This window comes from Schistocerca nitens, chromosome 5 (genome assembly GCF_023898315.1).
Source record: "Schistocerca nitens isolate TAMUIC-IGC-003100 chromosome 5, iqSchNite1.1, whole genome shotgun sequence".
In the NCBI taxonomy this organism is placed as follows: domain Eukaryota; kingdom Metazoa; phylum Arthropoda; class Insecta; order Orthoptera; family Acrididae; genus Schistocerca; species Schistocerca nitens.
The window spans coordinates 262,148,610-262,292,788 of record NC_064618.1 but is presented as its reverse complement, the minus strand read 5'-3'; positions in this window follow the sequence as shown (position 1 = coordinate 262,292,788).

Genomic DNA, 144,179 nt, shown 5'->3' with positions numbered 1-144,179 from the left:
CAGGAGATGAAGGCCCAACGTGTCCCAGCGCTCTTGCGCCACCTATAACACCACGTTCAAACTCACTTAAATCCTGATAACTGACCATTGTAGCAGCAGTAACCGATCTAATAAATGCGCCAGACACTTTCTGTATTATATAGGCGCTGCCGACCGCAGCGCTGTGGTCTGCCTGTTTACACATCTCTGTATTTGAATACACATGCCTGTACCAGTTTCTTTGGCATGTTGTCGTCAAGACGGTTGTGACATTGCTGCTCAATCATGTCCCAAACACGTTTCCTGAATATGTGTGCAAAGCGTGTAGACGGTTAAGTAAAAGGCTAACCAGAAAACAGTTAACATTTGAAAATGCTCTAATTCACGGAATAATGTAGGTGGAGAGGTAAAAATTGATACACATGCCTGAAATGACAAGGAGTTTTACTGAAGCGAAAAACTAGTACAAAAACTGGTCAATGAATGGCGTTGGACACCAACACACCAGTGACACTTCGCTGCTCGAGTTTCATTTATAAAATGAGCTGTAGTTAAAAATGGAGTCAGATCATACCTAGTCTTACTGACAAACAACTAACGGAAGGTACTGATCCGTCACGTCCGTCACACTTGGCCTCCAAAGTCCCCTGACGTCATCCATGTGATTATTGGCCGTGGGATTACCTAAAATCTCAAGTTTTCTACGATAATCCCATCTCATTAGGGACACCAAAGGACAACATCCGAAGACAATTTCTCACCATACCTACTGATATACTGTAAGGGCTGTTCACAACTTCGTCCGTCGACTACACCTATTTTTGACATGTTGAGCATTTGAGGTAAGCATCGCGTTGGCAAGAAATCTATTGTTTTCCTTATTATTGCTTTTATCATATGAAGCGCCATTTGCAGATCATTTTGTGCAATTTTCTTCAGTAAAATACAATGTCATTTCAAGCATGTGAGCTAATTTTTAACTTTCTATCTACATTACTCTGTGAAGTATTGAATTTTCAAACGGAGTGTTGGGTCACCGTAAATATTGTTTATATTTATAACGTCGCTTCGGCTCCTCCATCATCAGATCAGTCATTAGAAATTGTAAAACTACCTTCGGTATCGGAGTCAATGATACGGAGACCACACTTAGGCACGTCAGTGGTTTCATTCAAAGAATGTCCCGGTTTGGGACACTTCAGTTTTCTGAGGTCATCCAGTGTACGAAGCACTTCCCAATGTTAACGATGCGCAGGGCTGCTTAGTCGGGTTCAAGTCAGCAGATGCCGCAGGCCATTTCCATTCCGCCTGTTCCTGCCTGCTGGGGTAGGTATTCTCGAGGTAGTCGTGTTGTGTTCGTGTATTACCATAAACAACCACAATTTTGTTAATATATGCATTTGAGAGCTTCATTTGCAAATAACCAAACACTGTAAGGTACGTCAGCAATCGGAATTAATTACGTCGAAGGTATACATTCGCTATTGCAAATGCGATTGGATTACAGTTGCACAATTAGTTGCTGACAAACGAAAATTTGCGCCGCACTAGAAATCGAGCACGGGTTTCCCGCTTTACGCGAGTGATCACCTGAGCAACTTCGGCTATCTGAGCACGCCTCCCGGACCGGCCCATACGCCATACGTCATCGCGTGTATACATTTTGCTCTCGCACAGCTGCTATGATTCCCGCACAGAAAGAGACTTATATAGTATTGTAGCGGCCCATCTCGGCATGTAATACTGTTTTGAAGTGTCTGTGTTTTACTGTGTACTACGCCATGTCCTTCACACAAGCACGGGTGTTTGAAGGACATTGCACAGTAAAGCGCAAAACACGGACAAATGGTTCAAATGGCTCTGAACACCGTATGACTTAACTTCTGAGGTCATCAGTCCCCTAGAACTTAGAACTACTTAAACCTAACTAACCTAAGGACATCACACACACCCATGCCCGAGGCAGGATTCGAACCTGCGACCGTGGCGGTCGCGCGGTTCCAGACTGTAGCGCCTAGAATTGCTCGGCCACTCCGGCCGGCAAAACACGGACACTGCAAAACAGAAATTAATGACGCCTCATTTTGTTTCACATGAGTTACTAAATTAGCGCTCGATGCTTTGCTTGCACAGATAATATGGCCGCCACATTTTTTATTTCCCTTTTTGTTTTTGTATTCCTGTAGTAAAATTTTTATGTTGTTCACAAATTAAAACACCTTCTGAACTTTTCACGCTAATTAGGCCATAGAAGCGTGGAGTTTCCGCAATATGCTTCTGACCAAAAAGCGATTCTGTTAGCTGGAGTCTAAGGTTTGTGTTACCCACGCCTTCTGCGTTCTTGTGCTAATATTTCCATAGAAAGTTTCATCTCCTGATATACATGGTGAGCCACTAACTATTGCCACCTAGAATAACTCCGGAAGTATGTCAGTAGTTGAAAAGTTTGTGGGATAAATGTTTCATGGGACAACGGGGACCACAATATGACATTGGCTTTTTGTTGCTAGCTGGGGTCGCGGCAGAGATATGAAGGTCAACTTCTTTTTTAAATATGATACTATAGTTTGGTACTTATTTTCTGATAGCGGCTATCGAGACGAATCCAATGATGTGTAACAGTAAGGTCTTTGAACGTCGACGAAGGTCACAAAGGTGGCATCAATATTCATTTACAGAAGGTGTTCGAAATGAGGACCATTGGTAGCAATGTAGTGCTGCAATATTCTTATCATGGACTGAGTGGTATTCCTTGTCACTTCGGCACTTATAGAAGCACATGCTCTGACAACTCTCTCTCGTATATCGTGCAAATAGTAAATATTCGCCGGATACGACGTATCCATTCGACAGTTTCGCAATACAACACTAATAGGAACGGTAAGACTAGTATAGGCCAATCAAGAGAATTTGAATGATGTATTCCTTCGAAGAACGAGTCGATATGCTTCTCATTTACAGAGAATGCCAACGAAATTCAGTGAGAACTAGAGACTTATAAGCTAAAGATATCCGCAACGTACTCACCCTACACGTCGTACACTTGAATATGTGTATGATATATTGAGAACAACTGGATCTTCAACGAATCGGAAACATATCCGGCAAAGGAAAGTTACTAACGAGGAAACGGAAATTGGTACTCTTGCCACTGTGGTTAGAGATCCTTGTGTTAGTTCGCGTCTAATCGCAAGGGAATCTGGCATGAACCAGAATAGTGTTGATCGTGTTCTGCATCGCCATGAATATCATCCTTACCATATCAGTCTCCACCAGGAATTAACTGGTACGGATTGTATACGTCGTACTGAAATCTACCGATTGGCTCAACTTCAGAAAATTGGGAAATTTGTGGTACGTTCTATGGGACCAAACTGCTGAGGTCATCGGTCCCAAGGCTTACACACTATTTAATCTAACTTAAACTAACATACGCTAAGGACAACACACACACCCATGCCTAAGGGAGGACTAGAACCTCCGACGGGGGCAGCCTCGCGAACCATGGCAAGGCGCCCTAGACCGTACGGCTACATCACGCGGCACGCTCAACTTCAGATTCAGAGGGATGATACACTTATTAATTGGATTTTATTTACTGAAGAGACTACATTGACGTACCAGGCAAATGTTAATTTGCATAACGTACATTATTGGGCAACTGAAAATTCATGTTGGCTGCGGCAAGTTACACACCAAAAACCGTTTTCGGTGAATTTATGGTGTGGGATTCTGGAGGACGGGCTCCTTTTTCATTGAATGAAATCTTAATAGTAGGAATCACACCACATTCCTGTAAGAAAGATAAGGTCTGTCACTGGAAGAAATAACTTTAGGAACAAGGAACAGAATGTGATACCAACACGATGGGTGTCCGCCACATTTTTCGCTGATTGCCAGAAATGAGTTGCAGAGACAATTCCAGAATCGTTGGATTGGACGCGGAGGAGATGTGTCGTCGCCGGTTGGTTCGCCAGACTTGACGCCTCTGGATTTTTTCTTGTGGTGATTCGTAAAAGATATTGTTTATAAAGACGTTCCAACTACACCTGAAGATATTCGAGAGGGAATTTCAGAGCATGTGCTTCGGTAAGTGCCGATGTGATAAGGAATACCACTCAATCCATGACAAGAAGATTGCAGCACTGTATTGATATCAATGGTCATCACATCGAGCCCGTTCTGTAAATGGACATGCCACCTTTGTGACCTTCGTCGACGTTCAAAGACCTTACTGTTAACATCATTTTATTCGTCTCGATAGCCGCTATCAGAAAATAAGTAGCAAACTACAGCATCCCATTAAAAAAAATTGACCTTCATATCTCTGATGAGGCCGGCCGGTTCTAGGCGCTTCAGTCCGGAACCGCGCGACCACTACGATCGCAAGTTCGAATCCTACCTCGGGCATGTATGTGTGTGATGTCCTTAGGTAGTTAGGTTTAAGTAGTTCTGAGTTCTAGGGGACTGATAACCTCAGATGTTAGATCCCATAGTGCTCAGAGCCATTTGAACCATTTGCCATCTCTGATGCCACCCCAGCCAGCAACAAAAAACCAACGTCATATTATGGCCCCCTTGTCCCATGCAACTTTTGTCCCGCAAATTTTTCATCTCCTATCACACTTTCGGAGATGTTCTTGGTGGTGATAGTTAGTGACTCACCCTGTATATTTCCTTAAACGGAGCCGAGAAGCAAAATGTCAGTTTTCATAGACTTGGCTCTAAATTTTTTGTAAATATAAAGGATATTTTTGAGCCGTGCGTGGCTCGTGTTCCTGCCAACATGTATTTTACACTCTGTTTTTAACGTACTTCCATCTCACTACGTTAATTTAAATTACTAACTCCTAACCTTACGACTTATCTTAGAAGAAAGATTAAGAAAAGGCAAACCTACGTTTCTAGCATTTGTAGACTTAGAGAAAGCTTTTGACAACGTTAACTGGAATACTCTCTTTCAAATTCTGAAGGTGGCAGCTGTAAAATACAGGGAGCGAAAGGCTAATTACAATTTGTACAGAAACCAGATGGCAGTTATAAGAGTCGAGGGGCACGAAAGGGAAGCAGTGGTTGGGAAAGGAGTGAGACAGGGTTGTAGCCTCTCCCCGATGTTATTCAATCTGTATATTGAGCAAGTAGTAAAGGAAACAAAAGAAAAATTTTGAGTAGGTATTAAAATTCATGGAGAAGAAGTAAAAACTTTGAGGTTCGCCGATGACATTGTAATTCTGTCAGAGACAGCAAAGGACTTGGAAGAGCAGTTGAACGGAATGGACAGTGTCTTGAAAGGAGGATATAAGATGAACATCAACAAAAGCAAAACGAGGATAATGGAATGTAGTCAAATTAAATCGGGTGATGCTGAGGGGATTAAATTAGGAAATGAGACACTTAGCCCGCATCTCGTGGTCGTGCGGTAGCGTTCTCGCTTCCCACGCCCGGGTTCCCGGGTTCGATTCCCGGCGGGGTCAGGGATTTTCTCTGCCTCGTGATGGCTGGGTGTTGTGTGCTGTCCTTAGGTTAGTTAGGTTTAAGTAGTTCTAAGTTCTAGGGGACTTATGACCACAGCAGTTGAGTCCCATAGTGCTCAGAACCATTTTTTTTTGAGACACTTAAAGTAGTAAAGGAGTTTTGCTATTTAGGGTGTAAAATAACTGATGATGGTCGAAGTAGAGAGGATGTAAAATGTAGACTGGCAATGGCAAGGAAATCGTTTCTGAAGAAGAGAAATTTGTTAACATCGAGTATAGATTTAAGTGTCAGGAAGCCGTTTCTGAAAGTATTTGTATGGAGTGTAGCCATGTATGGATGTGAAACATGGACGATAACCAGTTTGGACAAGAAGAGAATAGAAGCTTTCGAAATGTGGTGCTACAGAAGAATGCTGAAGATTAGATAGGTAGATCACATAACTAATGAGGAGGTGTTCAATAGGATTGGGGAGAAGAGAAGTTTGTGGCACAACTTGACTAGAAGAAGGGATCGGTTGGTAGGACATGTTTTGAGGCATCAAGGGATCACAAATTTAGCATTGTAGGGCAGCGTGGAGGGTAAAAATCGTAGAGGGAGACCAAGAGATCAATACACTAAGCAGATTCAGAAGGATGTAGGTTGCAGTAGGTACTGGGAGATGAAGAAGCTTGCACAGGATAGAGTAGCATGGAGAGCTGCATCAAACCAGTCTCAGGACTGAAGACCACAACAACAACAACAATGTCACTGAGTTGCTGCTTTGCCTGATCGTGAGCGGCGTTAGCAGCGCGTATCGATATATCCCCTCTTATAGTATTTTTGCTCTATGGCTATTACTTCCCGGTCGTTGTCTGTGCGAGTTCGGGTTGAGAGTTCACGTCACAAGTTCGGGTCTGCCAGTCAGCTGGAACGTGTCTGGAGCGCAGTCCGGGCCTGCCGCTCGGGAATTGCAATGTGGCACTGGTGCAGTCGGATTGGAGCAGCAGTGACGTCTGCGTCGACATTGCTCGCCTGATCATTGCCACCACGCATCATTTGAGACGGGGCACGGTCTTGGTTGATCGTCGGCCGGTCGTCTAACCGGACGACGCGATTTTGCTCGCCGATCGTTCATGAGTCGGCTGTGTGTGTGTGTGTGCGTGTGTGTGTGCGCGCGCGCGCCCATCAACTCCCAATTTGTATTCGTGCGTGTTTAGTTACTGTCGAGTGTCGTTCAGGTCTTCGTACAGTGTTTTTCAGGTTGTGTGTGTAGTTGGCGTAATGTCCACTGACGACTGTTCTAGATGTTCTCGGCATGCTGAGAGGGCTTCGGTCGGTTTTTGCGGACGAGGGAAGTTATCACCGCGCGGTGCAGTGGGCAGGGTCCGCTGCCAGCTCCTGCGCAGTGTCGGAGCGTGTGTGGAGCTGCCCGATCCCCACGAGCTTCGTGGTTCACCGACGTAGAACGTCAATGTTGAGTAGTGGTTTCAACTACACAAGCCACGTCCATTCATGTTGTGGTGGTTCGTTTCGGAGGTTTGCTGTTGGGGAGGTTTTCCAGTGAGCAAGACAGAGTGTTCCTACTGCTGCAATTTAGCCACCATGCGGTGCAATTAACTATTTTATTCGACTACAATTTCAATGCACCAGCGGAATTTTCTGTCTTGTGGCCGTTTGTGTTCTGGTTACCTGCCCTGGGCACTGACGTAAAATTCGGGCAGTGTGCTTTTGAGTGAAGTTAACTTTATTACCGTGTTTCAGATTCAAGTGTACCAGGGGAATTTTCTGCCTACTGGCTGTTAGTGTTCCGGTTACCTGCCCTGGCCACTAACGTAATTTCAGGCAGCGTCCTTTCCTCACCTGTTGTCGCTGTGAAACGTCCCCTTTGAACAATTTTACATAAGACTGTGCTTTAACTGACACACAGTATTTTTAGCGCAACGCAATCTGACTTTCAAAAAATCCCTACAAAAGAATGGCCCTGACTAACATTAAACTATACCTTTCACAAATCACTTACCTCACAAAAATCTTCGCTACTCAAGGTACTGCAATACAGCGAGTGACACTACTGCCAGCTAAATAAAAGATTCAAAGTACTGAAGGCACTAACTACTGATAGGCATAGTTAGCAAATGAAAGATTTTGATAAAGAACAACCAATGTATTTACCTCAATAGTCATAATATATATAACAGTTCATGACAAATTTCAAAACTCCGCCATCTCTCTCCGCACATTCACCACTGCTGGCTGCTCACCTCCAACTGCGCAACGCTACGCGCTGTTCACAGCCAGCTGCCTAACACTACAATGGCGAGTATTACAACAATGCAAAGCAGCCACAGACTGCACACAGCACAGCCAGTGATTTTCATACAGAGGTGGCGTTACCAATAAAAAAACCTAAACAGCTGTCCAACATGGTATGTAGTTTTGATAGCTAATACATACTCCATTGCGGATTATCACGGTTGCAAACTTTCCGGTTTGAGTTTTTATGTACTGATTGTCGGCAAGCAAGTCGTTGTCGGTTGGTCCGTGGCTGTCCCCTGGTTGGGTTCCGACAGATCAAGTATAGTTGGGCTCACCACCTGTCTCGCCTAAGTGAACGAGGGTAGACCGACATCCCTGGAGGCTTCTGAGTGCCACTGGTGTTTAATTATCTGTTGTCAGCTACTTTAAATTCAAGGCTTATGGTTATTTTTTTAATTTTCTTAAAAGTTTTGCAAAATTAATTTTAAATTTATCTTTCATGCTTAAACATTGCGGTCTTCTTCCTTTAAAAGATTATGGTAATATATTTTAAAATTTTGAAACTTAATTGTGGCCTTCAGCCATTGGTATTGCCCATTGCATATGTATGTTCTGTCTGCTTAGCCTTAAGGCTTTCCACGTAGCCGTGATAAGTGTTTTTATTTATTTGATTTGCCTCTTTAATTGCATTTTAAACTTGTTGATTTTTAGGATTTCCTGTTGTTAAACATTCTGGTCTTCTGCTTTCAAAGGTCTATGCTAATATATTCTAAAATTTTTGAAATATAATTGTGGCCCTCAGCCATTTGTACTGCACTTTGCGTACGTTTGCTGTTTTTTTAATTATTTTATTGCTATCTTAATTGGATTTTTATCTTGTTGATTTTTTAAGATTTCTTGTTTGGAGGCCTTCAGCCGTGAAAGAGTTACATTCGGTAAAGGTCCTGCTATGTGCCACTTTGGTTATAAAGGTTATTGAATTACAATAAATGACAATTAGAAGGAGAAACTGACCTCAACCTTTGGCCCTTTCCACAATCCTATTACCTGTTCTGCCCAGCGGGTTTAGCGGGCGTATCAATTTTCTTAGAATATTATGAGAAGGAAAGTTGCTACTCACCATATAGCGGAGATGCTGAGTCGCAGATACGCACAACAAAAAGACTCTCACAGTTATAATTTTCGGCCATTGAGACCTTCGTCAACAACAGACACACATACGCACACATACACACATTCACGCAAACGCAACTCACACATACGAGCTCTTAAAAATTTTTCGCCAGTAGTTTCACACCTTAGAAGTTGCCTTTCCAAAACAGTGACACTCTTTTTCATTTTTAACAGAGAATCCAAATGCATATGTTCATAGATTTAACTTTAAAAATGCTTTTTCAATGAAATAATTTCACAGAACTTTACGTTTTCTATTTTACTCCTTACGAGGTTGAATTTCCGAAAACAATGAAAGGCATGTTTTTTACATTGTAACAGACGTCAAATGCCAGTTTTCGTAGATGCTACTTAAAAAATGCTGTAGTCGTTCTCAGTAATGATATAATTTTAAAACAAACTTTCATCCACTATTGCACTCCTATAGGGGGTCAAATTTTTTAAAAAATTTTGAAACTCGTATTTCTTCATTTTTGACAAAGTGACCAAGATCGAGTTTTTATAGTTTCACCTTCAAAATTGCCTTAATAGCGACATATTTTCAAAACACTTTTTAATACACTATTTCACCCTCATAGGGATGGCATATGTTGATCATATACTGCCGGCGTCGTTTAAGAAGGGTCTTAAACAACGCTGTCAGTATAAGATCAACAGCCTCAGCAAATTACAATTTTCTATCCTTAGTAGTTTGGGCTGGGCGATGATGAATCAGTGAGTACGTCAGTCGGTCGAGACTCTGCGTCTTATATACAGAGATCGATTTTAGATCATAAGTAATATTTACTTCGCGTGTTATTTTAGAACATGATAGCTTTAGATTTACTATCGAGTTAAAATTTTCGTAGGAAATATATGTAGAAAAATAACACACTGCCCACTCCACAGCTGCAGATGAGGCAACCATTTTCATCTTTTGCATATCTTGCAGAAAATCTGACAGAAAGTTAAACAGGTCTGTGAACTGTCGTATTTGGCCTTGGAGGAAGGCGGAAAAGAAGTGAAGCCGGAAAAACTCGAGGCGGACAGAAAATTTTTCTTCAGCAAGCAGTTTCCTTCGGGCCCGAGCCGCCAAAAAAATTAGAGGTTCGCATTTAAGAAATTCAGATTGCAAAAAGTAGAAGAAATTAAGCCCGGCAGCAATTAGTGGAAAATTAGTGGGTTTGTTTTCGCGGAGGCCCAGCGTCCGCGCGACGAAGTAATTGCGGGTCTGAAATTCAATATCGCCCTCCGCTGCAGGGTCGGAGCTTTAGGCAACGTCCCTCTCCCAGCGCTGCGTTGCGGTCCACCACCAGAAGCTTTGTCTGGCCCTCAGATCACGTGAAGTAGGGTGCTGATGTTAATTAAGGATGTGTCCAAAATAATCCGGAAAACACACCTCACTCTTCAGGCATGTGAGGGCATGCAGGGTAAGTCTAAGGATACCAACCTGATTTTTTTTCACATTCAGAATGTACAATCCAAAGGATGGATTCCTTTTCAGTTATGTAAATACACAAGGGTTTTCGCGAATCTAACATACAGCTGAAAGGCGGGAGGTATAGGAAACGTAAGCCTTTTTCAAGTTATATTTTTTTCTCAGTGTTGCAACGAAATATCATACTAAACGATACCTTGCTATGTTGCTTAACAGAATTATAAAACTCATTATCACAACAATACAAAGGGCGTATGCAATTAAACTTACGCTACTAGAGAAGTGTAGACCGAACCCAAATTTGTAGGAATGACGTCCAGACTATGTACTGCAAGATTTGCGTCGTTAATACTGTTAATGCTTTTACTTTCAATCACGCATCGGTACTAGAACGGCAACTTAACGTTGAAACACAAGTGTCAGCGTACATTACAACTGCAGAAAGTCAACATCGGTTTGGACAATGTGAGCAGTGCTTTATTCTTACAGTGAACCTGTTTCATGAAAGCAACAAGAATAGTGTTACTACTATTCACGAGTATCGATGCATTATTTCGCAGGAGTCCTCTTACCGTATCGGGGTTAAAGAGCATGATTGGGAAGTTTGAATTACCGACGGTTTGCCAGTTGCTCCTGGGAGATGTCGACTATCGACTGCGTAAGACAGTTTTTTTATTTTTTTATTTTTTATTTTTATTTATTTATTTATTTATTTTTTGCAACCTGCGTCCTCAATTACTTGCTGGATGTGATCCAATCTCAACCTTCCTCACAGTTTTTGCCCTCTACGGCTCCCTGTAGTTCCACGGAAGTCATTCTCTTATGTCTTAACAGATGTCGTAGGACCCTGTCCCTTCTCCTTATCAGTGTTTTCCGCATATTCTTTTCCTCTCCGAATCTGCACAGAACCTCCTCATTCCGTACTTTATCAGTCCACCTCATTTTCAAAATTCGTCTGTTCCGGTTTTCTCACAATCCATGTTTCACTACCATACAACGCTGTACTCCAGACGTACATTCTCAGAAATTTCTTCTTCAAATTAATGCCTATGTTTATTACTAGTAGACTTCTCTTGGCCAGGAATGCTATTTTTGCCATTGCTAGTCTGCTTTTGATGTCCCACTTGCTCCTTCCTTCATAGGGTGGGAGAACTTAACTGCATCTACTTCATCACCATCAATCGTGATGTTAAGTTTCTCGCTGTTCTCATTTCTGATACTTCTTATTACTTTTGTCTTTCTTCGATTTACTCTCACTCATTATTCTGTACTCATCAGACTTTTGACTCCGTTCGGCAGATCGTGTAATTCTCCTTCATTTTCACTAAGGATAGCAATGTCATCAGCGAATAGCATGGCTGATATCCTTTCACCTTGAATTTTAATTTGCACTCCTGAACCTTTCTTTTATTTCCATCATTGCTTCTTCGAAGTACAGATTGAACAGTAGGGGCGAATGACTTATATTCTGATTCTAATACTGGATCCTTGTCTTACGCCCTTTTTAATCCGAGCACTTCTTACTTGGTCGTCAACTCATATTATTCCCTCTTGGCTCTTATAAATATTATATACGACCCGTCTCTCCCTGTAGCTTACCCCTATTTTTCTCAGAATATCGAACATCTTGCACCATTTTACACTATCAAACGCTTTATTCTGGTCGACAAATCGTATAAAAGTCTCTTGATTTTTCTTTAGTCTTGCTTCCATTATCAACCGCAACGTCAGAATTGCCTCTCTCGCCTTTACCTTTTCTAAAGCCAAACTGAACGTCATCTAGCACATCCTCCATTTTCTTTTCCATTCTTCTGTATACTATTCTTGTCATGAGGTGTTAAGCTGATTCTGCGATAATTCTCGTTTAGAAATTCTGATGGAATGATGTCTACCTTAAGTTCTTCAAAGCTCTATTAAATTCTGATTCTAATACTGGATCCCATATCTCTTCCAAATCGACTCCTGCTTCTTCTTCTATCACATCAGACAAATATTCCCTCTCATAGAGGCTTTCAATGTATTATTCTTTCCACCTCCCCGCTGTCTCCTCTGCATTTAACAGTTGAATTCCCTTTGCTCTCTCAATTTCTCCACCCTTGCTTTTAATATCACCGCAGATTGTTATGACTTTCTTGTATGCTGATTCTCTCTTTTCGATAGTTCTTTTCGATGTCTTCACATTTTTCATGCAGCCATTCGTCTTAGCTGTACTGCACTTCCATCTCTTTCATTCCTTCGCGACTTGTATTTCTGTATTCCTGAGTTTCCCGGAGCATTTTTGTACTTCCTCCTTTCATTTATCAACAGAAATATTTCTTCTCTTACGCACAGCTTATTCGCAATTACTTTCTCTGACACTATGGTTTTCTTTCCAACATATGTGGGGGCCCTTTTTAGAGAGGTCCATTCCTCTTCAACTGTACTATCTACCGCTGTATTTATAGCCTTAGAGAAATTCAAGCGTATCTCGTCATTCTCTAGTACCTTCGTACCCCTATTCTTTGCGTATTGATTCTTCCTTACCAGCGTCTTTAACTTCAGACTACTCTTCATCACTACTACAGTATGGTGTGATCTGAATGTGTATCTGCTCCTGGGTATGCTTTACAATCCTGAGTTTGATTTCAGAATCTCAGTCTGACCTTGATGTTATCCAAATGAATCTTCCCGTATCACCCGGCCTTTTACAAGTATACCTCCTCCTCTTGCGATTCTTGAATAGAGTATTATTAGCTGAAATTGTCGTAAGCCCATATTCTCCTGTAGCCTTTTCTTCTACTCCTTCCCCTAAGCTGTATTCCAGTCCCCCATGACTATAACATTTTCATCTCTCTTTACGTTCTTTATCACCTTTTCAGTGCCCTCATATACTATTTCTATCTCTTCGTCTTCAAGTTGCGATGCATGCGTGAACTATGGTTGTCGGTCATCCGTCGATTCTGATAAGAAGAACCCTATCACTGAACTGCCCTTCCTTCTTATTTATAACGGATCCCACTTCCGTTATACCATTTTCTGCTGCAGTTGATATTTCCATTTCACTTCACTGACACCTATTACATCTAGATTGAGCCTTTGCATTTCCCTTTTCAGGTTTTTTAGCTTCCCTACCTTGTTCAAGTTTCTGACAGTACACGCCCCGACTCGTAGTACGTTATCCTTTCGTTGATTATTCAGTCTTCTTCTCATGATCACCTCCCTCTTGGCAGACCCCTCCCGGAGATCATAAATGAGGATTATTAAAGAACCTTTTGCCAATATGGAGATCATTATGACAGTTTTTGAATTACAGGCCACGTGTCATGTGGGTACGTGTCTTTAATGTAGTTGTTTCCATTGCCTACTGCGTCCTGAAGCCGTTGATTATTGCTCATTCTTCCTTCTTTAGAGTGAGTTTCCAACCCCTAGGACAAGAGAGTGCCCTAAACCTCTGTCCGCTCCTCCGCCCTCTTGGACAAGGCCGTTGGCAGAATGAGGGTGACTTCTTATGCCGGAAGTCTTCGGCCGGCAGTGATGATTATTAATCAAAGTTTAAGCGCTGGCGGGATTCGAACCCGGGACTGAGGACGCTTATTAGCAAAGACGCTATCCTAGACCAGTCCGTATCCTGTTGCTGTAGACCGAGAATGCTTGACCCAATATGGTGTCTTCAGGCAGTGCATGAGTTTTGTCAGGACAGCTGAATATTTCATACTCCACCGCTCGAAACGTACTGCGAACAATTGCGAAATGGTATAATTAGTACGGCTGACGTGGATGCAGATGATCGTCACATTCAGCAACGTTTGTAGCCTGGGACGTAAACACGGTATGCAATTAAACCCCTGGATGTTACCCTCTCATGTGGAAATGATACTATGTTGCTTTCAGTGGTTTATTCGTTACTTCTCTCCCGTATGTCCTTGAAAATGTTTCCATGAAGTTTCATTGTTCTACAATCACTCGTTTTTCCTGGGGTCCCTGTGAAGTTCCGAAACTGTAATTACCTGTATATGCAAACTGTACTTTATTACGCTTATTCTATCCATTCAATTTTGGTTGTTTGCATTTTTTACGGATTGTATAGAACACAAAATTGTAAGTGTAAAGAAGTCATTTTTGTTACAAAAATGTTTTAATTGTAAACATCAAATAAAAGTAAACTCAATATGCAGCTTAGTTCTAAAATTACACGTCGGGATAAAGTTAACTTAAATTGGAATGAATTTATAATAATATCATTAGGTGAAACTCTTGCAGATAACCCTACTTCAAAATATTGTTATTCTCCCTATTGAGACATTTATCGTATGCACGATACAGACACAGCTCTCGTGGACCCAACCCTCACAAATGTGGAATGAATCACGTCCTGGTCGAAGATTTCATTAACATTATTTCATAATGTTAGTTACAGTACATCAGTAAATGTTCCCGCAAATATATGTTATTTTTTAAAGAAGTCATCTTTTTGTTTTCCCGTGCAGCTTGCAGTCTTCCACCTAATGTACTTCTTGGAACTGGATATGGCTCTGAGCACTATGGGACTCAACTTCTAAGGTCATCAGTCCCCTAGAACTTAGAACTACACTCCTGGAAATTGAAATAAGAACACCGTGAATTCATTGTCCCAGGAAGGGGAAACTTTATTGACACATTCCTGGGGTCAGATACATTACATGATCACACTGACAGAACCACAGGCACATAGACACAGGCAACAGAGCATGCACAATGTCGGCACTAGTACAGTGTATATCCACCTTTCGCAGCAATGCAGGCTGCTATTCTCCCATGGAGACGATCGTAGAGATGCTGGATGTAGTCCTGTGGAACGGCTTGCCATGCCATTTCCACCTGGCGCCTCAGTTGGACCAGCGTTCGTGCTGGACGTGCAGACCGCGTGAGACGACGCTTCATCCAGTCCCAAACATGCTCAATGGGGGACAGATCCGGAGATCTTGCTGGCCAGGGTAGTTGACTTACACCTTCTAGAGCACGTTGGGTGGCACGGGATGCATGCGGACGTGCATTGTCCTGTTGGAACAGCAAGTTCCCTTGCCAGTCTAGGAATGGTAGAACGATGGGTTCGATGACGGTTTGGATGTACCGTGCACTATTCAGTGTCCCCTCGACGATTACCAGTGGTGTACGGCCAGTGTAGGAGATCGCTCCCCACACCATGATTCCGGGTGTTGGCCCTGTGTACCTCGGTCGTATGCAATCCTGATTGTGGCGCTCACCTGCACGGCGCCAAACACGCATACGACCATCATTGGCACCAAGGCAGAAGCGACTCTCATCGCTGAAGACGACACGTCTCCATTCGTCCCCCCATTCACGCCTGTCGCGACACCACTGGAGGCGGGCTGCACGATGTTTGGGCGTGAGCGGAAGACGGCCTAACGGTGTGCGGGACCGTAGCCCAGCTTCATGGAGACGGTTGCGAATGGTCCTCGCCGATACCCCAGGAGCAACAGTGTCCCTAATTTGCTGGGAAGTGGCGGTGCGGTCCCCTACGGCACTGCGTAGGATCCTACGGTCTTGGCGTGCATCCGTGCGTCGCTGCGGTCCGGTCCCAGGTCGACGGGCACGTGCACCTTCCGCCGACCACTGGCGACAACATCGATGTACTGTGGAGACCTCACGCCCCACGTGTTGAGCAATTCGGCGGTACGTCCACCCGGCCTCCCGCATGCCCACTATACGCCCTCGCTCAAAGTCCGTCAACTGCACATACGGTTCACGTCCACGCTGTCGCGGCATGCTACCAGTGTTAAAGACTGCGATGGAGCTCCGTATGCCACGGCAAACTGGCTGACACTGACGGCGGCGGTGCAGAAATGCTGCGCAGCTAGCGCCATTCGACGGCCAACACCGCGGTTCCTGGTGTGTCCGCTGTGCCGTGCGTGTGATCATTGCTTGTACAGCCCTCTCGCAGTGTCCGGAGCAAGTATGGTGGGTCTGACAATCCGGTGTCAATGTGTTCTTTTTTCCATTTCCAGGAGTGTAGTTAAACCTAACTAACCTAAGGACATCACAAACATCCATGCCCGAGGCAGGATTCGAACCTGCGACCGTAGCGGTCTTGCGGTTCCAGACTGCAGCGCCTTTAACCGCACGGCAACTGGATATGTCTCAGTCACATCCGTAGTTGAAATTTAAAGAGTTCAGAAGGCTTCTACGACTTTCTTCGTGTTATTTTGATCCCAATAATGTTGTGACTGTTCCATATTTGCCTTTACCGTAATAAAACAATGTAAGACATTGAGGTACTATGGTATACTTTTTGTCCTGCACAACAAGAAATTAATTTGTCCGATGCAACCCACACATATCGGCTGTGCTAGTTTACCATTTCCACATTCCCACTGTTATTACCCGGATTACACATTATCACAGCATTTAATATGTAGAATAATTCATTTCAATGTAGGGATGCAATGGAAAAGTATTACTTTCTTGCAAACGAAACATGACACATCAGTCTGTGCACCGAAAAACTCATACAGAACAGACGATTTGCCGTCTCTTCGAAACTCACTTGTTTCTATTGAAATCGCCGCGAGCGCTGTCGTTGTTCCGTAGTTCAGGCTGCAGTGACGTGACAGGTTGCCTCACTAGATCTAGAGTCTACTAACACTCCTTGTCCGATATGACCCTCTTTCCGACACGACTCGACCCTCCCCTACGACAGTATGTCTCTAATAATGGCGGTAAAGATACGTACAGCGCTTCAGTAGCACAAGTCCTACTTTTACTGTCAAAGTTATTGAGAAGTTCTTTTAATGACAGCGAAATTTCTTACACGATGCCAGCGTAAACATTTCATGAGATGGGATACTTACGTTGTATGATTTTGGTTATCTCCTGTAATTCTATTCCAGCATAATGTCACTAAGTACTGGTAAATAATCGTCCCCGATTTCTTAAAAGCTAGCGGGCTTTTATAAATAATTGTCTGTTAGCCAATATATAAAAAAAAATTATAATCATTGACAACTACTTTTGGCCTGATGAGTTTGCACCTTGAGATGTAAAATTTTATAGAAAGTAGTACCTGGGGTATAGCGGTGTGACACAAACTGTCCTTATGACAAATGTTACAGAACGTCAGCTGTGGAACTTGGGATAGAATGGCATACTGGGGCGCAACGGGATTACTCTGTTTCCTAGCCTGCCCCGATAGCTGAGTGGTATGCCGGCACGGTAGCTCAGCGTGTTCGGCTAGAGGGTTAACTGTCCTCTGTAATGAAAAAAACTGAGGTAATAGAACAACGACGAACCCGCGCAGAGCAGATGCAATGAGCGAAAACGAACAAAATGAGATTTAAAAAAAGTGGTGAGCGCGACGGACTCTCATGAAAAGGGGCCTGGGCTCGATTCCCGGCTTGATCGGAGATTTTCTCCGCTCAGGGACTGGGTGTTATGTTGTCCTAATCATCATCATCATCTCATTCTCATCCACAACCAAGTTGCCAGAGTGGTGTCAACTCAAAATAATTGCACCAGACGTTCGGCCTACCCGACGGGAGGCCCTAGCCACAAGGCATTTCTTTTTTTGTTTTCTTGATCGGAAATGACGCAACCTATTGTGGTGACATGTAGCTATGTCTCTGAATGGAAGGAAAGGTGTGACAGCAATTTTTACTTGGTTTGGAGTGCGACTTGTAAGTAAATGGTTGTCCTTCACGTTTCCAATTGTGTCTTTATGACATTTAGTTAATTTAAATGCGAGATAAGCCGTTAAGACTTAATTGTACACCCTTAAACGACATGTTATTATAAAATTCATGGTGTTCTCTACACGTCAGCTCGTAATACGTTTAAATTCGTCATTTATCACGTTCCTTAAAAGTTGTTAATTTGAAATGTGCTGCCGGCCAGTGTGGCCGAGCGTTTCTAGGCGCTTCAGTCTGAATCGCGCGACCGCTACGGTCGCAAGTTCGAATCCTGTTTCGGGCATGGATGTGCGTGATGTCCTTAGGCTAGTTAGGTTTAAGTAGCTCTAAGTTCTAGGGGACTGATGACCTCCGATGTTAAGTCCCATAGTGCTCAGAGCCACTTGAATCACTTGAAATGTGCTCTTAGGCCGGAATTGGACGAGGCTGAATGAGTTATTCCCCCGTTATATCCAGCCATTTTTGGTGCTACTAAATTTCAAGGTATATATATAAATATTTATTATTATGTTTTTAGATGGTCCAAACTAACATTAAAAATACAGATACAGACTTCTTGGATATAAAATAATGGATGTGCTAGTTTGAGCCGTTTTATCCTCTGAAATTGGAGCTTTAAAGTCATGCAAGGAGTTTAATGTGACCAAATCAACGTTGGAAAGATACGTTCGCAAAGAATGATCCTAACAATAGATTTGAAAAAACTGAAGGGAAATTTAAAACCAAAATATGTTCACGTTGTGTTAACAAGGGACCACTGAGCGATGACATGCATAACGCACGTCAGCCATAAGTGCAAGCTCAGAACAAATGAACACACGCATTTTAAAAGGAATCCTTTCACATTTCCAAAAATGAACAAAATTTAACAACATGGACCTTTAGCAGCTACCGTGTGGATTAAGGAACCAACTCAAAATATTCATTTAAATGTATCAACGATTACGACCAGTATCTGACGAAATTAGGACATTATTTAACCATTGTGACAGTCTCAGTCGACAAACTTGCCCACGCGCAGCGTACTTTAATTACCTCGCAAGTATCGGGACAAACTTTTTCACAGCCCTGATAACTACGCTTAACTCGTTTCCAGACCCTCCCTTTCTTTAAAAAGAAAAAAAAAAGTCACGTTAGCAGACAACGAGAATGCGTTAACGCTTGTAGGTTTCCCCATAATAATAACGATTTCCCGAGGAAATGTATCAGAGCTCACCATTAAACAATGGAAGTCTCCGCAATAAGTGGACAAATCAAGCAGGATGCTTACGATCCAGGTGAGAAGTCACCATCGCGCTGCCATATCACGACAGCTATGGCTCCTCCCAATGCGTGCAATAGCAGTTACCGTCCGCTATGCCCCAGGCCAGCGAACCGGCCGCTGTGGCCGAGCCGTTCTAGGCGCTTCAGTCCGGAACCGCGCTGTTGCTACGGTCGCAGGTTCGAATCCTGCCTCGGGCTTGGATGTGTGTGATATCCTTAGGTTAGTTAGGATTAAGTAGTTCTGGTTTCTAGGGGACTGATGACCTCAGATGGTAAGTGCATATGGTTCAAATGGTTCTGAGCACTATGGGACATAACAGCTGAGGTCATCAGTCCCCTAGAACTTAGAACTACTTAAACCTAACTAACCTAAGGACATCACACACAGCCATGCCCGAGGCAGGATTCGAACCTGCGACCGTAGCAGCCGCGTGGTTCCGGACTGAAGCCCCTAGAACCGTTCGGCACTGCCGCCGGCAGATGTTAAGTTCCATAGTGCTTATAGGCATTTGACCCATTTTGAACCCAGGCCAGCGAACCCGCTGGCCACGGCGTGCTTCAAAACACTACGCCAATATAGGCATGCTCCATCCGCTCATCACTCAAGTACGTAACAAGTGCACTACTATCACTAAGAGCACACCAGAGCTCAATCAACGTCATCCAGCCTTGTTTTCCTCTCTGTCTCTCACTCACAATAGTGGTCGCAGCCAGAAAGCTGACCATTATTGATATATAACGCTAAAAGGGTATTCGCGCAAGGCTAAATCCAACTGCCGCGCCGCGGCTCAGTAATTACCTATGATGAAGTAACGTCTGAAGAAAGCTGCACTACTATACAGTGAAGTCGTTAAAAATTTATGTAAGTAGATTTTTGTAGTTTGGGGTCAGCATGCAATCCCAGCACCCAACAATGACGGAGGAAACCGTTGCACAAAGATAATAATGAAGCATCACCTCCTTCGTCAGGACGTGGTTTGAGATAACTAGAATCGAGGGGCGTACCACTAGTAAGACGTTTATTCACGTTAAGTACAGAGGTTTAGTTGCCGCTGGAGTATAGGACGTTGCTTCCTGGATGACGAAGTTATTTGCAGAAGCTCAACGAGCCGCCGTCAACAGGACCGCCTAGACAACGGCGTGCATAGGCAGCGTGCACCGTCAATGGCCGCAGGGCGGCAGGGCCTGCCGGGGACTGCGCGCCGCGGCCGATAATTGGAGCCACATCTAGGCTACTTGCTCGCCTCAGGGTGGGGATGGTACTCAAACACTAGTCTCCAACATGATCGACGTAGAATTTGTGTGTCCGCCCTGAACGGTGGTCAACGACAAGATAGTCCGTAAGGAACAGAGGGCAGCTACAGAATTGAACACACGTACCATCACCGAGGTGGACGCCCTCAAGGAGTATTCACCCAGTGGGTGACTCGGCAGTGGGTGACATCTGGTAGGCCGCAAATCATCTTCTGCACAAGCTTCTGGAGCCTGAATGCAGAGCAGGTGACTGACAACATCACCATGTACTGTGAACAGTCATCTTCTCAAAGTTAGAGACTGGCGCTGGTAGCGTAGATCGGCATCACATACAAACGTGGATACAGTCCGAGAACATCTGGACACGTAAAGACAGGTTCCGATTCAAGTATAAGGGCCGATCAAAAAATTTCTGCATTTACGTAATTCTAACATTATGTTGGTATCAGGATCAGCAACTCAGTATAATTGCAATCGATTAATCAAGGTATTATTAGCGACTAGTTTGAACCTTGCTCTTCATTTGTAATGTTTTGCTCTACATAATACACCTGTTTATACATCGCCTTGCCAAGGTTCGCTTGGCTCCCCCTGTGGAGGTTCGAGTCCTTCCTCGGGCACGGGTGTGTGTGTTGTCCTTAGCGTAAGTTTGTTTAAGTTAGATTAAGTAGTGTGTAAGCCTACGAACCGATAAACTCAACAGTTTCGTCCCATAGGAACTTACTACAAATTTCCAAAATTACATCGTTTGAATATAACAAATAGTTTTTGGGAACATTTTTCTTGGAGAAAATCAGCGGTCCACCTAAAATATTTTAACTGCAAGTTCAGCAGTTGAAGTTCGTGGGGCCACAACACCTCCTCCGTTTTATGCCACCTCCTACCGTCATGGTATAATGGTCTGAAGATGATCACATTCCGCTCAAAACCATTACAATTACAAATAAATATTTTCTGGCGGTGAAGATTGTTCTTAATCCATTTGAAAATATAAAAAAGGTCACCTGACTGTATTACGATTACACAGACGTATGTTTAATGCTTATACAGTCAAGTAACATTTATTATATTGATCTGGTGTGAAACCAGCTGTGTTATGTACAGCGAAAGCAAAGATATACAGGTAGTTATTTAAGAACGGACGAGAATGTTCGAAACTAATCAGTGATAAGAAATACTATTTACAACTGTGACAGAAACCTTAATTATTACATTTCGAAAAGATTCCACTTGAGGGCATCATTGCAGCGTATATGCAACGTAACGCGACTCCGGTGCGAGTATATAAGCAGCGAAATGTAGGCTAGGGATCAGCATGGCATTCGCCTCCTTCCGACGCACGTGCGATGAATGCGGAAACGTGATCTACAGCGACATTATTACAAAATACGTCCAAATAGGACGTTTCTTTTCTTGGCTACCGAAAGACAAACACCGGCAGACATCCATCGCCGAATGAAGAATCTGTAGGGGGCAGTATATCTGTCGGAAACCACCGTTGTGGAATGGTGCGCCAAGTTCATGATAACGCACGTTCCCATATCGCAAATCTCGGAAAGCTTAAGTTACGCCAACCCAAGTAAGTGACACTCGAGCTTCCGCCCTGTAGCCCTCATCTCCTCCAGGCGATCATTATGCCTCCGTTCCTCAGAAAAGTGCCTGAAGGGTCGACGATTCATGTCGGACGAGATTTTTCAGCAGGCAGTTACGGACTTCATTACGCAGCAGATCAAGGCGGTTTACTAAACAAGTACCTTCAACTTTGTGCGTTGGTGGAATGATTGTCTCAATACTCAAACTGCTTTTGCCTGCTTGGTTATTCGATTCTGGACTGTGCGGCCTTCAGACGAAAACATTTCCATCTCCCCTTACACTCTCTTTTTATTTTCTAAATTTCTTTATTCAATCTTTATTATTATACGTGATAAACCACTACCTTAAATTAGTGTTTTAATAATTTATTGTGGCAGCTGATCTACAATTTGCAAGTAATGTGTTAGTAACTGATCAGCTACGGGCAAGCTACATTGTTAGTATTAACTACTATGACTATGCATTAAACGTATTCTCTGCTAACCAACTACACTATACTACCTGCAGCATTACAGGTTATGCCAGTTTGATATTGAAAGGAGGGACACTTTTATGTAGCACCCGAATACGATAATAATATTAATGTAAACTAAAATGAAACTAGCATACTATAAGCTATTTATGTCTCTGATAGGTTTTATAAAGCGGATTGCTGACTTTACACGACCGCAGAGCCAAAGATACTGTTTCCGGTATCAGATTGTAGTGTTGGTAAAGAGAGCGCTTGGCGCTCAGTTGTAGGTAGCTGCCTGTGAGTGAAAGAGGATGGTGTAGGCAGTTTTTGTCGTGTGCTTTGTGAAGGCACCAAGTGTTAGATTAATGAGGAAGCAGAAGTCTTCAAGCAATCAAGTAAAATGAACTGCTACGTCGTAAAAAAATTTTAATTAGTTAGCTTACTTGAACTTTGACTTTGACATTGATAAGACAGGTACTGCGTTTAAACTCCCTTTTGATCATTTCCCTAGATGCATACATTGTAAAATTTTTTACCTATCTACGATAAAAACCCGTGGAAAAAAAGATTTTGACTACAGATAAAGTATGTTTTCTTCGTGGCTGCTGTAAGGAGAGATTGGGTTAGGTACAGGATGAGTTGGCGGTCGGAGGTTTCCGTTTCTCCGGTTCTCAGATAACGCCAGGCAGTCGAAGAAAACAGCTAAGACTCGCGATGAAGACTCCGTCTCTCGTGGCAGATAAAGTATTCACAGTCGCCGTAACATTTTCTGGAAAACACTCTCAGAATGAGAAGGCTAAGCAACAGTGGCAGTATGATATCTTCTGACTAACAAAACTGGTCGATTAAGGAAGGTCTTCAACACACAAGCTGACTGCGAAACATTGCACGTCATTCGGACCGTGATAGTAGCAGATTCGCCCAGTATTGTTGATTCGCGAAGATCTCACTATGCAGTGTATTGCTAAGCACACTAATCGTTTTATGCAGGTCAGGGGATCCAACACCGAATAAAAGTTTGTAACCGATGTTTACCTTCTTTTTCACAAATTAAATTTTTTATTCTTGATAATTGTGATTACAAGTTGTATCTCCTTTGCACTTCAAAATTACCTCGATACGCAAACTTATCTGACCTCAAAAAAACATATTGTCCAGTTGGATTTCCTTATCTCCAATCCAATCACTGCCAAAAAAGCTAAATGCTTTTTTCCACAGCAAAGAGCGTTGTCGTCACAGCAAACAGCGGTGTCGTCTCAGTTAGAGTAGAGCATCATCGTCGGTACTCGCATCCGGAATTTTACATTACATAGGGACATTGCACAAAGTACAGATGTAAAACAATTATAATTTTCGTTTAGCCAGCGCGTTAGTATAGATGTGTTGGCTGATAATTGGATATTGTTGAGTAAACCCAGAATGTACGTCAAATGAGTAGGTACAAAAACTAATCAGCTATTTCAGTTCCGTGAAGTTTCTTAGATTTGTTAACAGAGCTGCATGTAATTTGATGACTTGTAGTTATGCTGATTTAGTGAGTTTAGATAATACTTGCTGTAAAAATCTCATTGCTTGTCAATTAATCAGGAAACCTGATGTATTTTTTTTTTACCTATGTAACTTCAATCGTCAGATGTATTGAAAAGCCAAACTTAACTTGAAATTGCTTTGAGCCACAGTGATGATTTCTGGAACATTTTATAGCTGCTAAGGACAGCATTTATATATATAGAAAGGCCACTTGGAGCTTCTGATTGATATTTTCTAACAGTTGTTTTAAATATTATTAAGATTTGCATGTATTCCAAGTACAAGGCCACTTGGAGCCATTCAGTTCTTGATTTTATTGTTTGTTTTTCTTAAGTATTTATGTGACAATATTGCATATACAAGGCCACTTACAAGGGAACCTCCCCATCGCACCCCCCTCAGATTTAGTTATAACTTGGCACAGTGGATAGGCCTTGATAAACTGAACACAGATCAATTGAGAAAACAGGAAGAAGTTGTGTGGAACTGTGAAAAAATAAGCAAAATATACAAACTGAGTAGTCCAAGAGCCACATAGGCAACATCAAGGAAAACGTGAGCTCAGTAGCGTCGTGGTCCCGTGGTAGCGTGAGCAACTGCAGAAGGAGAGGTCCTTGGTTCAAGTCTTCCCACGAGTGAAATCTTTACTTTCTTTATTTTTGCATATTTATTATCTGTCCGTTCGTTCATTGACGTCTCTGTTCACTGTAATAAGTTTAGTGTCTGTGTTTTGCGACCGCATCGCAAAACCGTGCGATTAGTAGGCGAAAGGACGTGCCTCTCCAATCGGAACCGAAAACATTTGATCGCAAGGTCATAGGTCAACCGATTCCTCCACAGGAAAACACATCTGATATACTCTATGCGACACTGGTGACGGCATGTGCGTCACATGACAGGAATATTTTGTCGACCCACCTAACTTGTGCACTTGGCGAATGGGTAAAAGGATTCTTCTACCTTGCCCGATTTAGGTTTTCTTGTGGATGTGATAATCACTCCCAAAAAAGTGATGAAAACATAAGAGTTTTGTCACATAAACTGAAAATAAAAAGTTAAAGTTTTCACTCGATGGAAGATTTGAACCAAGGACATTTCGTTCCGCAGCTGCTCACGTTACCACGAAACCACGACGCTCCTGCGGTCCTAGTGTCCTTGATGTTGCTTATCTTGCCACGAACTACTCATTTTGTATATTTTGCTTATTTTTTCACAGTTCCACACAACTTCTTCCTGTTTTCTCAATTTATCTGTGTTCAGTTTTTCAAGGCCTATCCACTGTGCCAACTTATAACTAAATCTGAGGGGGGTGCGATGGGGAGGTTCCCTTGTGAGAGCCGTAGTATAGTGCTATGAAGCAGGGATGTTGTCATGTTAGGTTATTCTATGTAGAATGGCAGCCTGATGCCACAGTTATTGATTTTATCTTATTTAGAGTTCAGTTTCGACTATTCACTCTGTTGTAAAGCGTTGTTGCTTCATCCATTTTGTAATTTCATTACGATATTGAACTTTTTCTAATGAGGTACATTACTCGATGTTGCCTTACATAGAAATGGTCGCCGGCCGAAGTGGCCGTGCGGTTAAAGGCGCTGCAGTCTGGAACCGCAAGACCGCTACGGTCGCAGGTTCGAATCCTGCCTCGGGCATGGATGTTTGTGATGTCCTTAGGTTAGTTAGGTTTAACTAGTTCTAAGTTCTAGGGGACTAATGACCTCAGCAGTTGAGTCTCATAGTGCTCAGAGCCATTTGAACCATTTTTAGAAATGGTCATGCTCCATTGCCGCACCTTTGCTACATTTCATGCCTTCCGTTATCTGGTCTCCTACCTCTGTTCATGGTATAAGAGCATTTTGTTACTGGTATTCATACTTCAACATAAGTGACTACACGTATATCTTTTGGATGTCAGAAGAATCTCCACTATGAAGAGCACTGATGCTGATGGTCATAACATCACTGTTATTATGATAATGGCCAACTATAAATGTTATTTTTTGTGGCCGAGTTCCTCTTGTATCTCTGCACATGACTGAGGGAAATAATATGGAGTTCAGATGTCTTGGTAGACTGAATGCAATCCACATTGGTCTCTACTAAGTTATTGAGCCAGCACAAAAGAAAAAGAAATGGACTTTATGATTCAGTCACTTCAACATGCTCATAGGCTTCAGGCATGACTCTTCCTTTCCCTTGCCCAATCCTGCACCATTATCTTTACGATGAGAATTGTATACTGATTTTGCCACACATGATTTGTCAGCAACATGTTTACGAGACAATTTACTCATAATATAACCAGATTATGATTCGTACTAGTGCACCCGAGCACTCTCAGTTCTTTCAAGTGTAATGATATTATGCAGTTAGATTGTTTGTACAATCATGACATGTTACTTTAGAATGGTCGTTAGCACTACAATGTAATGGTTTTATGCTATTCAAGATTTTTACTTATCAGTAATGAGACAAATTTACCATACATTTTTGGTACAAGGTATTTCCAAATATGTGCCAAATTCGTAAAAGTCCACTGGAGGGTTGTGAAATGAGTCTACTGGGGGACACGTGTGTGTCGCACCCGAATATGATAATAATATTAATGTAAACAAAGTGAAACTAGTATACTATAAAAGATGTGTGTCTCTGACTGAGCACGACCGCAGAGCCAAAGATACTGTTTCTGGTGTGAGATTGTAGTGTTGCAGTAAGAGAGCGCTTGCCGTACAGTTGTAGGTAGTTGTCCGTGAGTGAAAGAGAATGGTGTAGGCAGTTTCTGTGGTGTGCTTTGTGAAGGCACCAAGTGTTTGATTAATCAAGAATTCCGAGGAGATGGAAGCAGAAGTCTTCACGCAAGCAAGGTGAAGATGTTAAATAATTAAGATTTTCGTATTGCCAGCGCCTTAGTGTAGATGAGTTGGCTGACAATATGTAACTGTTAAGTAACCCATGGATGTAAGTAAACTGATTTGATAAAAAGGCTAGTTAGACATTTCACTTTTGTGTTGTTTCTAGGATTCGTTAACAGAGCTATATGTAATTTGATGATCTGCAGATATGCTGGTTTAGTGAGGTTAGGTAATACTTGCTGTAAAAATCTCATTGTCAGTCAATTTTTTCTGGCCTAACTTTAATTTTCAGGTTTGTTGAAAAGCCAAACTTAAATATAAGTTGACAGAAAAAAATATGTGTTAGTAATTCACCACAATTAGTACCGCCCCCTGTCCAGGTAATACGTTTTTCAAAGAAGTTGGATATTTCTTAAATGTTTGCATTTATCAGCCAAAAGAATTTAAGAATTTCATGTACATTTCGAAGTATTATGGCCCGCATTGCACGCTGCTGAGCCTCTAGCTAGATTATTCTCTCTCTCTCTCTGTTTTTTTTTCCGTGGGAGACCAGCAGAATATATCGCCCTCCACCACCGTTGCTGCCTTAGAGGTAACACAATAACACAATTTAATTTATTTGTTATGTGCACTGGGACCAAAGTTATCATTTTTGAACAGGGCCAGAGCATTCTGTGCCTAAGGGGCTGAATGTATTTTGCAGTGATTGTCTTCCTTAATTGGTAATAGGTGTTTCACTGCCCAATTAATTTCGTATAAAGTTTTTGCTAGCAATAACGCAGAGTAAGCACTCAACTTGCATTTACAACACGCTGCACGAGATGATAGCCAGACCTCCCAATCTTCACAATAACTTCTCAGAAAATCGTATAGCGGCCATGGACGCTTCTTCTCCCGCAGGCAGGAGAAGAGCAAAGATCACAACAGGTGGTCGAAGGCGCCACTGATATCCACCATGGTGCCAACGATGTATTTGTATGTGGCTGAGCCACAGACATTGGTTGCCAGGGCAACTGCGTGACGTCGACAGCCCAGACCCAAAGCTGAACTCCCTGTCACTCATCCTGCACAACACCCAGTGTGCTGCCAGTCTATTAGCCAGTAATTTCTCAAAGTTTTCACAGAAAATCCAATAGGCAAATAGGCCCATACGATTTTGTTTCTTTTAGATCTCTGTCTGCTCCCTTCTTAATTATGACCACGCTTGCCTTTTTCCGTATTTTCGGGAGTTTATGCAGTCTAAGGCATTCATTGTATAACTTTGTCAATGGCATCACTAACCACTGCACCACCTCCGCGACAATGTTGTCTGGCCCCAGAGCTCTCCCCTTCTTTCCTCTTCTGAAAAAGAATATAACGCCCTTTCTTCCATGTAAGCTGTGCTGTCCTCTTCTCTTACTTGGCAGTGACTCTATGTTTCCCATTCTTTGCTGTCATCCGGCAGCAGGAACTGGAGAAGAATCTCTAACAGTTTCTTGCCATGATTTGGTCATCCTGTCCCCCCACCTGAAGGCAGATAACACCTTTGGGGAGCGAATCTTTTCTCTTACTAACTTATACGATACTCCCCAAGAGTAAGCAGCCAGTTGATTAAGTACGTACCGCTCCAAGCAAGCTATGGAACCTAACTGTTCTAAGCTCCCGCTGAAGAGTCTCTTTCAACTCACTGTATTGCTGTAACCATCTCTGTTACTCCCAGCAAGCGACACTCCGCTGTGCGTCCTCATTTTTCTAACAGACTGGCGCATCTGCTCCAGATCGGTAGACCATGGTGTCGGAGAGGCCGCAACAGCTCTCCCCTTGGCTGGTACGGCTGCCTTCACTGCTCTTATGATGGCCCGCAGCAGTTTCTCGGCGTACCCGTCTCCATCCTCGTCACCTTCTGGAAATGCAAGGTTGTCACATTCCGTAGCTAGACACTCAGAATCAGTCCAATTACAGTTTAATTGCACGTCCCACCCCATTGCCCACTGGCGCTCTCTATCACCTGGAACAAAAGTAATCAGTTTATGATCGCTTGTGGTGGCCTTACGATGCACTTCCCCGTTAATTACGGGTATTTATAGCACTAAGTCTGTTCCCGTGGTCTAGGGGTAGCGTCTTCGATTCGTAATCAAAAATGTCTTCCGTCCCTGGTTCGAATCCAGGCGAGATACGCTTGCAGTTCTCTAAGGCTATAGATAAGGAATAGCTCAGTAGGCAGTACAGTTGAAGAAGAATGGACATCTCTAAAAAGGGCAATCACAGAAGTTGGGAAAGGAAACATAGGTACAAAGAAGGTCACTGCGAAGAAACCATGGATAACGGAAGAAATAATTTAGTTGATTGATGAAAGGAGGAAGTACAAAAATGTTCCGGGAAACTCAGGAATACGGAAATACAAGTCGATCAGGAATGAAATAAATACGAAGTGCAGGGAAGCTAAGACGAAATGGCTGCAGGAAAAATGTCAAGACTTCGAAAAAGAAATGATTGTCGGATGGACAGACTCAGCATATAGGAAATTCAAAACAACCTTCGGTGACATTAAAAGCAAGAGTGATATCATTAAGAGTACAACGGGAATTCCACTGTTAAATGCAGAGCAGAGTGCGGATAGGTGAAATGAATACATTGAAAGACTCTATGAGGCGGAAGATTTGTCTGATGTGATATAAGAAGAAACAGGAGTCAATTTAGAAGAGATAGGGGATCTAGTATTAGAATCAGAATTTAAAAGAGCTTTGGAGAGGCTAAGGTCAAATAAGGCAGAAGGGATACATAAGATTCCTCAGAATTTCTAAAATAACTGGGGTAAGTGGTAATAAAATGACTATTCACGTTGGCGTGTGGAATTGCGACATACCATTTGACTTTCGGAAAATTATCATCCACACAATTCCGAAGACAGCAATAACTGACAAGTGCGATAATTATTGCACAATCAGCTTAACAGCTCATGCGTCAAAGCTGCTAAATGCTAGACAGAAGAATGGAAAAGAAACTGGAGGATGTGCTCGATGACGATCAGCTTGGCTTTAGAAAAGGTAAAGGCACGAGAGCGGCAATTCTCACGTTGCGGTTGATAATGGAAGCAAGACTAAACTAAAATCAAGAGACGTTTATAGGATTTGTCGACCAGGAAAAAGCGTCTGAAAGAGTAAAATGGTGCAATATGTTAGAATTTCTGATAAACATGGGAGTAAGCTATAGGGTGAGACTGGTCATATACAATATGTACAAGAGCCAAGAGGGAATATTATCAGTGGACGACCAAGTACGAAGTGCTCGGATTAAAAAGGGTATAGGACAGTGATGTAGACATTTGCCCCTACTGTTCAATCTGTACATCGAAGAAGCAATGATGGAAGTAAAAGAGAGGTTCAGGAGTGGAATTAACATTCAGGGTGAAAGGATATCAATGATACGATTCGCTGATGACATTGCTATCCTGAGTGAAAGTGAAGAAGAGTTACATGATCTGCTGAAAGGAATGAACAGTCTAATGAGTACAGAATATGGATGGAGAGTAAATCGAAGAAAAGACAAAAGTTATGAGAAGTAGCAGAAATGAGAACAGCAAGAAACTTAACATCAGGATTGATGGTCACGAAGTAGATGAACCTAAGGAATTCTGCTACCCAGGCATTAAAATAACCAATGACGGACGGAGCAAGGAGGACATCAAAAGCAGACTAGCTATGGAAGAATAGGCATTCCTGGCCAAGAGAAGTCTACTAATATCAAACATCGGCCTTAATTTGAGGAAGAAATTTCTGAGAACGTACGTCTGGAGTACAGAATAGTATGGTAGTGAAATATGGACTATGGGAAAACTGGAACAGAAGAGAATCGAAGCATTTGAGATGTGGTGCTACAGAAATGTTGAAAATTAGGTGAACTGATAAGGTAAGGAATGAGTAGGCTCTGCGCAGAATCGGAGAGGAAAGGAATACTGATAAAGAGAAGGGATAGCATGATAGGACATCTGTTAAGACATAAGGGAATGACTACCATGGTAATAGAGGGAGCTGTAGAGGGCAGAAACTGTAGAGGAAGACAGAGACCGGAACACATCCAGCAAATAATTGCGTACGTAGGTTGCAAGTGCTACTCTGAGATCAAGAGGTTAGCACAGGAGAGGAATTCCTGGCGGGCCGCATCAAACCAGTCAGAAGACTGATGAAAAAAAATCAATAGTCGTTGCAAGTGTGATGCCAATGTCCGTGCCTCCTATCTTCCTGCAGTGTATGTGAGGGGGATTACCAGGCCTATTGGCCACAATAAGTTGCAAGCCCATAATCGTCTCCTCTGCCTTGCCTCCATCTGTATCTCTTGTACTACTGAACCATAGGGGGATCTCACTTTATGGCCCGGAAAGCCAGGGTCATCCTAGAGAGATGATGCAGGTGCTCTTCTATTTCATCACTAAAGTACATATTGACCAAGAATAGGACCCCAACTGGTGACTGTATCTCCACGACCCTACAGTGACTGTTCGAAAGTTGTGAAGGGACTATTACTCATAGTGCTTTATTACTTACAATTATTGCCGCTCTTGGATCGCCCCTGCTGTAGACCGCTTGCCATGTTGCCGCTGCAAAAGCAATTCGCCCAGCTTGGGAATACGGCTCCTGCACGCAGAGCACATCTAGTCTCCTCTCCTCCGCCATTCTTCGCAGCTCCTGCGTTACACGTCTACTGTTGTGCGCCTTCAACTGAACAGAGGAAAATATGTGTGGATATGACTTTCCAGCCAATTTGTCCGACAATTGAACGCAATGCGTCCATTGGGCAACACTGACTGTATATATATCTCGTCTAGGTCCTATTCATCTCCTCGTATTTGAAAAACTTTTTTGACTAGGGCTCCGAAATCAGTGATGAGATTCACTGCCCTACGTTGTATTCTGTCAACAGCCTCCATTTCAGAGGTGCCTTTCTTCCATATTTGTGACATACCAAGACCACATGCAATGGTCAGGACACCCGGTTGCTCCAGTGTGGAAAGTTGCGTGGCAATCTGTAAGTTAAGGGCCCACAAAAGGGGAGTCCTGCAAAGGTCAGAGTACGTTAGTGGTAGATAATGTATTGTCGTGTATCTCGTATTGACCTCCCCTGTGCATTTCACCCCTCTGCACCACCGTCGATCGGTCCACCACCATAGGACGCTCTTGTTGCCGCTCCTTATCTTCAATCGGCCAAAGTCCTCATCTTTGGAGGGAGGGAGTTCCACACGGAGCTGTTTGCTCTGTTTGAACACCAGTGTCCACCATTTCTGTTTTCATACTTTGAATCCCTGAAAGCATCCTCAGGAAATCTTCAAATGTACCGGGTGATCAAAAAGTCAGTAAAAATTTGAAAACTTAATAAACCACGATATAATGTAGATAGAGAGGTAAAAATTGACACGCATGCTTGGAATGACATGGGGTTTTATTAAAAAAAAAAAACAAAGTTCACAAAATGTCCGACAGATGACGGTGGAGAGCAAAATAACTGCTACCGTGATGGGTGAGAGGTACGAAGATATGTTACAGAATCGCATCATCCCCAACCTGGATGATAAACACCTGCTGGAATGTACTATGTTTATGCAGGATGGCGCTCCACCCCACATTGCTAGACGCGTGACAGATCTCTTGCGCGCGTCGTTTAGTGATGATCGTGTGTTTAGCTGCCACTTTCGTCATGCTTGGCCTCCCAGGTCCCCAGACCTCAGTCCGTGCGATTATTGGCTTTGGGGTTACCTGAAGTCGCAAGTGTACCGTGATCGACCGACATCTCTATGGATGCTGAAAGACAACATCCGACGCCAATGCCTCACCATAACTCCGGACATGCTTTACAGTGCTGTTCACAACATTATTCCTCGACTACAGCTATTGTTGAGGAATGATGGTGGACATATTGAGCATTTACTGTAAAGAACATCATCTTTGCTTTGTTTTACTTTGTTATGCTAATTATTGCTATTCTGATCAGATGAAACGCCCTCTGACGGACATTTTTTGAACTTTTGTATTTTTTTGGTTCTAATAAAACCCCATGTCATTCCAAGCAGGTGTGTCAATTTGTACCTCTCTATCTACATTATTCCGTGATTTATTCAGTTTTCGCCGGCCAGAGTGGCCGTGCGGTTGTAGGCACTACAGTCTGGATCCGAGCAACCTCTACGATCGCAGGTTCGAATCCTGCCTCGGGCATGGATGTGTGTGATGTCCTTAGGTTAGTTAGGTTTAATTATTTCTAAGTTCCAGGCCACTGATGACCTTAGAAGTTAAGTCGCACAGTGCTCAGAGACATTTGAACCATTTATTCAGTTTTCAAATTTATACTGACTTTTTCATCACCCAGTACTTGCTGTCTCTGCATCTTTCCTTCTTTTGCTCAGGGACTTCCTCTCTGGCGTCCTGTTTGCATTTATGGTTTCAGCCATAGTCGATTATGGATAATTAATCAACTATCAAGACAATCCGAGTAACCCAGAAAGAGCAATATAAGTGGAGGTCAATCACAGTTCTTGAGATCAAATTGCAGAAAATGCCTGAGTCAGCAGCATATCCTTAGCACGAATTCCATCAGCGCCAGTAACCAAAATTATTCTTAGTACTTAAAGTTTTTTTTTGTTTTATTCAGATCAAGATGTGCTTGTTTCTCCATTAGCTGATAGCAGCGATTGTCAGCCGTAAAAGTAATAATAGTGGTACAGTCGTCTTAAATGAACTTTGAATCTAATTCTTCTTGTTTTCTTCAGCTAACGAAGAGAGTTACCAACAGAGGATAGGACAGAATATTTCGGCACATATGTTTAGGAGCGAACGATGTACCCAACTGCACGAGAGCCTACTGCGGAGCGTGCGGCCTGCGTCCTCTCTCACCTGGCGAAAGCGCTGTTCGCTGTGAGTGATAGCGCGCAGCAGCGCCTCCCGGTAATCAGCACATACTTTACGGCAATTAATTTGCTCTGCAGCGGACCGTGAGACGACCATCGCTTCATCACAAGCCTAATCGTACATACGTATGTAGCGGGCAAAGTGCACGTGACGCGACGTAATTTCGTAACAGGAGGACTTTGTCGGAAAAGCCTGTGTGCGGGCTTTTGGTCGTGTGGCAGGTAACAGACTGTAACCGCATCAGACAGGCACACCTGTAATGTGGGCGGCGTATTGCGAACTTTGTTTTCTGCCGCTCTGGCCAAATAAATTGCCTTTGGTTTTGTTGGCGAAATTGATGAACTGACCCCGTAATGCAGTAACGCTGCCGTCAAAGCAGTCGGATAGAGACTAATCAGACAAAAATTGCTACGTTACGCCTCTGCACCTATGAAAGGAACGGAGTATACCAAATAAAATCTGAATTAGTTGCCGATAGTCTCTACACTTTATAGGATAGGGAGTTGCTTCTTACATAATTTCGAACCTAATAATGCAAACATTAATTTATATTCGCGGGTTCTAATACTATAAAATAAATGTTGTCTCCTCAATTGATTAAACAACTGCCGTTATTGCTGTTGCCAGTAGCGGCATATTCCATCTATAGTTGACTTATCACGGCCGTGTTTCATTGCTGAACTGTTACGTAAGTAGCCCAAAGGTTAGTTACCATTTCAAAATTCGACACTTCACGGAATAATATCCTAAGAGAGTTGAACCTGACGCACAAGTGTGAAGTGACATATGGATTTACTGAAACCGAAGATATTGCACAATAAGACCAACGGATGCCTCTTCATATCTTCCAGAAGCAATGATTAGTATAGCAATTGATTTCTAGCAAAGACGGTGTTCTTTATAACAAATTACCAACTTGTGGGCCGCCATTTATGAACAACAGCTATAGTCGAGGGACAATGTTGTGATTAGCACTGTGCAGTGTATCAGTAGGTATGATAAACTGACATCGGATGTTGTCTTTCAGCATCCCTGATCAGGTCGGACGGTAGCGGTAGACTTGCGACGTCAGTTAACATTACAACCAATAATCTCATGGTTTGAGGTCTGAAGACCTGGGAGACCAAGCATGACCGAAGTGGCGGCCCAGCAAGCGATCCTCAGAAAACGATGTGCGTAACAGATCTTTCACATATGAAGCAAAGCGTTTTATCAGCGATGCTTTGGATAACCTGACTCCCTTTCCAATTGCAGTTCATTTTATACTCGATTCCCATTTGGGTTCACGGACATATTATTGTCAGACGCCATCTTTTACGCACTTTTTACACTCGTTTTCTGTTTCAATGAAGCCCCATGTCATTTCAAACATGTGTGTCAGTTTTTATCTCTCTATTTGCATTACTCCGTACCTTAGCGAGTTGTCAAGTTTTAGCGGAAATTTGGGTCACCCTGTATAGAAACGGTTCAGAGCTCCTTTTCCGCACTAGTAGTACCCTCAAACAGCACTAATCAACAGCAATTGTGTGCTGGATTCCTGGACCCAGGACGACACTTCATTAGTGTTTCCACTATAAAAATCTATGACAAGCGTTTCCGTTTGCTTCGGAAGGTAAACCGAGTTTGTGACATATTAAAAGTTCCTAATCAGGAGCGAATTATTTAGTCTCACCTGCGTGCTTCGGTAGTTCAGTTTTGGAATCTCTGTGTGTTAAACCAAGTTCATGCGTTTTCCTTCGTGCCTACAGTAGTCTTCCGTAGCGCGTGTCGATGGTCGTTTCTTTGTATGTGTAGTGTAGTTTCCCTCTATCTTTAGCGTGGATAGGCACTGTGATGGCTGTGTGCGGATGTGAGCCTAGTTGGTTCCACTTCGCTCTCAGCTAAAGGCTGTAATGGCTTCGGTTACACAGCTTGAAGTTGCAGTGGATGCGCATCACTGTTGTGGGCAGGCCTTGCGGAGCCAACGGGCGCCCAGCATGTCTGAGTCCACCTATCAGTCCCCACCGGTTACCGGCTCTGTTAATGCTCTCGCTGCGGTTGACACCTCACCCGTGGTCGAGTGGGAGATCGGCTCGAGGCATGGCGGGCGGTGGAAGACTTCAGAGTGCCGCACGTAAGGCCTTCTTGGTTAGACCGACAAATAGGTTCCAGGTGCTGTCTGTGGCTGACACTGTCTCTCAGCCAAATGCAATCTCTTGTTCTGTTTCACTGGGAACCTCTCAGCCTGCACGATCCAGACAATCACAGAGGGCGAGATTATTGGTAGTTGGGAGTTCCAATGTTAGGCGCGTCTTGGGGCGCCTTAGGGACATGGCTGCCAAGGAGGGATAGCAAGCCAATGCGCCATCCGTGTGCATACCGGGTGGAGTCATTCCAGACATTGAAGGGGTCCTTCCAGATGCCATGAAAAGGACCGGGTATAACCAACTGCAGGTAGTGGCTCACGTCGGTGTCAATGATGTGTGTCGCTTTGGATCAGAAGAGATTCTCTCTCAAGATTTTCTCTCAAGAGGCTAACAGAGGTGCAGGCTGTCAGTCCTGGTTGCGAGATGAAAGCTGTACTCACCATTTACAGCATAGTCGACAGGACCGATTGCAGACCTTTGGTACAGAGCCGAGTGGAGGGTCTGAATCAGAAGCTCAGATGGTTCTGTGACCGTGTAGGCTGCAGATTCCCCGAACTGCGCCGTGGTTTGATGGGATTTCGGATTCCGCTGAATCGGTCAGGAGTCCACTACACGCAGGAGGCGGCTACACAGGTACCAGGTGCTGTGTGGCACGGACTAGGCGGGTTTTTAGGTTACAGGGTCTCTGGAAAATACAAGAAGGGCTTCAGTCTCAGAGAGTGCAGGTCGAACACTGGAAGAACGTAGATACAGGAACCATCGGTACAACAATTGTAAATAATCGTAGTTGTGTTGGGAAAGTACCAGAGCTCCAAGCGCTAATAGAAAGCACTGATACCCAAATAACTATAGGCACTGAAAGCTGGCTAAAGCTGGAGATAAGTTCCGCCGAAGGCTTTTCAAGAAACCTAATGGTGTTCCGAAAGGATGGGCTAAACACAGTGGGCGGTGGTATGTTTGTTGCTGTTAGAAGTAGATTATCTTGCAGCGATATTAACGAAGATAGTTCGTCTGAGTTAGTGTGGGCAGAGGTCTTTCTTGGCAACTGGAATAAAATAATAACAGTATCCCTTTATGGACTTTCCTACTCAGACGATACAACTGCTCAAAGGCTCAAAGAAAACTTAAGTTTAATTTCAAACACATACTCGACTCATACAAATATAGTTTGATAGTGACTTCAATTTGTTCTCGATTTGTTGGGGGAAATAGATGTTTAAAACTGGAGGCAGGCATAAAACATCATGCGAAATTGTGCTAAACGCATTCTCTGAAAATTAATTCGAGCAGTTAGCTCATGTACCCACGCGAATAGTAAACGGCTGTGAAAACACACTTTTAGCTAATAACGAACACAAAAGGGATACAGGGATTAGTGAACAAAGGGGTGTCGTAGCAAGACTGAGTATTATAACTCCCAAATCCTCTACAATATATATATATATATATATATATATATATATATATATATATATATATATATATATATATATATATGGTTATAATAGAGGGAAACATTCCACGTAGGAAAAATACATCTAAAAACAAAGATGATGTGACTTACCAAATGAAAGTGCTGGCAGGTCGACAGACACACAAACAAACGCAAACATACACACAGAATTCAAGCTTTCGCAACAAACTGTTGCCTCATCAGGAAAGAGGGAAGGAGAGGGAAGGACGAAAGGATGTGGGTTTTAAGGGAGAGGGTCAGGAGTCATTCCAGTCCCGGGAGCGGAAAGACTTACCTTAGGGGGAAAAAAGGACGGGTATACACTCGCACACACACACACATATCCATCTACACATATACAGACACAAGCAGACATATTTAAAGACAAAGAGTTTGGGCAGAGATGTCAGTGGAGGCAGAAGTGCAGAGGCAAAGATGTTGAATGACAGGTGAGGTATGAGTGGCGGCAACTTGAAATTAGCGGAGATTGGGGCCTGGTGGATAAAGGGAAGAGAGGATATATTGAAGAGCAAGTTCCCATCTCCGGAGTTCGGATAGGTTGGTGTTAGTGGGAAGTATACAGATAACCCGGACAGTGTAGCACTGTGCCAAGATGTGCTGGCCGTGCACCAAGGCATGTTTAGCCACAGGGTGATCCTCATTACCAACAAACACTGTCTGCCTGTGTCCATTCATGCGAATGGACAGTTTGTTGCTGGTCATTCTCACATAGAATGCGTCACAGTGTAGGCAGGTCAGTTGGTAGATCGCGTGGGTGCTGTCACACGTGGCTCTGCCTTTGATCGTGTACACCTTCCGGGTTACAGGACTGGAGTAGGTGGTGGTGGGAGGGTGCATGGGACAGGTTTTACGCCGGGAGCGGTTACAAGGGTAGGAGCCAGAGGGTAGGGAAGGTGGTTTGGGGATTTCATAGGGATGAACTAAGAGGTTACGAAGGTTAGGTGGACGGCGGAAAGACACTCTTGGTGGAGTGGGGAGGATTTCATGAAGGATGGATCTCATTTCAGGGCAGGATTTGAGGAAGTCGTATCCCTGCTGGACAGCCACATTCAGAGTCTGATCCAGTCCCGGAAAGTATCCTGTCACAAGTGGGGCACTTTTGTGGTTCTTCTGTGGGAGGTTCTCGGTTTGAGAGGATGAGGAAGTGGCTCTGGTTATTTGCTTCTGTACCAGGTCGGGAGGGTAGTTGCGGGATGCAAAAGCTGTTGTCAGGTTGTTGGTGTAATGCTTCAGGGATTCCGGACTGGAGCAGATTCGTTTGCCACGAAGACCTATGCTGTAGGGAAGGGACCATTTGATGTGGAATGGGTGGCAGCTGTCGTGATGGAGGTACTGTTGCTTGTTGGTGGGTTTGATGTGGACGGACGTATGAAGCTGGCCATTGGACAGGTGGAGGTCAACATCAAGGAAAGTGGCATGGGATTTGGAGTAGGACCAGGTGAATCTGATGGAACCAAAGGAGTTGAGGTTGGAGAGGAAATTCTGGAGTTCTTCCTCACTGTGAGTCCAGATCATGAAGATGTCATCAATAAATCTTTACCAAACTTTGGGTTGGCAGGCCTGGGTAACCAAGAAGGCTTCCTCTAAGCGACCCATGAATAGGTTGGCGTACGAAGGGGCCATCCTGGTACCCATGGCTGTTCCCTTTAATTGTTGGTATGTCTGGTCTTCAAAAGTGAAGAAGTTGCGGGTCAGGATGAAGCTGGCTAAGGTAATGAGGAAAGAGGTTTTAGGTAGGGTGGCAGGTGATCGGCGTGAAAGGAAGTGCTCCTTCGCAGCGAGGCCCTGGACGTGCGGGATATTTGTGTATAAGGAAGTGGCATCAATGGTTACAAGGATGGTTTCTGGGGGTAACGGATTGGGTAAGGATTCCAGGCGTTCGAGAAAGTGGTTGGTGTCTTTGATGAAGGATGGGAGACTGCATGCAATGGGTTGAAGGTGTTGATCTACATAGGCAGAGATACGTTCTCTGGGGGCTTGGTAACCAGCTACAATGGGGCGGCCGGGATGATTTGGTTTGTGAATTTTATGAAGAAGGTAGAAGGTAGGGGTGCGGGGTGTCGGTGGGGTCAGGAGGTTGATGGAGTCAGGTGAAAGGTTTTGTAGGGGGCCTTCTACCTTCTTCCTAAAATTCACAAACCCAATCATCCCGGCCGCCCCATTGTAGCTAGTTACCGAGCCCCCACAGAACGTATCTCTGCCTACATAGATCAACACCTTCAACCCATTACATGCAGTCTCCCATCCTTCATCAAAGACACCAACCACTTTCTCGAACGCCTGGAATCCTTACCCAATCCGTTACCCCCAGAAACCATCCTTGTAACCATTGATGCCACTTCCTTATACACAAATATCCCGCACGTCCAGGGCCTCGCTGCGATGGAGCACTTCCTTTCACGCCGATCATCTGCCACCCTACCTAAAACCTCTTTCCTCATTACCTTAGCCAGCTTCATCCTAACCCACAACTTCTTCACTTTTGAAGACCAGACATACCAACAATTAAAGGGAACAGCCATGGGTACCAGGATGGCCCCTTCGTACGCCAACCTATTCATGGGTCGCTTAGAGGAAGCCTTCTTGGTTACCCAGGCCTGCCAACCCAAAGTTTGGTAAAGATTTATTGATGACATCTTCATGATCTGGACTCACAGTGAGGAAGAACTCCAGAATTTCCTCTTCAACCTCAACTCCTTTGGTTCCATCAGATTCACCTGGTCCTACTCCAAATCCCATGCCACTTTCCTTGATGTTGACCTCCACCTGTCCAATGGCCAGCTTCATACGTCCGTCCACATTAAACCCACCAACAAGCAGCAGTACCACCATTACGACAGCTGCCACCAATTCCACATCAAACGGTCCCTTCCCTACAGCATAGGTCTTTGTGGCAAACGAATCTGCTCCAGTCCGGAATCCCTGAAGCATTACACCAACAACCTGACAACAGCTTTCGCATCCCGCAACTACCCTCCCGACCTGGTACAGAAGCAAATAACCAGAGCCACTTCCTCATCCTCTCAAACCCAGAACCTCCCACAGAAGAACCACAAAAGTGCCCCACTTGTGACAGGATACTTTCCGGGACTGGATCAGACTCTGAATGTGGCTGTCCAGCAGGGATACGACTTCCTCAAATCCTGCCCTGAAATGAGATCCATCCTTCATGAAATCCTCCCCACTCCACCAAGAGTGTCTTTCCGCCGTCCACCTAACCTTCGTAACCTCTTAGATCATCCCTATGAAATCCCCAAACCACCTTCCCTACCCTCTGGCTCCTACCCTTGTAACCGCCCCCGGTGTAAAACCTGTCCCATGCACCCTCCCACCACCACCTATTCCAGTCCTGTAACCCGGAAGGTGTACACGATCAAAGGCAGAGCCACGTGTGAAAGCACCCACGCGATCTACCAACTGACCTGCCTACACTGTGACGCATTCTATGCGAGAATGACCAGCAACAAACTGTCCATTCGCATGAATGGACACAGGCAGACAGTGTTTGTTGGTAATGAGGATCACCCTGTGGCTAAACATGCCTTGGTGCACGGCCAGCACATCTTGGCACAGTGCTACACTGTCCGGGTTATCTGGATACTTCCCACTAACACCAACCTATCCGAACTCCGGAGATGGGAACTTGCTCTTCAATATATCCTCTCTTCCCGTTATCCACCAGGCCTCAATCTCCGCTAATTTCAAGTTGCCGCCACTCATACCTCACCTGTCATTCAACATCTTTGCCTCTGCACTTCTGCCTCCACTGACATCTCTGCCCAAACTCTTTGTCTTTAAATATGTCTGCTTGTGTCTGTATATGTGTGGATGGATATGTGTGTGTGTGCGAGTGTATACCCGTCCTTTTTTTCCCCCTAAGATAAGTCTTTCCGCTCCCGGGATTGGAATGACTCCTTACCCTCTCCCTTAAAACCCACATCCTTTCGTCCTTCCCTCTCCTTCCCTCTTTCCTGATGAGGCAACAGTTTGTTGCGAAAGCTTGAATTCTGTGTGTATGTTTGTGTTTGTTTGTGTGTCTGTCGACCTGCCAGCACTTTCATTTGGTAAGTCACACCATCTTTGTTTTTAGATGTATTTTTCCTACGTGGAATGTTTCCCTCTATTATAACCATATTCCCCCAAATTAACAGTGTAAATTTAGACCATATGTGGCTTGAATTCAAAGAAACAGTAAAGACGGAGCTGATTCTCCTTGGTGCACAATACGGGTCAGAACACTATTGCAGGAACAGGGAAGAAGTAAATTTAAACGAACGGAAAGCCTCCAAGGTTGTCGATCTTTCAGAGAAGCTCGAAATTTAGCGCGGACATCTATGCGAGATGCTTATAAAAATTCCCACAACGAAACTTTATCTCGAAACCTGGGAGGAAGTCAAAAGAGAGTCTGGTCGTATGTAAGGTATGGTAGCAGCAAGACAAAGTCACTGCCTTCTCTACGCTGAAGCAATGGAAATACTATCGACGACAGTGCTGCGAAAGCAGAGTTACTAAACACAGCGTTTAGAAATTCGGTCACCAAAGAAGTAAGGATTTCAGAATTCGAATCAAGAACTACTGCCAACATGAATAACTTAGACGTAGCTATTCTCGGAGTAGCGAAGCAACTTAAATCACTTAATAAAAGCAAGTCTTGTGGTCCAAAGTATATCAATTAGGTTCCTTTCAGAGTACGCTGATGCAATAGCGCATACGTTAACAATAATTTACAACCGCTCACTCGACGAAACATCCGTGCCCAAAAACTGGAAAGCTGCACACCAATATTCAAACATTAACGTCGATGTGCAGCAGGATTTTGGAACATAAACTGTGTTCGAGCATTACGAATTACCTGGAAGATAACGGTCTATTGACACATATCAACGCGTATTTAGGAAACATCGTTCTTGGGAAACACATCTAGCTCTTTACGTACGCGATGTGTTGACTACCGTTGAAAAGGAATTTCCAATTGTTTTCGTATTTCTAGCTTTCCAAAAGACTTTTGACACTATATTACACAAGCTGCTTGTCGTGAAACTGCGTGCTTGTGAAATATCGTCTCAGTTATGTGACTGAATTCGTGATTTCCTGTCAGAGAGGTGACAGTTCCTAGCAATTGACGGAAAGTCATCGAGTAAACAGAAGTGATTCCTGCGTTCCACGGGATAGCGTTATAGGCCATCTGCTGTTCCTTATCTATGTAAACGATTTAGGAGACAGTCTGAGCAGCCGTCTAAGGTTGCTTGCAGATGATGCTGTCGTTCATCGCCTAGTAAACTTGATGTACAATTTAGAAAATACATATGAATGGTGCAAAAATTGGCAGTTGACCCCAAATAATGAAAAGTGTAACGTAATCCACGTAAGTGCTAAAAGGAATACGTTTTACTTGTGTTACACGATAAATCAGTCAAATATAAAGGCCATAAATTCAATTAAATACCTAGGAATTACAATTACGAACAATTTAAATTGGAAAGAACACAGAGAAAATACTGTGGGGAAGGCAAACCCAAGATTGCGTTTTGTTGGTGGAACACTTAAAACAGATCTACTAAAGAGACTGCCTACACCACGCTTGTCCGTCCTCTTTTGGAGAACTGCTACGCCGTCTGGGATCCTTACCTGCTAGGGTTAACGGAGTACATCGAGAAAGTTCAACGAAGAGCAGCAGGTTTTGTATCATCGCAAAATATGCGAGAAAGTGGCACCGACATGATCCAGGTTCTGTGATAGACACCATTAAAGCAAAGTCGTTTTCTGTAGCGGCGGAGTATTCTCACGATATTTCAAACCTTCTCTCCCGAATGCGAAATTTTTTTGTTGACGCTGACTTCCGTAGGGAAAAACGGTCACCGTAATAAAATAATGGAAATCATAGATCTCACGGAGAAAGTGTAGGTGTTCGTTTTTCGACCGCGCTGTTCGGGAGTGAAATAACAGAGAATTATTGTGAAGACGGTTCGATGAACTCTCTGCCACGTACTTCAGTGTGATTTGCAGAATATCCATGTAGATGTAGATGTACTCCTTTACAGAAATCACATTTGTGGAAGCAGATTGACTATTGCAATGAACAGATTTGTTGGCTGTTTCCTTGAGTGCGTGCCGGCTCTAATTCGATTTTATCAATCTACAAGCAGTTTAGACTGTCATGGAAGATAGCAAAACGTCTGTTGACTCTCTCGTGTAGTATTCTAAGACATTCTTTGATACTACGGAGGCAGTAGCATCGAAGCATCCAAGATTATTCAGCTGGCTCCTCCCTCTGTGTTGCTTTGGGATCAAATCAGCTGACCAAGTCCCTCTGAACAATTTGATTACGTGTGCTCAGGAATGCTTACCTAATTATCAGTGCAAGAATTGTTTACCCCAGATGTCTCTCGTAAGATTGTAAGGCGCATTTCCTCCGGTGTTTGGACAGGTATTTGCAGTTTAGCTCCTGTAATGTGTAACTGGTATCACACCAAACAAATACTGGCCATAACGCCTTCCTGATAGGCCCAGTTGACGGAAAGCATTTATTTCTTTCCCGTTATAAAAAAATGTTCAAATCTGTGTGAAATCTTATGGGACTTAACTGCTAAGGTCATCAGTCCCTAAGCTTACACACTACTTAACCTAAATTATCCTAAAGACAAACACACACACCCATGCCCGAGGGAGAATTCGAACCTCCGCCGGGAACAGCTTTTCCCGTTATAAACAGAATGATTTTTAAAGCGGATAGTCCCTGTATCACATACCTATTACAGGTAGATGAAATGGTGGGAAATATATTTCTTCACATCCTTTAGCGTACCATGTATGTTATCTCTTTGTCCAGTGAAGATTGTATCACTGAGTACGTGTTCATCGGAATTCTCGAATTACGCTGTCTGAAAAACAAAGAGAAGCATCCAGGAGACATGGACGGATGTCCATCTTAACTTTTTACACGTACAAAATGTGGGCGAATATGTAAATGATTAGAGTTTGTAAAAGGACGGATTATAGGGTAGTTAGTGAATGCTTCGATAGCACTAAAGGTTTAGCACATTGTATATTACCTGATCCACGGTATGCAATGGACAAAAGTTAGAAACCATGGTTTTTATTAATTTTTATCAGCAAATTAAACTGTATGGTTAACTTATATACCAAATGAATCTCATTAAAATTATTTCACGTCACTTAACTATAATTAAAAGAAAGCTATAGGAGAAATATCTGTGTTGTAATTAAACTACTAATCTATTCATAATATTGGTAAATTTCGACTTATCTAAAGACAGACTTTAGGAACATTTAGCAGTCATCTGACGTATCTGAGGTGACTGGGGCATTTCATGTAACAGGTCAATGACGAAAAACCATTTAGATCAGTTCTAAATAACTTTTTCAATAACGATTATCGAATATTCTGATGTAAACACTATTGATCTTCAGTCATAATGAGACTACGAAATTATCATACAGAACTTTAATCTGAAATTCCGTTTTGACATTTTGTACTGTGCCTCAATTATATCAGGAATAAAATCCAACGTGAAATCAAGTTGTGATTAATATTTTTACGATAGGTATTGTTATTGTAGGTTCACAACCAAATTTCCACCCAACAGTTAAAAGAACCATACATAGAAATGTGTAAGAATAACTCATCATCTATTGTCTTTAGATCTGTAGTAACAGTTTTTTTGTAAATCATTTACTTTTCATTCTAAACCAGTAGGCCATAGAACATACATTGTTAAGAGCTGTGTAAGCACTGGAAGTTTGTCGCAGTTTGACCATTGTAGTGACCCAAAGTCCGTAAGAGTTGCTGTTTTGTCAGTCATCTTCGTAAAGGACAGTTAATGTGTGAACATCTCTGTAAATGCATAAGGAAAATTCATCTGCTGTTAAAAGTATTCATCAGTGTCTCGGAAAATATTATTTTAACATCCAAATTTTCATCACATCAGAAATCAAGGCAAATGTTCAATTTACTCAATATAGTCCCGTAATGGACTTCATTCGTGGAGCAGATTCGACAGATCAAAGCTAAGTATTCCACTGCAAAAACACCATCACTCTCATAATACGATGAATCCCTTGTCATGAGAAGTATTTCAACCAGAGCAGCATTTGAGTTAAAATTGGAGTTCACTGCAGTTCACTGTGAAATGGAGGAGGGCCACCAGGTTGCGTTAATATTGTTCTTATTTAGTGCTGCAGTCTGGCATGACGGAAATAGCGTCAGATCTTGCGTGATTACTGCGAAGCAAGTAAAAATGCCACGTGCTCGTGTAAGACATGGTTATCAACAACTGACCGAGCTGGAAAATGGGGTCATTGAGCATCTCCATTTCCCACTTGGCGAATCGTCCAATGTACAGATTTTTGGGGCAATCGGATGTATCAGTGGCCCAATGCTGGACTGCATGGAAACGTGACGGAAACTATATTCGTCGTCAAGGTCCCAGGTGAGCATGTTCGACCACTATAATGGATGATCAAAGTATTGTGCAACAAGCACATCGTAACTAGTTCACATCCGCATCCGCCATTGAGATCAAATAATGGACTCCTTGCAACATTCTGTGTCATCCGCCTCATTGGTTGGAGACTAGTAACAGTCGGGTTATGGTATTACCGTCCAATGCATAAGCTGCCGTTAACACCTCACAGAAACGGCTATATTTGGGATGGGTGGTTGGCTGGTTGGTTTGTTGATTTGGGGGAGGTGACCAAACAGCGAGGTCATCGGTCCCATCCGATTAGGGAAGGACGCAGAAGGAAGTCGGCCGCGCCCTTTCAAAGGAACCATCCCGGTATTTACCTGAAGCGATTTATGAAAATCACGGGAAACCTAAATCGGGATGGCCGGAAACGGATTAGAAACGTCGCCCTCCCGTATGGGAGTTCAGTGTGATAACCATTCCGCCACCTCGCTCTGTGTGTTTGGGATGGATCAGTGAATGGGAAGAATGGACTGCTGATGAATGATGTCCTTGTGTGTTCAGCGATGAATTGCGGTCCTGCACTACCCCGAATAACCATCGCCGGTAAGTGTGATAACTACCTTGGGTGAGGTCTCATTCTTCCATTGTTCTGGGGATGAACTAAGGCGTTACTACTGGCTTCAACGTGTGAGAGCCATCTGGTATGGTCTCGTCTGTTATTAATTGGGGGAACTCTGACAGCGCAGTTGTACGTCACTAACATCCTGCTTCTTCATGTGTTACCTTTCCTACGACTGTATCGTAGCGTCAATTTTCAATAGTGTCCATACATACTAGGTGTCTATGTGAACTGTTTGCGAGACGTTGAGGTACTCCCGACGCCAGAAAGATCCCCAGTACAACATGTGTAGCCCAGCTTGAACGTTAACTCCGCCCAGGTCAGTATAGAGGATATCAAGGACCAGTTACAACAGTTACGGCCCAGCGTGTCTCAGGCATTGAATCAGTGCATACATACAAGCTGGAGCAGGTGCAACGTCGGCTTCATAATGCCAAGTTCTCTGTAAACATAATTTAGTTTTGTAATTACAGCAAAACATCACATACTCTCTCAACCGTTTCACTTCGTTACCTCGTCCTCTTCTGGATGTTTAAATTTTTTTGTCAGTAGGTGTAGGTAGTGAATGATTGGTCTGCTGCAATCACAGCGGAAGCTCGGGTTCGAGCTTGGTAAGCAGCTCCTGACTGGTCTGTATTTTGAGATATCTTTGCCCTGTAACGCTAGAGTATAGCAACAATATTTGGCAAGTTACCGTAGTAAACGCAAATTTGTCACAAGCGTAAGAAGTAATAATTCTTGTTATTACTGGGCCAATGGACCTTCATTCGGGCGGAAAATTTCCACAGATACACAATTTTGTTCTTGGTATGTCCCTTCCACCACGTGAGCCTATCAGCATATTTAGACTGATAAACAACGATTTCGCTCAACAATTGTTCCAATGAAGTTTTAAGGGTGATAAGTGATACGAGTTGACAAGCGAGACGCGAAAACCCACGTCAACATACTCGCAATCTACTAATTTAAAGCCGGCCACTGTGGCCGAGTGTTTCTAGGCGCTTCAGTCCGGAACCGCACTGCTGCTTCGGTCACAGGTTCGAATCCTGCCTCGAGCGTGGATGTGTGTGATATCCTTAGGTTAGTTAGGTTTAAGTAGTTCTAGGGGACTAAATCTAGGGGACTGATGACCTCAGATGTTAAGTCCCATAGTGCTTAGAGCCATTTGAACCATTTTACTAATTTAGACGACAGATCCTCTCGTGTATGTATTTTATATTATCTGAATATCGAAGTGGCAGTAACAAGAGCATGGGCTGGAACGTTTCGGTGGGCAATTTCGGTGATTAACCGAAACCACTATAAGCAAGCTACTACACAATTTATTGTACACGACCGGTTTCGATCTTGAAACATAATCAGGTTGCTCACTTGTGCCAGTGTGGCAATTTGATTATATTATAATAACGGAAGCGCTCATGGCACAATAAATTGTGTGATAATAAAGCTGTGGTGATTTTCATTAATCACTGATAGCAGTGTTAATCAGCTGTCGTGCTCAATATGATGAATACTGTTTTGGTGGGCGTACCACTATATACAGGGTGATTCAAAAAGAATACCACAACTTTAGGAATTTAAAACTCTGCAACGACAAAAGGCAGAGCTAAGCACTATCTGTCGGCGAATTAAGGGAGCTATAAAGTTTCATTTAGTTGTACATTTGTTCGCTTGAGGCGCTGTTGACTAGGCGTCAGCGTCAGTTGATGCTAAGATGGCGACCGCTCAACAGAAAGCTTTTTGTGTTATTGAGTACGGCAGAAGTGAATCGACGACAGTTGTTCAGCGTGCATTTCGAACGAAGTATGGTGTTAAACCTCCTGATAGGTGGTGTATGAAACGTTGGTATAAACAGTTTACAGAGAATGGGTGTTTGTGCAAAGGGAAAAGTTCTGGACGGCCGAGAACGAGTGATGAAAATGTAGCACGCATCCAGCAAGCATTTGTTCGCAGCCGAGGAAAATCGACTCGCAGAGCTATCAGAGAGCTGCAAATTCCACAATCAACTGTATGGAGAGTCCTACGAAAAAGGTTAGTTATGAAACCTGAACGTCAACTACCCGAGGTGATGGATCGGCCGCCAGGCAGCCCGTGACAGAGCATTTCATCACTGGCCTCCAAGACGCCCTGATCTTACCCCCTGCGATTTTTTCTTATGGGGGTATGTTAAGGATATGGGGTTTCGGCCACCTCTCCCAGCCACCATTGATGATTTGAAACGAGAAATAACAGCAGCTATCCAAACTGTTACGCCTGATATGCTACAGAGAGTGTGGAACGAGTTGGAGTATCGGGTTGATATTGCTCGTGTGTGTGGAGGGGGCCATATTGAACATCTCTGAACTTGTTTTTGAGTGAAAAAAACCTTTTTAAATACTCTTTGTAATGATGTATAACAGAAGGTTATATTATGTTTCTTTCATTAAATACACATTTTTAAAGTTGTGGTATTCTTTTTGAATCACCCTGTATAACTAATGTGTAGATCTTGGACTAAAATTTGTATCCTCGCAATAACTGAATTAGGTGTCCAGTGCTTTTTCATATTATAAAACAGAATACCCTCTTGAGAAATGCTATATGCACAGACGACAGGCAGACTGTGCATGGGGGCTCAATTAAAATGAAATGAAAATAATTTTAATTTTTTTTGCTTTAGTAGCTGTATGTCCGATTACGCAATGTCTCGTAAACGGTTGGCCCTGACTCGTATTATTACGCTATCTGACTGCTTAGAACAACAACAAAGAATGAAATGGAAATTTTCATTAACACAACTAATTAATTAAGTCCCCAGCAACTATAAAACCTACGAAACCAAAGCACAAGTGTAACTGTTCTGTGTGTGGAAGTATGACTCAACGTACGCATCTGGCACGATTCTTCTTTAACAACACAAGAAATTTTAAATATCATTTATACTGAATTAATTAAAGGAAATAGAAATACCATAATTACTCAAGAAAACCAGAATTATACTCTAATCCAAGAACACAAGCCAGATGCTTTGTTGACTGAACCTGTAATGACGCATTATTTAAAACATGGAAATAATGAAAAATAAATCAAGTTTCGTTACCTTCATATATTGACCAAAATCACTCTTTACAATATATCTCCACACCGACTCGCTATTACCACATCTCAACAAGAACTTTTCAGTATCACATCTCAGCAAGCACTCCTTCCTAGCACATCTGAACACGAACTGACTACTACGAGTCCTGGACAAGCACTGACTACACGACATCTCAATAATCACTGTGCCAGTGGAGGCGGCGGAACAATGCTCTCTAGCGATCTCTGGCGCTGTGGCTCAGTGTAGCCACCTTTCATATGCCCTTCCTCCACGGCTAGAATTTGATGGTATTTTTGCCAGCATTGGTGGTGAAAATACCACCAAATTCGTCAAAAAAATATAGACAAAAATAAAAGATAATATTAATACGTAAATATCATATAACTAGATAAAATTTTGGCTTTGCACTGACCTTTCAATAACCTATTATATAGAATACAGTAAGCAATACAAATTCTGTCATACATGTAACTTTACATAACAGTTTACACAAGTATTATGTGGTTAAACAGTTCAATCAATAGCGTCAGCAATGACGAATATGTGCAAGTAAGAGTCTCATAATTTTTCACTAACAGTAATACACAAAAAATCAGTTTATACAAATATTCACATAAACGCTTTCCATAGCCCAAGAATAAGCAGTTGACAGTTCCAGCAGTAGCACCCAGCAATGGTCAACAGGTGCAAAAACCAACAAGTGAAATTTTTTCAGTAGAAACAGTCCATCAGTGGCACCCAGTAATGTTGAATAGGTGCAGACACCAACAAGTAACGCCATTTCAGTAGAAGCAGTCCATTAGTGGCACCAGCAGTGTTGATCAGGTGCACACAGCAACAGGTGACTTCATTTCAGTAGAAGCAATCCATCAGTGGCACCCAGCAATGTTGAGCAGGTGCAGACATCAACAGGTGACATCTTTTCAGTAGAAGCAGTCCATCAGTGGTACCAGCAATGTTGAGCAGATGCACACAGCAACAGGTGACATCTTTTCAGTAGAAGCAGTCCATTAGTAGCACCAGCAATGTTGATCAGGTGCACACAGCCAACAGGTGACTTCATTTCAGTAGAAGCAATCCATCAGTGGCACCCAGCAATGTTGAGCAGGTGCAGACACCAACAAGTAACACCATTTCAGTAGAAGCAGTCCATTAGTGGCACCAGCAATGTTGATCAGGTGCTGACCGCAGTCTTTATGGACTATCACTATCACGAATCACACTGTTCATCAGCAGAAATTAAACATGTCCTTGTGGCACCAATCATGTAGAAAAAGTGCAAGTAACAGTCCATAATTTTTTTACAATCACTGATCACACAGTTCATCAGCAGAAATTAAACATATCCTTGTAGCACCAATCATGTAGAAAAGGTGCAAGTAACAGTCCATACTATTCACCATAACTACTGAGACAGTTCAGTCATGAACAATAGTTTGAATGCACATACAATTTCTTTAACAAAATATAATGAATGCTCTTACACTAAACATACAAATCATAATAAACACACAAATGATATCAGATAATTGTCCTATTAACTATTACAATACACAAATCCAGTAAACCTATAACATTTATGGGTGTCAGTGCAAGCCACAACAAACAAGTGAAATAATATTTAGGAGATAGGTTGGGATCGCTTCTCTGGGATTATAAAAGGAAAACACACAAAACACACTCACTCATCTTTCATCCACATTAGTGCTACTGTGTAATTGAATAGTGTTAACTGTGTAAATGCAATTCTGTCAAAATTTTATGTTCATCCTGTGTATCAAGTAGTAGTGGCAGCAATGTATAACAGTCAATAATAGTTAAGTCAACGTCATAGTCATCATGTCAAGACCAATGTTTGCCAAGCCAGATCAAAATGTACGGTTGCTGAACAACTGTCAGTGTACCAAGATATGCAAATGCTTCCTCTCTCAAAAAAAAAAAAGTATATACTGCTTAGTGATTTAACAAAGTGTGTGTATAGACAATCTTCCTTCCACTTTAGTGTTCTAGTCTGCCATCTTCATCCTCCTTGTTCCATATGGACCAACAAAAAAAATATACTCCTCATTTACTTTACCTCTTATCCACCAAAACTCCCATAAACCTCAGCATCACATAATCTCAATACTTCACTAATACCTCTTCAATACGTCGATCATCAATATCATTTACCTTACCTCTTGTCCACGAAAACTCCAATAATCATCTACTTCACATACTCTCAATACCTCAATAATACGTTGATACATATAAACCTCAGCACCAATATCATTTCACTTCCATAACAACTCTTTCCTCTAGTCAGTCTCCTCGAACAAGTACTCATAAAATCCTAATGCAACTTCAATTCAGCATCCCATACAATCCGAAGACACAGTGTCCACACACAACCTCTGTGTAATCCATCTGACCCAAATTTTCTACTCATTATAAATTATAAGATACATTTTGGTTCCTTGTCCATCATTAAATAAAAGAAATGCATACATGACCTCTAACAGACTTTAGTTCGAATAACTCTCAGTAATTAAGTACGATTACGGAGTGTGAATGATCATAATATTTCACAGTGTGTACACCACTTCAAGAATCATAGCAGAAGCAAACATGTGGAGTATTTTTTGTGTCAAGTGTCACTTCCTATTTCAATTGCTCACGAAGAAGGCAGTGTAATAACTGTCAATGGTCTAAACCTAGTTTTGGTATGTCATGTCATTAGCTTCCTTCCTATTAGCATAAATTTATACAGCTTCCATAAAACCTCCAGCTCATGTTACTTCTATGAAGTTTCTCGTATTAATGTCGTTCGTCGAATTATAGCAGTTCATTTTCTTATCTTAAAAATATAAGGCACTGAGCGTAAGTAAAACATGCAATAGCGAGTAAATATACCAGTAGAGAACAGAAAGTCAACAAGTGGATGCAGCACAATTCCTACAACGAGGCTCTGCCAAGCGAACAATCTATAATTAATACCACAGTGTAACCTAAACTCTATGTTCGTACACTGTACATCAGCATTGCTATATACTAAATTGAAGAGTAGTTATGACAACAAAACAGAAATGTGTAAATATGCAATCCATACGCACAGCAGCAAACATGCCTTACACAATAAACAGGTCATTAGCATCACATCGACATAAGCAAATAAATGTTCATATGTAATCTTAATAAGTACACATGAAGGCGCAAGCAGATAAATCACAAAGTGTAACCTACATACATAACAGCACAACTAATCAGGTGACAATTATAATTTAAATAAATAAGCACAGCAGGCACATAATAAAAAAATATATCATCAGTGAAAAAGCATAGCAGCCAAGCGATGCATAATATATACAAATAACAACCCTGTTCATTAGTCAATCATTGTCAAAATCAGTTAATGTGCGCAAGCACGTCGCTTCACAAGTAAATTCATAGAACATGAAATTAGCACAAAGTATGAGTCACGTAATCGCAAGCAGCAAATTACGTCTAAAGTACGTACCTAAGTGGAATTATGTTACCTGAAAAATAAACTCAATTAACCGTTACCTTTTTTTTGTCTATTACTTTCTTCTTCGAAATGACATTCTTCCTGAAAATTTTCTCCAAAGCAAGTCGTCTTAACGTCGGACACGCACAGAATTTACCTGAAGGTCTTAAATACTTTATACAACCGTATCCTGAAAAATACTGAACGTTAATAACATAATTTATGAGGTCACCATAGCTTTATACTGAATTTAATCCGAGAAATTAGACTGTGTATTTGTTTACGTCTGTCAGTGCATTCGCACTGAGCGCTCGATCAGCTGTAGGCGCGTGACGTAGGAATTCATTGTTTGCGGTCAACGACTGCCTCGTGCGGCGCGCAGACTGACTGTTGCTTTGAGTAGGCGCCGCCGCCGGAACACGGCGCGGTATCCTTGTATTCTCCGCATGTTTACATGTAGCTGTTAGTTTCTCTAAAGTATGTCATTCCACAAAAATTTTTACTTTCGATATATGATGTATTCCTTTAGAGCGTCGTGATTTAAGAGTTTCTACTTCAACAGTGTTATCATGAATAATTTTGCGAACTCTATATGGACCGTTATAAAGCAGAAAAAATTTGCGACACAAGCCTTTTCCTTTATGAGACAAACGGTGGGACTTAATTAACACCTTCTGGCCAACTGACAAAGTTTTTAAACGACCAGGACGCTTAGCTGATTTCTCTCTTCTAGCAGCTGCAGATGCAATATTTTGCAGAGCCAGGTTCACAACTTCAGAATGCCGCAGTTTCCGTGAAGGCGGAAAAGGAACGATTTCAGAAATGCGATTTGTTGGTACTTTATTTTTTAATATCAATAGAGGCGGTAAAGAAGTTGAGTCATTAGGAAGTTCATTCAGAATGTTTTGAAAAATATGAAGATACTGATCCCAAGTTCTGTGATTCTGATGACAATAAAGACGGCACAATTTATTGATTTCCTTCATCCATCTCTCTGAAGCATTAGACTGAGGGTGAAAAAGTGAAATGAAGATTGGTTTAATTTTCCGACGCCGTAGAGTACGAAGCCAAATTTTAGAGCGAAACTGTGATCCATTATCTGATATAACCTTATCAACATGACCAACTTCTTTAAGAAAATGTTTGATGAAAGCATTAGATACTGAACGAGCTGTTGCCTTGCGTAAAGGTGTAAAACACACATATTTTGATGTCAATTCCACTGCTACGAAAATGTACGCAAAACCATTAGTAGAACGAACCACTGGACCGAACAAATCGACTGCAGCCATGTCCTTTAATTTCGCTGGAATGATAGGAAACAACGGTGCTCTGTGAGAAACTGTTGGCGGCTTAGCCTGCTGACATAATTTGCATTTGGCAAGAACAGATCGAATACGTTTTTCCATATTATTGAAGTAGCAATTTTCCCGTAATTTATGAAAGCATTTTCTGGGACCAAAGTGCGCATAACTGAAATGTGTGTACCAAATCAATTTATTGACCCACTCATCAGGAATACAAACTAACCAAACAGAGTTTTCGACCGATTTTCGTTTAAAAAGAATATCATTGCGAACTAAATAATGCTGTCTAATCGCTACGCTTTCCTTTCTCCTCCACTTCTCCTTAATGTCCTTCCAGATTGGATCCTTGTTTTGCTCCTTAGCGATGTCCTGGAGCGAAGACGAAATAAAGTTCTCAAACGCAACACCTTGAATATACATCAAACAATAATGGTTTTCTTTGCAGTCCTCTTCAGCTCTTTGTTTCAAACCCATAGGTGCACGTGATAAAGCATCAGCAACAATATTTGAAGATCCCTGTATGTAAACAATGCTAAAATCAAATTCCTGTAGATACAACGCCCATCGTGACAATCTGCCGTGAGTTAATTTTGTTGACATAAGAAATTCCAGAGCTCGATGATCGGTGTAAACCTTAGTATGTCTGCCAAACAAAAATGTGCGAAATTTTGTGAAAGCCCATTCAACAGCCAAAGCTTCAAGTTCCGTAATCGAATAATTCTTTTCGGATTTAGAGAGAACACGACTTCCAAATGCAATAGTCTTCTGTACTACAACGCCGTTTTCTTCTATCTCTTGAAATAAATGTGCACCTAGGCCTTTGTATGATGAGTCCGTCGCCAAACAAAAATCTTTAGATAAATCCGGATGTGAAAGAAGTGGAGCAGCAACTAAAGCATCACGAAGTTGTTCAAATTCTGACTGAGCTTCCTCATCCCAACACCAATTAGAATTTTTTCCAGATAGTTCACATAAACGAGGTGTGGCCAAATTGTCCAATCTAACAAAGCGTCTAAGAAAATTACAGACACCCAGGAAACTACGAACATCACGTTTTGTGGTAGGAACAGCATAATTACGAATAGCATCTAGTTTCTCTGGATCGGGAAGAATACCTTCTGTAGAAATAATGTGACCGAGAAATTTCACCTGAGAACGACCAAATTCTGATTTTTCCAAGTTCACTGTCATGCCAACTCGTGCAAAAATACGTAATAATGAATCCAAAATTTTGTTGTGCTCACTCCAAGAACGTTTAGCAATAAGAATGTCGTCAACATAAGAAGTAATATTGTCACGAAGACAAACAGGTAAAATTTCATTTAAGCTACGAATGAATGCTGCTGAAGATACAGTAAGTCCAAACGGTAATTTCCGAAACTGGTAACAGTTACCAAAGGCTAAAAAAGCAGTATATTTTCTACAATCAGGGTGGAGTTCTATTTGCCAAAAACTTGCGCGCATATCAATCGTGGATAAAACTTTAATTCCATGGAAATGTTGAAGAAGTTCATCTAAATTTTGTGGACGGTCAGTTTCAGGAATGATGATATTATTTATCTGTCTGGAATCCAGAACCAAACGAATTGACCCATCCTTTTTAAGAACAACGTGTAATGGGCTGGTATAAGGGCTGACTGCTGGCTCAATAATGCCCTGATCTAACATGTATTGAAGTTCATTCTTAACCTTGTCTCTGTAAGCCAAAGGAATAGCGTACGTTTTCCCGCGAAATGGTGTGTGTTCTTTTACTTTAAATAAATATTGTAAGCCTTGTATAGTTCCTGTGTGATGACTAAAGACTGTAGCATGTGAAGTCAAAATATGGTGCAGCTCTTCTTTTGCAACGTCATCTGGCACTTCAGCTTTCTTAACCTTTTCATTAATTAATTCTTCGCTACTAATTATATCCTCCATCGCGTCTCTGTATCTATTGTCATTGTCATGAATAAACACACTGTCGTCATAATGCTCAACGAAAGCATCAGAAGTAAGAAACCTTAAACATTTTGTATCTGATTCAGATCTTGCTAAACACTCGAAAAATTTCAAACATTTCGGCATTCCGGCAACAGTCAAATTCACACTTCCTTCTTTAAAGTTCAAAATTGCCTTATGTGCGTTAAGAAACTCCATACCTAATATAATTTGTGTACTGAGTAATGGAACAATAATAAAATTAGCAGACAATTCGTATCCTTGACAAATGAAATTTAGGTTGGTCTGTTGTTTAACTTCCACACCTTTTCCAGAAATCGCTCCTCGAATTGTAGTTTTAGAAATAGGTAACACAGGACAGGCAATAGTTCTTTCACATATACGAAAAACTGATTCACTAATGACGTTCAATGGGCTCCCAGAATCTAAAACTGCAGTGAACTTATTCTTACCCACACATACTTCAATAACAGGATGTAAAAATGTATCTATATTATTTTCCTTTTCATCTAGCAAAATGTCTCTCATGTCTTCCAGGCGTACGTAGTGTAAAGTCGTAGTGTCATTACTTTCTGAACCGTCTATATTGCTGCCAGAAGCCGAAGCTGCTAGTCATTGTCGATTGTTTGCGTCACGTCTTTGATTATTCCCGACATTTCGCGGATCAATTTCTACTATTTCCACTTGTCTCTCTGAATTTCTGTCACGCGGAGGATGCCAATTAGGTCCTTCCTGTCTGTTAGATGCAAATTCTTGGTTGTGTCTGTTATTAAAATTTCTGTTTTCCTGTCTGTCTGCATAACTACTTCTTGTATAATTTCGACTGTCACTTCTGAAATTATTGTTAGACCTACTACCCTGGTTATTTCTGTAGTAAGAGTTTCTATAATTGTATGAAAAATTTCTGTCTTTATGATACCGATTACTGTTTCCGTATGATTGATCATTCCGGTACGAATTACCGTTATTATAATTGTCTGTGTAATTTCTGTTAGAACGTCTGTTATTGTCATAAGGCTGGTATCTATTGTCCTGTCTGTTACGTCTGTCATTCTCAAAGTTACCCATATAACGCCAGTTCCGATCACTATCCCTTTTCTCTGAAAATCTATCGTAATTACTGTTACTGAAAAAGTTACAAGAAGTCCCGTCGTCGTTGTCATACTCAAGTTCTTGTAACAAAGTCTTAAAAGTCTCGATGTCGTCTTTACATCTTCCAGCTAAAGCAATTTGTCTTATGGATTGTGGCACCTTAGTTAAACAAATGCGAATTAATTCAGTCGGGCTATAAGGGTTGGACAGGAACTGATTCTTTCGAATCATGTCTTCAAAATATTCCGCTGGCGTGCGGAACTCAGACTGTTTGAAATTACGCTGCATAATAAGACTGTGTTTGACTCTGTCTTGCGTGTTTTCGGACCAATATGCCGATAGAAATGCATGATAAAAATCATTCAGATTATTACAATCTCTAATGAGTGCGCGCATCCGCGTCGCCGGTTCATTTTCTAAATATCCACACATAAATTCCAGTTTGTGACTTAGTGGCCAATTTGGTGGGAGTGCGTACATAAATTGATCTAACCATGCACATGGATGTATGTCATTCTTAGAATTGCGGAAGATCTTAAATTTCCGAACAGTCAAAAAGTGTTTATAGTCAAAGTTTTCGCCTCGTGGCGACAAAGACCTACCGCGTCTGTCCCAGTCCCAATGTCGATTATTGTCAAGTTCGCGCGCCTGGCGCTCTCTTGTTGCATCCCGTAAATGAAACAAATTATTTTCTTCAAACCCCTCTGCTATCTGTGATTCCAAATTTCTTTCGCTGTCTTTTCCTACAATTTCCCCTTCAATTTGTTTGACTTGCTTTCGTAATGCCTCAACTTCCCTTTTAACACGTTCATTAAATTTTCCCTGATTTTCAACATGCTTATTTATGTTCTGGTACTCTTCGGTTTCTGCAAATGGTAATGGAGCTGTATCATCCGAATCTCTTCCCCCATGTAAACTAAGACTTGTCAATTTATCTGAAATCTCTTCAACTCTTTCCGATAAGTCACCTATTTTTTCTTGCTGTTTATTTACGTCTTCCGTAAGTGTCGCGACTCGGGTTTCAGTGTTGACACATTTGGTAGTTAACTGTTCATATTGTTGTGTTAGATTATTTATTCTGTCATTTGGTACGGATTCCTCGATTCTCTCAAATATCTCATCCTTATCGTGTGCACATTGTAAATTTAACTCTGAAAATTTCTGTACTATCACGCGATCTCTCTCCTCCTGTTCTCTATCCTGTTCCCTTTGTCTAATCTCTACTGCAATTAATCTATTATTGTGAGAATTCAAAATCGGTTGTACTTCTTCTCTGATTTCTTTCTTTAATTCATCTTTCATGTTTTTGAAACAAGTCCCTATTCGTGAATCTAACCGTGTTTCCATTGTTTCCATCTCTGTTTTAATTTCAGATCGTAACTGTGATCCCACTGTTTTTAATTCAGATCCCAAAGTTCCCATCTCTGTTTTAATTGTTCCAATCTCTGTTTTAATTGTTCCTATTTGTGAGTCAAACCGTGTTTCCATTCGTGCTCCCAAATTTAATATAGCACTCATCAACTGCTCCATATCTTCTGTCGCTAATCTCGTATTCTGTAAATTTTCTGATTGAGAAGAATTTTGAAATGGTTCCGGACTATTTTCCCGACTTATTACATTGTTTTCCACTTCATTATCCATCATACTGTTTTCCTCTGTTGGCGAGTTCGCCATGTTAACAATTTCGTCATTCTCACTGTCCATCATTTTTGCCTTTTTCATCGACCGCGTAATCATTTACAAAACATACAAACTCGTCACTATATGAAAATTACACACAATGACACTTTATCTCCAACAATACCATTCACACGAAATGTTTCCCTCAAACACGATTAATCGAACAATTGAAATAATTGCACTAATTGTCAAACCCGTAGACAAGACAACAGAAATGAAATTTTGCAAAATAAATACCATTAGAAGAATGACAATTACCAAATCTACACATGCAATATAGACTACAATTACTAAACTACCAATTACTACAACAATACTACTGTCTACACAATCAGAAGAATTCCAAGGGACGATCCGAAGCAACGGTCGCCACGTGCATGGGGGCTCAATTAAAATGAAATGAAAATAATTTTAATTTTTTTTGCTTTAGTAGCTGTATGTCCGATTACGCAATGTCTCGTAAACGGTTGGCCCTGACTCGTATTATTACGCTATCTGACTGCTTAGAACAACAACAAAGAATGAAATGGAAATTTTCATTAACACAACTAATTAATTAAGTCCCCAGCAACTATAAAACCTACGAAACCAAAGCACAAGTGTAACTGTTCTGTGTGTGGAAGTATGACTCAACGTACGCATCTGGCACGATTCTTCTTTAACAACACAAGAAATTTTAAATATCATTTATACTGAATTAATTAAAGGAAATAGAAATACCATAATTACTCAAGAAAACCAGAATTATACTCTAATCCAAGAACACAAGCCAGATGCTTTGTTGACTGAACCTGTAATGACGCATTATTTAAAACATGGAAATAATGAAAAATAAATCAAGTTTCGTTACCTTCATATATTGACCAAAATCACTCTTTACAATATATCTCCACACCGACTCGCTATTACCACATCTCAACAAGAACTTTTCAGTATCACATCTCAGCAAGCACTCCTTCCTAGCACATCTGAACACGAACTGACTACTACGAGTCCTGGACAAGCACTGACTACACGACATCTCAATAATCACTGTGCCAGTGGAGGCGGCGGAACAATGCTCTCTAGCGATCTCTGGCGCTGTGGCTCAGTGTAGCCACCTTTCAACTGTGACGCTGTGATTTCTTTATACAGATCTACTGTAGCTCACAGCATGGCACTCGAATATCGCATTGCACATTAACCAAAGTAATTCCAGAAACGTGTGAAGCGACTTATAAAGCACTGAGGAGAGAATCTGCGAAGGTAAATCAATGTTTCGTACACTATATGGGCAATAAGAACTACATTTATTTTTGAATAATTTAATTAATGGAATTTGTGTTACAACAACTACAAATTTAATAAAAAGTACGGAGCAGATAAGGCGCTTTTTAACTTGTGGTATCCAGGCTTCGAAATGAGACAATGTAGAGTGGAAAGGTAAGAAATAAGTTTTTATTTTAGAGTGTGAGCACGTCCTCTGTTCAGACTTGCTGGAAAGCTGCCTGGATGTTTTCAGATGTAGAGGTGGGTGGCTGTAGCGGTGACTGTGGACATGAAGTCGCCTGCAGCATATTTTACCCGCCCATCAACACACAATTAATAGCAGGCCATGTGTCCCTTGTTCACAACTCGCCCTAATCGAAGCTATCAAAAAAAAAGAGTCGAAAGAACGTACCAACTTTAAGGCCATGTTTACAAACACGCTACAGAAACGTCTTTTACGCCAACGCTCCAAGCGGTTACATTTGACACTGCAGTGAACAAAAGACGGACGACTTTTATGATCAAATCAACGAGAGGCCCTAGATTTGGTCCTATTTATTTGATGACAGGCGAGATTTGAGAAAGTTCCGTAATACACCATCAAATTTCTTTGACATAAGCATTTGACATATCGACTTTGACAAAGATGTGTAATACAGGCCTAATGTATTTCACCAGTTTCCTCTAGTCCACTGGAACCAGAATATCGATGATAATTTTTACATAGGTTTTTCAGTTTCAGTACCACATTGTACACTAACAAGCTTTCAATTATTCGACGTCTGTATGACATTTACGAGCTTCACGTAACATTTCTCTTAGAAAATGGTCACTAATGCAAACGGTGCTTCAGTTTCCAAACGAAAATCTCTTGTTGCTTGGTCTTTGGTGTGTAAGGCAGACAGGGAAGCGGCAGAGGAAGGTTTGCGCGCGCGGCACGTAGGCTTGCGGGTGGCACCACCTGTTCGGCGAGTCGTAATTACGCGTTGCGTAGCTCCGCGCACCGCTAATGATGGCCTCTAACGACCGCAGTGTTCCGTGTGTCGGCTCAGCCGCAGGAGAACTCTCCAGATACCGTCTGCCGTACGAACTTCAGAGACAATTCAATAACACGAGCAAATACCCTACTGCTTGATCTACTGTCTGCACGTGTATAAGAAGTTGTATTTCTTCCACTGCATTTACATTCTCGCCAGAAATTGTATGATGTAATTGTAACATAGGAGACAAATATCAGCGTTGCTTGTACTGTGGCAGAGAGTTTCTGGTTTGACAAAGAGGTGATGTTGAAGTCAATGAAACTTCATTTTCGTTGTACTAGAAATACAGTTAATATAATACTAGAGCCAGCTTGATCTGCAACATACTTTCGTTAATGTCGATTTTGAAAACAGCCCTGTGGATTTCCTTCGAATACATACGCTGGAATACTGTGCCAATAATACATCCCATCTTTTGGAATGGTTTGCGCCACAAAATTCGTCCTATGTTCGGAAGTTTTTACATGTATTCTGCTCTTTCATTTAGAAGCGTTAGGAGTCAGTAGCTGAATTTGAAAGTTGTCTTACTACTCTTGAAGATAATACATGAGCAGGATGTTATTTAACTGAGTTTGAAGGTATAAGGAAAGTCTGATAGTATTAGAAGACGGAGTAAACCTACAGCAATAATTAACTTATATATATATTATACATTTAGTTGTAAGAGCAGCTTCTGTGATTACCTTTTTATCGATGTCTGGTCCTAATTGTTTGAAGTAACTATGATGGTTTACGTTATCACAGTATCTAAAAGTTCAAAAAACTTCAAAAGCACACAGTCATTAATCAGCTTTTAGTATCATACGCCTTTACAATTTCATTCTTCCTGGTGATTTTATAAATTTTCGTCCTACTCTTCACAATTTCTAAATTTCTAATCCATGTCCGTTCTTGCGTAAACCTTAAAATCTAGAATATGAATTTCGCATGTTTCCGCCTGATAACATTCAGCTAGCGTCTTCCCAAGTCTCCAGACCTTTTTCAAAATATACCTCCCCCTTCCGTGATTACTTAACTGTGTTTTCTCCTTAACTAGCTTAAATTCGTTGGAGACCTAAAGAAGACTATATCCACTATCACTGCTTCTATCAAGATAATATTCTCCCGTAACTCTGTCTTCTACTGCTTTCCCTACTGCAGTATTGTACAGTGATGGAAAAAAATAGCATCACCAACGGTAATTAACGTTGCATTGTGAAATTACGGGAATACATTTATCTAGGTAACACATTTAAGTAATTAATATTGCAAGATCACAGGTTAATGCAATCCATTTCAAAAGCGAAATACTGTTACGATAAAAACTGATGTAACCGCCACAATGTAGAATGTAAGTATGCAAACGTGCATGCATTGTATAGTAGGGGTGCCATATGTCATTTTGTGGGATGGAGATCCACGCTTGTTGTACTTGGTCGGTCAATACAGGGATGGTGTTCGTGAATGACGCTGGAGACTTCGTCCAATGACGTCCCATATGTGCTCGATTGGAAACAGATCTGGTGACCGAGCAGACCAAGCAAAGCATGTCGACACTCTGTAGAGCACGTTAGATTACAACAGTGGTATGTGAACGAGGGTTATCCTGCTGAAAAATGCTCCCTGGATTGCTCTTTATGAATGGCAGCACAACAAGTTTAATCACCAGGTCAGTGTGCGTGGAATACCCACGGGGAATACTCCTGCTGTCAGACGAAAAAGCGTAACTCCAGGTACAGGTCCATTGTGTCTAGTATGCAGACAGGTTGGTTGCAGGCCCTAACATCTAACAATGTTATAGGAGTGTTACAGTGTAGAATATATATTTATATATATATATATATATATATATATATATATATATATATAAATAATTCAGGTTGTAGAAAAAACAGAAGTAATTGATAACAGAAGGGAAATGTTAGTAAATAGTTCTACCCATAAATTTCAACCTAAAACTTTTTATAAGATATTGCATATTAAAATCGAAGTTATAAAAATATCAATAAATATGAAACTTTAAAATGTGAAAGGGTAGGAGAAGCAGGGATATTTTTCTGATTGATAGGAACCACTAACGTTAAGGCTTAGTATATGACTGCAATCATAACATAAGGAAATCAGTTATTCTGTTCTGAGTACAAAACGTACAGATCACCAGTTATTGTAATTATATTACAAAACACAAATAGAATGTCGTAGCCCGTTTTAAACGAAATAAAGTAGAGCCTTAGCTGTGACATTATGAAATTTTCAGATTGAGCAATAGTCCCAACATTAAATGTACGAATGTTCAACAAACTTTTTGAAGAAATGTCCCGTTTTTAAATTTTAAATATGGTAGTTAAGAATAAATTAAAACTGTATTTATAAATTGAAAAAAAAAAAGATGTTGAAACTACTGATATTTCATATAGGATGAGAATATTTTAAACAGGAAAGAGCTGAAGCAAAAGACATGTGTGCCACAGTTATATCACAAGCTAATATTTCATAGCCTGCTGTATAATTAAAATATACAGGACCAGAGTTTGTCCGAATGGTCGTCGGGAAGGGAAAGAAAGAACTTCTATTATAGCCTCTGTTTTCATTTGTAATCCAAAGTGGTTCTCTTTTGTGTTGTGAAAAATCATCAGTTTATTTTGTTGGTGCACACAAAATTTCCATGGTTTGACTAACAGGCGGTAATACGTCTCTCAGATGGCTGACTAACACACTACAATTAATAGCATAAGTGTGTTCTCTCAAAGGCACGTTGACACCACACCCTTTGTCTGCGCAGTATAGTATTCTTGGCAAGATTCATATTTTAACTCCAACTCTACGTTTTTTACTAGCCCCTTATCCCAGGCGGTGACGGATACATGTGCCAAACTTTTCGTTAGTTCGCAGTATCACCTTTTCGTTGCCCTTTTTAAATAGATTTGCAATATTATCATGCAATAGGCCTTAATATGTGAGGGACTAAAATATCTCTTTTTTTTCGCATCCACCGGGTGTTTTCCGTGTGGCCGAAAGCAATAAATGGAACAACATACATACATCTCTCGCTTTATAGCCATTTATTTGAATAATTCGGATAATAGTTGCTCGTTCAAGTTCAAGGGTATATTATCCAAGGTTTCATTTCGCCAGCCTACGTAGAAGAGTAGCAAAACTAGCGTGCTTACGCGTCAAAGGGAGGGGGCATCTCTTAAATGAAAGACCAGCATTCAATCCCTGAGGACGCAAGGTGTTGAAAAACACACGGATTTCACCTCCATTACCCTTAAATAAAATGATAGTATCGTCTACATATCTATGGTATAGGATAACATTTTGGGAAATTTCAGACTGGAAACTAAAGAATTTACCTCAAGGAAATTAATGAATATGTTCGCCATTGTGGTAGTATGGCTTTCTCCAAGATAAGCACATTTATGTTATGATGCAGTTGTTCCTTACAAGTATAGCACTTAAAAACAAAGGGAAAAAATAGACCGATTCGACGAATTCCACTAATGCTCCCAATCCAATTATCTGAAGTTGAATTGAAATGCCATGGATGACTGAAAGACTCTCGGTGGCTTACTATACATACTGACAAAATCATATCATACTAAATGAGCACCGGCAGGCAGTTCAGCATCTTCACTGATGGAGACGAGCTCAGATCTATTTTATTTTAGATGTTGTTGTCGCTGCAGAATGTACAATGAGGTGACTAAAGTCATGGGATAACGATATGCACATATACATATGGCGGAAATATCGTGCACACAAGGTATGAAATAGCAGTGCCTTGGCGGAGCTGTCATTTGCACTCACGTAATTCAAGTGAAACTATTTTCGACATGTTTATGGCCACATGACGGGAATTAACAGACTTCGTGTTATATCCTAGCCAGTAATGCCACCCGAGCCCGCTGCCAAAAGGTTGGCAGCATCAAAGTACGGACGCCGTCCGCATAAGCAGCGCCAGCGATACAGGAAATCGCCGCAAGTCTGCGCGCGCCACCGCTGGCTTCTGGCTTCTTAAGCGCTGGAGTCGCGAGCACTAGGACAGTTCTGGATTCGCCGCTCAGTTGTATACTCGCCACCGCATTGTGTACCTGCTAGTCAGTTGTGTGTTCATCGCAGCAGAGTTGTTGTTTGTCGTCAGCCGACGCTGACCTAGCCGCTCCGACTCGGAACTAGACAGATTTCTGTAGACCATGTTCACCACTGTGTTCTGTATCGTCGTTAATAAAGATAAGTACCGACTTTCATTTAATCCGAGTGTTTGGGTTTTCATCTTTCTGTTCACTGTTCCAGCGGACCGGTCGGCCCGCTATTAAAAGTGTGGCGGTGACTTCGTAGGCCGTTTCTACAGCGAAGTGTTGTCGCTACGAAGGCCGTCACAAAACTTCGAATGCGGAGTGGTTGTTGGAGTTGGAAGCACGGGTCAATCCATTTCGTAATTCATTAGGGAGTTTGTTATGAAGAGCTCAACAGTGTCAAGACTGTGACGATAACACCATATTTCAGGCATTATTTCGCACCACGGCCAACGCAGTGCCGACTCCATCACTTACCGACCGAGAGCAGCGGCGTTTGCATAGAGTTGTACGTGCTAACAGACAAGCAACTCCTTGAAATAATTGCTGAAATCAGTGTAGAACTTACGATGAACGTATCCGTCAGGACAGAGCGGTGAAATTAGGCGCTAATGAGCTATGACAACAGACAACCGACGTAGCCTTTACTAACAGCACGACGTCTGCTGCAGCGCCAGTCCTGGGATTGTCAACACATCAGTTCAAACATAGGTGACCTGAAAACCATGGCCTGGTCACGTGATGGTAGGGTTCGAGTCTGGCACAGACCCCACGATACCATGGACTCAAGCTGTCAACAAGACATTGTGGAAGCTGGTGGCAGCTCCATAGTGGTGTGGACTGTGTTTACATGGAATGGACTGCATCGTCTTATCCAAGTGTACCGATCATTGACTGAAAGTTGTTATGTTCGGCTATTTGGAGACCATTTGCAGCCATTCGTGAACTTCACATTCCCTAACAAAAATGCCGTGTCACTGGGCCACAATTGCTCGTGACTGGTTTGCGGAACATTCTAGACAGTTCGAGGGAATAATTTGCCCACACAGATCACCCGACATGAATCTCATCCGAGATCTATGGGACATAATCGGATGGTCAGTTCGTGTACATCATCTTCTGTGGGCAACACTTTCGCAAATATGGACGGCTATGAGGACAGCATGGTTCAATATTTCTGCAGGGACCGTCCATTGGCGTGTTGAGTCGATGCAACGTATCGCTCGCTAAACACTCTATTGCACATTTTATTTCATTTATAGTTTCGGCCTAGACAGTTACTAATGATCAATGTAATCTGCATATCAGGTTAATGTAACTGTGTTTGCCCTCGGAGTGAAGATGTTTCTAGACGTATCAAACTGATTCAGTTCCACTGAACAACAAATTTGAAGTGAAAGTGCGTTAATTTCGTGATTTTGAGTCAATTATGTTTCTTTCAGTATAAAATGATAAAAAACCGTCATCTTCATAAATATTTAGTTCTAGTTTCTTTAAAAAAACGTAATCTACATTTTTGTATAAACAACTCACTAACTAAATATGCATTCGTGTTACAAGATTCAGCATAACAAATTTTAATTGAATAATTACTTGAATTATGTTACGTGTTATGCATTGATAAATTTCAGTGCCTTCCTGGAAGTAAAAAAGTAAAAAATTAAAAAAAGTAGATAATATTAAAAGACTGAAAATATTTTGTAAGCCTACTTCGTACCAGAACTACGTAAAGCACAAAAGAAAATATATAAATTAACAGGTCACAGATGTATATAAGGGATTACAAATGTTAAATGACCATACGTGCAGTATATACAATTATATATTTTGTTCAGAGATAAATTCAGAAGATGACCGTTTACGCTTGGCTTGACATTTACACACATACTCGGGAACATCCTTTATGACAGTCCAGCAGTAATCTGCTAAATAGTAGGGCTCCACTTTCTGACATACCTCTTCTCAAATATGGCAATATCTTGACGAAGTCGCTCCCCATGTTCATTACTTACTGCACCACAATCTTTGCTTGTATGAAGAAATGCATTTTAATGACATGTAGGAACCAAGTTTTTCATAAGATGACCACAGGTTATCTACAATCTCCTTGTAATTTATTGTGCGTTTGTTCCTTAAGAGCTGTAAACAGACTGTCTTAAAACATTCCCATGCATGCTTCTCATCACCTTTTATGATTCCATAAAAAGTATGGTCTCTAAAAAGCTCTCGAATCTGTGGGCCTACAAAGATGCCCTCCTTTACTTTGGCATCACTTAAGTACGGGAATTTTTGCCTCAAGTACTTAAACGCATCACCATCTTTGTTCATTCCCTTAACAAAGTTTTTCATGAGACCCAACTTGATGTGCTAGGGCGGGAGCAGAATCTTTTTAGGTTTTACTAGAGACTCACTCTTAATGTTCGTTACACCCGGTTGAAGAGATTTTCTGATGGGCCATTCATGCTTACTGTAATATTGGATTTTAAACTTAACATAAAAATTCGTATATAATAATCTCACCGTAACAAAACTGTGTAAAATGAAAACTAGAGCTAATTTTGTATTGAAGACCAGCACATTAGAACTGATAGGAACTGGCTATTTTCATTCGATTTACGTTTCCTTTGTTGCACGGTGATTCTTATATCTGTAAATCTGAATGGAAAATTAAACTGTGTAAATTTTCATGTTTAATCCTTGTGTCGGTTCTGCAACGGATTTGTATTTGTTGCATATATGTCAGTGTTAGGCTTTTGCGAGCAAGACATTACTCGTTTCCATCTTACTGCTGAGATATTTTACATTACGGCCGCTACGGTAGTGAACCAGCATGTAGTATTTCACGTGGTGGAGTGCTCTATTAGCTTCGACGGAAATCTCGGTTGGTATCCACAAGGAATAATATACAGAAGAATGGAAAAGAAAATTGACGATCTGTCAGATGAGGATCAGTTGCGCTTTAGAAAAGGTAAAGGCAGTTCTGACGTTGCGGTTGATAAAGGAAGCAAGACTGTAGTCGAATTAGAACACGTTAATACGTTCAGTCGACCTGAAAAAAAAATCGCAATTCTTAGAAAAATAAGGGTAAGGTATAGCCGAAGACGGGTAATAGACAGTATGTTCCAGAAAACCGAGAAAGAAGTGCGCGAATAAAAATGGGTGTGGACACGGATGAAGTCTTTCTCCACTACTGTTCAATCTATGCATCGAAAAAGCAATGACGGAAATAAACGAAAGATGAAAGAGATGAATGATGACATTCGCTGATGACGTTGCTATCCCGAGTGAAAGTGAAGAAGAATCATAGGATCTATTGAATGGAATGGAATGGAATAGTCTAATGAGTACAGAACATGGATTGAGAGTTAGTCGAAAAAAACGGAAGTAATGAGAAGTGCCATAAATGAGAACAGTGAGAAACTTAACATCAGGTCACGAAGTAGATGAAATTAAGGATTTGTTATACCTATGCAGCAAAATAAGCCATAAATGACAGAGAAAGGAGGACATAAAAAGTAGACTATCACTGGCGAAAAGGGCATTCCGATCCAAGAGAAGTATACTAGTGTCAAACATAGGTCTCAACTTGAGGAAAAAATTTTTCCAGAATGAGATTTTCATTCTGCAGCGGAGTGTGCGCTGATATGAAACTTCCTGGCAGATTAAAACTGTGTGCCCGACCGAGACTCGAACTCGGGACCTTTGCCTTTCGCGGGCAAGTGCTCTACCATCTGAGCTACCGAAGCACGACTCACGCCCGGTACTCACAGCTTTACTTCTGCCAGTATCTCGCCTCCTACCTTCCAAACTTTACAGAAGCTCTCCTGCGAACCTTGCAGAACTAGCACTCCTGAAAGAAAGGATATTGCGGAGAAGTTTCATATCAGCGCACACTCCGCTGCAGAGTGAAAATCTCATTCTGGAAACATCCCCCAGCCTGTGGCTAAGCCATGTCTCCGCAATATCCTTTCTTTCAGGAGTGCTAGTTCTGCAAGGTTCGCAGGAGAGCTTCTGTAAAGTTTGGAAGGTAGGAGGCGAGATACTGGTAGAAGTGAAGCTGTGAGTACCGGCCGTGAGTCGTGCTTCGGTAGCTCAGATGGTAGAGCACTTGCCCGCGAAAGGCAAAGGTCCCGAGTTCGAGTCTCGGTCGGGCACACAGTTTTAATCTGCCAGGAAGTGAAAAATTTTTTGATAACGTGCGTCAGGAGCACAGCATTGTAAGGTAGCGAGATATGGACTGTGGGAAAACCGGAACAGAGGAGAATAGATGCATCTAAGACGAGTAGCTGCAGAAGAGCGCTGAATATTCGGTCTTCTGGTAAGGTAAGGAACGAGGTGGTTTTACACTGAATCGGCGAGGAACGAAATACGTGGAAAATAATGACAAGAAGAAGGACAGGATGATCGGACATATATTAGGATATCAGGAAAAAAATTCCGTGGTACGAGAGGTAGCTGTAGAGCTTATAAACGGTACAGGAAGACGGAGATTGGAATACATCCAGCGAATAATTGAGAATAAAGAATGAAAGTGCTTCTGTGACACGAAAAAAAATTTTAAAAAAAAGTTTAGCATGTTCACAGCCACTGTTAATTTCGATCGAAAGGTTCTTAACTGACTACGGATCTAGAATTAAGTGAAACGCAACACTGTACTGTAAGCCATTGCCTAACAGAAGGCGATCTTAATTAGTAAGCTAAATACTGGTTAACTGTTCGGGTGGGAGTTTCATGTTCACCTGAATTACGGGGAAGATTCAGTGTATTTTCAGTGACGTATATGCAACTGCCTAAGATATCTTTGGTACGTAAGGAAGAGGGAGCTGTGCAGACTCAACTTCGTCAACCAGAACATAAAAAACAAAAGAGAGAATTGTACGGAACGTAGTGATATCCTTTGCCTCTGTATCGTCATGCCCTGACCAATCTCCTACTTTTACGGACAGTTTAAATTCAGGAGGGCAAGGGACCGTCTTGAACCTCTGCCCTTTCCCTGTCCTCTTTTTTACAAGATCGCCGGGACAAATTCAGTGCCTCCTTACAATGGAAGTCTTTGTCTGCAATTTCTGACGACTTTTATTCAAAATATAAGCAGTGGCCGTTACCTGATCCTGGACAAAGGACAGTAGAAACATAGTGTTAGGATGTTTGTTAGAATATTTTAGTATTCCCTAATCTTCCACTTCAGCATCTCTGGCTCTTTGCAAATTAGGAAAATCTTGCAGAATTTTATTATTATTATTATTATTATTATTATTATTATTACTTTGCATCTTATGTTTGGCTGTCGACAACTTGTGCTGGCGAAGTCTAATGAAGCGCTAGAGTTCCCAGATTACAGTTTGCAGCTTGCCAGTCGCTTATTCGGACAAAGACTTCTTCACACTAACGACGGCAGTTAAGTCATCATGCAACGTCCTTCATGAAACGTAACACAGTCCATTTCTTACGGATGCTGTTGAAGACGTGCTGCATACAAGGCAGTCGGTTATACCCTCTGCCTTCCTACCAACTACAAAAAACACTGTCACTCATCATAGTTATCCAGATGATATTATTACACACCTCCAATTCGTGAGAGGCTGGTGGGTTGTGAGCTGTCCCTTCTTTCCTGACGTCAACTACAGTTACCTGCGACCAATTCATTAATGGACAAGAATTTTCACATTGAGATGACATAAGTCATGGGATAGCGGTAGATTGCTGTAGTATCGCGCGCACGAGGTACAAACGGCCAGTGCATGAAATGATCTGTCATCTGTAGCTAGGTGATTAATGTGAAACTGTTTCTAACGTGATCGTAGCCGTGCGATGGGAATTGACATACTTTGAACTTGGTATTGCAGTTGGAGCTAGACGCATGGGACATTCCGTTTAGTAAATCGTTAGGGAATTCAATATTCAGACATCCACAGTGTCAAGTGTGAGCCGAGAATACCAAATTTAAGACAGAACCTCTCACCACGGACAACGCTTTGGCCGACCGACAGCAGCGGCGTTTGCGTAGTGTTGTCTTTGCTAACAGACAAGCAACCCTGCTTCAAATAAATGCATAAATCAACGTGGGACGAACGTTTTCCGTCAGGACAGCGGACGATCGATCCACGTGCTGACAACACATCACCTGCAGTGCCTCTCCTGGGCTCGTAACCATAGCGGTTGGACCATAGACGACTGAAAATCGGAGGTCTGGTCAGTTGAGTTCCGATTTCTATTCCTAAGAGCTGATGGTAGGCTTCGAAGGTGGCGCAGGCCCCACGAAACTATGGTCCCAGTTTGTCAACAAGACATTGTGCAAGGTGATGATGGCTCCATTATAATGTGGAGTGTGTTTACATGGAAAGGACTTGGTCCGCTGATCCAACTGAACCGATCATTGACTGGAAATGTTAATGTACGGCTACTTGGAGATTATTTGGAGCCATACATGGACTTCATGTTGGAGACCACTTGCATCCATTCGTGACTTCACTTCTCAAACAACTGTGGAATTGTCAGCGGGCGTCAGTTGTTTGCGATTGGTTTGAAGAACATTGTGGATTTCGAGCGATTCGCAATTACGGACGGCTATAGACGCATCAAGTCTCAATTTTCTGTGGGAGACTTCCAGCGTTTTGTTGAATCCAAGCCACGTCGAGTTGCTGCACTACACCGGGCAAAAGGATTTCCGATAAGATATTAGGAGGTATCTCCCATGACTTTCGCTACCTCAGTTTATTCCTCTTATATTTGTTGATGGAGCGTGAATCGGACGAATCGCAGAAAAAGATAATATTCTTCTTGATAATAGGTATTATGCACGTTTAAATATCACTCCAGTATTAATTCTGTGTTGCAAGACACCAGCAATCTAACCAACGACACAATTATATCGTTAAAGTTCTTCAACAAAGCGTAAGTGCAACTAAAAATTCTTTTTGGTGCACTCGGCGTAACACATTAGCACTTAAAATTGAAATCGTCGTATTAATATTCATTGATTTTCCTCTAATCATCAGATTATTATTAACATGGTTAAACAAGCATTAATAGTTGGTAAAAATTCATTAGAATTCAGCACACGTTAAATACTGAAGTGCGAAGTAATCAGTCTATCTCTTCAGAGTTACTGCTACACTTGCGATCCTGTTCTGTCATTTAATTCTCAGTTCAAGCTTCTAGTAAGTTCCATTGAACTATAAGAAAGGTAATTTAAAGTTCCCTGGCTAATCTTCACGCAGCTAGAAGGTCCAAATTATAGATTGGCGTATCAATCAACTCTCGCAGCTAAACTATCTTAATTTGTCTTCTCAGCACTTAGTAAGTACAAATTATCACCAACACTTATAGATTTAATGTACCACAGCTTTTTAATGTTAACAATAAGACATCAGATACAGTAGTGAATACAGTTTTATATTCATTTAGTAACAAGACATTTTTAATTATTAAACATTAGTCTGGACAGTGTCTTCCAGGTCGTCTGGCTATTGTTGGTAATCGGTTAAACCCCAATAGCGCCAGGTACACCCGCTGCAACGTCGTCAGAACAAATACAAAACAAACTTGTTCATCATATTATCTCATACAAATCTACGAGGGCAGTTCAATAAGTAATGCAACACATTTTTTTCTGAAACAGGGGTTGTTTTATTCAGCATTGAAATACACCAGGTTATTCCCCAATCTTTTAGCTACACAACACTATTTTTCAACGTAATCTCCATTCAATGCTACGGCCTTACGCCACCTTGAAATGAGGGCCTGTATGCCTGCACGGTACCATTCCACTGGTCGATGTCGGAGCCAACGTCGTACTGCATCAATAACTTCTTCATCATCCGCGTAGTGCCTCCCACGGATTGCGTCCTTAATTGGGCCAAACATATGGAAATCCGACGGTGCGAGATCGGGGCTGTAGGGTGCATGAGGAAGAACAGTCCACTGAAGTTTTGTGAGCTCCTCTCGGGTGCGAAGAATTGTGTGAGGTCTTGCGTTGTCATGAAGAAGGAGAAGTTCGTTCAGATTTTTGTGCCTACGAACACGCTGAAGTCGTTTCTTCAATTTCTGAAGAGTAGCACAATACACTTCAGAGTTGATCGTTTGACCATGGGGAAGGACATCGAACAGAATAACCCCTTCAGCGTCCCAGAAGACTGTAACCATGACTTTACCGGCTGAAGGTATGGCTTTAAACTTTTTCTTGGTAGGGGAGTGGGTGTGGCGCCACTCCATTGATTGCCGTTTTGTTTCAGGTTCGAAGTGATGAACCCATGTTTCATCGCCTGTAACAATCTTTGACAAGAAATTGTCACCCTCAGCCACATGACGAGCAAGCAATTCCGCACAGATGGTTCTCCTTTGCTCTTTATGGTGTTCGGTTAGACAACGAGGGACCCAGCGGGAACAAACCTTTGAATATCCCAACTGGTAAACAATTGTGACAGCACTACCAACAGAGATGTCAAGTTGAGTACTGAGTTGTTTGATGGTGATCCGTCGATCATCTCGAACGAGTGTGTTCGCACGCTCCGCCATTGCAGGAGTCACAGCTGTGCACGGCCGGCCCGCACGCGGAAGATCAGACAGTCTTGCTTGACCTTGCGGCGATGATGACACACGCTTTGCCCAACGACTCACCGTGCTTTTGTCCACTGCCAGATCACCGTAGACATTCTGCAAGCGCCTATGAATATCTGAGATGCCCTGGTTTTCCGCCAAAAGAAACTCGATCACCGCCCGTTGTTTGCAACACACATCCATTACAGACGCCATTTTAACAGCTCCGTACAGGGATGCCACCTGTCGGAAGTCAATGAAACTATACGAGACGAAGCGGGAATGTTTGAAAATATTCCACAAGAAATTTCCGGTTTTTTCAACCAAAATTGGCCGAGAAAAAAAATGTGTTGCATTACTTATTGAACTGCCCTCGTATAATACAAAATTATACCATATATTCTTACTTACGTCGCTTAGCCGGTATCAGCGTTTGTCCCGATACATCGTCAACACTACAACTGCACAGAGAATCACCCTCAGTGCCCCCGACGGCGTTGACTCCTACTTTTCTGAGTGTGCGCCAGAATTTGATGCATTACGTACTTAATGTAACGTTGTTGTTGATGCTGTGGTCTTCACTCCGAAGACTGGTTTGTTGCAGATCTTCATGCAACTTTATCCTGTGCAAGCCTCTTCATCTCCGAGTAACTAGTTCAACCTGCATCCTTTTCAATCTGCTTAGTGTATTCATCTTTTTGTCTCCCTCCAAGATTTTTACGCTCCATATTTCCCTCCAGTACTAAATTGGTGATTCCTTGATGTATCAGAATGTGTTCTATCAACCGATCCCTTCTTCTAGCCGGCCGAAGTGGCCGTGCGGTTAAAGGCGCTGCAGTCTGGAACCGCGAGACCGCTACGGTCGCAGGTTCGAATCCTGCCTCGGGCATGGATGTTTGTGATGACCTTAGGTTAGTTAGGTTTAACTAGTTCTAAGTTCTAGGGGACTAATGACCTCAGCAGTTGAGTCCCATAGTGCTCAGAGCCATTTGAACCATTTGAACCTTCTTCCAATCGCAGTTCTGTTCAGTACCTCCTCGTTAGTTGCGTGGTCTACCCATCTAATTTTCAGTATTATGCTGTACCAAAGCATTTTAAAACCACTCATTCTCTTCTTGTCTGAACTGTTTATCGTCCGTGTTTCACTTCCGAACATGGCTACACTTCATACAAATACTCTCAGAAAAGATTTCCTGACAAATCCATACTCGATGTTCTCTTCTTCAGAAAGGTTTCTCTAGCCATTGATAGTCTACATTTGGTACCCCATCTACTTAGGCAACCATCAGTTATTTTGGCGCTCAAGTAGCAAAACTCGTCTACTACTATAAGTGTCTTTAAAAAATGTTCAAATGTGTGTGAATACCTACGGGACCAAACTGCTGAGGTCATCGGTCCCTAGTCTTATAAACTACTTAAACTGACTTAGACTATCTTATGCTAAGAACAACACACACCCCCATGGCGAGGGAGGACTTGAACATCCTACGGGGAGAGCCGCACGGACCGTGGCAAGGCGCCCACAGACCGCGAGGCTACCCCGCACGGCTAAGTATCTCTATTCCTAATTCCCTCAGAATTCGACTACGTTCCATTAGCCTTGTCGTGATCTTGTTGATATTAGTCTTATATCCTTGATTGAAGACCCTGTCCGTTCCATTCAATTCTCTGGCAAGTGCTTTGCTGTCTCTGGCAGAATCAAAATGCCGTCGGCAAACCTCAAACCTTTTATCTCTCCTCCACGGACTGTAATTCTTACTCCAAATTTTTCTTTGGTTTTCTTTACTGCTTGCTCAATGTACAGACTGAATAACATCGGCGATAGTCTACAACCCTATCTCATTGCCCTCTCAACCACTGCTTACCTTTCACACCCTTCGACTCTTGTAACTGTCATCTAGTTCCTGTACAGCTTGTAAGTAGCCTTTCACTGCTTGTATTTTACCCCTGCTACCTTCAAAATTTTTAAGAGTATTGTAGTCAACATTGCCAAAAGCTTTCTCTATGTCTATACGTACTATAAAGATAGGGCTGCCTTTCCTTAACCTAGTTTCTAAGAGAAATCTTAGGGTCAGTACTGCCTCGCGTGTTCTTACATTTCTTCGGAATAAAAACTGATCTTCCCCGATGTGAGCTTCTACCAGTTTCTGCGAAGAATTCATCTCACAAGGGAACCTCCCCATCGCACCCCCCTCAGATTTAATTCTAAGTTGGCACAGTGGATAGACCTTGAAAAACTGAACACAGATCAATCGAGAAAACAGGAAGAAGTTGAGTGGAACTATGAAAAAAATAAGCAAAATATACAAACTGAGTAGTCCATGCGCAACATAAGCAACATTCAGGACAAGCTGAGCTCAGGAGCGCAGTGGTCATGTGGTTAGCGTGAGCAGCTGCGAAATTATAGGTCCTTGGTTCAAGTCTTCCCTCAAGTGGAAATTTTAATTTTTTGTTTTCAGTTTGTGTCACAAAGTCTTATGTTTTCATCCCTTTTTTGGGAGTGATTATCACATCCAGAAGAAAACCTAAATCGGGAAAGGTAGAAGAATCTTTTTACCCATTCGCCAAGTGTACAAGTTAGGTGGGTCGACAACATATTCCTGTCATGTGACGCACATGCCGTCACCAGTGTCGTATAGAATATATCAGACGTGTTTTCCTGTGGAGGAATCGGTTGACCTATGACCTTGCGATCAAATGTTTTCGGTTCCCATTGAAGAGGCACGTCCTTTCATCGACTAATCGCATGGTTTTGCGGTGCGGTCGCAAAACACAGACACTAAACTTATTACAGTGAACAGAGACGTCAATGAACGAACGGACAGATCATAACTTTACGAAAATAAAGAAAGTAAACTTATAACTCGAGGGAAGACTTGAACCAAGGACCTCTCGTTCTGCAGCTGCTCACGCTAACCACGAGACTACGGCGCACATACGCTCAGATTATCCTTGATGTTGCCTATCCTGCGCATGGACTACTCAGTTTGTATATTTTGCTTATTTTTTCATAGTTCCACACAACTTCTTCCTGTTTTCTCGATTGATCTGTGTTCAGTTTTTCAAGGCCTATCCACTGTGCCAACTTATAACTAAATCTGAGGGGGGGTGCGATGGGGAGGTTCCCTTGTCAGTGTTTTGCAACCGTGACGTATTAAACTGATAGTTCGGTAATATTCGCACGTGTCAGCACCTTCTTTCTTCGTAATTGGAATTAGTATATTTCTTTCTGAAGTCTGAGAGAATTTCGCCTGCCTCATACATCTTGCACACCAGATGGAAGAGTTTTATCATGGCTGGCACTCCCAAAGCTATCAGTAAGTCTGACGGAATGTCGTCTTCTCCATGGGGCTTGTTTCGAATTAGTTCCTTCAGGGGAGTTGTACTTGAGGGCAATATTACAGAAACGGAAGAGGATGTATATGAAGATAGTTAGTTAGTTGGTGATAGGAGATACGATACTGACAGAAGAGTTGGACGGAGCCCTGAAAGAACTAAGTCGAAACAATGACGCGGAAGTAGACGACCTTCCTTTAACGCACATAACGAATTTCGCACAACGAGATTATAGCGACGTGTGAAATCGCCACGGCTGCTGAAGCACTGTGACTTGCACCTTCGTGTGCGTGCTTTGGGGGAGAGGTACGGAGCGACCGGCCACAGTTTCGGTGGCCGTGATAAACGCTCGCGACCGGAACGTAGCCTGGCGACTCGGCGGTGAAATACGCTCGCCGGCGACAAATGGCGCCTTAAAAGCGTGGCGCTGCGCCGGGACCCGGCTTTGGCTGCGCGGCCGTGATTTCCGAGTGGCGTAACGCGGGTCAGCGGCGCAACCCACATCCCCAGTGGAGAGGCCCATGCCTCTCGCCTCCAAAGACCCTAATATCCATTCCTTTTTCCGGTCGGGCTAACTCTCGATAGCTCCTACCCGATCGGCAAGAAAGGCCGGATCTAACGGAGCTTTCCGTCCGTGCACTCATCCGCCTGAATCCCTTCCAGGCCTCATACGCCGACAAGTATACGATAACCTTACTTTGGATGTACTATTTGTGTTTTCATACAGAATTGCGTTATTTGTAATGTCTAGTGGAGAAATCATCAGCGTACTGCAACTGAATTAGTAAATTGAAGAAGGAAAGGAATCCCAATCCTTCTTGTGTGGGGAAATACAAAAATCTTCTATGAGGCTCTTTACATTATCCTCCTATCTGTGTAACTTGGAAAGATGAAATGGATTGTCCTGCAGGACGCGTCACAATATTAAAATCCTAGGATTTATTCCCCTCTTCAAATTGATAATGAATTAGGCATTTAATATACTTATTACAACTGTTTCGGATGTTGTTTTTTCACTAAACATTCACAATAGGAAATATACAGGAAATTTCTATACTACTCACAGATTCCGGAAGCATTATCTATCAATTTTGACCTGGAAGTCATTACCGTCCTTCATTTTTATCGTCTTCTGCTGTAACTGTAGTCGTTCTCATCAGCGATTCCTCATAAAATAAAATGTACTCTTTTGGAATGTACACTCCTGGAAATTGAAATAGGAACACCGTGAACTCATTGTCCCAGGAAGGGGAAACTTTATTGACACATTCCTGGGGTCAGATACATCACATGATCACACTGACAGAACCACAGGCACATAGACACAGGCAACAGAGCATGCACAATGTCGGCACTAGTACAGTGTATATCCACCTTTCGCAGCAATGCAGGCTGCTATTCTCCCATGGAGACGATCGTAGAGATGCTGGATGTAGTCCTGTGGAACGGCTTGCCATGCCATTTCCACCTGGCGCCTCAGTTGGACCAGCGTTCGTGCTGGACGTGCAGACCGCGTGAGACGACGCTTCATCCAGTCCCAAACATGCTCAATGGGGGACAGATCCGGAGATCTTGCTGGCCAGGGTAGTTGACTTACACCTTCTAGAGCACGTTGGGTGGCACGGGATACATGCGGACGTGCATTGTCCTGTTGGAACAGCAAGTTCCCTTGCCGGTCTAGGAATGGTAGAACGATGGGTTCGATGACGGTTTGGATGTACCGTGCACTATTCAGTGTCCCCTCGACGATCACCAGTGGTGTACGGCCAGTGTAGGAGATCGCTCCCCACACCATGATGCCGGGTGTTGGCCCTGTGTGCCTCGGTCGTATGCAGTCCTGATTGTGGCGCTCACCTGCACGGCGCCAAACACGCATACGACCATCATTGGCACCAAGGCAGAAGCGACTCTCATCGCTGAAGACGACACGTCTCCATTCGACCCTCCATTCACGCCTGTCGCGACACCACTGGAGGCGGGCTGCACGATGTTGGGGCGTGAGCGGAAGACGGCCTAACGGTGTGCGGGACCGTAGCCCAGCTTCATGGAGACGGTTGCGAATGGTCCTGGCCGATACCCCAGGAGCAACAGTGTCCCTAATTTGCTGGGAAGTGGCGGTGCAGTCCCCTAACGGCACTGCGTAGGATCCTACGGTCTTGTCGTGCATCCGTGCGTCGCTGCGGTCCGGTCCCAGGTCGACGGGCACGTGCACCTTCCGCCGACCACTGGCGACAACATCGATGTACTGTGGAGACCTCACGCCCCACGTGTTGAGCAATTCGGCGGTACGTCCACCCGGCCTCCCGCATGACCACTATACGCCCTCGCTCAAAGTCCGTCAACTGCACATACGGTTCACTTCCACGCTGTCGCGGCATGCTACCAGTGTTAAAGACTGCGATGGAGCTCCGTATGCCACGGCATACTGGCTGACACTGACGGCGGCGGTGCACAAATGCTGCGCAGCTAGCGCCATTCGACGGCCAACACCGCGGTTCCTGGTGTGTCCGCTGTGCCGTGCGTGTGATCATTGCTTGTACAGCCCTCTCGCAGTGTCCGGAGCAAGTATGGTGGGTCTGACACACCGGTGTCAATGTGTTCTTTTTTCCATTTCCACGAGTGTATGTAACTACCTTACATACTTCCTTGATCGTAAAAGAAATGTACTCGCATTTGCGAATATGAACAATCAGCTGTATAATGGAATGAAGACAGTGAAAATTTGGGCCAGACTGGTACTCGAACACGTATTTCCCGCTTTTCGCGACCGGTCACTTTTCCGTTATGCGCACAACTCACGACCACCTTCAAACTTTCATATGTCGTCAACCATGTGACTAAAACCTAATCTCCTACGTTTATTATGTATATTTCCGTACAGTAGAGATATTTTAATGCAAAGTCGCTTGTCCACTGTCGGCGGATAAACACTGTGTTGACAGTCTCTGTGTTGTTCAGAAGTACGACGCAAAGTACATTCCGACATGTATGGATATTCGAAGGAACTTGTAAACAACACAGGCACTGCAGTGTCGTATCCTCGTTCATCTTGTCTTGTAATGGAACTTTTCTATCTTACGCTATTTCTATATTTTTTTTCTAGCAAGAAAGTGTTCTCCTCTACACGATCAGAGAGCTAAATGTGATTAAATAACCTTCAGGTAAGAAGTATTCTATCTGCCCGCGTTCGTAAATAGAAAATGAGGACAGTTCTAGGGGCTTCGTTGTCGGCGTTGTTGCCAAAATAATGCGTCTTTTAATCACTCTACAATAATTACTATGTGAATAAATGTTTTTCAGTTACCTATAATTAAGAGAGTCTTAACTCAGACACCACCCATCGCACACAAAACAATAATGTGATGCACTGCAAATACGAGAATTTAAGCAGCTCAACAGCACATGCGATCACCAGTTGCTTAAGCCACCACAGCGTTGAGGGTGAATGACTCGGAACTGGGATAAACTGCCCTCTTCAAGCAACGAATATTTCCAAGTCGGATTAAGCCGAAATATGAATGGTTTGCGTTCCGTTTTTATGATTCACAATGTGCTTCTATAGGCTAACACATATATTTGACGCTTGTTACCGTCTTCAGAGTACTGATTCAATTGTACAGGTTCTTACTGCGCGCTGGATAAAGAGGCAGGCAGGAATGAACGTTGATATTGGTCTCAGCTGAGGACGAATAATTAGTTTTACTGACGACGCCAGTTGGCAGACACTTACTGATACGTAATCACATAACTCAAATAGAAACTCATCTAAAGAATCAATTTATCAACCGAAACAAATCACAATATGATATTACAGATGTGACAACGGTCACATTTATAAACTTTAGATACATTATTTCCTATCCACCAAGTTAGCTGGGAGCGCTAATGCGTTGCTTCCTGGACTCGGGCAGGCGCGCTGCCCCCAGATCGAATCCGCTCGGGGGATTAACGACGAGCACAAGTGAGCCGGCCAGCCTGTATGTGGTTTTCAGGCGGTTTTCCACATCCCATTAGGTGAATAATGGGCTGGTCCCCACGTTCCGCCTCAGTTACACAACTCGCAGAAATTTGAAACATGTTCACATTATTTCATGATTTACACTAGACGCAAACAGCTGGGGTACACTGATTCTGTCCCGGGAAGTACGCGGTGGTGGCAGGAAGGGCATCTGGCCACCCCTTCGAACTAACCATGCTAAATCCGACTGTAACAGTGCCGACCCTGCACAAATTTCGGGACGCAGGCTCAGGCAAAAGAAAGAAACAGTGTTTCCTAAGGGAAAATGAATTTACACTATGAAATCACTTTATTATGACCACCCTCTAGATGTGGCTTCTACAGCTCATATCTCATAACCGATACAGCATTCACTTGGGAAGATTGCAGTGGCAGGCTGTCTGTAAACAGAGGCATTTATTTCACTCACGAAAAGGAGCAATGCCAGACTTTAACCAGGGGAAAGTACGTCCAAATCTACAAGATTACTTTGCAGTTCACAATTAAGAGCCTGGCAGAGGGTTCATTGAACTTTAAAAGATCTAAGTTCATGAACAGATTGTATACATTCATAGTTAAAGTTTATGGACCAATAATTCCATTTATTTTCGATGTGAATTCAAGACTGTCGAGCAGAGTGCTGCGAACTGAGGAGAGTATTAAACCCTTGTACACTTTCAAACTTTGGTCTTCAGTCAGCTCTTTCATAGAAGTTTATCGTATTTTCTTATTCTACTTTTCACGTACCTTCCGTGATCAGCCACTGATATCTAATATATATTAACGAAGAAGCAAGCAAAGGCAAGTTCAAAATGGCTCTGAGCACTATGGGACTCAACTGCTGTGGTCATAAGTCCCCTAGAACTTAGAACTACTTAAACCTAACTAACCTAAGGACATCACACACATCCATGCCCGAGGCAGGATTCGAACCTGCGACCGTAGCGGTCGTGCGGTTCCAGACTGTAGCGCCTTTAACCGCTCGGCCACTCCGGCCGGCGCAAAGGCAAGTATTTATTAATAAAAGGCATTGTATTTTGAGTAGTATAAGGAGTGTTCAAATAAAAAGTTACGAAACGTTGTTGAGCCGTATCGACTCATATCGATTGCGGTCTGTGGGCCGAATCTTTGGTTCGTTTTCCCTCTGGTAGCCGGGCGGCGCTCTTCCGCCGTGTCTTCCTGTTTGAAATGTTTGCGAGGCGGTTGAGGGCGGAACGGACAGTCATCGTGGATGAGGAGGATGTAGGCTGGAGGAATTGCCACGCGTCTGTAGTCGGTGTCTTGAACGATTCGCTCTGAGCGAACCGTTGCAACGAGAATGATTTTGATGATGATTACCTGATTCCGGTGCGCTCAAAGCACACCTGTTTCCTGTTGTTGAGCGCTGTTGTGTGATCTAGTTTGGTATCGTTAGCTTGATCTGTTGTTATTGCTCTGCCCTATGTGATTCTTCCCTCAGTTGTGAACTTGTGCTTTCCGAAGTTTGTGTGTATCGTTTGAGTATGGACGCTCGGTGCTCTGTGAGCGTCCTGTGTTACTTTCCTGAAAAGCAACTTAGATGTGATCCCCGGTTTAACGACTGTGGTGAGAGTTTTTTACTGTTTGGTTTGAAAACACTTCCGTTAGCCCTTTGACTGCTAAGCACAATAATGGCGGTCGCGCCTCGTGTGCTGCAGTGTCACGCCACTCGCCGTGCGATGGGTGTGAAAGCATCTGGCGCGCACACCACGCGCAATGCCTCCAACACGCTAGCTGTTTCTCGGCTTTCTGTTGTGTTCTGGTCTTTGGACTGACTCTGGAAGAACTTTGAGTATTTATTTACAATATTTACAATTCATTTTCGTATGAGGTGCGCTTTTGTTATAATGTATATACGAATAAAGACGTTTACAATAGTGATATATTTCTTCATTGTCTCAAAACAAGGTTTTTACAGTTTTTATTGCTGAAATTCTGTGTGATAAGTTTTGAAGCTCGGATAAGCACAAAGTTACATTGCATTCCTTACAGCACAACTTTGTTTCCTAACACCATTTCGAGCACAGACTATGCATGTCTTCTAATTTTCCCACTGATCTGGTAAATGTGTCGACACGTTTAGTCTTGTAGGGTACTCTTGAGGTTTAGTACCACCTGCTCTCCTGCTATCGACGTAAAAAGTTGCAAAACTTTCTCTAATTACATTGAGATGAAACTTTTCGTACTTCATTTTCATCCCATATTTCCGTTGTAAGTAAGAAGCATTAAACGTTTCCATGTCCAAAATATGAAAAAACAATTTCCTGTACCACTTAGATGACTTCCATGTCCTTCCACTGTTTCAGCATGTCGCTTCAGTCGGCTAATCCCATTGACTTACTGTACTCTATTGCCACACTCGGATTCATATTCAGACCACCAGTCTTCCCATCTCTATTTGAAGTCAGATGCATCTCAGCTTTGTGGTACGTTGATAGTATCCAGACTTCCTTTTTGTCCTGCCACTTCAGAGCGATTAGCTTTCATGATTCTAAAGATCGGAAAGTTGTTACTCCTTTCTTCAGTTTCTCCTCCATTACTGGCATTTCCTTCCGTGTTCGCCTAACTGTCAGTGCGTCTTTAAAAATTTTGCTCCCCTAGGCACACCATATTATATACGCCCCTCCCCAAAACAAAGCATGTTTTAAATAATAGCTATTACCGCACTACTTCACAATTGGTGTTTTGGGTGGGAGTGCTGTCAGCTGTTTCCCTACTCTGCTGTTCGTTGTTCTGAAGGACACGTCAGCGGTCTTGTCGCGCTCAATCAAAATGCAATATGATTCCTGTATGTACTCGGTATACGGCAGTGGATAAAACAAACTTAAGACTGCATTGTGTTAACACATTCTTCTGTCGAAAGACAACAGAAACGAACACAAGGAAAATAACGTTTCTTTTGTGGCCTAAAATTTCAGCAGAGCGTGTAGGAGACAGCGGATTTTTGTTATACTTCCACTTTCAACATGTTCTGTTGCACGAAACCGTTGAAAATGAAAATAAAAAAGTTGTGTTACGATCTAAAAATTGAGGCGAACGTGTCATACATTAGAAATTAATACGTACTTATACAGAGATGCGTTCAAAATTAGAATTAAGCTGTCGATTTACGATCTAATAACTTGAATGTGTAGCAGATTTCGCTATTAATACGTGAATCTATAGGAAAACGTAAGAAATGAAACTGAAATAGAGATTTCGGTGCACGAACTAATAACTAAAAACAGACGAACAAACACCGAACTGGATTTGCTGTTACATAATTTTACAGATGTGTGGAAAAATTATATTTATTCATAATCCAATAGTTAACGTGTAAAGCATTAAGGTCTGTGTAGCTCGATGCTGCATAATATGTTTACACAATACCTTTAATCCATGTAAGGGTTGAACAGTTTTGTACTGCAGCTACTGCTCTTACCATAGCTCCTTCTAACGGTATTAGCAAAGCTTTTACCTATTTATCGACAATACTGAACTACGTTATTTATTAACACTTCTTCATCTCAGCGTACTCTCCGATAACGTATATTTCAGCAATAACTATACATTTCAGCAGACGCCAAGAATTCGCGTCAGTTGTAATACACAACAGTACCAGTACGACTTGACTGTACAGCGCCGAGCGCCCTGGTTCATCCGGGTATTGTTTAGTATTGCGGGCGCCTTCGGTCACGTCTGCAATTAAATGAGGTTTAGTTCCGCGTTCTGCCATCGGCAATTGTAAAATAAACACGTAATACGTAGTTTGTAAATTCAACGAATGTGCTCTAACTTATAATAAAAATCACATTATAACCTTCAATTTTTAAAACTAATGTGAATAAATAAACAAACTCACCAGCAACAAAAGTTTGCGTCCGGCTTTGACGGCAGAAAAGCCGTTGATCATATCTTCGTAGTTCAGACGGATATCAGTTCATGAAGTCGGCTTCGATGTGAAGAATGGACAAGGCGTTCAATCTCTCACAACGTAGAACGTAGGTACGATTTCAGTCCTTTAAGAGCCCAAAACGAACGTTCTGCTGAACAATCAGTAGGTGCCATACATAGAAATATTGTAAGAGCAATGTCAACATTCGGAAGCAGGGACTGTATCCTCTCTTTTCGTAAAAATTTACTCATTTCGACCGGTATATCACTAATCTCAGAAGATTTCAAAAGCTTCGCAAAATGTACATATTCACTAGGAAGGAAGGCTCTAAATCTGTGTCATATGACGCTTAGAATTTTGCTACACGTTCAGCAATGCCGTCAGGTGAACTGTTCTTAAGGTTACTGATAACCGTGAAGGAGTCCAACAGTGTTCTATAGCTTTCCTTCCTCCTCACTAATTCGGCGTACAAGTTGTCGAGCACTGAGAGAAATGTTTCCACTCTAAATTTTTCTCTTCCAGGTAGAAAAATTTCTTCAGAGTCCGCTTCTTCGTCATCACGAAGTTTATGTTTTCGTGATCTTTTATAGGTACATTCATGGTCTATATCAGTTACAATCTCCATGGATGTATTTTCATAATAGTCAAACATGCCACGAATAGATGCAATAAATCCTTCAAGTGATTCATATAATTCATGCACTATTTTAGTATCAATATTTACACTTTACAATTTCAGATTTACGCTATTAAATCTCTGGAGTATGTCCTTACAATCTGTCAACATAAGTACTGTTTCTAGTCTGCTGAGTTGATTCAACAAAGCTGAAACCTCATTTCGCCCAAGTGGTTTTTCAAACGTGTTATTGGCAATTCGTGCAGTTTTCATACAGACTTACACACGCTTCCTGTCTTGCTGACCAACGTGTTTTGATAAACTTTTTACCGTTTTGCTTCCTGGTTATATGAATGAAAGAAGTTTACCCCAGCGCTGTGTAGAAGCAGAGAAAAAATTGTAAAGGTTTTTGCACTACATTGAAAAATAAACATGCTACCCGACAAATGCTTGCAGCACTGCTACCGACTAATTTCAAAGAATATGCTGCGCAAGGCACATAATGCTCCTTTCTGATTTCGTTTTTTAACGCGTGCCAGAAAATCAGTGTAGTTTCCTGACATATTGCTTGTGCTGTCGTATGATTGGCCTCTACAGTCAGTAATACAATGTAATTTATAATAGACAGGGCTTTTAGTATGGCCTCAACTAAGTTTTCGGACTTGTCGGGTTTGGTCAAAACACAAGAAAACGTTCAAAATGTTTACCATTCTCGTTAACATATCTTAATATGAAAGATAATCAATCAATATGTGAAATTTCCACAGTAGAATCAACTATTATAGAAAATTTTTGGCCTGTGTAATTTCACTTATGACAATTCTTTTTTATTCGTTCAGAAAGAAGCTCTATTGTTTCATCACAGATTGTTGAAGAAAGATAACTTGTATGTTCCTGCCCTGGATTTCCATATCGTTCAATGTGCTCTGCAGCAAAAGGATCAGACTCAGCTGTAAGTTCAAAACACATCATAAATTGACGATTATGTAATGAATGGAATTTTTCAACGTGTCTCTGTAGGGGAAGTCCACGACTTTTTAGCTTCTTCACTACTGCAAACACCCTTTTCAACACACTGCACCACTACATTTTTTCTGTCCAATCGTACGATTCGAAATACTTATCTATTGTTCCAAGTGACTTTTTTCTTGTTACGAGTGGTAACTCAAAATTTTATGTTCAAGTGAATTGTCATGATGAGATAAAATATTAGAAATGCTTTTCCAATCTGCAACGGCATTAGTATCAGTCGCTGCCTTACCTGCGACCAATTTACACGGTACACAAAAAGCAGCACCGGTGGTACAGGAGTTTACTAGAAAATCACGCAGAGTTGATTCACTATTTAAAAGTTTACGGTAAAATACATTTTTGTTCAAATATCTGGTTTTATCGCCTATTGATCTTCTTGAATTAGAAAAATCACCGTTACAATTTTGATTAACGCCACGTTGTAAGAGAATGTCGACTGTTGATTCATTGAAACACCATTCCGCAGGATCATCACTGATGAGGTAATTTCTTTTTCTAACGTCTGTCTCAACACTTAGTTTTTTGAGAAATTCGAAACTTTTGCTTCGTCTTTATTTACTTCTTTATCGTCTGTATTTACTTCTTTTACAACAGTTGCAGTGCCAGAAATATCATCCGTACTACATAATCGCCTGTTTTTCTGTTGTCAGTGAACAGTAGAAGCACACCTGTCAGCTAGAATTCCTCTCGTATAAAAAACGAGACAATCCCTTTTTTGGCTTCTGTTTCGCGCGTCGCCGGAATTTTAGCTGGGACGCAAATATGTTCAGAATATTCTTGACACAGTCTTTCTAATTTCTACAAGAATTTTAAGTATAGTCACATTTTACATACAGAGGCCCACACATGTTACAGTATTTAAGAAACTACTGATTAGTTGATCACAGCTTTTCAGGAACCCAGTATTTTCAAGTGGAAAATATGGTATGGTAAGTAGAAGCCGACGACATTCTCTGAATAATAACGTTTCAAACATTGTACTGTAGCTTTCTGTCCTGATAGGTTACTTCAAAATACTTTGGACAATCATGAAAATGATACCAGACAGAAACCCAATCTTAAATTTCAATTCAGTCACCAAGTAAACTATATACGAAAGCCGTTCGTTTTTCAGCCTCCGATCGCTTAGTATAGAGCGGACAGAAAGTGGACATGCGCTGTACGCTAGTGCCCAACACTGGCACTGCACACTCCGCCATTGGCGACCTCAAGGCATCAGTCTGCGTTGCACTACAGCCACGTAAACATGACTGCCGTCATTGTTGCTCCCGCCAGGAGTGAACTACGAAGTGTAGCAGAAATTCATCGGAGAGAGAGTCGAGTGTACGGTGGTAACTTCATGACTGATGGTGCTGCGTGTGAATGGTGATGAAACTTTAAAGATGGCCGAAATGATATGCGTGATGAAAGGGGGCAAAGGACGCAAGTCTGTCGTTACAGCCGACCTTGTTGAACGAGTTGACTGAATGGTTAGAGAAAATCGTAGGTTCACCATAGCTGCTTTGTCTATCGAAATTCCGAAGTTTCAAGATCTGTCATACACTCTGTCGTTACTGAACGTTTAGGCTACAAGAAACTTTGCGCCCGTTCGGTTCCAAAAGTGTTGCCGGACGCCCAAAAATGTCACTGAATGGCATCAGCTTTGAATGTCCACGACCGATACCATGTTGAAGGAGAGAACGTTTTGAAATCAATTGTTACTGAAGATGAAACTGCGATCCAATATGACACACTGCGAACAAAAGGACAATCACAACAATCGATGCATCCAAATTCACCAAACAAACCAAAAGAATTCAAACAAACATTCAACAACAGAAAGGTTTTGGCTACTGTGTTGTGGGACCAAAAAGGTGTGTTGCTTGTAAAGTTTATGCAGCCCGGAACCACCATCAATGCAGCTGGTTATTGTGAAACTTTACGACGTTTGTGGAGAGCCATTCAAAACAAACCAAGAGAAATGCTGGCTTCGGGAGTTTTGTTGATCCATGACAGTGCTCGTCCACACACTGCTGCCACAACCCAATGGCTCCTTGAACAACTTCAATGGGACATTTTCGATCATCGGCCGTACGGTCCTGACTTGGCATCCAGCGACTTTCATCTTTTCCCTCAACCGAAGACGTTGCTAGGAGGGCACCACTTTCAAACCAACGAAGCTCTTCAAGACAACGTCAATGCCCATTTGAAATCATTGGTGGCAACATTTTTTGAAGGCATTACAAAGCTTGTCCACAGGTACGACAAATGTCCCAATCTTTCCGGTGACTATGTTGAAAAGTAACCATTAGTGTACAAAACTTTTGGTAATAAAATAATTGTTTTCTATGAACTTGTCTTTTATTTATAGCATATCGGAAGTTAAAAGAAAAACAGTCCTCATATATTTTCAAGTTTCTTTTGTCGACTTTCGTTCTTAAGGCTTATTTAAAGTAGCAAGTTGTTTAACAATATTAAAAAATTTTGTCGTTTGTAAGCGCAGTTATTTTAAAATGTAAAAGGTTGAAATGAGTACAGAGCAAAAAATACCGCCTGCCTTAAGGTGCCGCCCCTAGCCCCTTGCCCAGTGGGCCTATATGTGAATCCTCCACTGATAACTGTACCACATGCGTTTGTCGCTGTCTCACACAACAAAAAAAAAAAAAAAAAATAGATCTGGGCTACTTCAAAAATGGTTCAAATGACTCTGAGCACTATGAGACTTAACTTCTGAGGTCATCAGTCGCCTAGAGTTTAGAACTAATTAAACCTACCTATCCTAAGGACATCATACACATCAATGCCCGAGGCGGGATTCGAACCTGCGATCGGAGCGGTCGCTCGGCTCCAGAATGTAGCGCCTATAACCGCACGGCCACTCCGGCCGGCGATCTGGGCTAGTATACCAGTTGTTGACAAACAGCATATGTCCTTTCTCCAAGTAAGGCTGGAGTAATGTGGCTACTGTATTTCCAGACACTCCCATACGATCATTATAAATGTCTGTGAGCCAACATAAACGATAAAATCCAGTATATAATTTAGCTTGCAATCGCAAATCACAAAAATTTTAGTTCCAAACCTATTTCTATTTGCTAGAATATATTTCTTTACCTTCGGAAGGCGTTTGAACAGCATCGGAGATTCGGCTATACAGAGTTTCTCATAGGGATAAAAAGTTTCCTTGAACATTTTCCGAAAATGTTCTAACATAGGCCGAATTTTCGACAAGTAATCCCTACTTAGTGGCAAAGTGTTGTTGTGGAAATGCAGTAAATTCAACATCAAAAAATATCGGTCTCTGGAGATTACTTTGGAAAAAATTTGTTTTTCTAGCAAAGGATTTGTCGACCAATATTCATCCAGTTTTAACTTTTTCACTTTAGCCATCAGACAGGAAGACGCTATAAAAACAAACGATTCTGACACATTTGGGTCCCTCCACTTCTTTATTATAGAATTTGTCTTTGTTTTGCGATTAGCTAATCGATATGTGTAATACTTATTGGTTTCCTGGCAAATCATTTCAACAATGTTTGTATTTACAAAAATTATAAAGAAACAGAGGCAGCTCTCATTTCCACTTACGTGAGCTCCTATTCCTGATGAGGATTCGTCGAACTGATGCTTCTTTGGATTTGTGTTTTCACATCTCTATTTGTGTTCTGTCGTCCCCGAGGGTCGCTGTGCATCTTCATTTGAAGATGATGTACGTTGAATAGAAGTACCCAGCTGCAGATTTCCTCTCGATGTCGTAGGCTTTGCACTAGTAATTACAGATGGAGATGAATGAGAATCAATAACGTCTGTAGATGGTAAACTTCATAAGAGAATCTTCTTCATCTGAAACGCTGTCTACTGATGATCACAGCGATTATTCAGAGTCACTCTCCATCAACATCTGTATTATGTCTTCGGAGTTGAGGAGCTTTCTACATGCCATCTCAATACATAAATCCACTATACAAACACAAGCAAATAATAAGCGACTGGTGTCTGAACCAAGAATTGAGTCTCGCAGAAAGGCATCAAACTACAGCTCAACAAAAATCACAGTAGCCTCATCTGTTGCGTCTGAAGGAAATTACTCATGCAAGTGCTGTAAGGGTCCACCAAAAGTGCTGACATCGACTTGAAATGTAGTCGTGTTCCGCACACTGAAACGCCATCTGTCACAGTTAGAGGAAATGATAAAGTGTGGCAAGAATCTGCCAGAAGTGTTGCAAACAAACAACGTGTTATTCAAGAACAACTACACAATAGGCCAGTGAATGTCTCAGAACTATGAGAGATTGCAGGGCACTCTCACTTATGATACTGTGTTATGCTTCTTAATGTTCTTAGGGAAGATGATCTTCATTACTTGGTTGCTATAATGGATACGGTCTGACTACACTCATATGCTGAAATGATTGGCAGTAGTTAACACTCTTGCTTGTGTGCTCCAGTGAAGAAATAGCGGTAAGCTTTACCTGCGTTCAAAGGAAGAGGGTGCCGATTTAAACGACTGCAGTAAAAATGTATGGCGACTGAGGACCGGAGTGCTCAAGTTTGTTCTGCTGAAGATCTGAAACACGTTTTATCTGCCTATCGCTCCACCATATTATCAGCTGCAACTGGCATACACTACCTGCATTGATGGAAGAGGAGGTAATAAAAAAGAAATTTTTAATTTTCTTTTTTTTGTGGGGGGGGGGGCGGTGGATACAGCCTCAAGGTGTTTTGAGAATGAAAAAATGGTCCAAGTAGACTGTATTCTTTTTGTCTGAGTGATCGGTCAACTTCAGCATTGGGTCATTTTCAGCCAGGTAAAATGAAGCTGGTAGCTTAACATACTTGCTTGAAGATGACCCAATGAGTGATCGGTCAACTTCAGCATTGGGTCATTTTCAGCCAGGTAAAATGAAGCTGGTAGCTTAACATACTTGCTTGAAGATGACCCAATGTTGAAACTGGTCAGTTGCACAGATAATAAAACCAATACAGCCAACTTCGAACACGTTTTCGTTCCCATAGTAAAATAAATATCGTCCATGAACATGGTCCCTTCACGTGGACGTGTTAACTGATAATACAGTGATAATAAGTGTCAATATTACCACGTTTAGAGCATTGCCAGGATCATCGTTCCGTAGTTCAAAACTGTCCTACAAAATAGAACGCGCTGCGACGCCTCATTGTGAGAGACCTCAGTCTTCAAACAGTCTTAATATTTGTGCCTCGGACAAAGCAGTGGTGGCGACGCGTTCCAAGTTCTTTCCACATCATCTGGCAAGGGAAACACCTCGATAGCTACTCCTGGATGTATGACTTTTTCCATATGTCAAAAGGAGGATTAAAATGACCTCCATACTACAGGAAATTGTCCTAAAGTCCAGGTGGAATTACAAAGGTTGAGAAGTATTTCATTGCCTCCTCTCCTCTGATGTAGAACGCTGCAGTGGACTCTTTCATGACCAAGAGATGTACCACGATAAGAATACTGTATCGAATAAAGTTCCCAGACAGAGAAGTTCAGGGGCATTGGTACAGCTGAAGTCCCAAGAATCCCCATTAAAAACCTCTATCATTTTCGGACAACAGCGAACTTTGTAAGTTACATAAAATTAGTGAAAAACAGCCTTGATCGCAATGACTATTTTGTTTAAAATGACCGGTTTCGGCCTAGTCTTAGGCCACCTGCAGAATGGCACCATCAGCTGAAGTTGGCGATGTCCAGACAGTCAATAGACCTCATTCGATGAAACTTTTCAGTTTCAGGACTGAGGTCTACTGACTGACTGGATATACCCAACTTCAGCTGATGGTGTCATTCTGCAGGTGGCCTAAGACTAGGCCGAACCCAATCGTTTTAAAGAAGATAATAATTGAAATCTATATTGTTTTTCATTAAATTTAAATCCGCATAATACGGAGTGAGCCTGGTACGAGAAGTAGAATGTGTTAGAATCATTCTGGACAAGTTATTATTTTGTTAAAATAAAAGGAAAACAAATCAAAATTTTACACCTAAGTGAAAGAGCCCATTTACAATACTCAAATAGCAACAGTTAACAACTACCGAAATGAGCGTCACAAAATATGTGTAGCCCAACTGTCTGCGTCTAGCGTTATCTCCCCTGAAACTGTGCGAACACTTTCTGAAGCTTGCGAATCATATAGATGGAGCGGATTGTGGTTTCCAGCCCGTTATTCACCTATTCGGATATGTGAAACCACCATAAAATAACATTCAGTCTGGCCGGTTCATCGGCCATCGTCGTTAATACGCTGGGTGGACAGCACCGGGGCTGTCGCGCCACACCTAATCCCAGAAGCGGCGTGCAAGTGCCCTCTGCTAACCGGATGATGTAGAATTAAGTGTCATTGCATGCAGGAAATATCTCTTGCCCAATTGCGGTCAACTATTTCTATCCACAGTAGAAGAAACGCTAGTGCAGTATTTAGACCTGCTAAATGTTTGCTAGTTTGATGTAGTTCAATGGGACACAAGTAGTTAAAACACCAGACAACTTGCGCTAGGTGCCAATTATTGCATAATATATGTATGTAACATTCGGCTGTACAGCCACGTCAGTCCCTCCTATGCTCAATTAGGATGGATGCCACTAGATGGGTGACGTGATTTTCATGTGCTCCGTTTTCTTCATCGACCTTTTAGTCGCTAGCGTTCTCAATATTCCCTCGTATATCAAATATCTATTATCATTCAATATCTGCAGTACAAAATTTGGTATGTCCAGCATCTTGCGTGTACCTGCGCATTACAGAAATTCTTTCACCATCTCCTTATTCATTTTAGTCACAAGACTATGGAGCAAATTGCCAGTAACCTGAGTTTCATCCAAACACACACTGCATCAAGAGAAGATTAAATGGGTATCTGTTCCACCTCGGTACACGCCAGTCGTCTTTCACCTGTCCAACAGTGAATCAGTGTTTCTGTGACATTGTACACACTATCCACGCTTTCCTCATCCATACATATTTCCGTCTTCTTTCTTCCATCTCATTCCTTAACAACACTGCAGTGCCTGTGTTGTTAAGAAAAATAATGTAATGCTCCTTCAGACAAGCGGACATGTCCAAGTGAACTCTGCATCATTCTTCTTAAAAACACAGGCACTTCAGTATCGTAGTAATTCACCGATATGAGGCAACGACTTTCAATTAATTAGGTCACCTTGCTGTCGAGAAAATATATAATGTGTGTACAAGTGCAGGTTGTGATGCTTGGGAGGCGCCATATGGAAATTTGGGTCTGGCCGTGGGTCGTTTACGATAGCCACAGCGGTTAAGGAGTTTCTCTGTGGACATCAGGTATGTCAAGGTTGATCTGCTGAGTGAGCGGCTGCAGAGAGAAAGTGATGTTTATTGGCAAATGATGAGATGCCACCCCCGAAAGCCGACTATATTCGATGCCTTTGCGGTGGCCTGGCGATCGATGTACGGTGTTTTCAACGATTCAGACACCAGGGCGGCCTGATATTTGATGGTCACCCACAAATATATAAATCGCCAGAGACACCGTTCCATACATATGACAGAGTCTCCATTATGACCCCAGCGCCATCACCTGATGCGGACGAACACGGTCTGGAATGTGGATCTGCTGTGGAGGTGTGGAGTTTCACAAGACTGAAGTTGGTCTTCATTCAGCGAACGACCCCAAAAGCAGTGACTCCGACATCCCTTCTCATCCGAGATATGACGTTTCATCCAATTACTGAGATTAATGCTGTGATATGAGTCAAGAGTTTGACCATATTGCATCTTTCCCGGGGTGGTGACAAATACTTTCTCCAATTCTGGACCTCCCTACTGGAACGATTCATTCGCCTACGTCGCCACTCGCACCACCGCCAAAACATTCCTAACTATCTGGATGGTTCCAGAATGAGATTTTCACTCTGCAGCGGAGTGTGCGATGATATGAAACTTCCTGGCAGATTAAGATTGCGTGCCAGACCGAGACTCGAACTCGGGACCTTTGCCTTTCGCGGGCCAGTGCTCTACCAACTGAGTTACCCAACCACGACTAACGCCCCGTCCCCACAGCTTTACTTCTGCCAGTACCTCGTCTCCTACCTTCCAAGTTTCATATCTGCATGGTGTCTTCTTGGACCCTCGGCGCATTTGGGGTGTGCCGGGTATGAAAAGTGGATGTCAGTTTTACGAAACTGACCGGAACACGTGACATAACCACATGGACCCTTTCATTGTGAAGACGTGCCCGGCCCCAATGACGGCTTAGAAAGATGTTCATCGGTGGTAGCTGGGGGTGTAGTGTGTAATGTTGGTTCCGCTGGAAGGGTGGTCTTTCCGTTTTACTTATGCTTTAATTTTTTTTTTTTTTGTTTTATTAGTTGCTTTCTTTACCGATAGAATGGTACCGGTGGAAAAAAGCGGGAAATCTGGGATCGAATACCGGTCCGGCATAAATTTTCACTGTCGTAATACCCTTACACAGCTGATGGTTGTCCGTATTTGCAACTGCGACCACGTTTCATATATCATTTCTTAACCTCATCCCTCAAATATTCGCATTTCTCCAGACTAGTCAACTTCTGCTCAAATTTACATTCCTTCAGTACTGCTGCAATACAGTTCTGTTAGAGATCATAAAATACCTTCGATAAGACCGTTAAGAGGAAACTACGTCTTGGTATGTCATTAAGACTGACATTTCTGAAATGCCATACGTTGATTATTAAAACTGTTGTTATTATTTATTATTATTATTATTACGTACCGTTCATCTACTAAGTATACTGTACTCCTAACTCACTAAGGTTAGCTTTAGGTGCAAGAGAGAGCCTGACATCTCTTATATCGTCAACTTACGTGCAGTGATAACTTTCAGATGTCACTTTAAACTGCTGTTCCCGGTGATCTTTTGCTACTTTCACAGGACAATTTAAACGAAATGGATGCTCACGTTGAAATTTCACGGTATTTACTTCACCATTTAATCACCTAAATATTGAGCTGAGGATCAGCCAATATGGCACATATCTGCTGACGCAAGTACCCATAAAGGAAAACTGAAACTAATTTACAGCACATTATTATGTACGATTTTCTCTCGTATTATCTCAGTTACTTGTGGCCCATGTCAAACGTGACATCACTGGGTGGATTACCTTCAAGAGGGTAGGGAATGATGGCCTCTTGGGCGTCAAAATGGCGAGTGTAGCTGTAAGGTGGTGGAGGAGGGGGAGGGGGAGGGGAGGGGAAGTCTAGCGGCATCGTTAGAGTCGCAGCCGGCGGAAGCTTATTGGCGTCGTTACTTCCGGTAACGGCGTATCGGCGTATCTCGTTACCGGCTGCTCGCTGCCCGTTTCGCAGTGCCGCCTCATTTGAGGCATTACGACTTCAAAATATTTCACCTTAATTATATTTTCCGCCGAAGCGCTGAGTGTAATTAGTCATTACTGATCCTGCGGTGAAACGAAACCTTCTCTGTAGTTTTCTAATGATAGTAATTGTCTTCATTATTCTGGTAACTTAACACAGTGAAGACGTGAACAATTAAAATTTTCCGCCATTTTGTTCAAGCTCGCGCTGGGATGATGCACACTTCAAAAGTATTGCTTTCGGTGCTGCCTGCGTGCCCTGCAATCTGAACATCGTTCTCAGTGTATTTTGTCACGAAGCCTATGTTTAACAACTGCCCTCAACAAAGTACACAGTAAAGAGCCCGCATTGTAACTATTTGTGTCTTTCTGCTGTCACTGTTTCATACGCTTCACGAATTATCATATTTTATAATTTCTTCCTTGATGACTCAACTATTGACATAAAATGCTATCTGTCTTGACTGACCTTCTTCTAATAAAGGTTGTGTTTTGCTCTGTTGTTTGTCTTGATCACGGGGTCCCGGGTTCGATTCCCGGCCGAATATGGGGTTTTCTCCGCCCGGGGACTGGATCTTTGTGTTGTCCTCATCATTTCATCATCATTCATGAAAATGTCGAGATTCCACTGACAAGGGAACCTCCCCATCGCACCCCCCTCAGATTTAGTTATAAGTTGGCACAGTGGATAGGCCTTGAAAAACTGAACACAGATCAATCGAGAAAACAGGAAGAAGATGTGTGGAACTATGAAAAAAATTAGTAAAATATACAAACTGAGTAGTCCATGCGAAGATATGTAACAGCAAGGACAGTGGGAGACAAGGAGCGCCGTGGTCCCGTGGTTAGCGAGGGCAGCTACGGAACGAGAGATCCTAGGTTCAAGTCTTCCCTCGAGTGAGAAGATAAATTTTTTATTTTCAGTTTATGTGACAAATTCTTATGTTTTCATCACTTTTTTGGGAGTGATTATCACATCCACAAGAAAACCTAAATCGGGCAAGGTAGAAGAATCTTTTTACCTATTCGCTAAGTGTACAAGCTAGGTGGGTCGACAACATATTCCTGTCATGTGACACACATGCCGTCACCAGTGTCGTATAGAATATATCAGATGTGTTTTCCTGTGGAGGAATCGGTGGACCTATGACCTTGCGATCAAATGTTTTCGGTTCCCATTGGAGAGGCACGTCCTTTCGTCTACTAATCGCACGGTTTTGCGTTGCGGTCGCAAAACACAGACACTAAATTTATTACAGTGAACAGAGACGTCAATGAACGAACGGACAGATCATAACTTTGCGAAAATAAAGAAAGTAAAATTTTCAGTCGAGGGAAAACTTGAACCACGCACCTCTCGTTCCGCTGCTACTCACACTAACCACGGGACCACGGCGCTCCTGAGCTCACGTTCTCCTTGACATTGCCCATCTTGCGCATGGACTACTCAGTTTGTATATTTTACTAATTTTTTTCATAGTTCAACACAACTTCTTCCTGTTTTCTCGATTGATCTGTGTTCAGTTTTTCAAGGCCTATCCACTGTGCCAACTTATAACTAAATCTGAGGGGGGTGCGATGGGGAGGTTCCCTTGTGAGTAAAGATTCGGAATTTGTATGGGCGCTGTAACCGCGCAGTGGAGCGCCGCATAAACCAAACATCATCATCATCATCATCTTCATCATCTGTTGATTATAATAAAAACTTAATAAGACGCCCGTGGAGTGGGAGGGTTAGCCCAGCAACAGCAACCACATTCACAGTTTGCATGATGACAATAATTATTAGTACAAGTTTCACCAGTGAATGCATGGACAAAATTAAGCAGATTTCTTCCAGTACGAAATACATGAATGAACTGCTGTTTACACAGTAATCATTTTGTAGTTAAGAAAAATACACCGAACACTCGGTGAAGCAGACGTTCATAATATTTTCAACAAACTTTACAACTGAGAGAATATGCGCCTAGCTCTTACTAAACAATCTGTTAATGACAGTTCATCATTTCAAAACAATGTAAATGAAATTTGCAGTTTTAGAAAATAGGCACCTGCCGCTTACTAAACCGTCTCTCAATAAGAATTTAATTTTTCAAATTTATTTGAATAATATTTACAATTTTAGAAAAAATTGGCGCCTGGCGCTTACCAAACTCCGTTAATAAACTTCTCATTAAAAACTGTAATTAACAGACATGTGCTACAGCTCTTGTTAAGTCTTTACTGATAACAATTCAGGTGACAAGATATTTAAGACCTAACCGCGCCACGTCGCTCAGCAAACGATTAATTAAATATCATCAGGTAAGGGCGAAGTGAGCTCCGAACTTTAAATGTTAACAGCGAACTGAATAAAGTTAGATGTGCTTAAGAAAGTAACATTATTTTTTTTTTTTTTTTGAGTCATCACTCTTTGACTGGTTTGATGCGGCCCGCCACGAATTCCTCTGCTGTGCTAACCTCTTCATTTCAGAATAGGACTTGCAACGTACGTCCTCAATTATTTGCTGGATGTATTCCAGTCTCTGTCTTCTCTTTTGTTTTTGCCCTCTACAGCTCCTTCTAGTACCATGGAAGTTATTCCCTAGTGTCCCTTCTCCTTTGTCAGTGTTTTCCAGATATTCCTTTCCTATATGCTTCTGCATAGAACCTCCACATTGCCTACCTCATCAATCCACCACGTTTTCAACATTCGTCTATAGCACCACATCTCTGTTGCCTAGGTCGAAGAATTCCTTAACTTCACCTACTTCTTGAGAATCAATCCTGATGTTAAGTATCTCGCTTTCCTCATTTCTGCTACGTCTCATTACTTTCGTCTTTCTTCGTATTACTCTCAATCCGTATTCTGTAATCATTAGATAGTTTGTTCCATTCAGCATATCCTGTAATGCTTCTTCACTTTCACTCTGGATAGCAATGGCATCAGCGAATCGTGTCGTTTATGTCCTTTCAGTTTGAATTTTAAACCCGGTCCTGAGCCTTTCTCTTATTTCCCTTGTTGCTTCTTTGACACAGAGATTGAGCAATAGAGGTGAAAGACTACATCCCTGAATCACATCCTTTTTAATTCGACCTCTTCGATCTTGGTCGTCCACTCTTATACCCTCTTGGCCCTTACACATATTGCGTATTATCCGTCTCTCCCTATAGCTTACCCCTCACATTTGTCAAAATTCCGAACAACTTCGACCATTTTACATTGTCGAACGCTTTTTTCAGGTCGACAGATCCTATAAATATGTCTTGAGTTTTCTTAGTCTTTCTTCCATTATCAACCGCAACGCCACATTTGCCTCTCGGATGCCTACAACTTTCCTAAATCCAAACTGATCCTCATCTACGACAATCGACCTTCAATGTACTCTTTCCAGCTATCATCTCTTTGGCCTGCCTTTAACAGTGGAATTCCCGTTGCTCTCTTAATGTTGTCACCCTTACCTTCAATTTCACCGAAGGTTGTTTTGACTTTCGTATATGCTGAATTCGTCGTTCCGAGAATCATTTATTTTGCGATTTCTTCACATTTTTCACGGAGCCATTTCGTCTAAGCTTCGCTGCACTTCCTATTTATTTATTTCCCCAGTGACTTGTATTTCTGTATTCCTGAATTTCCCTGCACGTTTTTGAACTTTGTTCTTTCATCGATCAATTGAAGTAGTTCTTCTGTTTCCCCTGGTTTCTTCGCAGTTACCTTCTTCCTACCTATGTTTTTCATTCCAACTTCTATGATTGCTATTTTTAGAGAGGACCTTTTCTCTTAAAATGTACTGCCTAATGTGCTATCCCGTATTGCTATGGCTATAGCTTTAGAGAACTTTAGCAGTATCTTGTCATTTCTTAGTACTTCTATACCCCTCTTCTCTGCGTTATGATTGTTCGTGACTAATCTCTTAAACTGCAGCCTACCGTTTATGACTGCTGTCTTGTGATCTGAGTCTATATCTGCGCCTGGGTACGTCTTACAATCCAGTATCTGATTTCGGAATCTCTGTCTGACCATGATTTAATCCAACTGAAATATTCCTACATCACCCGGCCTTTTCCAAGATTTCCTTCTTCTCTTGTGTTTCTTGAACAGAGTGTTAGCTATTACTAGCTGAAATTTATTAAAGAACTAAAGTAGTCTTTCTCCCCTCCCAAACCCACATTCTCCTGTAACCATTTCCTCCGCTCCTTCCCCTATTACTGCATTCCAGTCCACCATGACTATTAGATTTTCATCTCCCTTTATGTGCTATATTAGCCTTGCAATATCTATTTATAATTTACCACTTCATCTTCAGCTTGCGACGTTGGCATCTATATCTGAACTATCGATGTCGGTGTTGGTTTGCAGTCGATTCTGTTAAGAACAACCCTATCACTGAAATATTCACAGTAACACTCTCTCTGCCCTACCTCGCTATTCATAACGAATCCTACTCCCGTTATACGATTTGTAGCTACTGTTGGTATTACCCTATACTCATCTGACGAGAAATCCTTGCCTTCTTTCCATTTCACTTCACCGACCCCCTACTATGTCGAGATTGAGCCTTTACATTTCCATTTTCAGATTTTCTAGCTTCCCTACCACGTTCAAGCATCTGACATTCCTCGCCCCGAATAGTAGAACGTTATTCTTTCTTTGGTTATTCAATCTTTTTCTCAGTCCCCTCCGAGGGATCAGAATGGGGGACTATTCCGGAATCTTTTTTCAATGGAGACATCATCATGACACTTTTCCAATTACAGAATACATGCTGCGTGTCTTTAAAGCAGTGGTTTCCATTGCCTTCTGCATCGTCATGCCGTTGTTCGTTGTTGATTCTTCCACCTTCAGGGCCAGTTTCTCACACAAAGGATAAGAGAGTGCCCTGAACCTCTGTCTGCTCCTCCACCCTCTTTGACAAGGCCGTTGGCAGAGTGAGGGTGACTTATTATGCCTGAAGCATTCGGCTATCAGTGCTGATTATTAATCAAAATTTAAGCCCTGGCTGGTTTCAAACCAAGGACCGATGACATTTTGAATATAAACGAAAGACGCTACCCACTTTTTTTTCGGTATTGTTCGTTGCGTTCGGTCTGGGCGGACGTCACAAGACATCCGTTCAAGTTGATCGTTGATTCTTTTACTCAGTATTTTTATTACAGCATACAATAAAGTTATTATTGCTTTACAGCTGAGGCCGCGAACCGTCAGCAGACGGACGTGACTCAGCACGCCGGTCGGTCGGTCGGTCGGTCGGTCTGTCGTTAAGAGATCGGCGGCAGAGCCGTGGTTGACCAGGGCAGTGGAGACGCACGCTAAACTCTCTCCCATTAACCACGGCAATGACACGGGCCCACGGATGGACTGAACTGCAACAGAATAACATTCTAAATCAAGAAATTGTTGAACACAAGAATGAACAGTTATAAGTGTGGAACAAACCAACTCCCTTCAGGTATGTGAGAGTGACGTCCCTACATGGTCTACTCACAGTGTGTCTGTACACAGTAGTAGTTGCTTTGAATTTAAGCTATACGAAAGTGGGAACTCTACCACAACTCAGGTAATTAACATTGTTCCCAGAACAGCAACAATGGTAATCAAACTTCATGTGTAATTACATACTTAAAAAGGCACAGCAATCTGTCTAATAGACACGACGATATAACTTTCAAATAACTTCCGGGAATTCAGCCAGGTAACACTTTCAGCGACCGCCGATATTTCGGCGGGAGAACACCCCGCCATTTTCAAGGCAAACTGCAACGGACAGGCGGCGTACATGCAAATTTAATACCTCGGTTCTCCGACATAAGCAGGAAAGATAACACACACACACACACTGAACACTAGTGCCACCAAAGATGACCAAAGTCAGAGCTATCGATAATGGGACTATGAATTCGCAGGTGAGGCAGCATTGACTCTGTTCCTCTGTTTTTTGACAAGGGAGAGAGCCGGATTCCAAACAGAGTTTAAACAGAAACCTCCATCCCTGTTAACGAGGTTGCTCGCTAATTTAATCTCAACTGCCTCCCTAATGACACTGTCCCAATAGCTGGACGTGCATGCCAATATCTCGGTGTTATTATATAACATGGGGTGACCAGTATCCAAGCAATGTTCGGCAATAGCAGATCTATTTGGCTGCTGTAATCGTGTGTGCCGTTTATGCTCAGTACATCTTTCCTCCACGGTCCTGATAGTTTGACCAATATATGCCATGCCGCAGCTACAAGGAATACGATATACACCCGCCTTACGCAGTCCAAGATCATCCTTAACGGAACTCAAAAGTGCTCTAATTTTAGATGGAGGTCGGAAAACACATTTCACATCGTATTTCCGTAAAATACGACCGATCTTATTGGACGTGTTTCCTACGTAAGGCAAAAAGGCAGTAGACTTAGGTGTTGACTCAGAATTATCATCAATCACCCGATGTACAGTTGGTCGATAGCGCAACGCACGTTCAATCTGTCTATCACTATAACCATTTTGACGAAATGTAACTTCAAGATGGGACAGCTCAGCTGGCAAAGTCTCAGCGTCAGAAACGACATGTGCCCTGTGTACCAAGGTACGAAGTACCCCTTCACGCTGAGCCGAATGGTGACAACTATTAGCTTGTAAGTACAAGTCGGTGTGAGTACGTTTCCTGTAGACTGCATGTCCCAATGATCCATCAACCTTCCTCCTAACCAACACGTCGAGAAAGGGAAGGCAACCATCCTCTTCCACCTCCATCATAAAACGAATGTTCGGGTGGATCGAGTTCAGATGTTCTAGAAAGACATTCAAATTCTCCCTACCGTGAGGCCAAACAACGAAGGTATCGTCAACGTATCTAAAGAAACAGGCCGGTAGTTGATTTTATTAGTTCAATTGAACAGGCAGTTTGCAAACTACCTCCTGATGCTGCAGAGGAAGTTAGGAGGGAGGCATGCCGTGTTTTGACTAGGGCTCGTCCACCCAAGAGTAATGTAAAAGCAGCAGAGAGGGCTGCTTTACGCTCTCTCAAAGTTGATTCCAGTATTGTTATTTTACCTGCTGACAAGGGCAATGCCACCGTTGTTTTAAATAAACATGATTATGTACAAAAGATGCAACGTTTACTATCTGATTCAGCGTATCGCAGAATCGATGCTGACCCCACGAAAAGTGTTGAGAGAAAGACCAACAGCCTCCTGAAGAAAAGTGGTTTGTCGCAGGACACAATCAAGAGGCTTAACACCTATAGTGCCGTTCCCCCTAGGTTATATGGCCTTCCAAAGGTTCATAAGGAAGGGGTTCCTTTCCGTCCTATAGTGAGTAACATCGGCGCTCCGACATATCGTGTATCCAAGCATCTTGCTTCTCTGTTGAGTCCACAAGTAGGACGGTGTGAACATCATATCAGGAACTCAGCTGATTTTTTACGTCGTTTGGAGGGACTGAGGCTGAATGACTCTGATATTTTAGTGAGTTTCGATGTGGTCTCTCTCTTCACTCGTGTTCCTCTGTCTGATTCGTTGCGGTTAATTGAAGCCAGGTTTGCTGCTGATTTAACTAATCTCTTTAGGCATGTGTTGACATCCACTTACTTTTTATTTAATGACCAGTATTACGAGCAGACAGATGGAGTTGCGATGGGTAGTCCGTTGTCTCCTGTGATCGCAAATTTATTTATGGAAGACTTCGAGGAACGTGCATTGGAGTCGGCGCCTTTAAAACCCGCCTGTTTCTTTAGATACGTTGACGATACCTTCGTTGTTTGGCCTAACGGTAGGGAGAATTTGAATGTCTTTCTAGAACATCTGAACTCGATCCACCCGAACATTCGTTTTACGATGGAGGTGGAAGAGGATGGTTGCCTTCCCTTTCTCGACGTGTTGGTTAGGAGGAAGGTTGATGGATCATTGGGACATGCAGTCTACAGGAAACGTACTCACACCGACTTGTACTTACAAGCTAATAGTTGTCACCATTCGGCTCAGCGTGAAGGGGTACTTCGTACCTTGGTACACAGGGCACATGTCGTTTCTGACGCTGAGACTTTGCCAGCTGAGCTGTCCCATCTTGAAGTTACATTTCGTCAAAATGGTTATAGTGATAGATAGATTGAACGTGCGTTGCGCTATCGACCAACTGTACATCGGGTGATTGATGATAATTCTGAGTCAACACCTAAGTCTAGCCGGCCGCGGTGGTCTAGCGGTTCTGGCGCTGCAGTCCGGAACCGCGGGACTGCTACGGTCCCAGGTTCGAATCCTGCCTCGGGCATGGGTGTGTGTGATGTCCTTAGGTTAGTTCGGTTTAAGTAGTTCTAAGTTCTAGGGGACTTATGACCTAAGATGTTGAGTCCCATAGTGCTCAGAGCCATTTGAACCATTTGAACCTAAGTCTACTGCCTTTTTGCCTTACGTAGGAAACACGTCCAATAAGATCGGTCGTATTTTACGGAAATACGATATGAAATGTGTTTTCCGACCTCCATCTAAAATTAGAGCACTTTTGAGTTCCGTTAAGGATGATCTTGGACTGCGTAATGCGGGTGTATATCGTATTCCTTGTAGCTGTGGCATGGCATATATTGGTCAAACTATCAGGACCGTGGAGGAAAGATGTACTGAGCATAAACGGCACACACGATTACAGTAGCCAAATAGATCTGCTATTGCCGAACATTGCTTGGATACTGGTCACCCCATGTTATATAATAACACCGAGATATTGGCATGCACGTCCAGCTATTGGGACAGTGTCATTAGGGAGGCAGTTGAGATTAAATTAGCGAGCCACCTCGTTAACGGGGATGGAGGTTTCTGTTTAAACTCTGTTTGGAATCCGGCTCTCTCCCTTGTCAAAAAACAGAGGAACAGAGTCAATGCGGCCTCACCTGCGAATTCATAGTCTTACTATCGATAGCTCTGACTTTGGTCATCTTTGGTGGCACTAGTGTTCAGTGTGTGTGTGTGTGTTATCTTTCCTGCTTCTGTCGGAGAACCGAGATAGTAAATTTGCATGTACGCCGCCTGTCCGTTGCAGTTTGCCTTGAAAATGGCGGGGTGTTCTCCCGCCGAAATATCGGCGGTCGCTGAAAGTGTTACCTGGCTGAATTCCCGGAAGTTATTTGAAAGTTGTATACGCCAGGAGAAACTCAGGTCTCACGACGATATAACGTTTTGACTCTCACATATTATACTGCTTCAGAACATTGGTTGTCTTAATGGCAGCTTAAAACGCATCAGATGATAGTAAAATTCTTGTCCAAAAGCTCCACTAGAACTTCAAAGCAGTACAGGACGTTATCCTTTACATGCAAACATGCAAACACGCAATGTCTCACCAGATTCAGAAACATGAATTGGCCAAATGGGTTGCCGTTCTCAACATGCGACATCCACTCCAAGTTCTTAACTGCCTCCCTTCTTTACAGCGTGGCGCCCCCTTATCTGTACGGGAAATATTTGAACTCAAAAAGTTCTTCAAAAGGTGCCTTTATCATTTATTCATGTCACTAATCTCATTACCCGATTCTTCTCACGCATTGATCATTGTTGAACTAGAAACGACATAAAAACCTAATTGAAACTGATTACTATAGACGCGCTCCTGCCGTCGTAGCGGAAGGAGCTCTCAGCCGGTGATGGCCGGTGCAACGGTAGCTATTGGGGTTTAGGCCTCGCTGACCGCTCTGCTCTACAGAGAGTTCCTTTCGAGGCGCCAGTAGCGCTTGGTGGATCGGCGGAAGGTTGAGCTTGCTCCCTTTCGTCGAAAAGCCGCGTAGCTCGCGGAGAAGCTCCATTGTCGTCAAGAGTCACTGACTCACAGTAACCCGTAACTTCGGTTACAAACCTAGCGAGACTCTCTCGTTCTTTGTTAGGGTTGATCAGTGCCAGGGGCCCGTTCACGTCGGACCACCCCGCGTACTGTAGGCCACTTCTCTTCCTCCGCACCTCCTTTAGGTGCCGCGCCACTGCACCAACGGCGCACGCTAGGCCGTAGGGCAATCCCCCCTCTTCTGTAGGACCTTCTAGTTAGCCTTTTCTTTTCAGAAAAAGCATAATTGTCGTGCCCACCTTACCAAATAAAGCTCCTAAACACTACGATGGCAGATTGCGCCGGTGTTTCCCCCGCCCTAACCCGCAGCATGGCTGCAGCTAAAGAGGCGCGAGAGTCGGCTGTTCCCGTCGACGTCAGCGTCCCGCTTGCCGCCGTTGAGGAGGTGTTGGCCGACAAGGACCGGCAGATCGCTGCGCAAGCGCAGGAACTGCTGAGCCAGCGTCGGTTGATAACCGACCTCTGCGGCCCAAGTGAGTCCCCCACACGAACAAGCACACTCCACATTACGCTACACTCACCTGCAACTGGTGACTCATGCACCACTGTCCCACTGCGGCAGCCGACTCCAACGGCGGAACCAGCAGCCGCAGATGCGGACACAGAACAACACTACACTGGGCCCTGGCAGGTGGAGGGCCCACGTCGCAAACAGAAAAACACAACACAAACAAGCGAGCAACCACACTCGCAAGGTAGCCGAAAGGCGCTGCTACCTACACCAAAACCCGCACTTCCGGTTAGGAACACGAAAACAACAACAAACACGACCCGACCTGCGGTCAGCAACACCGTACAAGTACCAGCCGCAGCTACGCCCGCACAACAGAAGACTGGTTTTCCCCCAGTCATAATCCAAAACTACGGGGACCTCAGCGTCCTCAACACAACATTCGCGGAAAGGCACTCACCTTGCACGCTACACACAAAGTACTCTGGGGATAGGGCCTCACTGTACGTATCAACTGACAATGAATACAAAGATCTCCTTATCTTCCTCAAAGAAAAGGAAATCGAACACTATACGTACAGGACCGCCGAAGAACGGACACAGCAGTACGTGGTAAAGGGGGTGGACCCCAGTACCCCAAACAACACAGTACAAGCGGCGCTTAACTATCTTGGATTCGACTGCAAAAGTGCTTCCAGGATGACAGGCTTCCGCTCCCACCACCGTCTACCACACTACCTGGTTGAGGTGGCCGACACGGCCACCTCCCGCGGCCTTCTGCAGATAAAAAGCCTTCTGCGGATGGACGTAAGGGTAGAAATCTACGAACCGCCACAGGTCCCCCAACAATGCAACAACTGCCAGCGGTTCGGTCATTCGGGCCTCCGCTGCGGCCTGGCACCCCGTTGCCGCGGATGCGCTGGCAAACACGCATCCAACACATGTACACTGATACATGAAAACATACGCCGTTGCGCCAACTGTGGCCAAGCCCATGCGGCCAACTACAGGGGCTGCAACGTGTACAGAGAGGCGCAGAGGCGCAAAAACCAACAGTCAAGGCCAACCAACGTCATAACACGACCAAGGCCCGCACCAAACCCTGTCAGGAACGGAGTGTCGTTCGCCATGGCTACACGCCCTGGAGGAGCGGTGCAGGCCGCGGAACCTCTGCGCCCAGCACACGCACCTATCACAACCGCTGCGACAGCAACACAATCGTCTCAGCCAACAAACGACACTGCACCCACACCGGTACCAACACCAGCCCCCAGAAACAACACGACCCCACCCCCTGTAGCCACTGCCTGCGAACCTACACATACCACACAAGAAAACACACTAACACAAAGAACCCCAGAACCAAAAACCCAGAGAAGGCGTAAACGAACACATGGAAACAGGAGCGGGAACACACGTGCACCACAACAACGCACCCAGCGACAACAAAACACTAACACACAGACACACAGTCAGCAAGCCAGCGACACTACCACACACACTACCCCACCCCCGACCACATCGGACACACAGGCACCTCATGTTCCACATAACAACAACACAAGCGCCAGCCCACACATAACGCCAACACCCGCACCAGCGGCCGCCAACACCACAACCGAGCCACAGGCCGACACACACAACACCAACACAACATTTGGGGGCTTATTGGAAACAATATTCCCCCGTCATACGACCGGCCAGATCCTTCACAAGATCTGGACGACCGTCACCACACTCTGCACACAGCTCATGACTGCTCAACCCGGGCAGTACTTGACTGTCATACAAACAGCATTCACCACACTGTTTGCACCCATACATGGATAATACGCCACACCCCGCCCCCATCGCAAACAACCAGACACTAACACAGATCCTGTTCTGGAATGCAGACGGGATCAACAACAAAAGGGCGGAATTCGCCGCGCTCATGGAGCGTAAGGGTATCCTTATCGCACTGTTGAGCGAAACTAAGCTCAAACCACGCAACCAACTAAACTTCACCGGCTACTGCCTCTATCGTACCGACCGACCGGACGGCTCCGGTTACGGCGGAACAGCCATCATCATACACAAAGACATAGAACACACAAACATAGTGCTCCCTGAACTTGAAAAACTAGAGGCAACCGCCGTCAGGGTCAAGTTCAACGGAGCCTACACTACACTGGTGTCAGTATACAATAGCCCTAAAAACATCAAAACACGCGACATCAGCACAATACTCAACATATCACCGCGCGTAATAGCCGCTGGAGATCTTAACGCAAAACACCCGGACTGGAACTCACGAATACGAAACTCCAACGGCAAGAAACTATACGATCACGCACTAGGACGAAACTACATCACACTAGCGCCGACCGAACCGACGCACATTCCCTACCGGAGGGGACACAGGCCAGACGTGTTAGACATGGCCCTCATCAAGGGCATAACAACGACACTCAACGTTGCCGTTGAAAACGATCTGCCCTCAAATCACCAACCCGTTATACTATACATTGAAGAAACACTGCAGCACATGGAACAACGCAGGATGTTAGACTACAGGCGCGCGAATTGGACCCAGTTCAAGGAAACGCTTGACAGTCGCATCCCACCTATCCACGCGATTAACGAGACAGCCCAAATTGACGAGGCTGTCGAAACCCTCACCGGCGCCGTCCAGGACGCAATAGCCGACACCATACCAATCCGCACGCCACAACAACACAGTGCTGCCCTGCCCCAGGAGATCCTGGGCCTAATCTCAATGAGGAACCGCCTCAGGAGATACTGGCAGCGTACCAGGCGCCAGCACTTCAAACGGCACATTAACAGGCTCCAGGGTATAATCCGGGAAAAAATACAAACATTCAAGACACAACAGTGGGACCAGAAACTCGAAGGGCTAGACACCACGCGACCTGGCGTGTGGCAGCTAGCCCGACACTTCACCAGGGAGAAACTGTACACCCCCACGCTACAAGGGCCAGACGGACCAGCATATTCTGCGGAAGAAAAAGCGGAACTGATGGCCCACACACTCGCAGCGTCATTCACACCGAACCTGGATCCTTCAGACCCAGCGTTCACACTTGCTACGGACCAGGAGGTCACACGCATCCTGGCCCAACCGGCGCGCAACAACATCCGACAAGCTAGTACAGCAGAAGTCAAATGGGCCATCATGCATACCACCGCTAGGAAGGCCCCTGGTCACGATGGCATTCAAAACCGTGTCCTCCAGGAGTTCACGGACAAAGCTGTAGATTACCTAGCACACATTACGAATGCCATACTCAAGCACCAACACTTCCCCGCCTTTTGGAAGACGGCCAAGGTCCTGATGTTCAGGAAGCCGGGGAAAGACCACTCCCTCCCACAAAATTACCGACCCATCAGTCTGCTGAGCGCGCTCAGCAAGATCGATGAGAAGGTAATTTTAAAACGACTCACCAGGCACTGCATAACAAACGACACCCTGAGACCGGAGCAATTCGGTTTCAGGAATCACCACTCAACAACACAACAACTCCTCCGCGTCGTTGAATACATAACACACGGATACAACACAAGCAAGGCAACTGGGGCGGTGTTCCTGGACATCGAAAAGGCTTTCGATCGTCTATGGCACAACGGCCTAATACGCAAACTTAGTGACGCAGGGTTCCCCGACGGGCTCGTACGTCTCATACACTCATATCTCACGGACAGGAGTTTCAACACTGACGTGCAGGGCAAACAATCGACACGACATGGTATACAGGCAGGAGTACCCCAAGGAAGTATCCTAGGGCCCTTACTGTTTAACCTCTACATTAACGACCTCCCAGCTACACATAACACGACGGTAGCAATCTACGCGGATGACACTGCCATCCTTGCGCAAGATTGGAAGCCGTCTAACATTAACTCACGACTACAGACCGCACTCAGAACGGCGGAGCCTTGGCTGGTGAAATGGCGTGTTAGAGTAAACGTCGACAAGTGCGAGGCCGTTCTGTTCACTAGAAGACCGAAGCAACTGCGCAAACATCAGCACTGCAACCCAATAACACTACACACACGCCCAATACGTTTCCGAGAGAAGGTCAAATACCTCGGTGTCTGGCTGGACAGGAAACTACTCTGGGGGGACCACATTCAAAACGTGACCAACAAAGCTAACGCGAGGCTCAAACAACTCTACCCTATGCTTAACAGGCGTAGCACACTGAACAGGAGGGTGTCTAGGTCCATGTACATGACACTTATTAGACCCCTGATGACGTACGCAGCCCCTGTCTGGGGATACGCTGCGCCAACTCGCCTGCGCCGTCTGCAGCTCATACAGAACAAAGTACTCAAAATCATAAGCAACGCTCCGCGCTACACACGCATCGCGGACCTTCACCGGGAATACCGGCTAGATACTATCTTGCAGGTATTCCAAAAACTCTCCACACGACTGTACAATAACACGAGACACTCGCGCAACCCGTTTATCCTTTCTCTGGGTAACTACGACCACAACCATAGATGGAAGCATAACAGACCAAAGACATTACTGGCTAGGAACTGAACATCTATGGTCCATAGAACGCTAACAGGACAGTACTGGCGAGCCCCTGCAACACAGTCATTACTGGAAACCCAGATGTGCGACTAGCCGAAAAACAGGCAACCACAGGGAAACCGTACTGTACACAGCACGCAAACCAGCCACACACACCCCCTACACCGTCTGTGAGTCGATCTATGACCGATCGCCCACTAACCCACAACGACCTTGAACTGTTGCAGGGACGCAGCAACTGCAGCGAGCGCCGCAACGGGCTCCAACACCGACAAAGGTAACGATGCACGATACCTCGAACTAACTCAACCACACCTTGCATGCACTGTCGCAGATAGCAAGCCGCTACTGCCCTTACTACCCGTCCTACTGTCGCAGAGGTTTTTTTCCCTTGGCGCTGGCCTTGGCATTTTTTTTCCTCTGCTCTTAAAACCGCTACCCTTCGATCGTTTTCGACCACTTCTATCTCCTGATGGACCATGTTAATGAGTAGTCTTACCCAGACGCATGGACAACATCACAGCCCGCATCCTGTGACGCCTGATTCAAAAACTAACATGTTTACGGAGGTGACAGTAGAACTTTTGTGTTGGTCACCACGTTGGTGTGGGCGTGGAGGGGCCCCATCCTTTAAAAATTGATTACTATAGACACTTTAAAGGTAAATGGCACCACCTATCTGAACAGAATTACATTGTCAATGGGGAAAACGTAATTTATAGATTAATTTCTTTTGTCTTTTCATGATACAGTCACAAAAACATTATTCAGTACAATAACCGTTTTCGACAAGCCACTGGTCATCATCAATAGTTATTATTTCGAGAAATATATAAATCGGAAGAGACTGAAAAAATCAGACAACTAGTTGCAAAACAAAGGTTTATTAGCCATTGGTCTAGGTTTCGATATTTCTATAAATATCTACTTCAGAAGGAGTGAGCCTTATTACATCACATGGTGGAACAGTAGATCAGCTGAAGCATAGCGGCCCTTGTCATATATTAAATCGGCAAATTGGTTTTGCAGCCGTGTTTAAGATTTAGAAATAAGTAAATCGGCATAAGGACGTCGTGGTACAAACTTGGGAAAAATGACACGCTGTCTTTCGAGATGGTGTCACTGAATGTTGATCTGCCTCACATTCATATCTCAATCACAGACTCAGTTCACAAGACAGCAACTGATTTCGACCAACCATTAGTCCTCACCAGTTGTCATGGTGACCACTGGCTGTTCGAAATCAGTTTCTGTCTTCTGACATACGTCTGTGATCGCATCGTAAGAAGATAAAAAACTGAACTTTGTATGTGTATCTCACGGAAGACTAGGCGTAGCAAAAATTACACTGTCTGACAAAAAATGCGATACCCATAAGACGTAGTCCAATGTCAATGTAACATGCACGCACACACCATCGGCATTTACGAACAAACGGCCACGAGAGTGCATTAAGTTTGTTTATATTTAGTATTGTTACTCTGGCCTGGTAGGGTATGCAACGGGCGTGAACATCATCAGATGTTCAGTGACGTCAGGTGTTCAGTGGTCAGTCTGAAGGAATGAAAATGCCGTGTACTCTTGTGAGACGGTGTTATCAGCATCTGACAGTTTGAGAGGGGCCTCACTGTGGCTTCATTTAGTCGACTGCTCGAACCGTACAATATCTTCATCTGCGGGGGATTTGGAGTGTGACACAGACATGGACTGCATGAGAACGAGATGGCAGGCATATTTGTCGTCTAGCTTTCTGTCGACCACGACTAACACAAGGGAGGTACGCCTCATTGTGCAACATGCAAGCCGTAACCTCTTAACATCTGCACCCGTCATCTGAAAATATGGACTCACTACAAGATTCTGTGTCATTCCACATCACTTGTCGGAGACTTGAGCAGTCGGACTAGCGACTTACAGTCTCATGCGTAAGAGGCCATGAATATTACAACATAAACGGCTCCGTTTGGAGTGGTGCCCTGACTGGGAAGGATGGACTGCTGGTGGATGGCATCGCCTTGTGTTCAATGAGCAACTACTGTTCTACATTTTCCGGGCTGACTGTCGAAGAATATGGAGGGAACCTGAGGAAAGTTGCACCATTCATCGCTTAGGAGAGGCACAGCGGTGCTACTTCTGCTGTCATCATGTGAAGAGCCATCAGATATGACTTCAGGTCATTTGTAGTGGTTGACGGATGTCTCTCAGCAGAACGATACATCACGGACATCCTGTATCCTCCTGTGTTACCTCTCATGCTGCCACTTTTCAACAGGACAATGCTCGATCACACATGACACGTGTTTCTATCAACAGTCTGGGTGATTTGTAAATAATAGATTTCAGCTATCACTCGTCCTCTTTAAATTTTATGGGCAGATCAAGATTTCAGCTAGAAACTAGCCATTCTCAATGCACTATCATTTTTGATCAATGCATGTAATGCCTGTTGGTCGGGCTTCATCCACAGTTCATTGAATAGTTGTATTCAATGAATAGTAGTATTCAATGAACTGTGGATGAAGCCCGACCAACAGGCATTACATGCATTGATGAAAACTTATAGTGCGTTGAGAATGGCTAGTTTCTAGCTGAAATCCAGATCTGCCAATAAAATTTAAAAAGGACAACTGACAGCTGAAATCTATTATTTACAAGTCAATATAACAATCGCTGAGTGCAACAGCCTTCTGAATGGAAGGGAACCTGAGTCTGCGTGATGTTTACGTGATTCCGTGATTAGCTAAATCCCCACACCTGTCTCTAGCCGTACACTTGTAGGACAAACTCGTACGTCATCTTCGTCCCATTACCGGTATCCAGGACATCAAGGACCAGTTAGATGAGTTTTGGGCCAATTTGCCTCAGGACAGGATACAACGGCTTTGATACTATTCATAAACAAATTATTGCATACTTCCAGGCCTGAGAGATGGCACTATCATACAGGTAAGTGGGAGGAAGAGGAGATGAGTGTTTAACGTCCCGATGACAATGAGGTCATTACAGACGGAGCATAAACATACGCTCGGATTAGGGAAGGATGGAGAAGGAAAGCGACCGTGCTCTTTCGAAGGAACCATCCCGGCATTTGCCTTAAGCGATTTGAGGATATCACGGACAACCTAAATCAGTATGACCGGACGTCGGTTTGAACCGTCGTCTTCCCGGGTGTGAGTCCATTGTGCTAACCACTGCTCTGCCCTGTTCATTCAGGTAAGTGGGTTTATACAGGTCAAGTATCTGTAATTTCGACTTGCTTCTCATATTACTAAAATAACATCACATACCCTCTCAACCGGAGAAGCTTCGCTTCACCTTCAAATTCTGAGTACTTTTCTGTCAGGCAGAGCATTTTGTGAGCCGTTTGAGAATTTTAAGTGCTGCGATTCATTTGGAGGTGGCAGTGACATAAGTGTTTCTCGAAATTGATGTCACGTAGCTCGGATCAGGTTCGATCAAAACAACATTGGCATTCTAAGAAATGTTTGAAGCATAACTACCCCTTAGTGACACGGTTGCATGTCAATGGACAATTAAAAATAGCACAGTTCAAAATATGTTTTCCATATTTCCAGTTGTAACATTACTGACTCCACGCATTAATACGAGGGAGTACTAAAAACTAAAGCCTCTGAACTACATTTTTATTCTTCATGTCTACATATTTGCAGCCCTCTGCCTCTCGAGGGCTCTGAAGTTTAGCATTTAACATGGAGTTGGGTAACGTACCAACACTACTGGTCAAACGGTTTTAACCAGCCTCGCAAACATCTATATATTTTGTTTCATTATACAAACAGATCGTACAAACTAAATAGACCAACAAAAATATTTTTTTCTCTTTGTTATTAAGTAAAAAATGATATGGTTTAGATTTTAGCGCTTTCAAAGTATATGCTATTTACCCTCAGAAGAGTTTCACAAGTTCTTGGCAATCTAGAGACACGATTTTTTAGTATTCCTGCAGACATTGCAGTCTCACACATATGTAATTTACTTCATGAATCTTCAACATTAGATTACCTCCGTTTTTTGACCTCCGTGTTAGGTTCACCCCACGGAGTACAATGGGATTCGAGTCAGATAACTGACTAGGCCGACCATATTCTTTCGTTCCCAAAATTTATCTTTTCTGTTGACATACCCCGTTCACAATTTAGAAGCATGTCTGGGATCGTTGTCGTGCTACGGAACAATCCCACGACTGATAAGTCTCTTGCCAGGTGAAACTACCTTGTTGACCTGTTTCCTGTGATATACTTCCTTCTTTAATGTTCCATCAATTCTCACTAGGCCACCGACTTTATCACCCGCGAGATGTCCCCACACAATGACCGACGCTCCACAAGGATCCATGTGGGAGACACACTCCTATTCATTGGTTCTCCACTAGACAGCGAACAAACATTCGACGATGGCTTCGAAATATTTCAAACTTAGATTCGTGCGCACCGTGCAGGTTTGGCTACGCCAACTTTTGTTGCTACTTTCTTATAAGAATAGCCTTCCTGATGCAGACCTACAATTACAGGACGTTTTTCCATTCTTTTGGGGGGTAAAATGCCAGGAACTTGATGAGGTAAACAAAAGCACTCCTAGGGGAACATAATGTAGTGTAAACTAATGCGAACTGATTGCTACACAGGCAGTTCAATGAATCATGCCTATTAGAATGGAACCATCTTAGTTAAAGACGCGTCAGTGTGGTTGTTGATACTCATCATTGGCCCTGTAAGTGATGAACAATCAGTCAAGTGCAAAACAGAGGCGCCTAACCTTTACATATTTGTACTTATTATCAGGATGCGAATATGATAGCATATTCAAAACGAAATGCCTGTTTTAACCACAACAGCATGACAGTGTTAGGTGGCCGGAAACTTTTGACCGTTAGAGTATGTCCGGTCGTGAGAAACAGCGTGCTGTAGTCAGATTTCGGATTCCAAGAGTTCGCCCACGAATGGAGTACATTCTTTATCTGCATGACGGTGCCAGGCACACACAAGCTCTGCGATATCTGAAACAATCCGACAGCTTGGATTCACTGCCATCGATCATCCTCCATACTGTCCCGGCTGGACCTCATTCTACTTTAATCTGTTTCCAAAACTTTAAGATTTTCGAGATCTTCATTTAGGTACCGGTGAAGATGCGCAATCTCCATCAACAAAGTCGAACATTCTACAGTGGCGATGGGAAAAAGAACTCTTCTTCGGAGAAATGCGTTAGTCACCAGTGTGACTACGTTCAGAAACAAATATGTAGATATAAACAGCAAAATTGTAGAATATTAATAAAGTTTGTTTTACTCAATAAGATTTAAGAGTTCTCACTTAAAAATTTCGGACGCATTACTTTACAACAGTCTCTAGTAGAAATGATTTTTAAAATAGGGTTTACTCTTTTTTAATTTCACTTGTTTCTTTCTTCTTACTTTGTTTCATCCTAACATCTTTGAATACTAATATACCACCTTGTATTTGGTTTATTACTATTGTTGTTTTCTGTTCTGTAACCTTATGTTGTATATCTACGACTGCACACTTGATGTACTTCTATAGCACACATTGTAACGTTACGTTTCAAATCCTCACACAGACCGGAAGCTGGACATGAACCTTCGAATCCCGTCAGACAAGAAGACCTTCGGTAACATATTGATAAGGACATAGCTCTGAGTCGTCTCATGACGGCCCCCTCTACAAAGTGATGACCTTCCTCCAACTATTAAGTTTCCAGTTTGCCACTTCATTTGATCTGAATAGGTAATGCATCAATGTGATCGGAGGTGGTACATTCTTCGCTTCCGAGAACCGTCCCACTAAGTATATTTTAATTCCTACTCCGAATTTTTCTTTTGTTTCCTTTACTGCTTGCTCAATATACAGTCAGTTTGAATAACATCGGGGACAGGCTCCAACCCTGTCGCACTCCCTTTCCTATCACTGCTTCCCTTTCGTCAACCTCGACTCTTATAACTGTCATCTGGTTTCTGTACAAATTGTAAATAGGCTTTATCTGCCCTGTGGGTTAGTGGCTAAATGGCTCTGAGCACTATGGGACTCAACTGCTGAGGTCATTAGTCCCCTAGAACTTAGAACTAGTTAAACCTAACTAACCTAAGGACATCACAAACATCCATGCCCGAGGCAGGACTCGAACCTGCGACCGTAGCGGTCTTGCGGTTCCAGACTGCAGCGCCTTTAACCGTACGGCCACTTCGGCCGGCTTGTGGGTTAGTGTATATGCTTGTTTTTAGTTAACCTTTGCTATTGCATTTGCTGTTTTACAGCAGGTTTCGAAATTTTTTATATTATTGCCGTTCCGGGCGTGTAAGGCTGTCAGCCGTGATTGTGGTCTCTTGCCTTAAAATTCTAATTTGGTAATTATATTTACGCAGTAAGCCTTTAAAACCTTATTTACTGCCATTCCTGGCGTCTGATGCCTTCTTCTGTGTTCGTGGCGACTTGCCTATAATATTTCAATACTTATAATTTGTAAGTTGCAGTGAGTTTTAAACAATTATTAATTCATTGCCATTCCTGGCGTGTAAGGCCTTTCGCCCAGATCCCAGTGGCTTGCTTTTAAAACATTATCTGCTGTATCTCTATTTAATTGTGATTTGCTAAATTGTAACTCACTGAAAACACTATTATTTACACAGTTATTTATTCCTTCATTAATAACGTGTGGTATTTTTATTTATCGTTGAGTGTGGAATTATGATCTACAGAAAATACGAAATTATCAAAACGGTTTTGCAAACTACGAATGAGCATGGTATTCCTGCATCTAATATATAAAGACCGGTGTATATATATATATATATATATATATATATATATATATATATATATATATATAGATGAATCCTCTCCTTTTACTTTGTAAGTAAGAGCAATTCTTTTTGTCCATTTGTTACTTGTATTTTAAATGCACCTTGTCATCTCGAAATAGAATACAGGTGGTAAAATGAGCATATGCTACAACGAAGGAGAATAAATTACTTCATTTATTCCTCTAATTCTGCTGAAAAAGAAAGAAAAATCTCAGTTTCTATAGAGGACAAGTGATTGGGCTTAGACAAAATATCAGGATTCTTTCTATTTATGAAGAAGCATAGATTTAAATTTTAGAAGGTAGAGAGACATAAAGGAATTCAGAAGAAGAAGAAGAAATAACTTTACATTTTAGTATGATGGGTTATAAAACCATCAAAATGGAGGCTACTGTACTATTTCTTTTTGTTTCACGAGATGTAAAATATTCGTTATCACTTACTATACAATTAATAAGAAATTTATTTTTAACAAATAACCAAAAATGAGAAGTTGCCACATATTTTCTTCCATACTTCAGCAGCATTATTATTTCATCAAACAAGGTAAAAGGCACAGATGTCAGGTAAAAGAAACAGGCATCCTACTTGACTAATTCGCTGAGAATTCAGCGTGTTCCAGGACTGGTGATACGTACGTGCAGGTAATAAACCATAGTGACCTAACTGTGTTTTCTGAGGTAATTAGTGATACTTTATGAATGCCCTTCGTACACGAGGCATCCAGCCATATGAATCCAATTCATTGCTTTTCAAAGGAGAAATCGTTTGTAACTGTCACACGAACGCGTTCATGCTATTGCAGACAATGGGAAATAATGCACTGGAAATAGTCCGTCTACATTCACGAGAAATCTGGCCTTGCACACAATAATTAGTGTGGAAATTCGATCAGCTTGTTGAGCGTGCAGCCATCTCAGTCGTTTCACGTCAAAATGTAACTTTGCGGCGTTATTGATGAGACATTTTTATAGGCATTTAGATTCACAACTATGACTTGTATTTGATAATGCCATCCTTCCAAACGACAAAAATCAGCTAAACACTAACAGGGACCAAATTGTTCAGCTCTATCTCCTGAAGAAAGTCCCATAGAGTATTTATATGATTGTATGGTGTCTGTTCTTTTGGGCATGTCAGAAAGAATAGACACCACCCATTCACATATTTGATTCGGCTTAATGGGCTGTGCATGTATCCATCAACTTCAGTGCGTATACACAATTATGTTCGACCTCCTGCAGGAATCTCAAAGTAGCGAGCATGGAGAACTGCGAATAAGTGGCGCTATGTGGGAATGTTGGTCTGCCGGAAAGTGTGCTGAGATAGTCTGCGCAATTGCGATGAACACTGTGTCCGGATGGCGCAGAAGTTAACGCATCTGCCTCCTGAGCGGCAGATCACGATCATCGTTGTGTCCTTTCCTTTTCCTTTCTTTCCCCTTCCCACTGAAGTTATATAATTTACAGATTGTGTTCGACTGTCACGGAAAACCTGTTGCCGGCAGGGCTGGCCGAGCGGTTCTAGGCGCTACAGTCTGGAACCGCGAGACCGTATCCTGCCTCGAGCATGGATGTGTGTGATGTCCTTAGATTAGTTAGATATAAGTAGTTCTAAGTTCTAGGGGACTGATGACCTCAGAAGTTAAGTCCCATAGTGCTCAGAGCCATTTGAACCATTTTTTGAAAACCTGTTGCCTTTTCCGAATCGAACTTGTCACGCTGATAAAAATTCTGGTAGCATTGACTTATTTTGTAAATTGATTATAGTTACGGACTTAGGCCAATTCTGTGTATTAAATATCTATGTGTGGTAACAAAACTCATTATTGACGGTACTCGAGCTACATCAACCTAATGCATTCGTCTTGTAAATCCCAAACCAACATAAATTCTTTGTCTCAAATCGTGTTTCCGGATTTTATTTATGCCGTGTTGCGCTCTTTGACTAGAACTCGGTATTCTGAAGCGTCTGTATCTTGAGAAAACTACGTTTTCCTCGTCCTCTTTCTTAGTAGTAGTGTTATTTTCGTAGTTATTATTTTTAATATGAGACATCATGTGTGATGTGCCTGAAACAGAAGGTGGATATTAAGAGGAAGAAGTATCACAATGTCACTAAATGCTTCCTGTGAAAATTCTCTAGATAGAAATGGCATTTACAGCTTAGTTGGAACACTGTTCAGAGATGATTTATAATGGATAATTCACGATGAAATTCATTTAGTATGACAGTCAATTCTTAATGATTTTCTATGTAACATTTTGCTAACAGACTATTATTTATTCAGTGCTTTTCCGGAGTCATAGTGTGCAAGGAAAGGAACCTATTGCGCTGCTGACAGGAATATCTAATTATGGAATTAGTTTTCGCTGTAAAAGCTAATAAGCGTCGGTCGGTGCTCTAGATTACCTCTTTTAATTACAGAGTCACTTTAATTAGTGCGAGCGCATATTTCAGTAGGAGAGGTGAGCGCTGTTTAAGAGCACGTCTAATACTTCCTCAGAATCTTGGACGGAAGTCTAATGAAGTTCACAAGTTTTCCGATAAAGAAATGAAGACATTTATAGAAGAGTCGGCCACACCGCTTCACAGCAAATAATACGACGTCATTAACTTTGCTGAGAAGCTTGATTTCTTGTCTTGTCAGACAGCTGTGACCGTTCGTTAGTTTGGTTGGTTTGGTGACTAAAAGGCTGTTTAAATCTTTAATGTGTCCCACAGCCTGGTTACAGAAGATGTACGAGTACATTTACCCTATTATAGTGTATACTACCGTGTGACCGGATTACACTACTGAGCTTGTATGTCTTAAAAACGCTGGTTGGTCTAGGCTGGTCGACATTAGTAATTTTTCCTCGTTTTGCTGTTAACTGTTTTCGCCCGTTGAGACATGTCTTAACTTCAGTGGGCTATAATTGAGTACGTTGTTCATATTTAACAATCTTGTGCTGTTGTTATTGTTTCGCTGTATTTTACATATTTTATGCTTTAAAGGGAGTTCCTGTTACTCAACGATTACGTAGAGATTAGCTGGGTGTATGATCACTAAATTGTTTGTAATTCTAGTAAGGTTAAGTGGGATGAGCTCGTTGCTTTTTGTAAACCGAGGAGGTGTTTGTGAACTAGCTGTTGACTTAGTGAGTGCGTGTGGAATACGACTAACTGGCTTAAACTGTTTTCATGAAGTCACCTGCTGTTGCTTGCATTGGTGAAACAATTATTTCTTACTTGAAGTTTCTGGAAGTCACCCAAATTTTGGTTTTTCAGTTGGTATGAGAGGGAACAGTCATCTATAGGCTTTATTGGAAATTGGAAATTTTTGGTAAGTTCCTATGGGACCAAACTGCTAAGGTCATTGGTCCCTAGGCTTACACACTCCTTAATTTAACTTAAAGTAACTTACGCTAAGGAAAACACACACACCCATGCCCGAGGAAGGACTCGAACCTCTGACGGAGGTTATCGTGCGAACCGTGGTAAGGCGCCTCACACCGCACGGCTACCCAACACGGCTAGGTTTTATTCATAGACGGCAAAATTAAAAGGGTGAAATTAATGGGTTTGTGGCTTTTACTGCCAACGGATAATTTTAGTACTTGTAATTGCTTTTCATTGCAATTGTGTATGTGTGTGTGTGTGGGTGGCGTTACATATGTTTGTTGCGTTATTAAATTTCTTAATTAAGAGCTGTGACTTCCTGTCTATGCCTCGTGCTTGCAGGTTTAAGTTGTAGGTATCATAAGTTAGTCAAACCAGAAGGGCCAAGACGTGGATCTTCGTAAAGACAACGTATATGTAAATCTAATACTAATATTGTGGCACATAGTGCCCCCCACAAGTTAAGTACTGTTGTTATCTCTTGGTTGTCAATGGATTCGCAAGGAAGAGACTAACAATAAATATACCTTCCCGCTCCTACTATTTCAGAGCGCCTCAAGGCAGTAAGACTTTAACTGAATGTAAACTAAGATGCCACAGTGATTAGCTCTTTGGACAACACTAGATTCCGATGATAATACAAAAGAAACATTGTATTCCTACCTGGATAACAGCCCATCAAATATTGGTCGCCGAGGATAAGATTTCATACCATGTCCTTCGTTTATTGAGATCATAATAGGCTTCCAGCAATGGTTAGACGCAAACTTGAGTATGTAAGCAGCTAAATATAGTTCAACTTTCGCACTGTAATTTGCCTTTGCTGTACTGCATTTCCATACGAAACTTTCACGCCATGTAGCCAGCCAATGGAAGCTACTCTGTAAGAATGAGGGTTCTGGTTTCTCCATTGACTTCATGTGTAATTACGAGCCTCTTCCGCCAATAAATAGATTAACCACTAGCTGTTGTCCTACCTTTAGACGGAAAACTTCCGAAGGCATTTTTATCCTCATTTGCAAACTGGTCATATGTTTTCCAGCTGCTTACGACAGTTCTGTGTGAAATTTGAGCAACGACTGCCCTCACCTCGATTAAAAGCGCTTGTGGTTTCTTGAACGAAGCATCAAGACAATGTCTTTTGCCTGTGAAACAGCGTTTAGCCCCGAATATTCCAAACCAATGCTGCGCGAAGGATTCGATTCACTATGTCATACCACTGCTGACAGTAGTACCCTTTAGAACCTAGTTTTTTTTCGCCGACCGCGGTGGCCGTGCGGTTCTAGGCGCTCCAGTCCGGAGCCGCGCTGCTGCTACGGTCGCAGGTTCGAATCCTGCCTAGGGCATGGGTGTGTGTGATGTCCTTAGGTTGGTTAGGTTTAAGTAGTTCTAAGTTCTAGGGGACTGATGACCACAGCAGTTGAGTCCCATAGTGCTCAGAGCCATTTGAACCATTTGAACCTAGTTTTATCCCAGAAGATGATGCCCTCATGTTCACACCAAAATGTTGTTCATGCAACGTATTCGAGTTGCGAACATGGACCACCGTCAGCTGTGTAATGGAATGACGACAACATCTGTGTCGAAACGCGGCTCTAACCCGGATTTCCCACCTATCGAGAGCTGTCAAAAAATGTTCAAATGTATGTGAAATCTTATGGGACTTAACTGGTAAGGTCATCAGTCCCTAAGATTACACACTACTGAACCTGAATTATCCTAAGGACGAACACACACATCCATGCCCGAGGGAGGACTCGAACTTCCGCCAGGACCAGCCGCACCCGGCCATGACTGCAGCGCCCTAGACCGCTCGGCTAATTCCGCTCGAGAGCCGTCGATGTACCATTAGGGTATCTGAGCACGCGTCACGATCATACCCAAACTTCCACGTGTGGTCAACCATGTGTCTACAACCTGCACTCCTACACCCTTTATGTATATTTCCGTACAGGGGAGGTATTTTAATTGAAGGTCGCTTGCGTGCATGTCAGCAGGAAAACTGCATTCAACTTGTGAACGACACAGACGCTGAAATATGGTGCAGAGTGTGGTTATTTAGTTGCGCCTGAGGTGTGTCCAGAAGAGCGCAGCGGTGTGTGGTGCTGATGTACGGTCGCGCAGTTCCTCCAGAGCGTGGGCGCCACATAACTCACTCTTGCTTAATTATGCCGCGGGGCCAGGTGTCGCCGGACGCCCTGGTATTTCATTACCCATAAAATCCTACCGGCGGACTCCGTACTACCTCCATAGCCACAGTCACGCAGGCAAATCTTTTTACTACGCTGGAGGACCGCACAAGGTGGTGCTGACTCGCACCGTGCCTCATCTGGGACGATATATAGACCACGTGTTTACGATCGCTTCACTGACTTGAACTGCAAAAATCTTTCACGAATCAGTGCAAACTGGCGAAATAGCTAAGCATTAAACAGAAATGTGTCTGCCGTAATGTAATAAAAATATAGACAACACAAATAAAATACCATAGAGTTCCCCAACAGAAAATGGCTGCAGCTGGGGTGGAAATATTAATTGATAAAAAAAACTGAAAAACGAAGTGGAAAACTTTATTTTTGTGGATAAAGGAATTTTTATGCTGAGACGAACATCAGAGAGAGGTAAATTAACTGTAAAACGTGAAGAATCAGAAAGATTTCATAAATTTGTTCATTTATATTACATAAGATCTGTAAGAAATGTTTAATTATTATAGGTGATGATTTTAATGCCTCTGTCCGCAGCTCGTGGTCTCAAGGTCGCATTGTCGCTTCCCGAGCACGGGGTCCCGAGTTCGATTCCCGGCGGGATCAGGGATTTTTCATCTGCCTCGAGATGACCGGGTGTTTGTGTTGTCCTCATCCTTTCATCATCATTCATGAAAGTGGCGAGATTCGCCTGAGCAAAGGTTGGGAATTTGTACAGGCCCTAATTATCGCGCAGTTGAGCGCCCCACAAACCAAACGTCCTCGAACATCTTTTAATGCCTCTGTAGGGAACTAACTAATCAAGGAAGTAATGGGAAAACTGAAAGAAAAAGGTAAATTATTGAAGGAATTTACATCGACAAGCGATTAAAAATCACCAACACCTTTTTAATGAAAAAGAGGAAAGCGGCCAGTTATTGACTTTGTTATGGATAATAAAGGATTAAGAGACAAGGGAATTACAGACATTGACTCCGAGTGGGCACTGATTTCAGTCAACTGGGAAAGTTGAAAATTTGTGCTTCATCGAAATACTAACCCGGGTCTCATTCTTACTGGCCAGATGCTCTGATCACTAAGCCATACGAAAACAGTAGTCATCGCAAGTGCACGATCTTCCCTACCGCGCCTCCCATCAGACACAAATTCTCAACTTATCCGCACACTAATAATGTTGTGACCGTGCCCTATATTGTCATTACTCGCGGCATTTTGCCGATTCCCTTAGGACTTAGAGCCTGGTGTGCACCGACACTGAAGACATCATTCACCGTCGTCGGGTTGATTGTACAGGGTGTTCAAAAAACGTATCGAATACTTAGAGAGGTGGTAGTACTCGTAGAAACAAGAAAAACAAGTCCAATAAACATGGGTTATGAAATGCGTACTTTCTGAGATAAATCCAATAGGCATGGGTCTAGAAATGATTACTTTCTGCGATAAACACCTTTTAACAGCAGGTGTTCAACGTGGTGGCCTGTCCACATGGCGAGGACATACTAATGGAATTTCTCAACCAGCGTAGCGTAGCGTATACGAGAACATCAAGTTCACAGTGGAATTAGAGGAAAATGGATGCCTACCCTTTCTCGATATCCTAATAAAGAAGAAAACGGACGGCACACAGGGATACTCAACGCCAACAGCTGCCGTCACCCAGCACAGCGGAAATCCGTGCTCACTATCCATGTCCGCAAAGCTCATGACATATGCGACAAGGACTGTTATCTGCTGAGATTCTGCACCTGAAGGAAACCTTTCTGAAGTATGGCTACACCTAAAAAAAGACAATTAGACGCGCTCTCAAGATGAGGAAGAATAAGAAGGAGGACCTTCAGGAAGAAGAGAACAACAAAGGTCTGGTGTTCCTTCCGTACGCAGGGCCGCCCACGGCCAAGATTGCGAGAATACAGGAGAAGAAGAAGATGAAAACCATCTTCCATCCTCCAGCAAAAGTCAGGAATGTACTGGGCTCAATGAAGGATAACTTGGGTCTAAGAACACTAGGTGTCTACAGCATTTCCTGTGAATGTGGAAAACAACGCAGCACTGCATCAAACATGTGAGAGGCGTTCGTTTCGGACGAAAGGAAAAATCAGTGGTAGCGGAGCACAGCCTCAGTGAAGAACACACGTTACAATTTGATCAAACCAAGAGGCTGTGTAGAGCGAAAAGTTTCTGGAACTCTGTTGTTAAACAGGGAGTGGCAAATGGCTCTAAGCACAATGGGACTTAACATCTGAGGTCATCAGTGAGGGAGTGGAGATACGGGCCAGTGATAACCTGGTGATCCGGGATAGCGGCTTCCAACTCAGCATCGCATGGGACACAACATTAGCAACAATAAGACGAGAGCGCACCGTTGGAGGCAGGTCGGTGGTGGCGGATGGAATGAACAGTCCGCGTCGAGACGAGACGCCAGGACCGTCCCCCGCGGCTCCCTCCCCCCTACTGCCAATGCGACACCGCGCAGATTTCGTTCGCGAATGATTAAAAATGGTTCAAATGGCTCTGAGCACTATGGGACTCAACTGCTGAGGTCATAAGTCCCCTAGAACTTAGAACTACTTAAACCTAACTAACCTAAGGACAACACACATATCCATGCCCGAGGCAGGATTCGAACCTGCGACCGTAGCGGTCGCGCGGTTCCAGACTGTAGCGCCAGAACCGCTCGGCCACCAGCGGCCGGCCGCGAATGATTGACCCGATCAGCGCCGAGGATGCAGAGAAGCCCGCGATCCAGCGGCAATTAAGATCCGGACGAGACTTGAACCCCACACTTCGCCTGTAGACGGCAAGTAGGAAACTTGCTGAAACGTTGCCGGAGAACGTCGCCTTGACCCGTCTGTCAAGCCCGATAACATTTTATCATCGAGATTCGCCGAGAAAGACTGCATTCCCATATATGTTGTGTGTTTTCTTTTGACTTTTAGGTGGAGTTGTAAAACTTTCTTGGGCTACAGCAAACCATCGTAAGTAAGCATAGACTGCCGTCGTTTTAGTAGTAGCTTTGTTCAGTTAAGGTCGTAGCAGTGTTACTTGTAGGTTAAGTGCGTTACACACTTATCGGGCGTTACATAATAATTCATTCTTCGCGTACGCGGTCATTGTCTTACTATAGTCTCCTAAAATCCGGAAACGGAGAACCGTCTAGAAACTGAGTGATGATATATAAAGAACCAATTAATCTAAGGAAAGTTTTTGTTCTACGTTGTTGTCCTCCTGTCTGCTACTTAAAAAAACGGTATACATAGTAAAGCTGAATTTGTCAATGTTTAATTCAGGTTGCAATCGAAAATTGTTGATTTGTAATACGAAACAGAGAGATGTTGGAGCAAAAATAAAGAAAAAATACAGTTTTATTTAGTGCTAGAAAATGCAGTTTCCTCAGCGCAAAAATAATATAAAACTGACAGCAAAACAAAAATATATTACACAGCGCTTCAGTACTTCGTTGTTCATAAACAACTTCCGCATTTATCCAAAATAACGGGAAACTCTTTGCTTTTATCATGGTGAAGGAAGTTCTACTGAGTACAAAATAACAACAATAACCATACAGTTTCTTATTTCTGTGCATGTAAACTGCATCAAAAGTAATTGCTTTGAGCACATCTAAGCGTAGAAGGTACGCGATCAACTAATTTTTATTACTTACATGATGTAATATTAATTCTTTAAAAATATAAAATACACAAAGCAGTAACAGTGAATGATGCTCGCTCTAATTATGTGTAAAACAAACAACCAAACAAACAAAAAAAGAGAATGTTCTTTCTTACACATTCATTTTTGTTTCTTTCCCTATCAATGCAGCCGACCGCGGTGGTCGAGCAGTTCTAGGCGCTTCAGTCCGGAACCACGCTACTACTACGGTCGCAGGTTCGAATCTTACCTCGGGCATGGGTGTGTGTGATGTCCTTAGGTTAGGTAGTTTGAACCTATCAATGCCACCAATACTACTAGTAATCCTATCATTTACTAAATCATTTTCGTAGTGTACCAAACCAGCCGAACGTAGTTTTGGTAGAGCCGCAGCTCTACTTTTGAGCGCGTTTGTTTTCTAGAGTGAACTCTTGAGAGTCGAAAGCAAATGAGAAACTGGTGAAAGAACCTAGTACCACGATTTCAGTAGACTGATGTATTGTTTTTTATTGATTTCACTTGTGCTTCTTCACTACGTCCGAATGAAATAATCTTTTCGTTACCACTGAAAATGGTAAATCTCTACAATTGTAGGACTAGGTAAACTAAACCTACGCTGCAATAAATGTTCGTCTTTGAAGAGAATTGCTTATAAAACAATGTAATGCCAAAAAGCATGTAGACTCTATGGCGATGGTGTTGGCATTACCGACGGGTACTATAACCCCCTTTTCAACCGGTACTCCGAAATCTCCTCCCCCGCTCTTAATCGGCGCTTGATCGCACCTGCGGGTGTGTCATTGTCTTGCGTAGCGCCCAGATCACCAAATACTTCAGGTACTTACTAATTTCATTTCATTTCATTAAGTTCTTAAGCCCCCAACTCTGCCGTTTCCTCCTCAGATTGAAACTTCTGGCTCAGGGAATTAGAGGCTTGGTTATCAGTTCCCCTAATGTGTCGGACCTCAAAACAAAATGACGATATCCGCAACGTCCACCTAGCAGGTCTTCCTCGTCTTGCGCGGTCGAGCCAACATCCAGGAAAAAGGTTGGTTGTCGGTTTATAATAAAACTCACCTCCTTTTAAGAATTTGAACCTTTGAAGTCCAAACAGTACAGCCAAACCTTCCAATTCATACACAGAATATTTCTTTTCTACCTCAGTTAATGTCCGGGAGACGTAAGCTATAGGATTCCTTTCTTCACGAATTTCCTGATGCAAGGCGGCAGCAATACCAGTATTCGACGCATCAGTCTGCCTGATAATTTAGGCATCCCCAAAACAGGTGCTTAGGCTGAAACAAGCATCGAAAGATGCTTGCTGAGATGGTCCCCAAACAAAAAGTTCTCTCTTACGCCTTAACTGGTTCAGGGGTGCGGCTAATTGTGCAATGCGACAAAATTCGGCATCCCGACAAAACCTAGCAAGCTCCTTCTTACTTCTTGGTCCTGGAAATTTCTGTGCCGCTAGAATACGTTGCATATCGATACGTATGCCATCAGCAGAAGATTTCCTTGTGCACTAAATTGACTTTGGAAGTCTTAACAGCGAGAACAGCTTCACGCAACGTTTCCAGGACCAGGGCAATATCCAACAAATCAATGTCGAAGGTGCGACTATAGTTCACGACGTTATCAAGATAACTGTAAACACATTTATTTTTATGATCTCCCAAAACTGAATCTGATAAACGAGATAACACAGCCGCCCCTGTGGCAAGACCAAAAGGCACACGATTATACTCAAACAAGTTCCAATCGGTGGTAAATGCAGTCACCGCTTTAGATTCTTCAGCCAAAGGTATTTGATTATAGGCCTAGTTTAAGGAGAATATGGAAAATTACTTAGCTCCAGAAAACCAAACAAATCAGTTATGGAAATCGGGCAACGGGACAGATTCCAAAACCACTTTTTTTTTAGAGCGCTCGGTAATCCACTACCGGTCTATAAACGTGTCCTTGAGGTTTTGCAACTGAGAACATAGGCTAGGCGTAGGGAGACACAAATGGTCTAATTAACCCCTCCAGCAGGATTTTATCTACCAACTGCCTCATCTCCATCTTAGGAGGGGATAAACGACAGTGGGATTGGCGAACGCCGGCCTGTGTGGCCGAGTGGTTCTAGGCGCTTCAGTCCGGAACCGCGCGACCACTACGGTCGCAGGTTCGAATACTGCCTCGGGCATGGATATTTGTGATGTCCTTAGGTTAGTTAGGTTTAAGTAGTTCTAAGTTCTAGGGGACTGATGACCTCAGATGTTAAGTCCCATAGTGCTCAGAGCCATTTGGATCATTTTTAATTGCGAACCGGTACTGTATCAGTTAACTTTATGGTGTACTCAGTTTTATTTGAGACGAAGCAGTCCGTCAGAATTTCTGGGAATCGATCTAACACATCTAACACTATTTAGTACTCAAATGCGATATATCACATTTGAAAATACTAGATTGTATGGTAGATCCACCAGGTCGACTCTAATGCTGACACCACAGGTATTTTATACCCAGTCTAAATCTGAACTGAAAAGCAGAATCCACACAATCCAAAACGCAACTGGTATTTTTTAATCATATCCCAATATGACACGCATCGTCAACTGATTAACAATAATAAACTGAATAGGCCAACTCAGCTCCTGAATTTTAACATACAAGAGAACAGTGCCTATTAAAGGAAGAGACTTCATTGACACTACGGCAACGTGAGTCCGACATCTGTACTTGCGGACCCTTGGAAAGGCAGGCATATGCAATACCATCATTCGTCAGTGAGAGAAAATTTACTACCCGAGTCTAGTAGTGGACAAACAGGTTTCACATCAACAGTTGAGCATACACAGGGACCGTTGTTACTCGTAAATGCTTTCACTTTATGCATGCCGGCCGGTGTGGCCGTGCGGTTAAAGGCGCTTCAGTCTGGAACCGCGTGACCGCTACGGTCGCAGGTTCGAATCCTGCCTCGGGCATGGATGTGTGTGATGTCCTTAGGTTAGTTAGGTTTAATTAGTTCTAAGTTCTAGGCGACTGATGACCTCAGAAGTTAAGTCGCATAGTGCTCAGAGCCATTTGAACTTTATGCATCTTCCTAATCAATATATGATATTATTACACCACTCCATCCTGTTTCAGCTACTAGTTTTCCCTCTTCCCCGATTTTATTACAGTCACGCGCAGAATGACCTTGTTCATTACAACAGAAACACCTATAGCTGTTTCTCGAGGAGGCTTGTTTCGTCTTTGGCCCTCAACGCAGTCACGTGCAAAAGTCCTTTTTCATTATATCGGAGACACACTATATCATTTCTAAACTCAACGGTAGGCTGAGTTTGTTCACTTCTGGAGCTGGTACTTGGTTGTTACAAAAATTTATTTCTCCGTTCTTCCGTTTCATATCATTAAACCGAAACCGCTCAGTGTGCACGATTAATTGATCTAATTCAACGAATGCCTATGGTTTAGTGCAAAATCTCGCCTTTGATGTGCCTTCTACACGAAGGCTCTCAATATCCTTCTTACAGCATTACTCTCTGAGATTTCTACACACAGCGCCGATAGCTCTACTCGGATTTCCTGAATGCAATGAGTCAAATTTCCGAACTCCTTTGTACGCGAAATACGTGACAATTCATAATTTCGTATCATGCTCATTCTGAGAGCCGTTTCTGCAAAATTTTTCTTCTAAAGTTACTTAATGATCAATTTTCATTAGTGACCTCATTAGTCAATCTTTTAACCTTACCTACAGCGCGAGGAAACATTACCTAGAACCGGACTACGTCAGGACTTGCAAAGCTTCGCTCAAATTTTATAACCGCACCGTGAACCATGGTAACTGCACAATTTGTTCATCAGTATCTGTTGCAAATTCTGATGCAATCCCAGATAGTTTACTATACATTATACATTTTCCAACCCTCTTTACAAGTGGACACCCTATTACAATCTCTGACCAATGCACCCGAGTGACCAGAACCTTTCTTCGGTGTTTTCTTTCCGTCGTTCCACTTCTCAATACGTATGATGTACTTCGTCTGGGGGACATCCAGCAGATTCTGACATTATTATATCTTCCACACCATTGTCGCTAAGGCCAATATTTGACTTAGGTGAGACCTCATGTTCTATTTTCTCCTGTGACTCTTCAGAACTACTTCCTATTCGTCCTGCGTGTCAATGTGTAGTCCTACATCGTGAGTTTCAGATGGTTGCATTTTCAGCTGCTCTCATAATTGAACTTGTTGTTCTGTGACTGTTTCTGCAGAATAGATATTCCACTGCACTTCAGTGTGTGCTACCGATTCCCCATACAGTGCTACGGTTTTGCGTCCTTACTCTTTGCTCAATTAAGTCAAGACTCACACTCTGCTTTTCAAATGCGATGTTGCCGGTGCCAATGCACTGCCGAAAAGTACAAAGGAACATGTTACAGACACTAATATATTGTTATTACAATTATTGCAACATATGGGAGAAAAGCTTCAAAAGTTAGACACAATGGAACAAAAGCATGAACAAACACAGCAACAGGTAGAAAAGTTAGACACATCGTTTAAACAAACACGTGAAGGTTTAACTACTCAGTTACTTAAAGCCATAAAAAAATTGCAGACAATAGTTCACGAAAATCATGACACCTTGCGGGCTAAAATTGATTCCGTTGCGTCTACCGATACGGTCACGCAACTTGTACAAAATCAGGGAAACGTGAAGGACACAGTAGATACGATTTAGACACAAATGGACATTCTGAAATTTGGTTCAGAAAAACACACTGAGGAAAAAGTAGTCGAGCTTTCGGACCAACTAACTAATTTATCTACTAAGGTAGATGATGACCTGAATGATACAAGACCGGTAGTCTTTACTGACACAGGAGAGTACGAACAAATTAGGAAATTCAAACAAAATCAGAATCAAATCAATGCACAGTACAAAAGAGAAAAGCGGGAAGTCAAGATCAACTGGCACAAGTAATACAAGAACTATGTATTTCAGAAGATACTCGCTTTCAGACACGGGAAGAGGGATTTACAAGTACGGAAAGGTTACAAAGCAATAATACGTGTTATTCGATAGATCTAGAAAGGAGTCGGCAAGGTGCAGCGAGCCTTGAGAAGGAACCGCCGACCCGACTTAAGAATGACGGCTTTGCGACTCGCCGTCATGATGACTTTGACTGTAGGCTTTTCATCACAACGCGTAAATTCAAAACATTCAAGAATTCTAGGAATGATATACACCTACAGGCTTCGCTTCATCAGCTTTCTTATTGCTTTCCTCCTAATTGGTCATTAAAGTGCAAAGAAAAAAGATTATACCACATCTCTCGTGTAAAACCGATTATTGAGAAACAATTTGCTTTCTGACTTGGTCTTTGCCATTAAACTTTTCACTTCACGTTGCTATTCCGCTTTGTCACATTTCGCATGCAGCGATCTTTTTAAGTCAACTATCCAGTCAAGAACCTAAGGAACATACATATTAAAACAGTCATTTTACGAGGCCACTTTTATAGGGAACAGACGACACAGTCTCAGTGTGTGTACGTTTTGCTTGTCAGTTGCAGGATTACGTCAAGACTATAAAGTACACATTCTTGGAACACAATCTGATAATGAGGTTTTACTGCAACATTTTGGCTTACTTGAAAAGACATTTTATATTTAAAGTACTTTCTGAGAGGTTACAGTCGACACAGTATGTGGTTTGTTTGAGAGCTACAGGATTATACTACGACGCTACTAATGAGTGACACAGTTTTTATTATTATATTTGGGCTGCATTTGTTTCATGTCTGCACAGGTTTTTGGGTTCTTTTGGAAAGTAAAACATATTTTGGTAACGACTTTTGTGACATAGCTACAATGAGATAGGTATTTATCATAACACAACAATACGTTACAGTACAGTACTTTCTTGGTTACGGTAATGTACGTAATAACTACGACATCCAAACACATAGCATTTTTACTTTTGTGTATGACAAGGTAAGTACATAGACTTCTGGAGTACTTTACCTATGAACGACGATAACTACGACACTTGGCATATTTTTACCGTTAGCCAATGACAGAAATTATCTTACAGCAAGATGCACAGCATAGCGCTACATGACACGCATTTGAGTGATTATCTTTCGTACTTGGCATATTTTTAGAAATATTTTAGAACTACTATGATACAGAGAAGATTCTCAGCGATACATTTCATTCCGTCGTTATCTGTAACATCTGAGGGTATAATTACATCAACCCTCATGGGGGTACACGCTTACTTTGTGTACATGTGTGTGAAAAGTTCAAGGATCCATAGCTAATATGGTATTTGCTTATACAGTTTCAGACATCGTACCATATTTCTCTAACACAGAATTACACAGCTATCTGAACATACTGAGAGAGACAAACATATTTTTTACTACGTCAGTGACACATATTTACCTAATTACACAGTCAGATTACTTCACTCTTATAAAATTGTACTTTGTCTGCATTTTGGGAACTTTCCACGTTTACTTTAGGAACCACTGGGATACTACGAGGGATTTGAGTGATGTATTTTGTATGGGATCATGATTTTTGAACTACGTTTGAGGTAGTGGATGACTATTGAAGCGAGCAGAGAGATCATTTTTAGACATTTTGAAATTATTGAAGGAAGCTATGACGATTTCGAGATGTGATTGATCTGTTATGAGATGTTATGATAGAATCGTACTTGGAGAGTTATGAGATGAGAATATATATGCGAATGTGAGTACCACAACGCCGGCGGAAATTTTTGGACACTGTTATTCATGACAATTCATTTCTATACACTTCTAACATAAATTTTCAACCTGTAAAATTTTTTATTGGTATCAGTCTGCCATTGTAGCGGAGACTGCTGTCGTAAATATTTCGGTTAAGTGTGTATGTGACCTTGAAGTAACGCTGTGCTGGGCTGTGTGCTACTGGCTTTGAAATATGCTTATTGTTGTGTGGACTCAGAACGCATCACAAACATGACATGCTATTACTTGGAAACATATTATTACACTGTGGAGCTCGTACTTTGTGCTGTTTACTGAAATGCTTATGAAGTGATTAGAAATATTCTTACATCTACACACCTGATCATGACAAGTATCCATCTATGAGGGTTGAGAGAATTTTTGCTGACTTATGAAATGCTATATTGATATTGAATGACATTTTCATGCTTTGCCTTGCACATAATTGTTTATTTTATTTCATATCTAGTTTCCAGTTGCACCGTAGCATTGGTTTTATAAAATAATATTTAATACATATACTGAAACTTCCTGGCAGATTAAAACTGTGTGCCGGACCGAGACTCCAACTCGGGACCTTTGCCTTACACGGGCAAGTGCTCTACCAACTGAGCTACCCAAGCACGACTCACGTCCCGTCCTCACAGCTTTACTTCTGGCAGTAACTCGTCTCCTATCAGCGCATACTCCTCTGCAGAGTGAAAATCTCATTATTAATACATATATTAATGTACACACTTTCTGTCTAAAGATCTATTAAATAAAAATTTTATGATCTACATTCCTAAAAAAAGGAGCGCTAGGAAACGAAAGAAGCATATGAAGGAGAAGTGATTGATAACAGGAACTGTATACATAATTTACTTTTCAAGGACTTGGTAATTTTTTGGTAGAATACGTTGTTGTGGTGCATCACTTGTCTTAACATGTGACATAGGCATTAAGATGTAAATAGACGTTCCTTTATCTGCATTGCTATCTTTTCTGTAATATTTTTTCTGCTTGTGCTTTGTCATATTTAGGTATATTGGTTCAAATGGCTCTGAGCACTATGGGACTTAACATCTATGGTCATCAGTCCCCTAGAACTTAGAACTACTTAAACCTAGCTAACCTAAGGACAGCACACAACACACAGTCATCACGAGGCAGAGAAAATCACTGACCCCGCCGGGAATCGAACCCGGTAACCCGGGAGCGGGAAGCGAGAACGCTACCGCTCGAACACGAGCTGCGGACTATTTAGGTATAAGCTATTGCATTTGCTGCTGCTATTTGCCAGGCATTGTCCTACTGAATTTTACTTTGTACTACTCTTATAAATTAGTTTTATGTACTACTCTTAAAAATTGGTTTTACCACTGATCTATTTTTATTGTTTGCTGCTTATTGCCTTATATTAGTTGTAATGTTTCATTTGCTTTGCTAATTTAGATATACTGCTGCTTGCTTTGCCAATTTGTATTTTTTTGCCATTGCTGTTCGTGTTAACTGTTGTGTTCTGCTGCATTGCCTCGTTCTCTAGTTTATGTATCTCAGCTCAGTAGATTTAAGTTAGCTTAAGAGGGGGTATGCTATATAAGAGGATGAGTTGTGATGAATTGGGAAGAGATGTACTGAGAAGCTAAAAAAGTTTGGCCAAAGAGTATTGTATACTAAGGAACAGTTATTTTGAAAGAAGAAATGAAATGATTAGTAGAGTTTAGGGACAACACGTTTAGGTAGGATTTTCTTGGAAACAAATGATGAGGTAAGATAATGGAAAATAAATGACGAGGTAACAAATATGTGAAAGTAAATAGAGAAAGCAGGCTTAGATAGGAGTTTTCTTTGTGGGAACAAATGTTTAAATAAGAAGAAAAGATCTGTGGGAAAACGAAGTTTTGATTGGAAATGAAATATAACAAGTACTGCAGTACCAAATGTTACACTATAAACAAACCCTGTCCTTTCCTTTTCTGATAGTCCGCTATGTGTTTATGTGTACCCTTGTGTATCTGTGTTTTTCCTGCCAGATTAACTGAATTTTTCTCTTCTAATACTAAGCTGCATTTACTATGATGAGGAATATTGTTATCCTCAAATCTAAAATATTCTTTCCTTTGGAAAGATGTTTAGAAATTATTTATTCTGTTCTCTTTTCTTTTAATGCTCATGTGTCAAGTTGATATTTCAATGGATAGTCTCATTTTTACTTATTTCACAGTTCCTGGACTACTCATGTTTATGCTTATTTCTGTTCCTTTGTAAAGCCTGTATTACTGTAAATGTTATCTGTATTATCATGTTCTTTAATGATGTTTTCTGTCCTTTGTAATTGTATTCTTATGCGGTAAAATCGTTAATTGTATTGACACCAGTTCTTCAAATTAAGTACATAGCAGGGATTAATTTTACTGCACACATTTCTGTTGGTCATACTGTATGTGTAAAATCTCAGAAGCTACATGACTGTGTTAGTGTTTGGACGTGTGTTGATAATTCAGCAAGGGACTGGTTAACAGCATTGCCGGTTCTAAGGACATTGCAAAAAAAAAAAAAAAAAATGCTTTGTGAGTGCAGAAGTGGTGGTTTATGGACTTGCTTTATTATCTGGAAGACTCTTCAACTGTGATTGCGCACCCGCAGAGTCGCAATGTTTGGCTGCTGGCTATCTCTGCAAGGACTACAGTGGTTCTGCACCCTTGGTGGTCCACTAACACCATAATCTGTACAAGGACTACAGTGGGTCTGCACCCTTGGTGGCCTACTAATACCATAATCTCTACAAGAAATACTATGGGTCTGCTCTCTGTTGACCTACAAATTCTACAAATAGACTTCGAGACTCTGCTGCAGGTTTGCTCTGTTGTGGCCCATTACCAATATTCATGTCAAGAGTCAGCACTGTGCTTCCATTGGAGGAGAACACTTCTTCAAGAAAGCATGGAGATCCACTGCTACATTGTGCATAAGACTATTATAGACTATTACTCTGATATTTGACTGGAGCTGTCTTTAGGGACTGTGAGGACAATATTTGCTTTTGACCAACAGTTCATTAATAACTGTGTGCATTTGATCTACTTGATATTGTTGATATAAAAAAATTTAACAAATTGATCCCGGCCACTGCCCAAAACAATGAGTAAAATTTTTTGTGTGGAGCAGGGGGACTATGTATGTGGGCTGCTTCTGTGTTGGCAGCGCTGTGTAGCTCTTTGCATTGGATCACAGGCTGCGCTTTCTTTGTAAGAGACTCTGTGGATGGTTGGACTCGTTGTTGGAAGTTAATTGCTAGTAGTGTTGGGTAGCTGGAAGTTAGTCGCCAGCAGTACTGGAAGTAGTGTTGGGCAGTTGCGGGTGAAGAGCCAGCAGTGATGGATGTTGAGTGTGAGAAGTTAGCATTGATGGAGGGTAGAGGTCTGAAGTGTTAGCGTAGGCTAACGATCTGGAAGTATCCAACTTGGAGATAGACAATTATTCATGATTATATATCTTTGAACAGGATGTCAATGACGATTTATACTGGTGTTTGGATTGGATGTCACATTATTAAGGTAAAAAATACATTATTTGGTTTGCAAAAAATCTATCCTCTGCTAATCACATGCCTATTAGTAATTAGTGGCTTTAGTAGTTAGAATCTTTTGTTTAGCTGGCGGTATTGACGGTCGCTGTATTGCAGTAGTGCGTCTAATGAAGATTTTTGTGAGGATTTTTGTGAGATTTTTGTGAATGAATGTACAGATTATTGTTAGGATAGCCATTCTTTTGTATTAATTATTTGAAGTCAGGTTGTAATTTTTTTTTTAGCAGTCAGATTGCCTTGCGCTAGAATATTGTGGGTCGGTGTTGACATGATAAGAAAAAGTAAAGAGATACTAGGCTCAGTACGTTCAATTTTACTCAGCTGTTTCTGAATCAAATAACGTAGAAGTTTCATTTTTTCAGTCATTCAGCAATTTAACTACAGATTCAAAATTTTAAATAAAGAACTTTCAAATTATCTCCATCATTCGACTTTTATTTTGTTTCCATTGACTGGCCTTTTTACCCCACCTGCTTAGTCGGGAACCTACAAATTGTAAATCTGACTTTTGTGGAAATTTTATGTCAGCATGAAGTAAACAATTACATCTTTATATTCGTCAGGCCTTCTGACTGCGAAACTGCTGTGCTTGTATAGGTTAGGTTTGCATCGAATTGTCAGTGAAATTAGTTCTAGCGTAACGTTTAAAAACGTCGTTCCTCTTTCATTACCCCTACGGACACATTTAAATCAACAATGTTAACATAATATCCGACTACGCTGGTGGCTTATAAGCCCAGTCATTGGAGAGCAGAAAAGGTCGAATATCAGGAATAGTTCGTGAAATCGGAAATTATGTACGATGGTAGGACGGAGCGCCAGGAACAACATAGCAGAAATCCTGACTGGTGAAGGATGATTGTAGGATGTAGATGCGTTTGAATATCAGTTTTGTATGTTTTTCTTGAAATGCTCGAAAACCATGGCATCCAGCGAACACGCATCCAAGTACAAAATTTAATTATATTAAATGTCCTACAAAAATGTCGTGTTTGCTTTTCTGTAGGGCTAATAGTATGTGCGTGTGAGCGAAAAAATGTCAAGGCTAGAAATAATAGTGTGGGTTGCACGAAACGACTTCGATATGGCCAGCTGAATCTTGCTGATTATGTAAAGACAATAACTGAGTCACTATGCAGCCATTTTCCATGAAATTCTGAAAGCTCTTCCTACTCTTCTGATTTCTGTATTTCCATCTATTCTACTGTCCTTAAGCCCCAGTCCTCGCAGACGTCCAGAACTGGTTGCTGCTTTAAATGCTTCTTATCGCGGTTACAGTGTACGTAGCCGCCCTGGACTTGGTCTGCCGTGGAATAACCGCAATGAATCCTGTTATTGCAGCCTCGAATATCTGACTCGGACGATAAGCAGACATTTCTCATCCACAGGAGCCGTCCGCATCTGGAATTCCCACAGAGAAAACACGGCAGTCCGGGAACACGGATGCGTGTTGATGTTTCCTGTTCCGGGCTGTGTCTGAGACAGTCGCGCATACACAATTATGCAGATTCGCGCGTCGCGTCATGCGAGTCAATGCATATTAACTACAGCCGCGGAGGCGCGGCGCCGTCTTAAGCGGCGGGGGTTGGGGGCGTGTAGCGGATGGCACCCCTCTCCCCCTTCCTCCCTCCACCCTCTCCAGGGGCTGCGGTGCGTAGTTAGCAATCAGGGGGCGCGGGGCCCTCGCGACCTCCACGCTGTAGCGATGCTCACACCTACCGCCAGACATTAAATCAGTAAACTGGAAATTGAATTTCGCCGAACGATTCCTGTGTGACAGTGCATTTCCGGCCGGTTCTTGGGAAATGATTTCCATCGCTCATGAATATGTATGCGGCGGCGCGCCGCGGTGCCCTGTGCGTTCCGACTGTCATGCCTGACGGTAATCAGGTGCACCGCCTGTTTCCCCAAAGCCATCCCCCCACTCAGGCCCCCGCACTGCCGCTTACAATGTCCCCCGCTGTTCCCTGGAGCCCACAAAACACTGAGTCGATGCTAGTCGCCCGTTCGAAATGGTGATGGTACCCCACAATCTTGTCGGATGAACTACTGGCTAGTTGTAATTGAAGTGCAGCTACTCAGGGAGGACCAATGTGGGCTGTAATTACCTTATGGCAACGAAACTTGGGAAACTAATGCGTTAACGCGGAACCGATTTCCGCTAGAAAAATTTAATTTCCAGTTTTGACAATTAGGTGGATGATGATGATGTTTGGTTTGTGGGGCGCTCAACTGCACGGCTATCAGCGCCCGTACAAATTCCCAACCTTTACTCAGTCCAAACTCGCCACATTCATGAATGACGATGAAATGATGAGGACAACAAAAACACACAGTCATCTCGAGGCAGGTGAAAATCCCTGACCCGGCCGGGAATCGAACCCGGGACCCCGTGCTCGGGAAGCGAGAACGCAACCGCGAGACCACGAGCAGCGGACTATTAGATGGAAATCTGGCTCTGTGAATGCAAGAAAGACGTACTGAAATGTTTCCATATGTAATGGATCATGAAGGGGACGTGAGCAGAAAAAGTCAGACAAGTGAGAAAGGCATAATGTTGACTTTATTATTAACCGACACTCACACTGTTTGTTGAGCATGAGCACCTGATGCTGCATCCGTAAACTACGTGACCAACAGTTGCTCGTAGCAGTACCGGTGCAATGTGAGCAACGAGTTCCTGTGTTCTGCCCTCCAGATTAATTAGAGACCGAACGTGCCTTTTAGATATCCCCAGAGCCAATAGTCACGTGGACTGAGATCACCTGATCTTTCAGTCCGTACATGTGAAAAATGTCTGGAAATAGCGCAGTCTTGGAAGGCTGCATTAAGCAGATCTTTCACTGGGCCAGCAACATGAGATGATGTCCCATCTTTCATGACAACAGTGGTTTCCACACAGCTCCACTCTTCCAAAGCAGAGATCACACGTTGTACAAGGAGGTCTCGATAACGTGCAGAAGTCAGGCTATGCCTTACTTGCCCTCTATGTGTTGTCTTCAATAAGTATGGACCTCCAATGAAGGTGCTTTCGAATCCACTCCACATAGTCACATAGAGCGAGTGCACTGGCTCCTCGTACACGACACTTCGTTTAGCAGTGTTCCAAATACGGAAGTTCTGTCTATTCACTGCACCCAGCAGTGTACAGTGTGCCTCACATCTCACACTTCCATGCCCGAGGCAGGATTCGAACCTGCGACTGTAGCAGCCGCGTGGTTCCGGACTGTAGCACCTAGAACCGCTCGGTCACAGCAACCGGAGGATCATGAGGAAATGACAGCAGTGGATGCCACACCATCATACACTTCGTGCCCACAACTGCAACTAATAGTTTTTCCAGTGTAAATCGGTTCCTCATTTACACATTAGCAAATGTACCATGTTTCCACGCAACTCTAAAAAACAGTTGTGGATTAAATGAAAACTTTATTTCCACAAAGTCCACACTGGAACTCCGTTAGTAGCTTTACTTTCATTATAGCCACTCGGTACTTCTTATGTACAACCAAATAAAATAAAAATATTTATTTCGTTCAAATTTTAGGGATTACTTTATGATCCGTATTCAGCCACACTCACATGAACATTATGACCATCCGCTTAATCCAAATCTACATTTGAAACACAATATAGCAACTATAACGTGTGGCATGCGTATCACAGTTCTTTGCACTACTAGGTTCCAGAAGGTATGTGGCACCTAATGCATACGCACATGTCCCAAAATTCCAGAAAAATACGGCCCGATTGCTTCCTGACGCGATGTAGGTAGTTGGCCATAACCGCAGATGTCATGGTGCCTTCCATTACATCTACAAGCCCCATGGAATCCCAGGAAAATGTCACACATAGTAATACTGCCCCCTCCGGCCTGTGTCCCTGGTAACGTCGTCTGGATCACGGATGGTGTAAAAAGCAATGACATTCATCCCATTAGGAAGTCCCCACATCGTGCTTTGTTTCTTATATTATTTAATCACTTCGACTTCTCACGTGGCTTGAAAGCCATTCACGGTATTCGCTCGTGTCCCTTGGTGTCTGGCTACTGTGGGGGTCAGCACCGACACAACCAAGGGCGAGAGACGTTGCGACGAATGGTGAAAGAATCCAAAATCAACTCTAAGAAACAGCTGTGGATTGAATGAAAACTTTATTTCTACAAAGAAGAGAACCACTACTTAGCTTGTATGTGGTTCTGTACCTCCTACGTGCAGTTACTTATGCAGACAATTACTACAAGCAACATGCAAGCTAAGTAACGTCTTGCTATTACTCAGTAATGACGCTCTCGAAGTCTGAAACGGAACTCGACCCATAAGCGAAGGGCGGCTGATTAAATCAGCGTTGCCAGGGGGCGCTGAACTCTGTCTTCCTGGTGGTGTGATGCTTCCCGCTTTTCCCATTGGCACGCAGATCAACGCCTTCTTGATGCCGTTTCGCGGTGCAGCGCTGGTCGGTGTGCAGTCGACGCTTTAAGACTGCTCATTCCTATTGCTGTGTCACTCCAGATGGGGTGGAGACGTATAAGTATAACCATATTACCAAAATTTTGAATGTGAAACTGAAATCCTTTCTTTCTTCAATCATTTGTCTCACTACTAAAACGGCATCTATTGCAGTGCCTCCCCATCCAAACATCATCTGTTCTTCGCTGTTGTCAGAGTCTGCTATGCCCTTAATTCTATTATTGATTATTCTATAGTATTTGTTGTAGACACTGTTCAGCAATTAAATTCTCCTATAATTTTCACACTCACTCCTATCACGTTTATAGTAAATAGGAATGACTTTCGCCTTTAGCGAGTTCTCATGTACTCTTCCTTGCCTCCAGCACATGTTCAGCAGATACATGAGTGTAACATGTAAGAAAGTTTCGCCACATTTCCAGCACTAAGCATTAATTCCGATCATTCCTACTGCTTTTCTACTTCATAATGTTTGAATGTGTCGATAACCTTATCAAGGGATCGAAAAGTGGCGAGAATTAATAATCTATAATTACTGGATGTAGTTTTGAATTATTTGATTATTTTTGCAACGTCTTTCAACCTATGATTATGAAATCTGTCACATATCTCTGTTAGCGCTAGAGAGATTCCACTTTATGCATCTGAACATGACGGCGATGATAACCCTGCTGGAAACATAAGACAGGCCAGATAATCGAAATAAGTGTTCCGTCAGAACTCGCTTTAACACTTTTTACCCAAACTGTACCTAATGGTTTAATATTTCAGGAGAATATTACCAAAGTATCTAAAATCTGAAAGTGCATTGCAATACATATATTTTGTTTAACTCATGTCCCGTCAGGATATGATCATCGTTATCTGATCGGGTTATGTACTTCGTAGCATTTATGGTAATATGGGTGAAAATCTTATACACAACATTATCATTATTGAGAAATAACATGGTACACACTGAATCACCGATTCTTCTTGTTAAAGTTCAGGAATAGCGTTTACGTTTCTTCTGATCCCGCGATTCAGTTTTGTTAGCTGTACACAGTTCACAACGTCCTCTGTTTCTTACAAACACTGGCCAGACCACTCCTTTGTTGTTCGACCTAACATACATAGACAGAGAAAACACTACGCTGTTAGTCTGAATTTCATTTCTCTTTTCTCTTCCCACTTCCTAACTCTTTCTTGACTACCAACCCCTGTGCAACCTCTCTTCTGAATTCTAATACAGGCATTGTTTCCTACAAATTACAAGAAAATGTATATGCACTGCTAAATACTGCATCAACAATGGTCCTGAATATATGTTGGTAACATACGATCTACACTGTACAATGATGCGAGTTGCTCTTTCAGATCGACCGCTCCCATTTTTGTTGTAATATGTAAGTGGAGCCAAAGAATATTTACCTTTGTATCATCAGTTTGCTTTCTACTTACAATGGTTGTTTCATTTCCCTGGTAAATGGAAGCAAGTCTCACCATTCTACTATATTTCCACTTTAACAGATGAGCGCAAATTACAAATCCTATTGTTAAGTTCACCTCTGTCGTCTATCATTTGAGGCACAGCCTTTCTTTCCTAATTGTTTCAAAAGCAATTGTATTGTAATTTTTTCATAATCTCAAGCAAACAAAGGAGTGTATAGTAGTTACCGAAATGTAAAACAGAGATTTTGTTACTGAAATGTTTTGTAAGTTTCATAACTACTCCATACGCTCCTGTTCGTCATTCAGAGAGAAATCCACGATGCCATAAACAATGAATACGTTAATTTCAGGTAACTGATAAACAAACAACTGAAGCAAACCCATAATGTTGTAACTACGTCGGCATTTACAGAAAAAAGGCCGTGTACGAGGGTTGTTCGGAAAGTAAGTTCCGTTTGGTAATAAAACAGGAATATTATACAGATAAAGAACGCAATTTATTTCTCAAAAATCTATAACACTCACACCACTTTTCTACATAGCCCCCGTAATTTTACAGGCATTTTTCTCATAGCGTGGTAGAAATTTATTTTTTCCTTCGTCATAGAATGTTGCTACTTGTGTTGTCAGCCTTTATGGTAACATGTTCTTTTCCCTCTTCACAGTTGTTGAAGCGCTTACCACCAAGGAACGACTTCAGTTTCCGAAAGAAATGAAAAGCGCCGGGAGTGAGTTCGGGACTGAACGGAGGACGGCCAAAAAGTCGCAGCCAAAGCTCCGAATGAGTTGTTTTGTCTCATTCGCAGTTTCTGGTTGGTCGTTGTCGTTAATGAAAACCATACCTTTTGGGAACATTCTTCTGCGCTTGTTCTGTATTGCGAGGCGGAGTTTCTTAAGCGTCTCGCAAGAAACACACTTATTGATAGTCTCACCTCATGTTAAAACATCAGTCTGTACCAAAACACTGCGCACATCACTTTTTCGGAGTGTCGAG